Source organism: Pocillopora damicornis, chromosome 8 (assembly GCF_964200805.1).
Source record: "Pocillopora damicornis chromosome 8, jaPocDami1.2, whole genome shotgun sequence".
Lineage (NCBI taxonomy): Eukaryota > Metazoa > Cnidaria > Anthozoa > Scleractinia > Pocilloporidae > Pocillopora > Pocillopora damicornis.
The window spans coordinates 4,642,109-4,781,115 of NC_142677.1; the positions used below are offsets into that span (position 1 = coordinate 4,642,109).

At 37.9% G+C, this 139,007-nt stretch overlaps 14 protein-coding genes, 7 long non-coding RNA genes and 2 pseudogenes across 38 annotated transcripts in view; 8 read left to right on the plus strand and 15 right to left on the minus strand.

Moving 5' to 3' along the window:
- Window positions 1-781: 781 nt before the first annotated feature.
- Window positions 782-2,146, minus strand: LOC149041067 (uncharacterized). Its single transcript, XR_016179470.1, has 2 exons — window positions 2,022-2,146; window positions 782-1,196 (listed from the first exon to the last, which is right to left on the minus strand). It is a non-coding gene; the product is annotated as an uncharacterized LOC149041067 (long non-coding RNA).
- A 6,105-nt stretch (window positions 2,147-8,251) lies between these two features.
- On the minus strand, window positions 8,252-15,606 carry LOC113685917 (uncharacterized). Its single transcript, XM_027203501.2, has 2 exons — window positions 15,466-15,606; window positions 8,252-9,403 (listed from the first exon to the last, which is right to left on the minus strand). The coding sequence occupies exon 2, from the start codon at window positions 9,397-9,399 to the stop codon at window positions 8,470-8,472; it is 930 nt and encodes a 309-aa protein (XP_027059302.2). The 5' UTR covers window positions 9,400-9,403; window positions 15,466-15,606; the 3' UTR covers window positions 8,252-8,469.
- On the minus strand, window positions 11,408-15,601 carry LOC113685916 (uncharacterized). The gene is made up of 2 exons (XM_089214340.1): window positions 15,466-15,601; window positions 11,408-12,798 (listed from the first exon to the last, which is right to left on the minus strand). The coding sequence occupies exon 2, from the start codon at window positions 12,768-12,770 to the stop codon at window positions 11,865-11,867; it is 906 nt and encodes a 301-aa protein (XP_089070466.1). The 5' UTR covers window positions 12,771-12,798; window positions 15,466-15,601; the 3' UTR covers window positions 11,408-11,864.
- Window positions 15,607-17,300: 1,694 nt separating the features above from the next.
- LOC113685918 (uncharacterized) lies at window positions 17,301-19,791 on the minus strand. Its single transcript, XM_027203502.2, has 2 exons — window positions 19,529-19,791; window positions 17,301-18,882 (listed from the first exon to the last, which is right to left on the minus strand). Exons 1-2 carry the CDS (start codon window positions 19,533-19,535, stop codon window positions 17,957-17,959), a joined length of 933 nt encoding a protein of 310 aa, XP_027059303.2. The 5' UTR covers window positions 19,536-19,791; the 3' UTR covers window positions 17,301-17,956.
- Window positions 19,792-23,233: 3,442 nt separating this feature from the next.
- Window positions 23,234-25,715, minus strand: LOC149041068 (uncharacterized). Its single transcript, XM_089214342.1, has one exon. The coding sequence runs from the start codon at window positions 25,342-25,344 to the stop codon at window positions 23,800-23,802; it is 1,545 nt and encodes a 514-aa protein (XP_089070468.1). The 5' UTR covers window positions 25,345-25,715; the 3' UTR covers window positions 23,234-23,799.
- Window positions 25,716-28,713: 2,998 nt separating this feature from the next.
- Window positions 28,714-32,884, minus strand: LOC149041069 (uncharacterized). Its single transcript, XR_016189100.1, has 2 exons — window positions 30,145-32,884; window positions 28,714-29,453 (listed from the first exon to the last, which is right to left on the minus strand). It is a non-coding gene; the product is annotated as an uncharacterized LOC149041069 (long non-coding RNA).
- A 128-nt stretch (window positions 32,885-33,012) lies between these two features.
- LOC113685268 (uncharacterized) lies at window positions 33,013-34,757 on the minus strand. The gene has a single exon (XM_089214341.1). The coding sequence runs from the start codon at window positions 34,679-34,681 to the stop codon at window positions 33,137-33,139; it is 1,545 nt and encodes a 514-aa protein (XP_089070467.1). The 5' UTR covers window positions 34,682-34,757; the 3' UTR covers window positions 33,013-33,136.
- Window positions 34,758-37,997: 3,240 nt separating this feature from the next.
- Window positions 37,998-46,659, minus strand: LOC113685074 (cellular tumor antigen p53). Its single transcript, XM_027202537.2, has 16 exons — window positions 46,330-46,659; window positions 46,171-46,205; window positions 44,813-44,865; window positions 43,886-44,028; window positions 43,628-43,676; window positions 43,455-43,484; window positions 42,956-43,025; window positions 42,746-42,853; window positions 42,349-42,459; window positions 41,995-42,106; window positions 41,386-41,510; window positions 40,645-40,712; window positions 40,404-40,483; window positions 39,840-39,897; window positions 39,192-39,229; window positions 37,998-38,970 (listed from the first exon to the last, which is right to left on the minus strand). The coding sequence occupies exons 1-16, from the start codon at window positions 46,620-46,622 to the stop codon at window positions 38,712-38,714; spliced, it is 1,632 nt and encodes a 543-aa protein (XP_027058338.2). The 5' UTR covers window positions 46,623-46,659; the 3' UTR covers window positions 37,998-38,711.
- A 3,292-nt stretch (window positions 46,660-49,951) lies between these two features.
- Window positions 49,952-57,435, minus strand: LOC113685071 (uncharacterized). The gene is made up of 8 exons (XM_027202535.2): window positions 56,987-57,435; window positions 55,019-55,079; window positions 54,788-54,880; window positions 54,303-54,363; window positions 53,595-53,710; window positions 53,047-53,149; window positions 51,019-51,074; window positions 49,952-50,913 (listed from the first exon to the last, which is right to left on the minus strand). The coding sequence occupies exons 1-8, from the start codon at window positions 57,409-57,411 to the stop codon at window positions 50,782-50,784; spliced, it is 1,047 nt and encodes a 348-aa protein (XP_027058336.2). The 5' UTR covers window positions 57,412-57,435; the 3' UTR covers window positions 49,952-50,781.
- Window positions 57,436-57,451: 16 nt separating this feature from the next.
- Window positions 57,452-74,365, plus strand: LOC113685070 (dynamin-like GTPase OPA1, mitochondrial). Of its 2 annotated transcripts, none has more exons than XM_089214345.1 (32): window positions 57,452-57,638; window positions 58,594-58,915; window positions 59,345-59,459; window positions 59,600-59,665; window positions 60,300-60,382; window positions 61,099-61,146; window positions 61,583-61,690; window positions 62,113-62,199; window positions 62,498-62,574; window positions 62,772-62,808; window positions 63,237-63,317; window positions 63,460-63,534; window positions 63,631-63,702; window positions 63,873-63,928; window positions 64,658-64,701; window positions 64,852-64,914; window positions 65,304-65,371; window positions 65,462-65,534; window positions 65,673-65,745; window positions 66,413-66,528; window positions 66,936-67,000; window positions 67,378-67,620; window positions 68,452-68,496; window positions 68,584-68,697; window positions 69,186-69,294; window positions 69,693-69,772; window positions 70,365-70,418; window positions 71,202-71,288; window positions 71,544-71,654; window positions 72,425-72,518; window positions 72,631-72,741; window positions 74,062-74,365. In XM_089214345.1, exons 1-32 carry the CDS (start codon window positions 57,568-57,570, stop codon window positions 74,124-74,126), a joined length of 2,913 nt encoding a protein of 970 aa, XP_089070471.1. In that variant the 5' UTR covers window positions 57,452-57,567; the 3' UTR covers window positions 74,127-74,365. The 2 variants fall into 2 exon arrangements, with proteins under 2 accessions (XP_089070471.1, XP_089070470.1); XM_089214344.1 differs by having other exon boundaries at window positions 57,472-57,638; window positions 60,297-60,382.
- On the minus strand, window positions 72,707-75,276 carry LOC149041070 (uncharacterized). Its single transcript, XR_016189101.1, has 3 exons — window positions 75,160-75,276; window positions 73,798-73,879; window positions 72,707-72,836 (listed from the first exon to the last, which is right to left on the minus strand). It is a non-coding gene; the product is annotated as an uncharacterized LOC149041070 (long non-coding RNA).
- Window positions 75,277-75,889: 613 nt separating this feature from the next.
- LOC113685072 (uncharacterized) lies at window positions 75,890-78,557 on the plus strand. The gene is made up of 4 exons (XM_027202536.2): window positions 75,890-76,244; window positions 76,368-76,475; window positions 77,149-77,224; window positions 77,323-78,557. Exons 1-4 carry the CDS (start codon window positions 76,224-76,226, stop codon window positions 77,880-77,882), a joined length of 765 nt encoding a protein of 254 aa, XP_027058337.2. The 5' UTR covers window positions 75,890-76,223; the 3' UTR covers window positions 77,883-78,557.
- A 770-nt stretch (window positions 78,558-79,327) lies between these two features.
- LOC113685075 (uncharacterized) lies at window positions 79,328-81,295 on the plus strand. The gene is made up of 3 exons (XM_027202539.2): window positions 79,328-79,729; window positions 79,904-80,003; window positions 80,492-81,295. The coding sequence occupies exons 1-3, from the start codon at window positions 79,586-79,588 to the stop codon at window positions 80,824-80,826; spliced, it is 579 nt and encodes a 192-aa protein (XP_027058340.2). The 5' UTR covers window positions 79,328-79,585; the 3' UTR covers window positions 80,827-81,295.
- A 973-nt stretch (window positions 81,296-82,268) lies between these two features.
- Window positions 82,269-85,364, minus strand: LOC149041071 (uncharacterized). Its single transcript, XM_089214346.1, has 2 exons — window positions 84,631-85,364; window positions 82,269-84,357 (listed from the first exon to the last, which is right to left on the minus strand). Exons 1-2 carry the CDS (start codon window positions 84,959-84,961, stop codon window positions 82,787-82,789), a joined length of 1,902 nt encoding a protein of 633 aa, XP_089070472.1. The 5' UTR covers window positions 84,962-85,364; the 3' UTR covers window positions 82,269-82,786.
- Window positions 85,365-87,698: 2,334 nt separating this feature from the next.
- Window positions 87,699-105,752, plus strand: LOC149041072 (arf-GAP with coiled-coil, ANK repeat and PH domain-containing protein 2-like). Of its 6 annotated transcripts, none has more exons than XM_089214356.1 (30): window positions 87,699-87,895; window positions 89,513-89,570; window positions 90,113-90,171; window positions 90,710-90,824; window positions 91,311-91,369; window positions 91,981-92,043; window positions 92,805-92,862; window positions 93,072-93,137; window positions 93,291-93,335; window positions 94,282-94,377; window positions 94,876-94,950; window positions 95,403-95,446; window positions 95,642-95,704; window positions 96,110-96,161; window positions 96,456-96,559; window positions 96,902-96,962; window positions 97,486-97,542; window positions 98,109-98,179; window positions 100,532-100,596; window positions 100,854-100,917; window positions 101,364-101,433; window positions 101,655-101,746; window positions 101,838-102,459; window positions 102,836-102,896; window positions 103,049-103,116; window positions 103,222-103,331; window positions 103,716-103,776; window positions 103,977-104,026; window positions 104,343-104,398; window positions 104,934-105,752. In XM_089214356.1, exons 1-30 carry the CDS (start codon window positions 87,843-87,845, stop codon window positions 105,047-105,049), a joined length of 2,634 nt encoding a protein of 877 aa, XP_089070482.1. In that variant the 5' UTR covers window positions 87,699-87,842; the 3' UTR covers window positions 105,050-105,752. The 6 variants fall into 6 exon arrangements, with proteins under 6 accessions (XP_089070482.1, XP_089070488.1, XP_089070483.1 ...); XM_089214358.1 differs by lacking the exon at window positions 87,699-87,895 and adding an exon at window positions 88,368-88,485; XM_089214362.1 differs by lacking the exon at window positions 103,977-104,026 and having other exon boundaries at window positions 87,703-87,895.
- Window positions 105,753-108,118: 2,366 nt separating this feature from the next.
- Window positions 108,119-113,169, plus strand: LOC149041073 (uncharacterized). The gene has a single exon (XM_089214353.1). The coding sequence runs from the start codon at window positions 108,973-108,975 to the stop codon at window positions 113,017-113,019; it is 4,047 nt and encodes a 1,348-aa protein (XP_089070479.1). The 5' UTR covers window positions 108,119-108,972; the 3' UTR covers window positions 113,020-113,169.
- A 1,372-nt stretch (window positions 113,170-114,541) lies between these two features.
- On the minus strand, window positions 114,542-118,540 carry LOC149041074 (uncharacterized). 6 transcript variants are annotated; one of them, XR_016189107.1, is made up of 4 exons: window positions 118,165-118,540; window positions 115,614-115,771; window positions 115,111-115,212; window positions 114,542-115,008 (listed from the first exon to the last, which is right to left on the minus strand). It is a non-coding gene; the product is annotated as an uncharacterized LOC149041074 (long non-coding RNA). The 6 variants fall into 6 exon arrangements; XR_016189112.1 differs by having other exon boundaries at window positions 115,111-115,141; window positions 118,165-118,534; XR_016189111.1 differs by having other exon boundaries at window positions 115,111-115,141; window positions 115,546-115,771; window positions 118,165-118,534.
- Window positions 118,541-118,575: 35 nt separating this feature from the next.
- Window positions 118,576-123,527, plus strand: LOC149041075 (uncharacterized; annotated as a pseudogene). Its single transcript, XR_016189104.1, has 10 exons — window positions 118,576-118,881; window positions 118,974-119,045; window positions 119,333-119,411; window positions 119,674-119,790; window positions 120,031-120,563; window positions 121,061-121,240; window positions 121,367-121,555; window positions 122,620-123,035; window positions 123,299-123,356; window positions 123,445-123,527. The product of XR_016189104.1 is annotated as an uncharacterized LOC149041075 (transcript).
- A 347-nt stretch (window positions 123,528-123,874) lies between these two features.
- On the plus strand, window positions 123,875-125,221 carry LOC149041076 (uncharacterized). The gene is made up of 2 exons (XR_016189116.1): window positions 123,875-123,983; window positions 124,309-125,221. It is a non-coding gene; the product is annotated as an uncharacterized LOC149041076 (long non-coding RNA).
- Window positions 125,222-125,925: 704 nt separating this feature from the next.
- Window positions 125,926-129,047, minus strand: LOC149041077 (uncharacterized; annotated as a pseudogene). The gene is made up of 5 exons (XR_016189103.1): window positions 128,601-129,047; window positions 127,516-128,151; window positions 126,859-126,942; window positions 126,399-126,520; window positions 125,926-126,190 (listed from the first exon to the last, which is right to left on the minus strand). The product of XR_016189103.1 is annotated as an uncharacterized LOC149041077 (transcript).
- A 1,210-nt stretch (window positions 129,048-130,257) lies between these two features.
- Window positions 130,258-132,521, minus strand: LOC149041078 (uncharacterized). The gene is made up of 3 exons (XR_016189115.1): window positions 132,244-132,521; window positions 131,173-131,312; window positions 130,258-130,810 (listed from the first exon to the last, which is right to left on the minus strand). It is a non-coding gene; the product is annotated as an uncharacterized LOC149041078 (long non-coding RNA).
- A 633-nt stretch (window positions 132,522-133,154) lies between these two features.
- LOC149041079 (uncharacterized) lies at window positions 133,155-137,571 on the minus strand. Its single transcript, XR_016189119.1, has 2 exons — window positions 137,468-137,571; window positions 133,155-134,683 (listed from the first exon to the last, which is right to left on the minus strand). It is a non-coding gene; the product is annotated as an uncharacterized LOC149041079 (long non-coding RNA).
- A 75-nt stretch (window positions 137,572-137,646) lies between these two features.
- LOC149041080 (uncharacterized) overlaps window positions 137,647-139,007 on the plus strand; it is a 321,438-nt gene continuing 320,077 nt past the window's right edge. For 4 of the 5 annotated variants that reach the window (XM_089214379.1, XM_089214378.1, XM_089214381.1 and 1 more), the window contains exon 1: window positions 137,658-137,786. In XM_089214379.1, the coding sequence (XP_089070505.1) occupies window positions 137,722-137,786 (65 nt within the window). In that variant the 5' untranslated portion in view covers window positions 137,658-137,721. Of the gene's footprint in view, window positions 137,787-139,007 lie in introns of all 5 variants that reach the window. The other variant, XM_089214380.1, reaches the window with a different exon arrangement.

Sequence of the window (139,007 nt, forward strand, 5' to 3'; positions counted from 1 at the left end):
TTCCCATCAAAGCAGTTTAGAATAGAAATTCCGGTTGATTTTCTCTACACGAAATCTTAGGATGACTAGCAGAAAACACACACAGAAAACGAAATCACTCCAAGACAAAACCGATTGTGAACACAGAAAAATAAATTATCACCCATAAGATTTACTTATTTTGAGGGGATATAGCTTCAGTTCTGACCAATGTAAATACATTAATGGCTTTTGACTAAGTCGCTTACCAAGAATGATCTAGCAGTAAAAACAGTATTTACTGACGTACTTTTAAAAAAGACAATAGTTTCTTCAACAGTTGACTACCCAAATGTCTCCAAGAGAACACTCCGGAACTTAAATCAGTGTTTAACCAATGCATTGGGTGTTACTTGTAATACGAGTAATGAATGGTGTAAAATTTTAATTGAAGGTCCCATGGAAAGATTTCCAGTCTCCACTTGAAATCGTTCCATCTGTACATTATTATGAAAGGAAACAAAAGATTTCTAACTACGAACAATATATCTGACTTTGTACCTCATTGTGAAATGCTCGCTACTCAGTTAAACAGATTTGAAAACGTTTTTCAGGAACTTACACGTGTTAGACAGACGGAATTAGATCCAAAACCATTATGCCACTATGTAAACTTAAAAAAAAATGTCAGTGCTACGATAAAGTGATTTTTTTCGAAAAAAATTTCGTTTCGTTTCGTTTCGATTTATTGCGCATCGTGAATTTTACAATTTTTCCAATTGTGCTGCTACATAACAAATCTGTCATTTTCGCACGCGTTATATTGTCTTTTTATTTCCTTCTTTTATTCCAGCAATATAAAGGCCATTGTTTCAAAGTGACAAAAACTAACTATATAAGAGTTATAAATCAAATGACACAGCTTTTTTAATTATATCTGAATAGCACGAGTTATGGTAACTAAAGAAATACAAAAAATGTAAAAATAGACTGTCTCAAAGAAATGTAAATTGAACTGATTTTGCATAGGAAAATTAACGAAAAAAACTGAAAATTTTCCGCATTATTTCACGAATTTACCCTCAGATAAAACAATATGCGTGTTTTATTCTGTGATTATACTATACATTTTTTCTGTATAATCATTTTCGTGTCCTTTTGTTGAAAAATCTACTATATCTTTTTACTTATACGCAGTTGTGGTTGCCATTTTTCTTCATAACGTCTAGCAGGCCAATCTATGAAACAAAATTCAAGGCAAAATTTCAGCTCATTACAACAGATATCTAGAGTGCCAAGATTGCAAATATATTCCAGTTAAATATGGTTAACCTCGATGGCCTTCGTGAGCTTTATATCACCGCTGAGACCCGCAAGGAATGCAGTTTATTTCATGAATTGTTGTGAAATTATCCGTAAAGACTCAAAAATATTAACTGAGTTGAATGGATAAAAATAAAGGGCAATGGAAAAAGTCACTCTGATAAAAATCAAACGCAGTAGGGAATACTAAAAACATTTAGAACGAGAAGGGAATATTTATTTTACGTTTTGGTTGCGACCAAAACGGAAACCAGCTCGAGCCTTAAAACAGTGCGACATGCAAACGAACAATTTAGATTTTGATCACATTTTCTTAACCTCCTCCGAAATAACACAGCACTTTAACTTTTCCAGAAACTAACTTTTGTAACTAACTGTTTTTAAATTTTTAAAATATTTTTTCTTCATTATTATTAAAAAAAAAAAAACTGTTCGGTATTGAAAGCTACTTGATTGCAATGGACTGAAACTAAATTTCTGGTTACAAATGTTCGCTTACGAGTATCTGGGCGGCAAAAACCTATGACTATATTTCGCAACAAAAATCCCAGTATGTAAAGAATTAAATAAGTGCTGAAGTGTTGATACAACAGGCGATCGGGTGCTCTTAATACTGTTATAAGTAGTGCATTAACTGTGGTATTCAATCGTACCGCTCGTTCCTTCTCCATTATCATTAACTCACTTCCCCACAAATTTCCTGTTTTGATAAAGCAATTAAGTGCGTCACCACAGCTTACCTGGTCGCAGCTTTCAACCCTCGATTACCTTTACAGCTTTTTGCCGTCTTTTGTTTCGAAAATTTGTTCATTAACGAGCTGAGTGCCTAGGAAGCGTATGATTTCTGTTTAAGTCTTATTCCTTGCACAAAAACCAATATTCGCTAATGGCCCAAACAACGCAGATTATATATTGTCCTTGGGAAACTTTCCCAGCCGCAATCTGGTTTAAATCTTTAGCTTCTTTTGCATGCGATGAACAAATAATTTTTGCTTGATTTTTTCTAGATGGTGAAAAGGAAATTGAATCAAATCGGTGACGCTGCTTTGAAAAAAAAACTAAATTCAAGAAATTCGAATGGATTATTCCTAGGTTTATATTAAACTGATTAAATTGTACTGGATTTAATGTTTTTCTTTTTCCCTTTTTCTAGCTTGAGCAAAATACAAGGTAAAAATTCTTCCAAAGTTCTTCTCACTGTAAAAGGAAAAACCCGGCAGAGACTTAAACAGCATTTGAATGCCATGTTTTCAATGCTTACCTCAACCTCTCATTTATTATAATTGTTACTAGGACTAATTCCTTGAATGACTTCAATCCACACCCTCAAAAATATCCGGGAAAATAAAGAAAAAAATCATATTTTTATGCGAAAACCGCTAAACCACTGCACTTAGTTTTTACATTTTATTCTGCTTTAAATGTTATGAAAATCACTGCCTTTTTGCACATGTTTTACATTTCATCACTTTTCTATTTAAATTTCATGTTGATTATGCTAAATGGAATTGTCAGTTTAGAGATATCGAAGTGATCGGGTTACGGAGATGCCAAAAAAAGTACCGATATTCTCTTTTAAGTTGCAAATTATTAAATTTATTTATTCATTTATTTATTTGCAATGTTTAACCAGGATGGCCCAGTTCAACTGTAAACTGGTTTAAATGTGGGTCTTCTCAAAAAAAAATTTATGACTCTTAGCATTCGGTATATTTTGAAAAGTCTTGGCATTCGATGAATTTCCTTATAAACTTCATTTGGCAGAGTTCCATAATTTCTCTTTCTTTCCTCGTCGTTTTGTGGCAAAAACAGAAGATTCTGACTTTTTTTTGCAAACGGAGCCAAGACAGAATTGAAATCCTTACAACAAGAACTCAAGGATGGGATAATACCAAACGTACTCATTCTGTTTAACATCGCTCATTACTGTTCTGTCGATAAGTATAGATTAATTCATAACAACATTTCCACGAATTTCATGTATCTACCTGATAACTTATTGAGCTGTTGATTTTTGTGCTTTATTTCATCGACGAGTCGCAAAGAACCCGACAGTCTTCAAAACAAGATCATAACATTCACAGAATTTCATATTTTCTTTTAATAATGAAGTGATCGAGCGACGGAAGACAGCTCTTAAAAAGCTAAGTCTGGAATTCCAAAACTTTCCAGCAAACTCGATGATTTCCTTACAGTCTACGCCGAAAAGAAGCAAAAACCGAAACCTTCTTTGATCTATCCGCCAAACCGACACCTAAACAATGACAACAGCCGTCAAAATTTACAAACAAAACGTACACATCGTCAACGAAGATTTCTATACAATAATATTTATACTACATAGCTGATATTTTGCAAGGTAGCTTGTTGTTAATTTAAAAATATATTTTTAGAATTTCGGCGGGACTTGCTTTGACACGTTGGTATTGCCAACTTTGAACGAAATTCCCTCCACAATAATAAGCCAATCAGAAAGCTTGATCGGTGTCTGTATCTCTGCTTGAGAGTAAAACGTGCTGCAATGCAATATATTGCACAATATGGCCACGCTCTTTACAAAACATACCTTCTATTTGTTTCGAAAGATACCTAAGATCTTAAACACTTCCTTTAGTTCCAGATAAAAGTGACAGAGTAAATTAAAACCACTTGTCAGTGATGGCAAAACACGTTGATGGAATGCGCCAACATTCTCATGGCTTATACGCGGGTTTTTTATGATATTCGTTGGTAATTAAAAATAACTGCAAACATTCCTTTGTTTATTTGTAAGTTGTACTATAAAGCAACGCCGGTGTACCACGCATCGACACGTTTCAGGCTAAAAATAGCTTAAGAGTTTATAAAACGTGCTCGAAATAGCTTGTGATACTATCCCACTTTTATATGTGGGAACACATAACTTTCTCCTAGTTTGGAATTTTCACTGTCTCTGTAAAATCATTCCAGCTGAGGCCAGTATTCTTTATCGATAAATTCGGCGATTTCGGAAGTTAAAATCTTCGTATTGCTTTTTGAATGACACTAATTGTGTCATCTTTAAACCATCAGGAATTATATATTGATATATTTTGCGTGAGTTTGTGGGGAACAGTTACATAAATAAGATTTAATTACACTATTATTTATGTAACAATTTAAGCAAAAACACCAAAAACAGTGACCATTACGGTTTCAATGGAGACTTGGAAAGAATCCTGTCATTTGAAGTCTAAAGATTTTTCTCAAGAATTTTTTAAATGACTTTCGTAAACAGGTTCTTTCATCACAAAACTCAATTTCTTTTCATCTCGCTTTTGTTCAGGAGTGCCGTTATTTGAGTAAACAACTGCATTCAGTGTGATTTACCTCACTGACTTGAAGGACGATGATGATGCCAGCTAATACATCGAGAGTGAATGACCTTGATTTTCTGAATTTATGATCAATGAGTGGTCGATAATACCATTTCAAATCTAATACTCAAAGAAGCCAGACATTTAACTGCATTATTTCTATTTCACGAATCGGTGGATTTCCACCCACAATTTTTTTCAGATCTTTATGACAAATAAGATACAGTTTGTAACAAGATTCCAAAGTAATTAATGATATCTAAAGAATGTTTTAATCTGCAAATGAAACATGAGCACAAGGCTAGGAAACCATCGCTCGAGCATTTATGAAAAATTCCTTTACACTTTAAAAAAACCGCTAACATGAATTGCGCCACTTAGTAAAAATAGGATCTTATGTATTTATATTAGGAAGCCAATCTTTGCTACTCTTATAATTTGCATAAATTTTCTTTCTGGGTATTTTTGTCTAAAATAGTTGCTTATATCATTTTGAAAACCTTTTTACTGAGAATTTGTAAATTAAGCAGTTTATTAAACTATTATGTATACTCCTAAAAATAATTTATTCTTCAGTTCGCTATATTTGTTCCTTATAACTGGCTTTCCTATGGGTTCTTTTCCCTTCCGCTTGTTTAAAATTTAGCTCAAGAACACACCCACGACACTCCACACTAGCTAACGTTGCCGCCTCGTTTTTAAGGTTATCTATTAAATATCTACAACCAATCTCTTGTTTTCTTGTCTGCGCATGGCCTGGGGAGGAGTGGGGTGAGTCTAAGTGAGTAAGTCTAAGTTGATGACGTCAGGACTCGCTCAGGACCGGGCGTGTGCACTTGTCAAATTATTGCCTATTGTCGCTGAACAACTAAGTCTGAGCGATGGTACCAGGCAGAGTGCAATGTGTAAAGAATATACTTGATTTGCCATCTTTATATTTCGACTGAAGATTTCATCTTTTCCAAAGATGAAACTTGTACAATTGTAAACAGAAGGAAACTAGAAAGTATGCCAAGATTAGGAGCATATGTGCGTTTGAGTTTCAAATTCTGTAATAAATTTTTTTCTAATTATCGAGATAATGTGAGAGAATTTGTTATGTTTCTATTTGTGGCTGCCATGGGCGACCAACTTTCAGTAATGAATACCAACAGTTTTTAACACGACTTAGTGATACATTCTATCTCAATAATTTCAGATACCAGTTGGTAGGATTGGTTAAAACTGCAAACAAGATATCGAGCGAAAACCTGTTACAATTTAAATTAAATTAAATGTACCAAAACTAAATACACTTAGGAAAATTACAACGAAAATAACGACGAAGCTCTACAAAATACCAATACTCACATTTGTTGCGATGCTGAAGAATTACAGCTGAATTACTGCGAAACGGCTGCACGACGTGCCGTACGATTAAAAATGATTGCAAGAAATATAATATGAAATATGTTCGCAAGCGGACTTACTGAGTAAAACTAACAACTTCGATAAACAATACGTTAAATACTTGCTACGTTACGCAACGTTACCTTACACAGCGCACGCAAAATTTTTAATGTAATCAGTGTCGTTTGTATAAAAACAATAGACAAAAGAAAAAGACGTTTGTGATCTACACTAATTGTTTGAAACTCGAACCCAGTCCCCTGAATGTTGATTCGTTTAACATGATGACAAATTTTTTTTACGTGTTCTTTTATGTAATTGAAATATTCATTTACAATGGAGTTTTAATTAAAATTACGTCTTGACATGTTTTTTCAATAAATATAGAAATCATACATGAATCAAAGTCATGTAGAAATCATTGAGTCAAACTTTTGTAATTATACGTTGTGCAGTTGTACTTAAAATATCTCTTTCAAAAAATATTTCTTAATGAATCTAAAACAAACTGTCCCTTTGTATAAAGGGGGTAAGTTTCTAAAGACACTGTGGTGCTGCGTCAGTGGGAGAGTATAACATGTAATTTTAGTGTTAACAACTAAGTTGAAAACGTAAATCGACCACCGTTAAGAGTTTAAAGGCTGACGTGTCGAGCGTTAGCCCTTCGTCAGATCGCTCTAAAGAAGATTGAACGCTTGAAATGTCAGCCTTTAAACTTTTACGGTGGTCGATTTACCTGTCCCTATGTGAAAACTACCCAACTCCCTAATGTTAATCAGCCCAGATTCTTGGTACCACGTGCCAAAGGAGAAAACGAATGGATCAAAGGCAAAGTGACGACAAACAATAGCTAACATAAAAAACAATAAACATACTGCTGTGCATTTGGAAAATTATAAAATCCAACCGCTTGGTTACGTTTAAATTTTGTTATTGAAAATGCGCTTTTTTGTGTGTGAATAACAAGGCTCGCTCTTCGCGATAGAATAGGTAGTTTTCGAGCCAAATTGAAATATAAACTCAAAAAGTGCGGTGTCATAAATGCTATATTGTGTGTGTACGTCATGTTCAATAAAGACTATTACTAAATTTTTTCAATACTGTTTGTTTGATAGGTTCGGTCATGAAAGAAAATCTTTTATATTTCATTGTTTATATCATAGTGTTTTTGCTCTTATATTTACAAACAAATCTAAACTGTTAACTGTCGGATTCTTATATTTTTAAAAACATAAATTGCTCAGAACTTGAAAGTAACTTGAAAAATGTCTTAAGTTACAAAAAGTACTAGAAAGATATAGAATATATCTAGAGCAAGACAAGAATTTACCGCGAGGTCGATCAGGCAGACGGTTTGTAAGGTGTCAGCTAAGAAGAATAAATATTAATTTTAGTGTTTAAAAAATCTTTCGTAATAGGCTTTGGTCATTTGTCATAATATCATAAATAGTCAAACTAATATAGCTTTTAAAAAAAAGGGGTTTTCGACAATGAAGACTTCGGTGTTGTTAATTTTACAAAGAAATCATACTTGAAGATTCTCTTCTTTTAAAAACACTCTACGCTGTCTGATGAGGTACTTAGATTTAGCATGTAGACTTGGAAACTTTTCAACTATTTTGAGAGCTTCGCCTTACGAAATAACATTTTTCACTGTCCATTACGAAGCTTATTTTTTTTTTTGAAGCATAGTATTCTTTACGGGTTTAAAGTGGTTCGGAATCATTACCTTCGCCCGCCGTCTCTGATGGGCGACGCAAAGTTCAAACAAAATATTTGAGTTACCGGCGACTTTCGACTGACACTACGTGAAACGATTTCCAAAACAGTTGTTACGAAACCGAACTACTTGAATACAAATTTGTCGCCACGCCTTGTTGACAGCAAAACTGATGCCGATACAAACAGTGAAAAACACTTCGGTTGTTTGATTTTATCACTTAAAAAGCATACCGCCGTTTTTGAAGTTGACAGTTTTACGCGCAGACAATTCAAAGCATTAAAAGTTTGTTGACAAATAGTGCGCATGGTTGCCAACTAACAGTCCTGAAGGAATTACAGATAAATGCAATTACCTGCGCACATCGAAGGGCATCATTCTCATGAAGACGTTTCATACTGAGAAGCAAGAAAACTCAACATCCAGTCAAACACGCAGAAAAAAGAGCAAACTGGAGGAAGAATGAGCGCATGCGCGCCATGTTAAAAGTCCGCGCGAACTTAACAAACAAAAACTCGCTAAAAAATTCAATTATCAAAATTTCAGTTTATTTTGGTACTTTGCATGGGAACGCATTCGTTTGGCTAACATTCAATTCTCAGAACAGGAAGAATGAGAGCATGAGCTGTTAATCAATTGTGTTGCACGATCCCATTCGGTAGCTAATTATATCACATGATATTCTTAAACAACGCATGTTGCGTTTGGAGTTCAAATGACGGTTGCAATTACAAAAACTACCATCTAATCAAGTTTCATTTCAATAACTTTGCCTTGGAATCGCCTTTCTTGCCACACAGGAATTGCAATTACAACAGAATAAAACACATCGAGACTTATCAAAACTACAAAGACGTTTTTCTCGATCTGGTCAACAAGAAACAAAAGAACAAATGCTGGCAGGTTGATCAAGATTCGGTAACTAATGAAGGCGGGGCTTAAGCTATGATTGACATTGCTGGCTCCCACTACGTGGTACAAGCCGTGCACGGATATAAGGAACAAGTAAGAGGCCAAATAACCTCCCGAATACCCTTGAAATGGCTCCAAATGGAACATCCGCTGTGCAAGATCAGGCCTGACAACTAACACGAGCCAGAAAAACAGCTGGATGATCCCGAGAAGGAAAATGACCGACGTAGAGGTGGCTGTTAGAGGCCTACGTGGCTGTAGAACTGGCGTGGAGATCTCTCTGAAAAAAGAACCAATCGAGGCTCTGTTTGTTTCACGGCACCAAATAACTAGGGTGATGAGAGCGAGAGACGAGTCAAGGACCATGAAAAACAGAGCGAAAGAGAGGGGCAGCATGTTTCTGAGGATCATCATCACAAGTATTGAATCAACAAAAAGCAAGCGACCAACAACTGAGGTCAGACATTCCTGATGCGGGGACATCTTACGATTGGAGCGAGCTGCAATCATTAGAATGAGGCCAATTTCGGTCACTCCGAGCCCCACCAAACGAAGGTACCCCTCAGAACGGTCCTGAAGGTCCAGCTGCAATATGAAGGCCCAAAGCTGAGGGACGAAGAGGAAGCTGGCGCCCCCGATGACATAGGCGAGTAGGCAGGACCACTGAGTGAATCTTTCTGTTTTGGTCATTGGTTCCGTGCGGGGAATGGACAGCATGAATTTGAACCAGTTGGAGATTATGATGGGCACTCTCATGAACATGGCTCTACAAGCAGAAAAAATAAAAATTGAGGAACGTTCTGAGTACCAACAACATTTGCTTTAGATACGCTTGCTTAAAAATTGTCATAGTAAAATTACACGCTAGCTGAAGATGTTATAACCGGAATATTTTATATTTTCCTACTTGCTATTTGCCACAAAATCTAAGACTCCTTTGAGTTAACTAGTGTGTTGGCCATTTTGAAGGCAACGACTTAGCATGACCGTATAGACTCAACAGCTCCCCATAGAGTCTCTGTGGCTCAGTGGTAGAGCATCGGAGCGCGGAATCCGAAGGTCTGAGGTTCGATTCCTCATGGGAACTCAGAACGTTTTCTTTATCCCAAGCTCGTGACGAGACGAAAAACATCTTTCCCTCTATTTAATCAGTTGGAGTTTATGTCACTAGCTATCCAGTTCTGCATAAAATAAGTCTTTCTTTTTTTACCGGCACGAAGTCTTTCCTGATGGAGATTGTCCTATTCATTCCATCTTTCCCCCCCACCCCAATCTTTTCTTTCTCCTTTAAATTGGCCTCCTAGCGAGAAATAAATTCCACTCTGGAGAGTAGACACGCGGGTGGTGTAAACTTCCTGTTCTGTTTCGCGCGAGACTTCTCGCCCGCGCGTGGCAGTCGAAGTCTCCTACGTTTGAGGGCCTGCTGCCAAAGACTACCTTGTTTAATAGGTATTGGAAGTAAGAACTTTCTTTTGTCTCGGCATAATATTTAACATAGTAGGTATTAGACACAGCTTTAAACCCGTTAAAAAGCTATGATAAAACAAAGTTTGCGTTAAGTTAGCGGAATTCGCGAAAAAAGAGCACAAGGCCTTTGTTGAATTCGAAGGATTCGCGACAGGTTATGTAAATTAAGCTTTCGCAGTTTGTTAATTGCATTTTATTAGCAGGTTATAATTACTGATTTTTTTCGCTTATCATTACCAGCCTCTATTCCGTGGAAGTAGCTCCCGTAGTTAAGTTTGCAGAATCAATTTAGGACAGATTCAGGACAGAACGTCAACATCTTCCCCTCCCTTGACAAATAACCGAAATTTTATGGCATTAATACCAAACATCAGAGACACAGCTTTAAACCCCTCACAAAGCAGTGATAAAAACAAAGTTTGTGTTAAGTTCGTGGAATTCGCGAAGAAAGAGCGCGAGGTCCCTGTAGAATTCAAAGGATTCGCGACTTGTTAGATAAACTGGGCTTTCACAGTTTGTTAGCTGCATTTTGCTGGCAGTTTATAATAACTGATTGTTTTTGCTTATCATTACCAGCTTCTATCCCGTGGAAGTTGTTCCCGTCGTTAAGTTTGTAGAATCAATTTAGAACAGATTCAGGACAGAATGTCAACATCTTCTGCCCCCTGACAAATTACCGAAATTTTGATAGGAAAGCAAAACAAAATGCTGCCGAGCGCGCTGGGATTACCTCGACCAATTGAGAGTTGAGATTGTGAACGAGGTAACAAAAGTTTGTTTGTGGAGTCAAAATCTCAAGAAAATGAAAACAATCCTTTTGTTTTCATGACATAATTTAATCATTCACTATTTGTGTGATTCATAGGTAGATAGCTTCCATTCTTCAAAAATCAACCCATTACAGACCTTATCCACAGTTTTAGCTGTGAGACCGTATGTATCGGGACCTATATTAAGCGAACACCAGCTCTTCCATTTTTCTTCTCATTTATTGTGTTCAGCGCACAAGTCTGTTCCACGGACGCAAAAAAAAAAAATGAATTTAGGCACTCAAACCAGGTAAGGAGGCACTTAAAGAGGTTATTCTCAAATTTCAAATATTTCAGGAAACCTGTGCACTTTTAACTGGCGTTCAGGTCACGTTACAGAATGTTATACAACTTTTAATGATGCTAAACACGTATGACATTTTGAGACCCAAAGTAGAAAAAGCGAAACGCAATTTCTCTCAACCTCGTTCCCAGGGTCCTCTCTATTCCTCATTTGAGAAAGTTTTTCGAGGGAGGAAACCTTCAACACAACGTTTTAGCAAATGGATTTATTCCTTGTTATCTTAAGTAATAGAGGGTATAAAGAAAAAACATTTAAAAAATTGTTCACTAAGATCTTGTTATGGTTTAATTTGATTAATTTTTATATGAACTGCGGTTTTACGAGGATTTCCAGCCCCGAGAAAAGCCATGACTGCACACTTAAAATAACGTCATTTTGTCGTGTGTTTGATATCGCCAATCAGCTGCTGACACGACACTCGCCTTTCGCGCCACTCTGTCAGGTTGATGAATGAATGGCAAAGCGTTCACCACGCTCAATCCAAGGTCATTTGTCGAATTGTCTTGTCTATGGTGTTTATATGATGAACAAAATAATATATTTTTGCTTGTAGATGTCGAATTTCTCTCTCCGTGATCAACTCAGTATGTCAAATCGATGTCTCACGAGTGAGTACAGTTTTGTGTTTGTTGGAATTTTCCAACAAATCAAATTTCTATCACCTCAGTTTCGTTGTTCTGGAATCGCTTTTCTTGCCACACGGGGATAGTTATCACAACAGAATAAAACACATCGAAACTAGTCAACACAACAAAGATGTTTTGCTCGATCTGGTTAACAAAAAACAAAATCACCAACACCGGCATGTTGATCAAGACGCGGTAACTAGTGAAGACGGGGCTTAAGCAATGATTGACATTGCTGGCTCCCACTACGTGGTATAAGCCGTGCACGGATATAAGGAACAAATAAGAGGCTAGATAACCTCTCGAATATCCCTGAAATGGCTCCAAATAAAACATCCGTTGTGCAAAATCAGGCCTGACAACTAACACGAGCCAGAAAAACAGCTGGATGACCCCGAGAAGGAAAATGACCGACGTAGAGGTGGCTGTTAGAGGCCTACGTGGCTGTAGAACTGGCGTGGAGATCTCTCTGAAAAAAGAACCAATCGAGGCTCTGTTTGTTTCACGGCACCAAATAACTAGGGTGATGAGAGCGAGAGACGAGTCAAGGACCATGAAAAACAGAGCGAAAGAGAGGGGCAGCATGTTTCTGAGGATCATCATCACAAGTATTGAATCAACAAAAAGCAAGCGACCAACAACTGAGGTCAGACATTCCTGATGCGGGGACATCTTACGATTGGAGCGAGCTGCAATCATTAGAATGAGACCAATTTCGATCACTCCGAGCCCCGCCAAACGAAGGTACCCCTCAGAACGGTCCTGAAGGTCCAGCTGCAATATGAAGGCCCAAAGCTGAGGGGCGAAGAGAAAGCTGGCGCCCCCGATGACATAGGCGAGTAGGCAGGACCACTGAGTGAATCTTTCTGTTTTGGTCATCGGCTTCTCGCGAGGAATGGACAGCATGAATTTTAACAAGCCGAACATGATGATGATAATTATAGTTAAAATACCTCTGAAAGAGAAAAAAAGATTTGTAATGGAGTCCAGTTCTGACGGAAAGAAAATGCTACGCAATACTTGGAGTTCGAGATGTCCGCGGTAAATGAAATGACGGCAAATTTTTGGAGTAAAGTTTGATTCGCAGTCAGGCGAACTCTCATCTTTGGGCCATTTTATTAAAATCTCATTTCAGATCTGAAAGATTTAAAAGGAAAATTTCATATAATTCTTTTTTTTTACAATTTGATGATTGGATGCCCTTCGAAGAAAAGAGAAAGTTATTCGATAAAGGCTTTGGAACTGAGAGATAAAGAAACCCGAATTAAGATTTAATCTTAAGCTAGCGTTAATTAGCATAGGAACAAAGAGGAAAAAGGAAAGAAAATAGGTGTTTGAAGATTTAGACTTTCGTTCACGAAAAATGAAAATTTTGTTAAAGTGAGCGGTCAGCAGGACCGTCGTTTTAGTCCTACATTTTAAGCTTTCCAGGCAAATGGGAAAAAAACAAGCCAGGAAGATAAATGATAAAAAAAATTTAAACGCACGTAATATAACGTGCTAAGTCCATTTTACATTTATTTCATGGCCGTCTGGTATCTTCAGGCCGTTTTCAACGTCATTTTGTCGACTTCCTTTTGTACCTGGTGTTGTCTCTTTTCAAAATAGCGGGAAAATGGTAAGTAAGCTATACACGTAACATTTCGTGCGTTGAATAAATTTATTTGCCCCCTAATAAAAGAATTTATATCTTCTGCCTCTGCTATATTGTTAATATCTAACTAAGATACTAAGTCAACGAAGAAAGGCAGGGAGTACTGAAGGGTTAAAACTTGAGGGGGACTGGGTCGTAACATCTGAAATCGATTGAGCAACAGTAACAAGACTATCTGATGACTTTGATATCAATACTGTTCTTTGCGCGAGAGTCACGATCTCTTTTGTTTTAATTTATGTTTTTATGTCTTCCGGGCACTTCCTTTTTTGTTGTGCCCTAAATTTTGTTGGAGCTTACAAAATTTAAAATCGTTCATGATCAATTATTTAAGATTTAATTTTTAAGCCATAAATCGGCCATCTTTTCATGGCCGAAATTTATTCCGACAACGACCTTGTCTGGTTTCCATTTATTAAAGCTCTCTTTTAAACAAAACTTGACTGGTTACCTAGAAATGGACCAACATATCGACACTGGTATAATTTCACACGTCTATGCATTTCTGAGGAAAGGAGACATTAATGTTTGCTTTGTTTTTCACGGCAAGAGTAAACACTTAAAATTCAATTTAAATTTTATCCCACAACCGAGAAATATTCAGAAAATATCGATTTCAGTAAACTGAAGAGTGATTGAACACAAATAGACAGAATGATGGACTTCATACTGAGGAAATTTTGGCCTGTACTACTCGAATTAAATATACATATTCAGCATATTAGATGTTCCTACTGACGACCTTTAAACCCCGAAATCACACATGACACGCTTGGGCCGCCTATGATATAACCAGGATACTGGTGTACCAGTCTAAAGATTCGTCGAGATTTAGAACTGCTCGTGGCAAGAGGCTCTTGACAGTTAATATTCAGCTAGGTTTTTGACGGTTCAAGGTAAATAGTTATCCTTTCTGACAGTGGACCCCATTGGCAACGACGTAAAACGAAATACGAGAGACATGCAGCCATTAATTAAAACTAACCTTTTTTTTTTTAACTCAAGCTGAGATGAAGTCAAGATATCTTTGCCACAAAACTGCCAACGGAAATGGATTTATTCATTTTCAGCTGACATATGAAGATAATTAGGATGAAAAAGGACTCCGATGGAGATCCTGTTAAATTTGCTGAAACCGGAAGTCAATAGCTTTAGGGCTGCCACGGAACTTCCTTCGCAACAGTGTTTCATTTCAACCGTCGTATATCTTCCTTGTGCCTTCAACAATCGTTACGACGCATCATGAACTTGTTTAAAAAATAGGTTAGCTCAAACCGAATACAAACACAAAACATTTTTAATCATTTGTGTGTGTATTAACAGGAAATCCCGTTTCATAAGCTCCCCCCTCCCCTCCCCTCCTTTAACCACTTCTCTGATTTGTTAATGCAATAATAACTGAACATCACATTCAGATCAAAGAGAAAAAAATGTAAATTATCTTTTCTAATGTCAAGAAGCGTGGGGTGCCTTGATTAGCCTTGTGAGGTGAAAATGTGGTGACGTTTGGTTGTACTTCGTTAATTTTATTTTTCCGGTAAGATTAAGAATATCTTATTTCTCCTAATTGCAACAAGCCTACCAAAATCTTTCGAAGTTATCATCCACGGTTAATAACGATGTTTTTAATTTAAGTTACCACTTAATTCGTTAAGAAAACAGAGATAACAAAGGTCGCTTCGTATGATTCTATTAGCGAACAAAGAGCTCTGTGATAACTGTTAAGGTTTCACGGTTTAATGCTATGTTTGTTAAATAGAGGAAACTACAGGTAGCTTCAGATTTCTTAGACACAGTCGACGCTCTTATTAGCGGAAACTTAAAAAAAGCAGACAAGCTCTGCAATTGGAACTGGCGTTTCAGAACAACGTGTAGATAAAGAATCTGTATTCGGGTGTTTGGCCGCAAAGAGGATTTATGTGAATCGAGTCGAACACATAGGGTCCGCCAAAAGAAAAGTTTGCTTACCAAAATAGTCAGATCAAGTGACTAAGACTTGAAACGATGAACAGTGAAGTACCAGTTCTTTCGGCTTGTGACAAGCGAAGAAGTAGACACCTACAGCTTGGGGTGTGCGTGCAGATATCCTCTTTGTTTGCTGAGATGGAAGGATATCGATACTCAAGATTAATTGTGACCAAGTTTCAGTCCACGGGCATCCGTCTCAGATCTGTCAGCTCATGTCAAATCTTATGTTCGCAAAACCCTTGCTGATTTTTTTAATTCGCCTTAATTCGCCTTATTTGTCGGTAAAGATTAAGGCGAGACCTAGCAAACAAGATGTAAACAAGCAAAAAAGATTCGCGTTTAAGCTTAGTGATATTGACAACGCTAAGCTTTTATAAATCGAGTAGCATTTAACATGGTATTAATTGTCATGCACGAAACACGGAATTCATTTTCCTCAGCAGGGAATGGGAGATAAACTACTTTAAGGTCACTTAAAAAATAGATAAGATAACAATAATGAAAATGACTATCGTAATGGTGATATCACCAACGATAAATTCTCTCTTACGCAGGATGTACAAAGGTTGACTATTATTTACATTGGAGCAATGCCTACTTCTGTCAAGAAGTGGGACGAGGAATAAGCCGGTATCCAACTGGGACTAACCGTTGACTTTTTTCACGGGGAACGGAGTGGAGATGGAGTTCCAACTTAAGAGGGGGTCATTAATGAGTTAATGAGCCTTAAGGGAGGACCAGGTAAATTTTATTGTAGCAGAACCAAAATTTCCCGCACCCACCCCGGCGGTAAATAAGGTTTGGTCCCTTAGACAATCGCGCGCCGTGAGAGAGTGGGGAAAGGGTGGAGCACTTGAAGTTGGCCATATTTAAGACAATACCCTGTCAGTAACACACAGGTAGAAAAGTACCCCAGCTGATCAAGCCCTGCTTGACCTGTTCAGACTGTGCTCGTAGAACGCCGGAAAATTGCTCGCTAGAATGCCAAAAAGTTGCTAAAACATTGCAAAAAATCCAAAAAGTTGCCAGCTTAGTGTCTTGATATTTTCATATACACGTTAATTAAAAGCTTTTAATTAGTTTTTGTTCTTCGCACTAATTGCTAGCATCAGTCCAGGAAAATAGCTTAAAAGTTATCTTGAAAGAGTTGCTCGCGAGTATAGACGAAATTAAAGGAACTCTGTAAGTCTAAAGGAACAAAACACATGGTTCATTGGACGTCTTGCCGATCGTCGTTCGAACGGATTTTCCCAAGTAAGATTAGAAAAGGATCGCAAAAGGTCTGCGAAACGTTGTCTAGTGACAGGTTATGTGTTCAAAAAGCTTATAAAAATTCAAGAAATTCGCACAAATTGAAGTTTTTCTATGAAACCGTTGACTTTTTCGTGCTTGATATTTCCTTTAAACCCATATTTTGCTCAAATCAATCGAGGTTATTAGAACCACAAAACGTTGCTGCGAAGGCCAAGATTTGCTCTAAAATTGCCGAGCACAATCGAGAGGCCTAGGTTGTGCTAAAAGCTTTGCTTTGTATACTAGTACTTGAGGCTATGAGTGTTTGAAAAAGTATAGGAGGGATTGAGTACAGTATTACAGATATTCGTGTATTTTACCGTATCTGTGGCGCTAGTTTCCTTTAGACTTTATTTTTATTGATATTTTTTATTGTTGCGAGATGACGATTCCTGTCTTCACCATGCCGAGAGGACACTACAAAAAAACTCTTTCTTAGACCGAAAGGAGATTCACATATCCCCTACTCCCCCCCCAAGGGGCTCCTAAGAATCTGCCTTCCCTAACGCCGATTGAATTGTGTTTCTTGTGTATGCCAGAGATAAATTTGTATATGTAGTTTACTTCCGTTACTTTTCGTTGTCAATCAATGCTAAAAACCTGAAACGAATCTAGTTTCGATGTTTGCTTTTTTTCGTATTAGCACTAAAGGAATGACGACCTGTACAGGCTGTACTTAAAATAATCTTTCATTTAAGACGGAATGCAATGTCCAGAGAATTAAATAGTACTCTGCTCATATAAAGCGTGCGACTGTGCATTTGATCACTGTAGTGGTTACTTCTCTTGACACTATATTAAGTCTTACATGTAGTTCTACCCTAGAATCGAGGCGAGGTGGCGAAATAATGAACCTTACATTTTCCTTCCCTTTCATTTTCATCGCCTGCAACCAAGGCTACGATTAATTTTAATTATCTTCGAAACTCTCCCCAACATAACAAATATAACACCAGTTCTAGCTGGCTTAACAAGCGTGCTTTTTTGCGTTTTCCGGGCGAACAGAGGCAAACGCGCTATTTCCCTCGCGCGTGATTCGTACTTCGCTCTCACCTCGCGCCTACCTCGCGCCTGCCTCACGCTCGTCCGTGTTTCCGCGCCACTGAAAAACGCAAAATAAATTACGCCCGTTCAGCGAGCTTTTATCAGCAATTTTAGGCTCTTTCGTAGTTCTTAATCTTACTCCTAACAATACAATTTAGTCTCTATCTTCATGTTTTAGTAGTGTTTCTTCAGAAATCTCAGTTAACGGTGTGGTAGGATTTTGGCCAAAAGCCAGAAATAGTAAAATCATAATCGAAAAACATATGTCGAGACTCATCAAAGCAAGGAAAATATTGCGCTCAATCTGATCCACCAAAACCAAAATGACTAGCACCGGTACACTGATTAATACTCGGTAAAAAAAGGCCGCTGGGACAGCCGGTCGATTAACAGTGCATGCGTTCGCTATGTGATACCAACCATGAATGGATAGGGTGAAAAACGCACTTGCCAAGAAGCCAGCGGAGTGACCATTGAACTCATCAAGCTGTAGGATGTCATAAGCGATGTCGGGCCTTATAAGAAACACGAGCCAGAAGAACAACTGGAACACGCCAACGAAAAAGATGACTACCATTTCTGCGCAGATGTTTCGGCAAGAAATTCCCGAAGAGGATTCTTTTGTTTCACGGCGCAATAACACCAGGGTGATCAGGGGAAGTGATGTATCGATCACCATGAACACCAGCGCAAAAGATAACGGGATATAGCCTCTGAGGACCATCATGAGTATGATCCCATTTCCGCCGATGAGACGCGATGGAATGGACCCTAAAATGACCCCGTGCCTGGGTACTTGGTTATTGGAGCGCGCGGAGATGACGAGTATAAATCCAATTATAAATACACCCAATCCAACAAGACGAAGGTACCCCTCAGTACGACCCTCGAAGCTTAACTGTAACAAAAACTTCCACAGCTGAGGGCAAAGAAGCAAACTGGCTCCTCCCAGGCAATAGGCGATCAGGGCCGACCACTGGGTGAATTTTTGTGTGTTGGTCAGCGGTTGTGTTCTTGGGTAGGACACCATGAATAAAAACCAGTCACAGAGAGCAACTTTGGTGGTCACCATGGCTCCGTCTAAAATTTGATTTAAAATAATTAAAGAATTACTCTTCTCCTTCAAGTATCGCGAGGGATTATTTTTGGTTTCCCAGTCTGCATAAAACAGATTTCCGCCGAGTGGTTCATTATAGAAAGGGATTAGTCTTTATTTCTCGCCGGGGTGGATGAAAGGATTTTCGCGGGGGGGGGGGGAATGGAGGGGGAATCAGTCGTTTATGACGGAGTAAAAAGGCGGGGACTAGTAAATTTACTGTTAATGAGGGGGTATCATTTGAATACAACAGAGCCTTAAAGGGGAGGTTAGGTAAATTTAATTGTGACACAACTAAAATCCTGATATCCTTTCCACCACCCCCCCCTCCCCCTGGTACGCTAATTAATGACCAATCTCTTATTGAGGACTTATCCCGCTCGACAATATCTTGGACTATTACTCAACAATACACAAGATTAACTGTATTGTAACCGCTACAAACCGTTACTCGAAGACCTCAATTAACTCTATGAAATAACCAAAAGCACTGTAAATTAAGACGTAGAAGTGTCTGTGTTTACAGTATCGCACTAAAGTGGCAACACAGTCAACTTCAAGGTTTAAAACTGAAAAATTCCATGAAGGTAAATAACTTGTTCTAACCAATGCAATCACTGACTTATTTACCTGCCATTTGCTGCGTATCCACCGCTGGAGCTCCTTACAACCGTAGCGTAATTTCTTACGTCCAAACAAGAAAGCGTCGTAATAAGGAACTTACAAATCGATTGTGCTCGTTATGCAAATGTAATCTTCTGTCGCCTTTGTCCCGGAAAGCAAGCTAATTAAGCGTTAATTGTACGGCGGTAAAAAAGGTTTAAAATTAGCTGTAGTCGACGTTCCTTTCTGAAAGCTCGTTGCTGCTTAGGAATAAGGGATAATTTCGACATCTTTACGATATCAGAGACTTGGCTGGATTCTTCAGTCAACAACGAGAGCATTCATATTCCAGGTTACACTTTGTATAGACAAGACCGTGGCCCGCACAAACCTGGCGGCGGACTATGTGTTTACATTAAGAAAAACTACAAAGTTTCATCACTGGAGAATGTATCCTCAGTTTCTGATAATAACTTTCAGCAATTGTGGCTAAAAGTGCAAAGTCGCTGTTATAAGTCATTCGTCATCTGCACAGTATATCGACCACCGAGTACTCCATTAAATTTTATAGATGATCTTGCCAACAGTCTTATCGAATCCCTCCTGTCAGGTCTTGATGTCATTATATTGGGTGACCTCAATTGCAACCTCCTTCAAGATAACGCAGAATCCCGTGCTTTAAACGATTTTTGCTCTACTTTTAACCTCACCCAATTAATCAATCAACCAACCAGAGCCACGGAGAATGGGGAATCGTTAATCGATGTTGTGATGACCACGAATGAGGAACTAATTGCTTCAAACGACGTCCTTATGTCAACCATTAGCGATCACAATCTTGTTTACATCTCGCTGAAGTTAAAAAAGCCAAGGATTAAGCCCTGTTACGTCACTATTAGAAGCTATACTAATTACAGCGCCGACAATTTCCTACGTGATTTGTCATATGCGCCTTTTCACATAATAAGCCTATTTGACGATTTCAGCGATCAAGTCGATGTATTCAACGAACTGTTCTTGGAAGTACTAAGTCAACATGCTCCAGTCAAGAGGGTTAAAATTAGATCTAAACCTAACCCCTTTATAACACCAGAAATTCGTCAACTAATGAGAACGCGCGACCAATGGCGCAAACTTGCGGGAAAAACAAATGACCCTTTCCACTGGAACGGATACAGATTTTTTCGTCAAGAAGTGAAAAGGGAGATTCGTGTGGCCGAAAAAGTTCACGTCAGGACTCAGATCCTGGATAGCAATGGAAATTCTAACTCAATTTGGAAAATCATTAACCGGTGTCTACCACGTAAACAACAAGATAGTTTTATGGCTTCTGAGGATCCCACTGGGTTAGCTAACGAATTAAATGATTTCTTCACTTCCGTCGGCAGTATTGCTGCTCAAAAAGCCAGGGACTTATCTTTACATCATGGACTTAATGTAAATTTGGATGTGCCGACTCCTTTACACATATCCACCGACGTTAGCCCCGAATTATTCGTTCTCCATCAAGTCACGGAAAATCAGGTAGAAAGGGTGATTAGAAGCCTACCATCTAACAAAGCTCCTGGAATGGACAAGATATCTTCTAGAATTCTTAAAGACAGTTTACCCAGTACGCTAACAACAATTACCCACATTGTGAATAACTCCTTTGTTACCAACACATTTGCACGTGCATGGAAAACAGCAGAGGTTACACCTATTCTCAAATGCGGTAATCCAGATGTCCCTAACAACTATCGCCCCATCTCATTATTACCAATAGTCTCAAAAGTCACTGAAAGGTTGGTACATGGACAACTTATGGAGCATCTAATTAGAAATAATAAACTGGCAGCACATCAGAGCGGAAATAGAAAGCTTCACTCGACAGAAACCGCTCTGTTGTACGTTACAGATCAGTTGCTCCAGGCTATGGATAACAAGAAAGTTTCCATCATGGTCTTATTAGATATGTCTAAAGCATTTGATAGTATTCGACACGACATCTTGTTATCCAAGCTACAAAATCTCGATTTTTCCCAGGGTGCGTTGAATTGGTTTCAGAGTTGCCTTTCTAACCGACAACAGTGCGTTCGAATCGGTGACGCAGTTTCTAAAGTACTCCCACTTGAGTTCGGAGTTCCGCAAGGCTCTATTTTAGGTCCGGTTTTGTTTACAATCTATGTTAACGACCTCCTTTCTGTTCCTAAACGTTGTCTATCTGCCTCCTATGTTGATGATTGTAAATTGTATTTGTCCTTTTCACCTGCCGAATTACCCACGTCCATTCTCGCCTTAAACGAAGATCTTACGAGAATATCTCAGTGGTGCTGTAAAAACTCTCTTTTGATTAATCCGGACAAAACTAAGGTTCTAGCTGTTGGATTACCACAACTTTTAAAGAAACTGTCATCATTCAGTATAACACTTTTTGACAAAGAAATAACACCTGTGCCTGTCGTTAAGGACTTGGGTGTTCTTCTCGACACACACCTCAGTTATAACCAACATATCACTGAGATTGCCTCTAAATGCCTTTTTAAATTGTACCAAATTAACAGAATCAAGCACCTCCTGGATAGGAAAACACTTCTGTTAGTAATAAATTCATTTGTCTTTAGTAAACTCCAATATTGTTCAACTGTCTGGAGTAATACCAGCAGTAGCAATATTGACAAGTTACAAAAAGTCCAAAACTTTGCTGGGCGAATTATTCTGGGACTAAGAAAGTATGACCATATTTCGGATGGGTTGCGATCGTTGAAATGGCTTCCTATTAGAGAGAAACTCATTCTAAATGACGCTACTATGATGCACAAATGTATTAACAAGCTTGTTCCAGACTATCTTGCTGATATGTTTAAATCACGTTCTCAAGTCCATAATAGACAAACTCGATCATCTGGTGCTTTGGATATACCTTTATGTCGCCTGTCAACAGGGCAGCGCTCCTTTGCTTTCAGAGGAGCCAAACTCTGGAACTCCTTGAATGATAACATTAAGTCCTTAAAATGCCCCAGGAATTTTAGACGTCATCTTGCAAATGTTTTATTAAGTTGATATATTATATTATATTATTGATATATATTTTGTAATTATAATATTATTGTATTTAGATTCTCAATTAATTTATATATTTGTATTTTTTTTATTCTATTGAGCTGAAAAGCCCACTTAGGGAGCATCAATAAAGTGTGTGTATGTGTGTGTATGTGTATGAAACACATTGAGGATTTAGTTAAATTTTTTTTAACATTTAGAACTGAAAGAGCGCAATACAAAATATATAAACATAGTCTTCTATATCAACAATAGAACTGTAGGCTTGTCACAAAATGTGAAAAGAAACTCCCAACACGGTCACTTTTTTTGTCAATTTTCAGCCTTTTCTTCGTTAAATTAGATGATAAAACACGATTTTTCAACGCATATTTCTATCTTTCTTGGCCATCCGAAAATGGCGCCAAAAACCCTAACGCAGCCAACACTTGTTTACCACGAAATCTATTTTTGTTCGTTTCAGCTCGCGAGCCATGTCAACGACTTAAAATACATAAACGGAAGATATTTGAAAAACCAACTAAATGGGCTGAACAGTAAAACTGCTATTATTCTGTAAAAATGAATTGTTTGTAAATGGTTTCTAGGCGATAAAAGCCTTCCGTACAAAATTTCATTGTTATGAAAAAGGTTATTGACACTAGTACTAATGTGATGCAAATAGCAGCCTTGCATCTTTGCATTTCATTGTTTAAGTTGTGAAAGAACGCAGATTTAATGGCGAAAACAACGGCAAATCAAATGAGTGAGACTTAAATTAAATACTTTCTTTTATGAAAATATCAAACCTGAAATTGGCTAAGGTAAAAGATTAGTTTGAGCGGGAAATTCACGCTCACACGCATGACTGACATGTTGTAAAGCAGGGATATTACTTTGACATCAGTGGGTCAGTGACTGTTGATCATTTTGATTTCCTCTAGTCCTGCCTGATGACTAATATTTGAAAAATAAAAGGCTCGTCGATCAAAGTGACCGCTGAGAGCAAAGGACTATTATTGTGGATTTGTAAAGCCTGCTGGTTTGCAACACGGTGATGAAACACGGGGCATGCGGAAATCGGTCAAGTTTGGTTAGACACGCACCAATTTCCCGCGCAAAATATTATAGGTAAAACGACTGAAACAACCATTACAACGCTTTTTAATCCATGTTTCCTCAGCTTTGCCGTCCTTTTTCCTTTTAAGGTCCCTAATCCGACGCAAACTCGTCGCTGTATTATTCCTAGAGTCTAGACTATATCTAAGTTATTTCCTTCAGGGACCGTTGTGATCTGACAAACCTGACCATTCTCCTTTCAGTGCTGGTTGCCGATAGTTCTTGCCGTAATTCATACTCAACATTTTATCCACATCTTTCACGGTCACGAATTGTTTATTGTTGATGGTGACAATGGACGATCCTTCCATCAGGGCTTGACCTGCCTCATAAAAATCTACATAGCCACGTTGTCTCCAGTACTGAGACACTGGCAACATTCCCTTTACTGCTTCTTCCAGATCACTACTGAATAATGTTTGGCCTTCTAAGTCTTCAGGCCCGTCAAAATAAGGGGCTGTATTTACGTCGATGTACGGGGGCACAAGAATATGCCCCCTGGGCATGTCCATGAAAGACATACCTATATAGTATTGGTTTTCGAGAACCTTTTCAAGAGCAGTATACGTTGAAGCATTTTTATACACAGAGCTAGGTAATGCAATATCTACGTCGTATGTCCACGGTATGATCGCTTTACTCCTGACAGCCCCTAACAAGGTGCCATCAACAATTCGGTATTCTAGCCCCAGTTTGTTTAGCCCTCTTACAAAATCGCTCAGCATTTTCCATAAAACAGTGCTGCAACATATCGGTGCAGCTACGCCGGGTAGACCTCGTGGCTCTACATAGGGTTTCTCCGGGCACATCTTCCAGTTTGCGACACAAGCCGTCCATTCTATTCTATTCTCCGTTACGATCCGAAGTGCCGTATGTTTATTGGCAAAATTTGCATATTCAGGAACCTCCTTTGAGCCTTTCAAATTTCCTCGATCTCTACGCTTGATTTTGGGTGTCCACGCGCAAGAACCAAGCTTTGCAATCTTCAATTCGCCCTTTGATCGTAGAAAAAACTCCAACAAGGATAATTTCCCAAAACCTTCGATTAATCCTCCAATTTTCTGAAACACATCCTTCCTTATTACAAATGGACTTTGCACTATATTGCAGGTTTGTACAAGCGCGTCAGTTGTCCCAGTTTCACTGTCGGAGTCAAGCCTGAGAGACTTCTGTAGCGCGAGGTTTTTTACAGGGCCTGTATTCCTAATGTGAACGCTCCACATTTTTTTCACAAAACGACACCAAGATTGATCCAACGTGAAATTTCCAGAGGCTTTCATTTCATGGCTTTCCTGTTGTTGCATACAAGTTGCACCATGAAATTGTTTCCTTGAACGAAGAAAATCACTCAACTTCCTCGCGGAATGTTTGTCTTTGTCCTCCAGTACACGATCAGTTTCCAGCTCTTTGGTTGAAAAGGGCAAAATCAACAGATAGAGAGTATTGTTATTCACCGCACTGGAATAAGACAGATCCGAATGAATGACAGCCATTGAATCTCTCCGAGAGAGCAACGCATTTGAATTAGAAACGTTAAACTTTTCTGAGTTCGAAATCCTGAGTATTTGCGTTTCCATTTCAGAGTCGTTGCGTTTGACATTTTTTCGCCAGTTCAAGTTCAAACCAACGAAACAGAAATAAAAAAGATACCAACACAGTATCAGAGACGACCAACATAAAAAATATTTTTGCTTCCATCCCATTGCGCGAGAAGCTCACTTTTTTGGGATCAAAAATATTCGATAACAATTATTTTTTGTCACAATTTGGTACTATTGATCCAATTTTCCAGCTTTCAACAATTAATTTAGAGCCAGAAAAAGTGGATGAGCTGGCGCCTTAGGTGTGATAGCATTATGATTTTAATAAACGTTAATTAAGGAATATATTTTCGTTTGATCAGTTCCCCGTGAAAAATTAACTTCATTCTGTGTAAGAAATGGTGTAACCATGGTTTCCATTCGTGATCACCATCATGACGGGTAAGTCTCTTCTTTATATATCCATATCGTCGACGGATTTGGATATAAACTCTATTTCAGCAGATTAGGAGAAGCTTAAATGCTTATTTTGATGAGGGAAAATACCATGAGGGTGCGGTTGCTTCATGTAAATTTTGACAGACGTATTGTCTCTTCTCTTGTCAATAAATATGCAATGATTCATTCTAGTCTATTCCCTTTCTCAAAAAAGAGGACAAGTATAGCTCTCACTCGAGAACAACAATCCAGGAAATTTGATTTCAACGAAATGATATATATTATTTTTTGCCTCAAAATGTGTTAACATCGTCAAGACTGAGAGATACCAAATATGAATGACTGAATGTCACCTGCGTGAACGCGTTCATCACGGTCCATGAGAAAATTGCTATCATGGTACAAAGGTAAACACAGCTTGAAAACTATCTATCTAATGTCTTATCAACACTGTTTATGGGTTTCGAATAACTTTCTCGGAAAAAAAAATATGAAAAGTAAATATATGCTGACTATTTTATTTACCTCTCGAAAAAACTAACGTTCTGATAAATGATCTTAAATTTTCATTCTCGAAAAAAGGCGAGCACTTTATCAATGTGATACTGTTCCATTTTTCTAGTTAAATTCGTTAAGAAGGATCATTTGACTAATAAAAATTCGGGAACGAAAAGCGCTCAATTGCTATGCGTAGCTGAGGGAAATTTTGGGGTACCATGGAGACCAGGCAAAACGAGGCTTGCTCTTTTTTAAGTCCATTTCGGTCTTCTTGACAGGTTAAACAAAGTTACGAGAGAATTATTTTTGTCACAATTTGGTGCCATTGATTCCGCCAATTTCCCAGGTTTTCATCATTTTAATCTGACACTGACAGACTTGGCGAGCGATCACAGGCAATTTATCTTATACCATTTAGCTATGGCAATTTTAATTTTCTTCTGGGATCGATGAACGCTTTCATGCTGGTTACAATCGTTCATTCCTATTTTAGAATATCTCTTAATCGTAACGCTCGCTCGTTCAAACCACATTTGGTAGCAGATCAGAGTGGCTGTGAGCCAGTCAACTCGGAAAATGTTGTACTGACGGGTGAGATGTTGGGACCACTGAGCAGACTTCGACTTTACCACGCTTTATCCTCTTTGTCTGCTGTTCCCTCGATGCACGTAATCAATTTCATAGACGCTCTACATACTTGACACAATAGATTGTGCTTCTTCTTTCAAGCGAGAGGTTTAACCCTTTACCCCAAGAGTGACTAATATCTAATTTCTCCTTACAACATCACCCCGAAATCAAACATTAAGGTCATGAGAATAAAGGACATGATCACCAACTAAAGAAACCCTTGATTGCTGAACAAATTCTCCTTGTCAGAAGCCTGGGAAATGTAGAGAGAACAGTATGGAGAATATGCATGCTGATATGAGGGATTAGAGGGTTAAGGATCGATTATTTGTGGCTGGAAACTTTTTTGGGAGGGGGGGTCTTCCCTTTTTTCTTCTTTTCCCCTCCCCTTTTTTATGTCTTTGATGGACATGCCCAGGGGACATATTTCTGTGCCCCCATACATCGACGTCAATACAGCCCCTTATTTTGTGGGCCGTGGGACCTAAAAGGCAAAGCATCATTTAATAGTGAACTAATTCGTGGCCGTGAAAGATGGGGATAGCATCATGTTGAGTATCAACTCCGACAATAACTACCGGCAACCAGCACTTCAAGGAGAATGGTTGGGTTTGTCAGATAACAATGGTCTTTGAGGCAGCAAACAGAGACTTAGCTACGATTATAAGAGGAATGCTCCGCCGAGTCTGAGATTAGAGATCATAAATGCAGACAGGACGACAACGCCGAGGAAAGCTTCGATTAAAACTGAATTTATTTTTCTTCATATTTTCCGGAATGGGTAGATGTCTTCATCGTGTCTAATGGCGCCAGAACTCAACTTCAGCTTAAAATATGAGAGCGCTTGCAACGTTGAGTTTTAAATATAAACATAAATGATTCCCCGTCAATGTTTTGCAACGTTGAGTTTTAAATATAAACATAAATGATTCTCCGTCAATGTTTAAACTCTCAGACCACGTAAGTTTTGGTGATTTATGGTTTTGCTTTGCAGAGGGCGGCCAGCAATTATACAATGTTTTAAAATGCACGTACTTTTCTATTCGAAAATGGGTCAATTTCGGCCGATAACAATACCTATTCCTACCTCCATAGTGACTTAAGGTGGACTAAATGTTGAAGTTGTTTTTCTTTATAAGATTTAGCCGAGTAAACTATTAAAGTTTCAGTTCGTTGAAAGGAAAACTCAATAAGCACCCCTTTCGATCAAGCAACTTCGTTCCAATAAGTGCCCCTCCTTTTAGCTGAAATTTTAAGTAAGCGACCCGGGCGCTTGATCGCGGAAAACGATATTCTGAGTCGACCAAAAAGCGACATCAAATTACACATAAAATATTTCCTAGGATCACATAGTCTCACGAAGTGATCGTCTTGAATAGGCTTCAGTTTTTATGCTTGAGTTGTGCAGCGAAGAATTCTCATCTGTCTGTCGTACTTCATCATTTTATCTTTATCTGTATGGTGCGTTAGTTATGCAACTATGCAGTCTCGTCTTTCCCAGTACTTTGACGACCGACTAGACAAGTAGGACTTGGTTACGAGATCAAATACTTTCAAATATATATGATCCTTGGGAAAAAATGACAATACAAGCTCAAACTGTGTAGACAACAGATAACTTAATGAAATTATTGTCCACGATTCAAGAAAAGAAAACTATTTACTTATTTTCGCTCGGTAGGTATTTTAAGATACGTTACTCCCCGCACAGGAAACAAGCCGGCTACATTGAAAGAAAGTAAGGTTAGACAGATTAAGATTAAACGGAAAACACCTCATTTTATTAGATAGTTTGTAAATAAATGATCCACACAATAATATTCAATCGACGTTAAGGCTACAAACTAGAAGTCTTTCAAATTCGCCTTGACTCTCTGTCTTACATAATTGCTCTAATTATTTCTGTTACATTTTTTAAGTTTCGAATTTCCATTACAATTTTTTATGTACGAAATCGCTTGCTTATAATATGATCGCTTTAAGCTTGTACTAAACTGTAAATATAACAACTTTCTTTACACTTGTACCTTACATTTTGACTGTTTTAACCCTGTAACCTCCCAGAAGTGATTAACATGAAAATTCTATCCATGATAAACAGACACTATCCAGCAAAAATGTAACGAGAAAATTATCAGTAGAGACTTTTGTTTTGGTCTATTTCCAAATTCTCTATTTTGCAAGGAAGTGCAAAGCAACTGGAGGGGAAAATGAACAGTTTAAGGGTTAAAATTTCTTGTCATTGTCAGGTGCCTTTTGGTCTGTTGAATATTGCCGTAGCAGTTTTGTTAAGCGCAGTATTTCAACAATAACAACTTGCATTAACTCTTAGGAATGATAAAAACTAACAGAGAGCTAGAATTACGTTCATGCATTGGTCTTCCTTAAAACGCTCTTTGAAAAAAATGATACCTAACTTTTCCTAGGTCGCCCTCGTTAAAGTTTATGCCAATTTTCTCTTTCGATCAGGGTCTGCTTTTGTCTCCTATTTTATGATTTCATCAGTTTTTTCCTCAGCAAAGGTGACAACAGAAATCGTTTTACAGCGATACGTGTAGCACTGCTGCGGGTACTGCTGCGATTGCACTTGGCTGTCTTGATCTTGTGGTGTGACTGGGTACCAGCTCTTCGTGTGCGTTGGATGTAGGTAAGATTCCTAACTGACCATGATTAGTGGAGGAAACGACTCGTTCATCGACGATCTGCTGTGAGGAGACGTGACCAAAAAGATTTGTAATGTGGTGGCTTAATGGTTTGAGTGTGAGCTTCGGATCAAGAGGCCCTAGCTCTTGTCCCTGCCGGGTCATGCGAGTCAATCTCTTAGTTGGACTTTTCCTCTACCTTAAACTTAACTCTGAACAATAATATTTGAACTCTAAGCCGTCATGTTGGTATTAAGTAGTACCTTCTCCGCATACATACTTTACTATGGTGGAGTCCGGTTTTGAATTGTCTTGATTCTGACAAAGTGAAAAGCGTAGTTAAAGTAAATTTTTGTTGAAATTTTTGCTTCCTTTTTTAAACTTGTGGTAGTATCTGAGCTTTGAAGACGTTTTAAGTTATCAGGTACAAGATGTTATCGCCAAGAATCAAACCTTTTGGCTTGAGATTGTCTGTTCCGGGCATTCAGTTTGTAAAACGGAGTGATATACTAAACGGCCCTATATCAGCGGCAGAGAGAAAATGTGGGAGGCTTGGGTTTGGCCTAGAAAAAATAAGGGAGGCTTCGGTCGGGTAGTGTTCATTACGTGACCTGACCCAAAACTCGCTCGCTTTTTCACTCCTTCGCTAATATCGTGCCGTTTTCTGACGCACTTCGTTTCAGTAACTAAACGCCTGGAACAGGCTAAGATTCAAAAACTTTCGCTACCAACATTTCTCTGTCAGTGAAATTACCTCAGGGGTGTATTCGGTAAGATCTGGCATCTCTAAATCTTGTGGTTCCATCGCAGTGCTGCCAGGAAAATGCAAATAGTTGTTTATTAGCAGATTCAATGCCCTTAAATGAGTCTAAATGAGCTTATACCCAAGGAACTTAAAATGTCCACGGGTTCAAAGTTCGACGGCAGACACATGTACAGTAAGTGTCTGAACTGTACCCAATGGTGATGTTGTTTAATAACAGCAAATGTTCAGTCGATTGTTCTTCCGACATTTCTTCGACTCTTGGAACGACGGTCTTCAAGGTCTGCTCCAACGCAGTGACGATGACGTCACTTTCATCTTCACCTTGCACAGTACATTCTTTTGTTGCAGTTGGCAAGAACCATGGTGTTTTTTTATTTATCACATTTCACTAGCAAACTGGCTGAGGCATGCAAAAGCTTTCTTGAACAGTGTACGCAAAGAGGGTATTGCTGAACATTCTCCACAGTTTTTATTAAGAGAACAAATAACGGCAAGTTATGCTCTTGTGGAACTTCATGAAGGCTCTTCCATGGTTATGCCCTTGACGTTGTCATCTTGAATGGCAGAGATGACGGAATTGGACTTGTAGTTAACTTCTTGGCACCATTCCACAAGCGCACACGGATGTTTGTTATCTTGTAAACTACGGCCGTGGTAATTAAAGCGAGATTATCTTCCGACAGGCTGATAGTTATCTTTCCTGTTAGATCTGCGATTGTCCCTTCAGCCAGGAGACTTTATTTGCTGAGGTGAACCGTTGATATTTCATTGATGTTTCCTATCTTACCGAGGACTGACACTGAATCACCTTCTCTTGAATTCTGGAGCGATGGAGTAGGTAGTTCTCGTAGTTGCGATAATTCATATTAAATTTTCGTGTAAACACTCACAAAACCAAAATTAATAACTTTGGAAGCGAAAGACTTATCTGGAGGTTTGAGCAGTTCCAAAACAGTCCTTAAACTTTTTTCATTAGAATCTATTGTACTAGCTTGCAAGAGAAACGCGGTCGATGCTATGCCCTTGGTAATCGCCCTATATCCGATTTCGGTTGCGCGGGCTCAATCAACGTTTTTAACGGCTCCAGAAAAAGCGCGCCGAGTAATAGGTTATTGTTGTCTTGTTTCGATCTCAGGAGATTTCAGCGGCCAATACTACCCTCTGCTCTAAGGCGGTTTAACTTGTACGTTAAGAGGGCATTCTAATCTGGGATCATATAGAGTGATTTAAAAGGAATATTCGGAGTGTCAGGTAGGTCCTTGTCACAATAATTCATTATCAACCGATCGAATGAAGCTTATATCAATAAGATGAGGTCCAAGAAACTGAATCCTCCTTGATTGGACTTAACCTTCATTGGAAACATGCTGACAACAAAGCTGTTAGAAGGAACTGCTCTTCAGGAACTGATTGAACCCTGTTCATACTCAATAACTAAACCAATGGCGACCATCCTGCTGAGGAGACGCTGGAGGCGGATTGGACACGTCACCCACCAAGAAGACTCTATCGCAAAAACCGCTCTACACTGGACGCCTGGATGGAACCTCAAGAGTAGCCGCCCAAAGAACACCTTGCGGCGGACGGTAAAGAGAGAAATTAAGGAGATGGGGAAGACCTGGGAGGACATCAAGCTCATGGCAAAGGACCGACAATTGTGGAGGAAGCACGTTGCTGCTTTACATGTCACTTTAGTGTAAAGGCTCTGACAAAGCAAGAGAGCAAGAAATAGAGCTGCCTCCACTTTCACACACGCGCATACACTACTTAGCACTTGCAATCGTTTTATGATATATACAAATAAGAAATGGCTGCGGACTGTTTTACATCCCTTTCAAAAAGCTTACGTTTTTTCTGTCAATTATTCTCACGCGTTTATTTGATCATCATGTTTAATTTTTTCTCGCTAGAAAAAATGGTAGAGACTCCCAAGTTTTCATTTTTACTACACCTTTTTCTTTTCATTATTTTTGTAACCGTTTAAATTTTCCTTCGCTTATTTTGCGAAACAGCGGTTGTTTTTTAACATGTATGTTTTCCTTTGAAATTTTGTGCAGGAAATTGGCGCACGGCAGGCCAGAATTGATTCACTTGCGGTTGCTGCACTTTTAATCGCTGTGTTATTGGCGCGTAGCTTATCAAACTTAACTCATTTGCGCATGTTTTTTGTTTAGCTGCCATGTGCGTTGCTAACCAGAAGATTACATAAGTCTTTCTTTACTTTCAGCGGTGACATAACGCATTTTTCACTTTGGCGGAGGAGCCCGTTATTTCCGAATTTGATCAAAAATAAAACAAGATGATCAATGATCAATCAATTAGTTATGTCTGCCAGGAGCCCATTATCCGGAGCTTCCTTCTTCCATACTTACCCTCTGAGTCAACCCTGTCCCGTATCTTTTATTTCTAGCAGCACCTCCCACGGGGTATTTCGCGGATGTTTACATAATAGCTAGTCATAAAAAAGCTGTGGCCCCCAATTGTTTAAGTTACATGCAGGCTGCACGAAAGTATTTCAATAATGGCGAAAAGCGCGGAAAGTTTACCATTTTTTTTTAGATTGTTATGCTAACGTCAGCGAGTGTTCGGTGGAAATTAAAGAACCCACACATATCTCAGTTCTAAAAATAAAAAGGGACAGGGTTGACTCTAGGGTACAATTGTTATGGAGGCTCCGGGTAATAGGCTCCTCTGTCTGCTAAATAAAGAGCCGTGCAGATCAGCACGTGTGTTTTCAAACAATAGACATATTTTAGTCGCCCTCAGCAAATCAACTCCCGAGATCACCAAAACCTGCGCGAACCATGATGACCAATTCTGATATAGCCACCTATTTGTAAAATTGTAAAGAAAATTATACATTCTTTTTAATCGATGTTTCCTCAGCTTTGCCGTCCTTTCTCCTTTTAAGGTTCCTAATCCGACGCAAACCCGTCGCCGCATTATTCCTAGAATCTAGACTACATCTAAGTTATTTCCTTCAGGGACCGTTGTGACCTGACAAACCTGACCATTCTCCTTTCAGTGCTGGTTGCCGGTAGTTCTTGCCGTAATTTGTACTCAACATCTTATCCACATCTTTTACGGTCACGAATTGTTCATTGTTGATGGTGACAATGGACGATCCTTCCATCAGGGCTTGACCTGCCTCATAAAAATCTACATAGCCACGTTGTCTCCAGTACTGAGACACTGGCAACATTCCCTTCACTGCTTCTTCCTGACCACTACTGAATAATGCTTTGCCTTCTAAGTCTTCAGGCCCGTCAAAATAAGGGGCTGTATTTACGTCGATGAACGGGGACACAAGAATATGCCCCCTGGGCATGTTCATGAAAGACCAACCTATATAGTATTGGTTTTCGAGAACCTTTTCAAGAGCAGTATACGTTGAAGTATTTTTATACACAGAGGCAGCTAATGCAATATCTACGTCGTATGTCCATGGTATGATCGCTTTACTCCTGACAGCCCCTAACAAGGTGCCATCAACAATTCGGTATTCTAGCCCCAGTTTGTTTAGCCCTCTTACAAAGTCGCTCAGCATTTTCCATAAAACAGTGCTGCAACAGATCGGTGCAGCTACGCCGGGTAGACCTCTTGGCTCTACGTAGGGTTTCTCCGGGCACATCTTCCAGTTTGCGACACAAGCCGTCCATTCTATTCTATTCTCCGTTACGATCCGAAGTACCGTATGTTTATTGGCGAAATTTGCATATTCAGGAACCTCCTTTGAGCCTTTCAAATTTCCTCGATCCGTACGCTTGATTTTGGGTGTCCACGCGCAAGAACCAAGCTTTGAAATCTTCAATTCGCCCTTTGATCGTAGAAAAAACTCCAATAAGGATAATTTCCCAAAACCGTCGATTAGTCCCCCAATTTTCTGAAACTCATTCTTCCTTATCACAAATGGACCTTGCACGATATTGCAGGTTTGTACAAGCGCGTCAGTTGTCCCAGTTTCACTGTCGGAGTCAAGCCAGAGAGACTTTTGTAGCGTGAGGATTTTTACAGGGCCTGTATTCCTAATGTGAACGCTCCACTTTTTTTTCACAAAACGACACCAAGATTGATCCAACGTGAAATTTCCAGAGGCTTTCATTTCATGGCTTCCCTGTTGTTGCATACAAGTTGCACCATGAAATTGTTTCCTTGAACGAAGAAAATCACTCAACATCCTCACGGAATGTTTGTCTTTGTCCTCCAGTACACGATCAATTTCCAGCTCTTTGGTTGAAAAGGGCAAAATCAACAGATAGCGAGTATTGTTATTCACCACAATGGAATAAGACAGATCCGAATGAATGACAGCCATTGAATCTCTCCGAGAGAGCAACGCACTTGAATTAGAAACGTTAAACTTTGTTGAGTTCCAAATCCTGAGTATTTGCGTTTCTATTTCAGAGTCATTGCGTTTGACATTTTTTCGCCAGTTCAAGTTCAAACCAACGGAACACAAATAACAAAGATACGAATATAGTATCAGAGACGACAAACATAAAAAATATTTTCGCTTCCATTCCATTGCGCGAGGAGCTCACTTCCTTGGGATCAGAAATAGTCGATAACAATTACTTTTTTGTCACAATTTGGTACTATTGATGCAATTTCCCAGCTTTCAACAATTAATTTAGAGCCAGAAAAAGTGGATGAGCTGGCGCCTTAGGTGTGATAGCATTATGATTTTAACAAACGTTAATTAAGGAATATATTTTCATTTGATCAGTTCCCCGTGAAAAATTAACCTCCTTCTGTATAATAAGCGGTGTAACCATGGTTCCATTCGTGATCACCGTTATGACGGGGGAGTCTCTTCTGAATATATCCATATCGTCGACGGATTTGGATGTAAACTCTATTTCAGCAGATTAGGAGAACCACAAATGCTTATTTTGATGAGGGAAAATACCATGAGGGTGCAGGGTAAAATTTCCGCACAGCCCCATACCACATTATGCATTCAGTTCTTGGATAGAGAAAACAATGACAAAAACAATAGATCGCCATTGGGAAAACAGATTTGTTTTACAATAGTATGGGGCTGTGCGGAAATTTTACCGGGTGCGGTATTGCGGTATTGAGGGTGCGACAATCCAGGAAATTTGATTTCAACGGAATGTGATTATTGTTTTTAGCCTCAAAATGTGTTTTGACTTATCATCGTTAAGACTGAGAGATACCAAATGTGAATGACTGAATGTGACCTGTGTGAACGCGTTCATCAAGTCCAAGAGAAAATTGCTATCATAGTACAAAGTTAAACACAGCTTGAAAACTAACTAATTGATGTCTTATCAACACTGTTTATGGGTTTCGAATAACTTTCTTGGAAAAAAAAAATATAAAAAGTAATTTTACTGATTGTTTTATTTACCTCTCGAAAAAACCTACGTTTTAATAAATGATCTTTTGTCAATAATTTTCACGCCTTGATTTGGTCAATTATCCGGCTTTAACTTTCATTCTCGAAAAAGGCGAGCACTTTTTCAGTGTGACACTGTTCAATTTTTCTAGTTAAATTCGTTAAGAAGGATCATTTGACTAATAAGCGATTCAGACAATTCGGGAACGAAAAACACTCAATTGCTGTGCGTAGCTGAGGGAAATTTTGGGTACCATGGAGACCAGGCAAAACGAGGCTTGCTCTTTTTTAAGTCCATTTCGGTCTTCTTGACAGGTTAAACAAAGTTATGAGAGAATTATTTTTGTCTCAATTTGGTAACATTGATTCCGCCAATTTTCCAGCTTTTCATCATTTCAATCTGACACTGACAGACTTGGCGAGCCATTGATCATACAAGCAATTTATCTTATATAACTTAGCTATGGCAATTTTAATTTTCTTCTGGGATCGATGAACGCTTTCATGCCGGTTACAATCGTTCATTTCTATTTTAGAATATCTCTTAATCGTAACGCTCCTCGTTCAAACCACATTTGGTAGCAGATCAGAGTGGCTGTGAGCCAGTCAACTCGGAAAGTGTTGTAGTGAAGGGTGGGATGTCGGGACCACTGAGCTGACTTCGAATTTTAAAACTTTACCACGCTTTATCCTCTTTGTCTGCTGCTCCCTCGATGCACGTAATCAATTTCATAGACGCTCTACATACTTGGCGCAATGGATTGTACTTCTTCTTTCAAGCCAGAGGTTTAACCCTTTACCCCAAGAGTGACTAATATCTAATTTCTCCTTACAACATCACCCCGAAATCAAACATGAAGGTCATGAGAATAAAGGACATGATCACCAACTAAAGAAACCCTTGATTGCTGAACAAATTCTCCTTGTCAGAACCCTAGGAAATGTAGAGAGAACAGTATGGAGAATATGCATGCTGATATGAGGGAGTAAAGGGTTAAGGATCGATCATTTGTGGCTGGAAATTTCTTTCTTGGGGGGGGGGGGTCTTTCCCTTTTCTTCTTTCCCTCCCCCTCCTTTTTCGTGTCTTTCATGGACGTGCTCAGGGGACATATTCTTGTGCCCCCGTACATCGACGTCAATACAGCCCCTTATTTGGACGGACCTGAGGTTTTAAAGGCAAAGCATTGTTTAGTAGTGAACTGGAAGAAGCAGTGGAGGGAATGTTGCCGGTGTCTCAGCATTGGAGACAACGTGGCTATATAGATTGATGGAAGGATTGTTTATTGTCATCTTTAACAGTAGACAATTCGTGACCGTGAAAGATGGGGATAGAATCATGTCGAGTATCGATTACGACCAGAGCTACCCGCAATCAGTACTGAAAAGAGAATGGTTGGGTTTGTCAGATAACAATGGTCTTTAAGGCAGCAAACAGAGACTTAGCTACGATTATAAGAGGAATGCTCCGCCGAGTCTGAGATTAGAGACCTTAAATGCAGACAGGACGACAACGCCAAAGCTTCGCTAAAACTGAATTTATATTTCTTTGTATTTTCCGGAATGGGTAGATGTCTTCGCCGTGTCTAATGGCGCCAGACCTCAACTTCAGCTTAAAATATGCGAGCGTTAGCAACGTTGAGTTTTCAATATAAACATAAATAATTCCCCGTCAATTTTTAAACTCTCGGACCACGTAAGTTTTGGTAGTTTCTGGCCTTGCTTTGCAAAGGGCGGCCAGCAATTATACAATGTTTTAAAATGCACGTGTTTTTCTACTCGAAAGTGGGTCAATTTTGGGCCGATGACAATAGCTATTCCTACCTCCATAGTGACTTAAGGTGGACTAAATGTTGTAGTTGTTTTTCTTTTTAAGATTTAGCCAAGTAGACTATTAAAGTTTCAGTTCGTTGAAAAGAAAACTTAATAAGCACCCCTTCGATCAAGCACCTTTAGCTGAAATTTTAAATAAGCAACCCGGGCGCTTGATCGCGGAAATACGATATTCTGAGTTGACCGAAAAGCAACATCAAATTTAATATAAAATATTTCCTAGGATCGCATGGTCTCACATATTGACTGTCTGGAATTGGCTTCAGTTTTGATGCTTGAGTTGTGCAGCGAATAATTCTCATCTCTCTGTCGTACTTCATCATTTTATCTTTATCTGTATGATGCGTTAGCTATGCAACTATGTAGTCTCGTTCCCAGTTCTACGACGACCGACTAGACAAGTAGGACTTGGTTACGAGATCAAATACTTTCGAATATAACTAAGCCTTGGGAAAAAATGACAACACAAGCTGAAACTGTACAGACAACAGATAACTTAATGAAATTATTGGCTACGATTTACAACATATTTCAGTCTCAAGAAAAGAAAACTATTTACTTATTTTCACTCGGTAGGTATTTCAAGATACGTTACTCCCCGCACAGTAAACAAGCCGGATACAGTGAAAGAAAGTAAGGTTAGACAGATTAAGATTAAACGGAAAACACCTCATTTTATTAGATAGTTTGTAAATAAATGGTTCATACAAAAATATTCAATCGATTGTTGCCCAACTCCATACTATACAAACTAGGAGTCTTTCAAATTTCCCCCTGACTCTCTGTCTTACATAACTGCTTCTTTTTATTTTTTGTTACGATTTTTAAGTTTCCCATAACATTTTTCACGAACGAAATCGTTTGCTTACGATATGATCACTTGAAGCTTGTACTAACCTGTAAATATAATAACTTCCTTTACTTCTGCACCTTTTATTTCAACTGATTTAAACCTGTAACCTCCCAGAAATGATTTACATGAAAATTCTCTCTACGATAAACAGACACAATCCAGCAAACAAGTAACGAGAACGCTTAAAATTATCAGTAGAGATTTTTGTCTTGGTCTATTTCCGAATTCTCTATTTTGCAAGGAAGCGTAAAGCGATTAGAGGAGCGAATGAACAATTGAAGGGTTAAAAATTTCTTTTCATTGTCGGGTGCCTTTTGGTCGGTTAAATATTGCCGTAGCAGTTTTTTTAAGCGCACTATTTCAATAATAAAACTTGCATTAACTTTTAGGAATGATAAAAACTAACACAGAGCAAAGATTATGCTTATGCATTGGTCTTCCTTAAAACGCTCTTTGTAAAAAAATTATACCTCACTTTTCCTAGGTCGCCCTCGTTTTATATCTAAAGTTTATGCCAGTTTTCTCTTTCGATCGGGGTCTGCTTTTGTCTCCTTTTTCATGATTTTATCAGTTTTTTCTTCAGTAAAGGTGACAACGGAAATCGTTTTACGGCGATACGTGTAGCACTGCTGCGGGTACTGCTGGGATTGCATTTGGCTGTCTTGATCTTGTGGTGTGACTGGGTACCAGCTCTCCGTGTGCGTTGGATGAAGATAAGATTCCTGGCTCATCATGATTGGTGGAGGAGACGACTCGTTCATCGACAACCTGTGGTGAGAACACGTTACCAAAAAGATTTGTTATGCAGTGGCTTAACGGTTTGAGTGTTAAACCTCGGATCGAGAGGCCCTGGCTCTAGTCCCGGCCGGGTCATGTGAGTCAATCTCTTACTTGGACTTTCCACGCATCTTAAATTTAACCCTAGACAATAATTTATGGACTCTAAGCGGTCATGTTGGTTTTAAGAAGTACCTTCTCCGCATACTTACTTTACTATAGTGGAGTCCGGTTCTGAATTGTCCTGATCCTGAAAATGTGAAAAACGTAGTTAAAGTAAATTTCCGTTTAAATTTCTGCTTCCCTTTTTTAAACTTTTGGTAGTATCTGAGCTTGGTAGACGTTTTCAGTTACCAGATACAGTCAATAGATGTTATCGCCAATAATCAAATCTCTTGGCTTGAGATAGCTGTTCCAGGCACTCACTTTGTAAAACGGAGCGAAATACTAAAACGGCCCGATATTAGCGCTAGATAGAAAATGAGGGAGGTTTGGGTCGAGGTTTGAGGGAAGTTTGTGGCCCGATGTTAGTGCCAGAGAGAAAATGAGGGAGGTTTGTGGCCCGATGTTAGTGCCAGAGAGAAAATGAGGGAGGTTTGGGTCGAGGTTTGAGGGAGGTTTAGGTTTGGCCCGTATTAGTGGCGGAGAGAAAATGAGGGAGGTTTGGGTTTGGCCCGATATTAGCGGCAGAGAGAAAGCGAGGGAGAGTTGGGTCGAGGTTTGGGTTTGGCCCGATCTTAGTGGCGGAGAGAAAATGAGGGAGGTTTGGGTCGGGTCGTGTCGTATCGTGTTCCTCACGGGTCGTGTTTATTACGATTCAGAAACTTTCGCCACAATAATGTCTCTGTCAGCGAAATTACCTCAGGGGTGTATTCGGTAAGATCTGGCATCTCTAAATCTTGTGGTTCCATCGCGGTGCTGCAAAAAGCAACAATTGCTCATTAGCACATTCAATGACAGAAGATTGACTCAGTCATTATTTTATTACCCGGGGGTCGAAGGGCGTTTTTTGGGGAGAGGGTTCACTTTGTCTTCGGGTGGGGCGGAGGAGGGCTCAAGCGCTGCTGACAAAGTATACAGGGGGGAACATGTGTTACTGTCGATGAGTGGGGTGGGGGTTCGTTAGAATGTTACAGAGCCTTTGGGTGAGTTCAGGTTAATTTAATTGGGACATAGCTAAAATTCTCTTCCCCTACCCCCACTCCGTCGATAAATAATTACAGGTCGTCAATGAAAAGATTAAATTACACTCTTGTGGCAGTCTTGAAAGTCCGAGATCGAGAGACAAACAGTTCTGCAGTTCTGCGTATGGCTGTAAGACAATCGAGTTTTAGATAACTGTAAATTGTGTTTTGATTTGACAAAAACCCAGGAAGACGTTTCAGAGCAAAAGCGAATTAAAAGAATCATAAATTTGTTCTCACAATTTGTTTTCCATGTTTGCAAATAATTCTAGTGCAATGGCGATCCTCTTCATCATCAGATAATTATTGAATCCGCAGATCTGAAAAAAAAACATTGAAAACTGTCAGTAATGCCATGCACAGCCAGGCTAGTAAGCTTAAAATTATATGTAGGTAGCTTTGCATGCTTCAACATATGTATAGAGAAAGAAACAGAGTGCGCATGCACGAAGACTTTTTTCTCTTTTTACGTTAAATTTACCTTAAGGTTGTAAACTGTGCTGTCTTCCTTGGACATCTTCGAGCCAAAACACTGTAAATCGTTTCCATCTACAGAAAGAAAGAAAAACCTAGGTTAATCCAGAATTGGGTAATTTGGTATTATCAACTGAGTTGATAGCGTAAATTGGCCACTGCAAAGAGTTTAAAAGCTGACAAAGAGCTACGCTCGAAACGTCAGTTTTTTTTAAGTCTTTACGGTGGCCAATTTACGTTATCAACTCAGTTGATAAAACCAAATTACCTTGTCATACTCTCCCAACGACGTAGCACCACAGTTTATTTAAAAACTTACCCCACTTAATCCAGAGTTGCTTCGGTTTTTGCTCTTGTCTTTGAGTGATAAAAATACCTCAGGCCGACCAATCTTGACTCACACTAACCAATCTTAACTGACCAATTGCGACTTGGCTGCTCGCGTTTTCCCGCGCTTTACGCCGCTTACGTTGGTCTACTTTGACTTATCGTTGGCTCGTTGTAATATCTACCAGTGCTTTTATTGGCTGTAGTAAGTACATTGGCTTTAACTTTACGATGCCAAATCAAAAATCACTTCATCAATACAAAATCAGGTTCTTTGGAATTAAAGGAGCTAACGATGGCAGTCGCCTCTTTCGAGAAATCTAACTCCATGCACCAAAAGTGCATGTAGACTTTAAATCGACTTTAACCGAAGCCATGAAATTGACTCTAAAATTCAAATTGCTAATGTTCACCAACTCACTTGCTTTAGGCTTTTTCCTTTTGCCAGGACGGTTAATCGCCTCTATTTCTTGCTTTGAGTCCCGTCCTGGGCATGCACAGACTCTGACGTTGACGTAACATCTCCCCAGGACTACGCTTCCGGTTCTCAATAGGAAAATAATATAATTTTCGACTCTTATTCAGGTAATTAAGCTGAATCACTGCCTGCACATCTTGACAAATGTAGTCTAAAATTGTGGATCGGGTCACTTTGTAATCCGTGTCAATCTTCACCGTCTTTGGTCTTTGGAAACCAGTCATTATACATCGCCTGAGGAGGGGGGCAGGGGCTTCAGAGGAATTTTGAGAGGATCACATGGTTTTTAAGGGGAACAGAGGGTAAATCAGTCGTCGCCAAAGGAGATTTAGAGGGGGGGGGACTGTAGAAACTTGATGGCCAATTGACTATCAATGAGGGGGGAGGGGGGTCATAGAAATATTACAGAGCTTTAGGGGTGAGGGGTCAGGTATAATTTTATCATGGCACAACCAAAATCCTCCGACCCCTCTCCCTTTGGTAATAAATAATGACTGTTGCGTAACGTTACTTTGTCACACATGCTTTCAACACAGGTGACTCATAACTTACAGATCTTCCAGGGTAAAGATGACTTGAATAGGTCTCCTATTCAGACCCCCGCAGGAGTTATTACAGATGAAGTAGAACAGTTCATGTACTCCGAGATCATCTGCGTCGTCAGCTGAAAACAATGATTTTCAGTTAGAATGTGTTTGAAACTAAGAAATGACCAAATACAGCTATTCCTAAATAAAACACACTTTTTCAATTTCCAATTTTCAATTTCCATCCTTTACGACCAGTAAGAGGCAGAACTTAAAGGGAATTGTGGATTTTTCACCTGCGTCTGTCCGCGTATAAGACAGCTGACAGGCATACACTTTAGGTTGTTATTCAGTTTGCGAAATCAGTTGTAAGGCTCACCTGAAGCTGGTCCTCGCAGTGGTATCCTGACAGAGTGCCTGGTGGTCTGAGGACATTCCTCGTACTCAGCCTCCTGGTTGTCACAGCGGAGGAAATGTCCCGTCGCTGGGCCTAAGAACAAATGCACCAAGTTGAAGAATTCTCTTAATTAACTTCCTCTGTTATAAGTTTTGCCCAAGAAGAATCTGGAAAATATCATTCAACTGGGTCCAACATTAATTTTTTCTTTCTCACGGTTTTTTCCCGCGCAGAAAGCTGGAGGTAATCTGCTTGAATTCATCTCTGACTCTTGGCGATGTTTACGTTTGCATGGCCTTCGCATCGTATTCACTGAAAAACTCTTCAGAAATTACTACCGCCAAACCCCAAAAACATGAGAAGTAAATTTTTTTCTTACCAGAGTGTTCTGCGGTATGATTTCGACAGCAGCGCACCACATCTTTCGCATGCTCGGGTTGTCTGAACACAGGCATGGCGCGAATAAATGCTCCAGATGGCGGGGGGCCTGGGTAACAAAAAAATGGACCAACATGATATATGCAGTTATTGAAATAAATAAATCAATCAATAAATAAATAAATTGACTACTTATAACGGTATCACTCACCTGTGGTTAAAAACCTGACTGGACAAGGAGTCTTTGACTTAATATACAGCTTCTTCTGACTCACTGAGAACTGTTGAAATACTTCATGTAAGATAAAACAACTTAAAATTTCTTTAGGGATATTTTGAGAACCGGAGAAACAAAGACCTGATTGTCATACAAAAGTTTCGTTTTGAAATAAATATTTCACTGATTAAAACTGTGTTCACGATGTCTAGGAATTTCAAACTATTCTTTATTCGTAATTAACTTGAAAACCTGGTTATTCAACACTTGACACAATAAAAGTTACTTTACTCTCTCATCTCTGTATCTTTTTAAATAAAAGTCGATCAGCTGACGAATTCGTAATTAACTCGCAAACCTGGTAATTCAACACTTGTTACATTAGAAGTTACTTTACTCTCTCTTCTCTATAATTTTTTCAGTAAGAGTCAATTAGCCGAGAGAGAAAATAATTCCCTGGAAAAATTTAAACCAACTTATTCCTTATACTCACAATCCAGTCCGGGTTGGCAACTTTCTTAGGCTGTAAAGAGAACATTCAAAATGACGTGATTAGTAGCGCCTCTAAAAATGGCGACGAAAAGTTAAAAACTTTCTGTTACTTTTGAGTTGCAACTGGAACTAGCTTGAGATAAAAACTGTCACAAATCAGGGGCACAGTGTTACCTGGGTTTCAAGAATCATCCTGAAGTTGAAGTCACCAAGAAACTCATTCCTGAACAAAAAGAAGAAATTTATTGTTTATCGGAAAAATTTCAATCAGACCTGACTTCTGAAGTATGAAAAACTACGATAAATGAGATACGTGTGGAAGATGGAAGAGGTGCGATGCAAGAATGCAAAAAGGAAACTTAGGTAAGACCTGGTTAAATTTCTAGAGTAACTTTCTCATATCCTAGAAAGTAAACAGATGTCATTACTCACGTGCTCGGTGACGTCACGTGCGGCGGGGATAAATTCATGAGGGTATGAGGAGGAAACCTGGGGCTGAGAGGCGTCGGCGTCAGGGGCTCGACGAATTCTGAGAACTCTTCAGTTTCTTTCGTAGGGAGCAACAAGGTTTCAGGCTGAAATAACCAAACAAGGAACCCATCAGTAATTTTTGCATTGTTTGTTTCTACTATCTGCACTTTTCCCCCGGTTTTTTTTCTCAATTTTTCTTTCTGTCTCCCATACGATTCTTATGATTTTAGTTTGGAGAATTCTTACCATTAGCATGCTTAAAACTGTATTTATATCGAAAGAAAAAATTCCTGTTATAATCAACAACTATTCTGGTTCTTTTTCTGCCTTCATCTAAAAGTTTTTCTTTTTTAGAACGCTAATATTTTGAGGTCTTCCCAACTTTGGAGTTAACTTTTAACTACTAAGAAAATTGCGACCTGGCACTTTCAAAACTCGAATTAAGAAGCTATTTTTTTTTTTGCTATGACTGGTTCAGTTGAACAACATTTAACAATTTCGAAGTCCAAGGAAAATATAAGTCAATTCTCTGCAAGTATTTTATAACTCAAATGGGTTCTTCAAGTACTGTTGTACTTCCTCGCAAAAGGATCCAAACTTATCCTTAGTCGAAAAACCTTCTCTCTGTTTCTGTCTAGTTACCATTTACGTGCCTTTTTAATAAATATATTCGCTCCCCTATGTCGAGCGGAATGGAAGAAATGTGTCATAGTTGGTAGCTTGGAAAATAAACAGCTTTCTTTAAGCTAAATTTCTAGTGAAATAACCAATAAAACATCCGTCATCCCGAATGTTTGGCTCTTTTCACTCTGAAAGTTAATCACAAGCTGTACTGGAACGAGAGAAAAGAAAATTTCTAACACGCACTCAATGAGAATCAGAGCTTACCGGATCGTGTGGGTACAACATCGTTCCATGTTGGTGTTCTGTGTCAAGTTGATCTAAAAATTCAATAGATTCCTTGTAAATACCTATAACTAAGTGACAGTTCAATCAAAACACAGTATTTAGCTGTCGCGGATTTCAGAGGACATTGCGCTTTACAACTCGAGTAACTTTTCGCGTGTTGTTTGCATCATTTCAATAATACAAAGAGAAGCGAATGCTGACAAGAATTCGAAGTATGAAATGACGGATCAGTAACGTTGCATCCACAAAACTTGTGCTTTCCTCCCTAAACGAGAAAACTGTTTCTTTCAACAACAAAAAAAGCTGCTTACTAGAAGTGCTTTCACCCTAAGAGCTATTTCCCCATAAAATGTTTTTGGAAATTAAGTTGATTTATGCAAAAATTATTGACGGACCAAAGCGCACGAAAGGTGCCGCGAATGGCACCTTTGTGCGTAGGCTCTACAATCGAGCTCACCCATTGAAATAATTCTCGTCATTTAATTGATTCGAGGCTTATCAGATGGATTAATGATCATCAGACCATTCAGTTCTTAGTTGTAATTGGGATTGAAACTTATATTCTCTTTAGCAATTTCAATGAAAACGTGAGGAGAATTACAACACTCGTCAGCTTAAGAAAGCGCTCGAATAAAAAACCGAGCTTTAAAGACAACGTGAATGATGAGTGACAGATCGTAGAGAGAATTGATAATTTCATCAAACTTCGGTTTGTTGAGACTAACGCACACCTGTTAAATTTCAACACTCGTTCTTAAACAAGGGGCGATTTTAATTGCTGGGAAATTTTCCAAACCTTTTTCTGTCTCGCCGCTCATATAGAAATATACCGACTAAAATCAAGTTCGTGCAATCCGACAATTTCTCAATCGCAAAATAATCAAAATTCGCCCAAAGTGATTGAACGTGCTTAATTATTGCTAACGCCGTAGTTACTTCCCTGTTCAGCGAAATATCTTTGTTACTGTTTTTGTTTTGTTGTATATGAATAAAAAGGCTTATTGCACGAGAGAAAAGAAATAAAGTACAAATATTTACCATCTCTGGTAAGAACTGTCCGATTCAACAAATTTCTCAGTCTGGATACTGACTATGTAAGCTTTTACAAATCTTTTTTCGAAGAATCAAAACAAATTTTCAATCTTTCGGCCATGATATCCATCTTAAGTAAATAAATTCGAATCATTCAGACCATAAGCGATTTTGAGGCTTATCCAAACGCGGGTCTACAGTCAAGATTAGACACCAGATGTAACTGAAAAAATTTAACTGCGAATGCATTACGTTAGCAAGGCTTCTAAATTAATCCTAGGAGAAAAAATTGCAACATAACTTACCTGAACCTTCAACTTTCAAAGGACCTTCGAATTCCCTTAGAAATAGCAAGAACTTAAAATTAATGCAAATAACTTAGAAAAAGTAATCTAAACCTCAGCAAGTTGCGCTGATAAGATACATATTAAATTTCTCAATGTAAGTTTGGAAATTGCACGTACCCCGTAAAGTTACATGGACTCGGAATAAACTCTGACAGGACGTACTGATCTGGATAATTCCAGGGAAATGTTTTCATCTCTGCATCGATTTTTTCGACCAGGTTGTACGAGTCACCCATGATTGTCTGAGAGATGAGCTCGAATGCCGATGCACAACTGCAGCGTCCAATTTTCATCAAACTATTTTTCTCTTCCGGGTCATCGTAAATCAATGACACCATTGTATTTTTTCGCTTCCGATGGCTATTATGTCCACGAAGAAAAAATATTATAAAGCCTTTTTTGTGTTTCATTCTAATTTTCTCCTGACACCTGCCATTCAAAAAGCGAACAAGAAAATCACAAAATTATTGCTGGCGGCGAAAAGGTGTTTTTAAATCTGGTCTGTGTCTATCTCTTTTGTCGTCTCTGCTTGCCATTTGAAATAAAATCGTTGTAAGACTCGAACAGAAGTGGTCTCAATAAGAAACGGATGTTTGATAGCTTTTTAAAAGAACAATATAAATAAACAAGTGTGAAGATCCTTAGTTGCTTGTTCGTAGGAAAGAGTAAGCACTTCGCGAGAGAAATGCGTTTCCGAGGCTTGTTTTTCAGAACAATACGAAAGTTAACAATAGCATTTGCCGACCAAGAGAACGTGTTTGTTTTAGATGCAACAATAGGGTTGAAAAGACACGGCAATCTTGCGCCATCAAATTAAAAGGCAAACGAGACTTCAACAAATGTTTTAACTTTCTCAACGGAGAAGCAAAACGAATGACGTAAATTGAAAGACAGATAAGAACAAGCTTTTCGTTAATTTCAGCATCAAGGTCGCAACGAAGCACAAGCAATAAGACAGCCGTAACTTTCTTCGATTAAACAAGCTATTGAAGTTGATAACACCGTAACTCAAAACTGGTTAAAATCCGTTTGAAAATCAGGCTCTAGGGAAGCTAATGCAATATAAATGACAAACGCTGGATTAAGTCTCGTCTATGTTAACATTAATTTGTGTTTATCTTTCGGACAGGAACTAATTGAATCGTTCACAATGGATATATGTTATTAAGGGTTGCATTCAAATTCTTTATCTATAAGCCTGAACAAAAAGAGGGCTGCTAAATTTGATTTTAGATTTATCTATGATCATGAGTACTTGCTTCCATGGTAATCTTAATAGTAATTATGAAATGGGTGTTGTTTGAATCGAGTTGAATACTCAAAAAAACTTATTGTTATGCACAAACTTAAAACACGCCGGTTTCGATGGGAGGAGGTTGGGTAGGGGGGAGGGGAGGGGGGCGCGGGACCTTCACCAAAACTTCAACTAACCCTTTAAAACCTCTCCTTGAAACCGGTGCAAAATGCACTCAATTTTCATTTTCGCAAATCACCAGCTACTCTAAACCCCAATCTATTTATTCACGCGGACTTTCAAAAGGAAAAATCAGTTCCTGAAGTTAAAGGGTTCAGGTGAGTCAGTCATCACAATGAGGCTTCCCTCTCCCCCCCCCCCCCCCCCGTCTCCCCGCTTCACATTTTATATCTAAATGCAGCACGACGCGTCTTAAATTCGCCTCCTGAAGACCTAAAACGAAAGCCTCAACTTACATGTGTAACCATAAAGATTATAACATATTCTCAGAACGAGACGGACGTAAAGACGATGAGTACAGCTGGAGTTTAATGATCAATTATTACAGCCCCGAGGCGCACTTACTTCAACGCTTTGTTTAATTGATTTTTTTTTCTTCTGGAATCACCGCCGAAGCGTCTGAGTGGCAGAGTGTTACATAAATTAACGCATTCAAATTTTCATCAGTTTTGTTTTCCTCGTAGTTCAGTTCATTTGAGCTTTTTAGTTGCTTAGAGTTGTCAAGTGATGCCTATCGTCTCATTTGTAGTGCAACAGCTGTATAGGACACAATTCTATCAAACAAGTAACAAAATCAAACATGTGCGCGCTAATATGGTAGAGACTTAATTTGATAGACAAAAGAGGGTCGATAATTAGGTTTGATTACGGGAGCTTCGTGCTGGAATGACTAACGGATCTTGAACTACGTTCATTAATTTCTATCTGCTCACGTCTGTTTGTTTGACAAAGCTGATGTTAAAATGTCAGAAGGGTTTTTGCGCATTTTAGGGGTGCCTTATGGATAAATTAAATTTCATGCACTTTTTACAATCAGTTGAATAATCAAGACTGATGTCATTCGGAAATTAAGAAAATTTAGTCAACCGAACGAAGCAAGATAACCTCATTGACTTAACAACGAGATCAGCTTCAAATTATTTCGAAATTTTCTTGAAAATAATTTATTTTGAATATTCTTTACAGAAACCCTTTCGCTGACTTCCGTTCGCCCTTTGTTGTTCACAATTCGCTTGGCCCTGTTTCAGCGCACAGCACGGCATGATGCCAAATTGCTTATGGTTGAAAACCAATAGGGTTAAACTTCCTCTGCGAAAATGAACAGAAATGTATTCACAGAACAACAATAGCTTCTATTTTGGGTTGACTTCTATCAGACTCAATAATCACACGCGTTTATTTACCTTGCATGAAGAGAAATGAAAACTTCCTCAATTTTATTGTGGAATTTAAAAGGAAGAGATATTTGGTTTTGACTAATGGATATAAGACTTTTAGTTGCCCCGGAACATCCACTGAAACACTGTCAATTTAACGTCATATGAAGGCATAAAGTTTTTGCGCTCGATCGAAGATTATGCTATGAAGAAGTAACAGGGACTGCGGAACTAGGGGTTTCAGCCCCCCCCCCCCCACCCCCATTCACTTTTTGCGAGGATGAGGTATGTTGGAAGAATAAGAGAGAAAAAAAAGGAAATGATGAAATTCTAAAAAGTTGCAACCTTAGACAAAACCTGTTGGAAACTTTTCGATTCGACAGAAAATATTTCATGGAGAGCCCCCAGGTTTGAAAATTTTCCGAGGAAGAATGGCCCCGGGTTCCCCTACAAATTCGCACACCCGGCGCTCAATATCAAGCCCCCCCCCCCCCAAGAAAAAGAGGAAAAAGGCTTCGCTCTCCCCGAGTACAGACACAAGACTACTCTGTACGTTCCGTTTGTCAGACAGGTTCGCATTTTATCAATTTCATGAACTCCTTAAGTGTTGAAATATTCCAGATTCGTCCCAAACTCAGGACAGGGCTGAAAAAGCTCTTGGAAACAGTACTCCTTTAAGACAGACATCCAGTTTGAGTTTGTAAGGAACTTGCAAGGTTCAACCTTTTATCCAGATCCCTCTTGTGGGTACAAATTATGCGCCGTCATGACGGCGATTCCTTGAAAAACATCGATTAAGAAGTGGAAATATTTGTGTTGAGAATTTTTTCGAGTGATTTACATAGTGTTAAAGAATGTTAAGAGATTTTAAAACGTACATGCAGGTCTGTTATTTTGCTCATTAAATCTTGTTTTCCCATTTTCTTGTCGCCTCACTCTCCTGGTTTGCCAAACGTTCCTATTACTATCACAGGAACAAAGGCACACGAAGAGACTCGGAAGGGGTGCAATTTCGCAAGAACCCCTAACCACGCCCTTAAGGGAGCACTTTTCTCCAAGGTGCCACAAATGACAGTCCCCAAATGAAAGAAGCAAAATTGGAAGTTGATAATTCATAAATAATTTTTTATTTATTTGAATACTTTGATCTAATAATTGATTCATTCACAAGTATGCAGAAAGTTCTAACATAAAATGAACAAATACTTTAACATGTTAAAAATTAACAGAAACTACATCAATAATTTTCTCCTCCACAGTTTAAAAAGGAAAGAAAAAAAACAGTGTAGTATAATTTAGTTATGAAAAAGATTTAGATAGAATTTGAGATATTCTTAGTAATAAAATATATTTCCTTCAATATCCATGACTAAATTTGAGGTCTAATGAAAAATAATGTTTTCATTTATTAAAAAAAAACAACAAGCGAAAGTACTCTTAAGGTATCAAACCTACATTATTCTCATAAACGTTTGGATGCCTTTCTCCTTGAAAAATATTTGCCTCCTTATTGAAAAACCCTTCCTTCTAAGATTCTCCTTAAAATCTATTACAAGTATGACTGAGTCTGTTCCTTATTTATTTTACGTCTTTATATATAGATCCTTTTGTAAATTCAAACAATTCTTCTGTCAGGGTTATAATTACCCTTCAACTCCCAAGATTTGATTACTAATCCTCCACTCTAGCTGCTATACATCTCCTTGAAAATTTTTGCAGTGATTTTTTTTTCATCCATGAAACAAGCTTTGTCAAAAAGCAGGGACTGGTCCTAAAGGAGATTAATTTAGTCTAAATGAGACTAAAATTTTTAATGTTTACTTTCCCTGTTCATAGCTCTGAGAAGTACATATTCCTGAGCTTCCACACAGGACTCTCTGTCCCTGCAGAGAATACATCAGCATCCATCAGCATCCCTTGCACATATCAGCATACATTTCATACAGTTCTCACATGATGAAGGCTTCTATGGTGATTGCTTCTAGTGATTACCCTCCATTTTAAATCATTTTTAGGTGGATGTACAGCCATGTAGAGCACAGATGCAAAATAAACATAACTCATCAACATCTGTGAGAGAAATCAAAATAAGTGCACAAAATTAATAGCTGATGAATATACAGTGAAGTCACTGTAATGTAAAATTTCTATGGCTTTGTTACTAACTAAAGATACCTGGGTTGAAGCAATAAGCTGTGCTAGCCACATGTCAGGGATGATGGATGAAGTACCTGCAAAACAAGTCATCGAAAAAAAGTCATTTAAGAAATGCATTTAAGCGACCTACCACATGGAAAAGGGAGGTACACATAGCCTTTGTAAAGTGTTCCCCACCCCACCCCCTGAGGCTGGAGGAAATGGGATAATTTCCCAAACTTTTGTGCTCAGAACTGAAAAATTATGTCTTCCATCAACTACCACATAGAAAAGGGAGGTGGCCTGTATATACTGGCCCCCTCCCTCCTAAGGCTAGACAAGAGTGGATGGTCTTCAGCGATTAACCATATGGACAAGGGAATGGCCCTCTCTCTCCCTCACCCCCTTGAAGGTAAAGGGAGGTGGATGCTCTCTTCCATTAAGATATCCTTTTAAATACCATTACTAACCAATGGCTGATTAGCATACTGGCCACTGATATGTATGCTAAAAAATATAAGAAAGCAGCCCAGTTCCTCTTATAGCTTAAGTAGCAATGATACCAGTGATGGAAAGTTAACTAGTGGAAATGGAGAAAAATCTGTTTCCTAATTCCTTCCCAGGCTCAATTTCCTGACCACTGAGTAAGACTGTTTCAGGAAGATGAAAACCCAACTTTCAAAAAGTGTTGCAATGAAGCCCACAGATTCCAAAAAAGCTTAATAAAGTGTGTACTCTGTATGGTTCCAGTTAAGTGAGAGTTTTTCTCATTTAGTGCCCTGGATGCTGGCTCAAGAGGTCTGGGTTTGAGAGGTGGCTTGCTCATTGTGGCAAAACACTTAACTCTCACAGGGCATCTCTCCACCTTGGAGAATAAAGAGGGCCTCAATGCAGGGTGATGGCTTTAACCCTTAAATCCCAAGATGTTGTTAGTAATTCTCCTTACTGTCTGCCATATAGTTTTTGTGGTGTTAGTTTGGAGAATTTGTTATTGGATAAACTAATAATCCCCTAATTAATATTTTTCTTAAGACCCTCTATGAAAGGACACTAGCAAATTGTCAAGGAGGCTTGATGAAATGCAGAGGGGTAGCCTTGCAATGGACTCACAGGCATCCCATCCAGAAGGAAGTAGTAAATTACTCCTGGTCAGGTTATGCTTTGGAAACCAAGATAAGCTCTGCTTGATGGGCCCCTTGGCTGGAGTAAATAATTTACTTCCCTATCTATCTTAATGGAGGACAAGGCTCAAAGTTAAACCCTTTTTGCAGTTGCCATTTAACCCTTTGACTCCCCCATCAAATTCGTAATTCTCCTTACAGGCTTGATGGGCCATTTGGCTGGAATAAAGAATTTACCTCCCTACCTATCCTAATGGAGGACAAAGCTTAAAGTTAAACCCTTTTTGCAGTTGCCATTTAACCCTTTAGCTCCTGGTTCAAACTTGTAATTCTCCTTACTGGCTTGATGGGCCTCTTGGCTAGTGTAAAGAATTTACCTCTCTACCTATCTTACCAAGAACAAGGTTCAAAGTGAAACCCTTTTTGCAGTTGCCATTTAACCCTTAAGCTCCTGGTTCAAACTTGTAATTCTCCTTACTGGCTTGATGGGCCTCTTGGCTAGTGTAAAGAATTTACCTCTCTACCTATCTTACCAAGAACAAGGTTCAAAGTGAAACCCTTTTTGCAGTTGCCATTTAACCCTTTAGCTCCTGGTTCAAACTTGTAATTCTCCTTACTGGCTTGATGGGCCTAATAGCTAGTGTAAAGAATTTACCTCTCTACCTATCTTACCAAGAACAAGGTTCAAAGTGAAACGCTTTTTGCAGTTGCCATTTTGGAACCTACAGTGATTTGTAGAATGATTACCAAAAATTAATTTTGGTTGGAAAAATTCATCAAGGCTCAGTTGTATAAAGGATGAATAACGCTATCCAATGGACAACTCGCTATCTGGCAAGTAAGTGATTGTAAAATGTATATAGCATTGTCCACTGCATAAAGATTCATCCAGTGGATAGTGTTATCCAATCTTCTTTGAACAACTAGGGCCAGATGAAAAGCTCACCACACAGTGTTCCAGTTGAAATGGAGAAAACAGCCATCTTGAAAAATATTAATGGTGTACTCAATGGATCTTTAGCACCTGTTAGATGCTGAAATGAATTGGACTGACAACAAACAAACAAAAGAAATTAATTAAATAGCAAAACATTTTGAAAAAATCACTGAAAGAGGGTATGGAATGGCTGATTTCAGGAATACATCATACAAAAGTGAAGCTAATGCATAATACAACAGCACTCTTGACATGACCAAAGAACCCTAGCATTAGTTTTAACCAGCACTAATATTTTTCTCAATTTTTTCAGTTCTCAAGTCAAGTCCTTTATGTTCTAGCATCAGGTGTGCATATTCTCCAAACTGTTCTCTTTACATTTTCCTAGGGTGATGCAAGGAGAATTTGTTTAACAATCCAGAGTTTCTTTACAAGGTGATCATTTCCTTTGTTCCTGTGACATTTATGTGTGATTCAGGGGTGATATTGTAAGGAGAAATTAGATGCTGGTCACTCCTAGGGGTCAAGGAGTTAACTAACTCTGTTGTACCACTCACCTCAATTTTATAGACCAGTGTGTAAAGCCCAGCGTAGAGGAGTGTTGTTGATAAATATGACTGCGCAAGGAATGATTTTGTTACTGTTTGATGCATTATTTGCTTGGTGAGTTTAACTGTGACAGAGAAAATAAAATAGTTTAGGATTGTACAAGACAGTGTGTGACTTCATGTGGTCCAGATGGTAGAATACCAAAGAGGCCTCCAAAGGAACTCAAAAGACTGATGATGATAATGATGATGATGATGATGATGATAATGGTCATGTACAATAGTGAAATGGCTTAACCCTCTACACCCTGACATCATTATGCATATTCTCCATACTGTTCTCTCTACATTTCCTAAGGGCTGACCAGGAGAATTTTTGTATCCCTTTGTCTCCTAAATGTGACATGCATCTAAATTCTCTTTACAATATCATCCCTGATTCACACATTGAGGTCATGAGAAGAGAACAAATGATCACCAACTAAACAAGCTCTTGATTAATAAACAAATTTGTAATGGAGAATATGCATACTGATGTTAGGCTGTAAAGGGTTAATAATCAAGAGCTTCTTTGATCAGTGATCATTTTCTTGGTTCTCATTACCTAAATGTGTGATTCAAAGTTACATTGTGAGGAGAAAATAGAGGCTGGTCACTCTAAGGGGATTAAAGAGTTATTAAGAAGTATACAAGTATAAAGAGCTGCTGTTTACTCACTTGTTGTTAAGATAACCAAGAGCAAATTTGCTGCTTGAAAAACCACAATTACACTTACACTCTGTAAGAAAGGAAAGCAAAATTGGAGAAATTTTAAAGTTTAACTAGGATCTCCATTAAAACACCTTTAGAAACTGACTTCAAGTTTTTTTGCCAAACAAATAAATCAAGAGAATTCAAAGACAACACATTTTCCATACAGCCTTATCACATCTAGTCTTGTTATCATTCACATTGAACACTTTTACTCCCAGAGCTGATTAAGATGTAACTTCTCCCTATAATATTTATACAATTCCTAGCAAACAGGTAATGAGAATACCCAGACTTATCAGGTAAAAGTTTTTGCCTTTACAACAAATTCTTGTGACTTATTGTGTCACAAGTAAAGGGGAGAATTAACAATCAGATAACAAAAGATGAAGAGTTAAATTGTACACATCACAGCAAAAGTTACAATAAATACAAAATGATTTGGAAATTACCGCAATATATACAGTTTTTCCCTCTTTTTTTTCATCACCTTCAGACTGATTTGCAAAAGCTTCAGTAATCACAACAGCCACTATGTTCAGAATCTAGAGCACAATGAAAACTATTGAGGCTTGTCAAACATGAATTAGAATGCCTGATCAATTTAGGACAAATAATATTGAAATATAAAGCATTAGTAAGTGAAAAAAAAAAGAAAAGTAAAGCAGTTAATAATTTTATACCTGCCAGAATATTGTCCCCAGCAAAAGATGTCTTGTAACACATGTTGGAATCCTGTGACTTCTGCAAATAAAATCAATGGTCAATAAAATTTTTCAAACTAAGGCTGACTGTAAAAATTTAAAGTCCTGTTTAGGATAAAATGCACTCATAAGCATGTCAAATAGAAGCCAGTGCCTTTTTCAAACTCAAAAAAACCAGTCCATTCTGATTAGTTTCCTGATGTTTTATTGACAGTTTAACTCCCAGAAGTGATCAACATTGTACAGTCCTTCTCCCTTTGTTATCCAATCATACATTATCAACCAAACAGGTAATGAGAATATTCAAACTTATCAGGTAGAAGTTGTTCTCTTGGTCTAACACCAAATTCTCACAACTAATTTACAAAGAAAAGTGTAGCAACTTCTGAAGGGAGAATTATCAATCAGATCTTGGAAGTTAAGGGGTTCGTGTCTCCATTTCAAAATCACATTTGAGTCCAGTATCTCCTGAAACTTTCAATGGACCTGAGAAAGGGGCATAGATTCCAGCCCTTCTTTTGGCTTGAAACCTGTCGTGCTTCTTTGGCAAGTTAGCATAAGACCAAGAATTTTAGGATGTAGTAATGAACTGGATAGTGACAGTCTAATGCTAGGTTTACATTTATTCAGAAGGTTATCTAGTTTTCGAAGCCATTGTGACCATCATTCTCAGGAATACAGTGAAAAAAAATATGTATTCCTGTCTGTTTATTACTCATTGAATGAGTTCTTTGCAGATTTCTACTGCATTTCACTCGAAAGAAGGTACCATTGTTGAAAATGCAAAAGAGAACTATGGGCCTCAACTTTTAATGTGTGGTTTATAACATTACAGGTACCGTGATCCTACACAGTTTTCCATTGACTATGATTTCAAAAGAGAAGAAATGGCAATAAATATTTTCAAAATATTTCAGGTGGAGTATGCCCCAAACCCTCTTTGAGTTTACACCATGAGCACCTGTGGTAATGCCTTAGCAGTAACCAAAACCTCCCATCTTTTATTCCAAAAGGTTGATATCTCTAGAGTGTTGCAAATGAGAAGTAAGAAAGGTTAAGTCTGTACTCAAGCCTAATGGCCTGCCCAGCCAGAGCTTATCTTGGTTTCCTTGTCACAAAGCAACTAGGAATATCACTACTTCCCCTTGGATTTGGATACTTGCAAGGTTATCCCCCCCCCCTCTCCCCCTTCCACCAATTCATCCTACATCCCTGACAACTCATTGGTACCCATTTACACTCCTGGGCCCTGTTGCTTGAAATGCCGATTGGCACCAATGCAGGCTCACATTTAAATCCAGGTTTCTACATTTCTCTGTTCATAAGCTGTTTTGGGATCATTTTCCCAATTCTTTTTGGAGCATTCAATCATCAAATTATATACAAATGGAGCTAATTTAAATTTTCTTTTAAAGCTTTCAGATCTGAAATCAGATTTCATACCAACCCTGGGATATCATAACCCAGCTTTAAACAACCCAGCCCAGGTTGGAGAGAGGCACTGTGAAAGTAAAGTGCTTTGAAACTAACCCTCTCAACCTCAATCTAGCGTACTAACCATTACGCTCACGCATTTCCTCTGGGGTTAAAATGAAGCCAAACCAATTACAACCGTCCTGGGCAAAGTAAACAGAAACTACGTCTGTACCTCCCAAGCTCCCAGCAACCTTAACCCATTACAGCTCCTTCTGAGCAATAGGCAAAACTATAGTTGGCAGGGGATTGGCCGCTTTCGTGTTCGTCATCGTTATCAATGGATACCCCACAATGCTCAAGGAGAACACCTCACGGACAAAAACATCCGGAATGAGTGAAAATAATCAGTTCCTTTTGTTTGTGTCCTGCCAGGCTGGTTATCAAGGAGCTTATGTTTGTATCTGGCGATCCACATCAGCGATAAAAATCAACACAAAAAGAGATTAGAGAAAATGACTGTAAAAACCTCACCTTCGCTGCCTTGTTAAACTCTCTAACTCAACTGAGTTTAAACCAACTTGCCGAAGCATGTCGCTTGTGGAATCCAGAGCTGTAAGCAATTCTTCGAGTTGTTCAAAACTTATATTGACGACAGGATCTTTGTGACGTCTTCTATCTCTTTCATAGTCATTTTCCTTTTCTCTCTCTGCAGAACTTGACCGGCTCAGTGCATCAGGTTGCACCCCTAGCTGATCTGCTAGAGATAAAAATCGAGAGTCTGTGCTAGTTTCCTGAGGCCCGCCAGTTTCCTCTGTCGAGTAAATTCTTTCGCAATCTTTAAGAAGGGGGGTTGTTATTCTTGTAGCCATGTTCAAAAAACCTGTGTTCAAAGGTCTTGCATCAAGGAAAGTTGCACAATAAATAATCCCGTGATCTTTCCTCCTTCCTAGCAACATTCGAAATGTTCATTAAACCGCGCGAGACTAGTGACAATTTGCACCAGTTCCCATCATGCCTTTCCTTGTTACCTTTCACTTTAAACATGGCGGCAGATTTGGGTGTAATATCTTGACAAATAAGGTCTCCTACAAGCTGATGCAATATGCCAGTGTATGTTCCCTACAAAAATTTATTTCAAGACTAACCAGAAGTTGATGATGTTGAGAGTCTTCGGCGCTTGTAGGTCAGTTGATTACGTAAATTCCTCCAAGTTTAGTACCAGCTAAGTTGACCTATAAAATCTAAAATCGATATTTTTCGTGGGGTGGGTCTAGATTAGGGACATCGTTTCGTGATCTGACGAATGATAACTTAATGAGATGCTCTTTTGTAAAAAAAAGGCGATTTATTTCTTTTGTTGGTCGAAAACGTGGAGTTGCCTTCGCGATCCCCTTGTTTGGATTTAACTTCGTACATGAAATCATATACATTTGTACAGATTTGTATTATGCATGCGATCCCTAAATGTTTGATCGATATGGACCATTAGTCAATATCTGTAGAAATACTGAATAACTTTATTCATAACGCGATAGAATTACAAAAGTGTTTGAAGTTGATTTGAACGAAATATTGATAAATTTGAATTACATGGCCAGAAGTTCACCACACTTAGGTAATAAGAGGCGTACATTTATTATTTAATTAAATAAAGTACAAAAAATACTGCCTTATGATTTAAGATTGGTATGTTTATTATATAGCATTTCCCTTAAATTTAAGTGTTTTATTTATAAATGTGGGCTGAATGAGTCACAGATAGAGACAACAACAGCAACAAATCTTTTATTGCTCACTAAAATGGTATCACAATGAAATAAGACAATTATCTCTAGTTAACAAGAAAAATTGCAAAAAAATTTAAATTTCATAGAGGCTAGATGAGCCATTAGGGTTTCAAGCTAGTCCCTTTCTGATTAAAGTCAGTTTTAAATAATAATAAGAAAAAAAGATCAGTAAGAGAGAAATATTTAACCAGACATAATATATAAAATGTAGTACTACTAATTGAGACAGGTACTCTGATTTCTGTTCAAGTGACTTGTGATGTTCTGACAGTAAAGAGAAGTTGCTGTTCTCCTCCTGAGTCTAAATGAACATTCATTTGAGTTTGAATCCTTTTTTTTTTCTTTTTTCAGCCTTCACTGTGAACAATGTTTGAAAAGGAAAGCTACAGAGAGAGCTGAGATTTTTCTCTCAAAACATGTTGCTTCAGGGAGATGTATCAATTATCATAAAAACCACATTCACACTTTGTTAAATTTGAGACAAAGGAACATTCAAACATTTTTCAGAATGCCCTATAGAATGTTTCCTGTCGCCACACGGATTCTTATAAACAGGGGTCTGAAAGGAGAACGCATGTTTACTACAGGGATCTTGAGGGCTATGATGCGAGTAACAAGAGTAAGGTACCTTCTTCTTGGCACAGCAGGTGCAGGAGGCATTGCTGCAAAAGTGGTGAGTTATTGGTTCTTAGCAATGAATTTTGATCTTCTTCATTATAGTGTTATTGAATTGTTTTTATTTTGAATTGTTCCAACCAAGCCCAAAGGTTTAGAATGCCTGCTTCCTAAATCCATCAGGGGTTCTTTGAGCACTTAACCCTTTAACTACCACAAGTGATTAACATAGAACTTCTCCTATAGTATCCATACATCATCCTGTAAACAGGTATCAAGAAAACTCCAACTTATCAGGTAGAAGTTGTTATTTTGATCTAACACTAAATTCTTATAACTGATTTACAAGGAAATGTGTTGTAGCTAGAGGGGAGAATTAATAATCAGATCTTGGGAGTTAAAGGATTAAGCTGCACTAGGTTCAGAAAGTAGGATATCCTGAGAGAACAATCATTTAGCTAGCATAACTAGTCCTCTTTCAACTTAGACATATGATTCCTGGAAGGACAAGTGGCTAAAATTTCAAGAAACATTACCTGAATTTAGCTGGTTGAAAGATCTGCGAGAAAATCTACCAGACTGGTCCAATACATTTTCAGAAGGTAATTTAAAATTATGAAGTAAATATGTTAAAAATTCTAAAAATTAGTTTTTCATGCAAAGAGTTTCACTCATCTTCCATGTGCCATTTTTTTGGTTCTCATATTATTTCCATTTATTTTGTTTTTATGTTAACTATTAGGCTCAGATGCCACTTGCAGCCTTGTTGAGAGCTTTAAGGATTTTGTGGATGAATTTTGGTCTTCAGGTATAATGCATGCAGCTGTGACAAGTTTAATATCATTCTCATCATCATCATCATCATTATTATTATTATTGCAGTTGTTGATACCCTTTTGTGTGAATGGACACAGTTTGTTATTTAGCACTAATTTGTGATACTTGCAAGATGTGAAAATAACTGACAGTTTATCATGTGAAACTATTTTGTACTACCAACATGCATAGCCAGATTTATTGATGGTAATGGAGGTAATAATTATTGTGACTGAAAAGCCTTATTGAAAGGAGTCTCAATTAAGTGTGTATGTCAGTAGGTTGGTCCACTTTACCATCTGTAAAAATCTAACTTTTTTGTACTGGTGTCTTGGTTTTTGTGTCCGATCTTATGGACTGGGTCATAACAATTCAGAAACTGAGATGAAAGGTTTAAGGCTGTTTTTTGTTCATCTTGGTAGCCATTGGCTATAAATTTATTTGTGGTGGATCAGTACCTGTGTGATGTACCTCACATGTAGCTTGAAATGACAGTTTGAAATTGGGTATAAGAGTGAAAGAAATAATTTGAAAAGGACTGTTCAGGTACCAGGCTTATATAAGGAAATCCTTATAGTAAAAAAAGTGAGTTGTCTTTAAGTTTTGTCTTTTCTTTGTGTCAGAAGTCAGCCCTCCAGTGGTGTCTGCTGCTATTAAACAAGAAAATGGTGAAAAGACTTTATCACCAAAGAAAACAGCTATGGAAAAGGTAACTACTCAACCTCTGTTACAGCAGTGTGTCCGTAATTATTTAAAAATTCTATTCCTTGTTGGAGACGATTCACTGGATTTATGTGAAAATTCAGTGGTTCCATCCATGACTGGAGAGGTAGTGATCTCAGAATAGGTGGTGTTGTGTTGGTTTGCTGTTAAAGTTCTGTTGATAAGTTTGGGTAATATTTCATTGTTGTCCTTTTATCAAATGGCTCACCTTGAATAAGCACCCACCTTGAATAAATGCCTACCCTGAAAAAGCACCCATTTTGAAAATGTACCCACATTGAATAAGCGCACACCCTGCAGGTGGGAAAAGTTAATGGGCAACTAGGAGGAGTATTGATTATTTTTTCTTTACTGGCTTGCCATCTTAAAATTCACTGCTTATGTTACATCTTTCTGTTTTGTCATTATTGATTTTTTTTGTTGCTATTTAAAATTAGAATATCTGCTAAAAATAGTGAAAATTTTAAAGGTGCCCAGTCTTGAATAAGCACCCACTCGTAACACCCATAAATTTGATAAGTGCTGGGGATGCTAAATTAAGTGAATAATTATGGTATTTGAATAAGTTTATTGGTCAACTAAAGTTTTATAGCAATAAAGTACTATTCTTTTACATTAATTTCAAGTGAAAGGTACGTAATGGTGTTTAATGTTGACACAACTCTACAATTCTTCAAGTGACAGTATGTTCTGCTTTCTCAGATGCAAGAGCGTTTAGAGAAATCTCAAGAAGAACTTATTGAAATGCAGGTTAGACCACATTGATTCATCACTGTATCCTATCAAACAAGAGAGATATGATGGCTGCACCTTTAACAGGCTGGACTCTATGTTCAAGAGGTCCAGGGTCATTAGACCACAAACATCAAACCACAGTCAGCAGTTTGTGGTTAGAAGTTAGAAGTTTTGAGTAACATCAGAACAGAAATCAGGGCACTTAAGCTCTGGTACAGACTTAACCTACCTATACCTCTACATCAAACAGACTAAGAATGAATCTGCAAATAAAGCATCATTACAAATTTCTCAATGTTCATAATACAGCTTTGATTAACAGACCAAGCTCCATTGCCCTAAGTATAGGATTTAAGGGTGTTTTAGTAGGTGTACTGGTACCTGTGAGGTACTCTTCCTACCTAATAACTTAAAAGAAGTTTAATTGAATAAATGTTTAATTTCTCCACAGCAAAGATATCAACGAGAGATCGAAAAGCTTGAACGAGATAATAGAGAGTTGCGAAAACAGGTTATCATTCTGAAGGGTGACAGCATGCCAACCCCCAGAAAGATAAGGGTAAGTTTAGATATTTCCTTTTCTATTTTTGGTAAAGGTTAACAAAAAGTGAAAATCCTCCATGTCATACTAAAGGTTTCAAGTGAAATTGAAAAAAAAGTCCTTCAACCCTTCAACTTCCATGAGTGACCAAGACAGAATTTCTCCTCCTAATATCTATACAATGTCAAGCAGACAAGTGATGAGAATATACAAAAATATCAGCAAGGGGATGTTTATTGTATGGCCGAGAGATAGATGAATTACTAAATAAGCAATATCTTGGGAGTGAAAGCTCAGGTTAATTAATAGTTATAAGAATAATTTTGTTGTGTGAGATATAATTAAAGTTGTGTGTTATGCACCTTCCATTGAACACTGTGTGGGGATCAGGACTATTGAGAGAGTTCTCTTTATTTTCTGTGTCGTTTTCTTTCTGTCAGAAATCTTTGATTGACATGTATTCTGATGTTCTGGACTTGCTGTCAGAGTATGATGTGAACTATAACACCACAGACCATCTTCCAAGGGTGAGTTGCAATCTTTGATATACCTTTGAAACAACTTTCTCAAGTTGTGAAAGATTCTTCTTACTTTATATTCATTAACCTGCAGAGCAGTTGTAGTTTTGGCAAGCTAGTGCTCAGTGTTACCTGGTGAAAATTATTGCTGCCATATTTTATTTGTACTACAGCAACAGGCTGGGAAGGGAAAGGAATTTGTTCTAAGGGGATGAGTGACAGTCAAAAGGAAGGAGAGGGGAGGGAGTGGTGGAGTGGAAACTACACATGTCCAAGGTCATTGTTCTTTTGTTATGATGGTTTTCAGGTGGTAGTGGTTGGTGATCAAAGTGCAGGGAAAACAAGTGTCTTAGAAATGATTGCCCAAGCTAGGATTTTTCCTAGGTTAGTTACATCTTTTATGCACAGTATTGTAAAATGGTAATAGCTTCCTTTTAACCACTCAGTAACTTTCTTTTCACTGTACATGTGCTTTAAGTACAACTTTATGTATGATCAGTGCAATATTTTAGCCAAAAGGGTTTGGTACTGATTCTAACAGGTTGCGATGGTAATTGTCCTCATTTTGAATTGTGTTACAGAGGTTCTGGTCAGATGATGACAAGGTCACCAGTCATGGTAAGAATGGGTCAACTGCTTCAGAATAGCTACAGAACATCCTATTTATTTTGAGGGTTTTCCAGTTCAACCTTTACTGCTGTTCAAAGGTTGGATAATGCTTTATACAGGATGAATCTTTATCAGATAGATATCCCATTATGTTTTGTTAACACTTGTCCCTTGATAATTGTTTTATCCATTGGATAGCATTATCTACCCTTTGTACAACTGGGCTTTGTAGGATGTGATAAGCTTATCTATCAAAAATATATTTATTTTAATAAATGAGTGGTACTACTCAGAACAAAATTTTGTGACAAGTGTTGTGACAAATCAGCATATGTACATGTATGATGGAGTACGTTCATTTATGATGAGTGAACTTTTTTTTTCTCTTAAAATAACTATGACTAACTCATCAGTTATTGTGTTTTGTATTACTTTAGGTGACCTTGAGTGAGGGACCTAATCACATGGCACAGTTCAAGGGAAGTACTCATCAATATGACCTCACACAGGAAAATGAGGTTAGTTAATGTTGACAAAGAAGAATTAATATTTTGATTTGCGATAATTAACTCCACCTGATCTTGTGCTCTCACTTAATACTAGGTGATGAATGTTAATGAAATAGGGCTTCTTAATTATAGCATAGTTTGAATCTTGCAGCTCAAAGCTCTGAGGCAGGAAATCGAAATGCGAATGCGAAACAGTGTTCAACATGGACAGACAGTTAGTCCTGAGGTGAGTAATATTTTTTACAATTATTGTTTATTTTATGATGAACCTCTGATTTTAGTTAATGGTTTTGTATTTTTATGTCGATGTAACTTATTTTAGGTGATATCCCTGAGTGTGAAAGGCCCAGGACTTCATCGTATGGTGCTGGTTGACCTTCCAGGAATTATTGGGGTGTGTTTTAATGGATTCATTTTTTCTCTTTTTTTTCTTTAACTACTGCTATGGTAAATTTTGCTTGAAAAGATGTTAAGCCACAAGAAACAAATTTTTTTCCTTTATTTATTTTCATTTTGTATAATTAAATGGCAAGAGTGAAGAGAACATACTATTTTATTTTTCAGACAATCACAGCTGGAATGGCAGAAAACACAAAGGATGACATTGTTGAAATGAGCAGGTTGGATGTCATTCACCCTTTAAATCCTATTAGTGACCAGGACAGAATTTCTCCTTACTATATCTAACATGCAGACAAGTGATGAGAAGAAAGAAAATAGCAATTAACAGATTACTAATTGATCTGATACCAAATTCTCCAAACTAAGATAATGTTGTAATCTTAATCAACAGTTACCAGCACCTTACAAACGACTCATTAACGACGTGAACAAACCAACAAACAGCCCGACAAACAACAGACGGATCGAAACCGACCAATGACTGTTAACAAACTCTACACGAGTCTTCCAGCCAATCACATCACGGCTAAACAGACCAATCACGTTCAACAGACCAGACTTTATAACATCATCGACTGACGACTACTCCTCACTTGACTCTGAAGATGACTATCGCACAGATAGTCGAAACGTCAGTCACCAACAACAGTTCTTTTCAGAACTACACACACCCGGACGATCACACTACACGAACTAATAATGAAGATTGTTTGGTAGACAGTAAGGAGAATTACCAATGAGATCTTGGGAGTTATAGGGTTAAGGAACTTTGAAGTTAATTTTTCTGTGATTGTAATAACGTGTGATTTTACCTTTAAGCTTCTACAAAATTTAATGTGACATGGTTTTGTGTTACAATCAAAGCAATTATAATTTGTGAGAAGTGATAACTTCAAGAATTACATTCGAGAGCTATGGATTTAAACATCCTCTTTGAATAATTTCAGGAAGTACATGCAGAACCCAAATGCAATAATCTTGTGTATTCAAGGTGAGATGCAGCTTACATTTGGTAAAAGGTAGCTGATATTTAGAAAACAGAATTTTGACTTGAGTTGTCTTTTGTCTTAGTCAAAGTTTTTGTAAGTTAATGACAGTGCTTCTAGAATACTGTGAAATGTAATGTTTGTGTGTCAAACAGATGGCTCTATTGATGCTGAAAGGAGCAATGTTACTGATTTAGTGAGCAGCATGGATCCAGCAGGTATGTAGAAAAAACAGTGGTAATTCACTAATATACTTCAAACTCTTAAAGTCCAGAGATCTGATTTTAAATTCTCCCCTCTAGCTGCTACACAGTTTCTTGTAAATTAGTTATAAGAATTTGCTGTAAGATCCAGATAACAACTTCTACTAAAATGTTTGAATAATCTCACCACTTGTTTACTGGATATTGTATGGATATCTTAGGGAGAAGTTACTTGTTAATCACTTCTGGGAGTTGGAAGGTTAAAAGCAAGTCAAGGTTGTTCTCATATCAGCAAAGGAAAAAAACGCTGGTAGATGAATTACAATACTGGGAAGTTTTTTTTTTTTTTTTTTTTTCAGTCAGTTATTCTGTGCTACAAAATGCGATTTTCTGTACTTCTACAGGGAAAAGGACAATCTTTGTGCTGACAAAAGTAGACTTAGCAGAGCAGAACGATGCCAACCCCAGCCGGGTATGAATGTTTGACATTTGGTGAGATTTTCAATCTCTCCGAACTCAGTCCATTTTGAATCACTAACTGATGCTGTTATTTCATCATTAGATTAAACAGATACTGGAAGGCAAGCTTTTCCCAATGAAAGCTTTGGGCTACTTTGCAGTTGTGACTGGAACAGGTGAGTGAAAATATTTCAGTCAACCAAGATGCTGACAGTCAGTCAGATAGTCGGTTAATCGCTTCAACGACAGGGAAATGCTAAAAAATAACTGCACATTGGGTGTTCTAATTTTGGCTGTATTTAATGCACTTTCAGGTAATACCAGTGAGGGGATTGACGCCATTCGTGGCTATGAAGAAGAATTCTTCAGACACTCCAGACTTTGCAAGTAAGTGTCAATGTTGTGAGCATATAAGAGCAAAGAAGTAAACATAGAGTACCGCTCTCGTGTACAGCAGCATTGCACGCGTTTGACGCGCGTGTAATTTCCTCGCACTAGACGCGGGAAATACGCACATCGCACGCCACGACACGTACCTGCGTGTGATAACAAATGCTCGTAAGAGAGTGTAAAACACGTGTTAATTAAAATATATTAAAGTTCACACGGCAACCAGGTGGACAATCAGACATAGTTTGATGCTACACTGGTTTGCAGATTTAATGAATGTAACCGAAGAAGTTACAATTCATAGACCCAACGTTTCGACACTCCTGTCTAGTGCCTTCATGAGGGGTGAATGTGTTAATTACTCAAAATCAGTCAAATAAATGCGTGCACTGACACAAAACTGCGTGTAATGGGACAAAAAAAGATTGGATTCCTTGCGAATTTAAAATGCTTGCGTCACGACGAAAAGATTAATTTTCATTGCTTCCGCTGGAAGGTTATTAACAATAACAACAGTATGCCTCCAAAAATATCCTTGATGTGCAATAATCGACTATTATCTCCTGTTATAAATGTTGTCTATTATTTGCACTAATTGCTTCGCAAATTTTGTTTTTTAAATATTTCGTGGTCATTTTTCAATTTTTTTTGTCTTATTATAAAGGTCTGGAGTTTTCAAAGCCAGTCAAATGACGACGCAAAACCTAAGCTTTGCTGTTTCACACTGCTTCTGGAAAATGGTGCGAGAATCGATTGAGCAGCAGGCAGATTCATACAAAGGTATGAACCTTTTACACCCTAACATCAGTATGCATATTCTCCATAGTGTTCTTTATACATTTCCTAAGGTGCTGACAAGGAGAATTTGTTGAACAATCAAGAGCTACTTTAGTTGGTGATCATTTCCTTTTATTCTCGTGACCTCAATATGTGATTCAAGGGTGATATTGTAAGGAGAAATTAGATGCTAGTCACTCTTAGAGGTCGAATGGTTAAGTTCCAATATTGCGAATTGTACTGGGCCTTTTCGATATTTGTTACTGGGAGTGAATACGGGAACAGCGGAGCCGTGAGTGGAATGAGGGCCAGAAAGTTCTCTTTTTCCTTCCCTGTCCTTTGTCTTTGTCGTATTTCAGTCACTGAAGAGAAGAAATGGAAAATAATTGTGTGTTTTTGGTTTCTTTCAGCGAAACGGTTCAATCTTGAAACGGAATGGAAAAACTGTTTTCCGAAGCTGAGAGAGTTGGACAGGGTAAGTTTTGGTATTGAAAATTAGTTTTGTGTAGCGTGTTCCATGTATACTACAGGTTTGCTTAAATAAAAGGGTTGCATCTGGTGTAAAATAAACCCGCGGCGTAGAGACACTCTACAAAAGAATTGATTGATTTTGGCAAATCGTCGGATGTAACCGAAAATCTTACCGAACACTTCCAACCAATCAGGATTAAAACATAGACAGGCGTTACAGTAATACTTTGGCGCCATAATTTTGTCGGTATGTCGTATGCAGTAGAAATTCCGTCCCTTCCCGTCGCGTGCAAGTCGCGTCTTCTCCAAGCTCCGAAATAATTAGGACCCTTTAAACTATCTCTAATTGAGCGTCGCCCTTAAAAATCTTGTTTTCTATAGAATGAGCTGTTTGATAAAGCTCGTAACGAAATCCTGGATGAAGTGCTTACCCTAAGTGAGATCACGCCACAGATGTGGGAAGACATCATCACCAAACACTTGTGGTCGGCGGTGTCTTCACACTTCATAGAAGCCATCTACTTGCCCGCCGCACAGGCGGATAATCCAAGCAATTTTAACACGTCTGTTGACATCAAGCTGAAACAGTGGGCCGACAGGACACTGCCTGATATTTCTGTCAAGGTATACACAATCTGTTAACCTTTTCACTCTCGAGATCTCATCAGTAATTCCCCTCACTGCTTTACATGTAATTCTTCTGATGTTAGTCTGGAGAATACGGTATGGGATCAACTAATAATCCCATAATTGAGATTTTCTTTTATATTCTCCCCACTTGTCTGCTTGGTTATATATTGATGTTGTGAGGAGAAATTCCATGTTGGTCACTCATTAGAATTACAGGGTTAATCCTGTTACTCTTAAAAGTGACCAAAAAGTAATTTCTCCTTACAATATCGGTACATTATCAACCAAACAGTTGATGAGATGAAATACAAAATTAGCTCATGAAATTGAATTGATTTAACACTAGATTCTCAGAACTAACATGATAAAAATTGTGCAATCGGCAGTGGGGAGAATTGCGTTTGGCTTCTCAAGGGGGAAAGGAGCAATAAGGCAGTGCCCTATCAACAAAATGAAAATATTTCAGAATTTCCAACATTGTAAAAATGTTAATAAAAATGACAGCGTCCGCTTAGAGTTACAGTGACAGACAGAAAAATGTACGAAGTGCTAATGTGGACTTCAAATTTGAAGGACACACCACGCCATTTTTTAAGGTTTTTTAACCCGAAAAATTATAAATTAAGATAAAAATAATAGCTTGTTGTGATCGAGAAACACTTCAGAGGTAAAATGAACTAAAAAGGAACATCTGATGGACAAATATTGAAAAGATTGACCTGGATTTAAATTTATGTATTTGAAACTTTTAGAAAAAATCCTATAACTGTGACGTTTTGTCTCTAAGTAATTGTGTCATCGGAAACTTTTGATTGTCACTGGTAGGTTGGTTGGGAAACACTCTTTGAAGAATTCTCCAAAGCAATGCAGGTAACTTAATTTTTTTTTTTCCTATCGACTTTTGAAGCATGCTTTCGTTCCCTGTTTTAAATTGTGCAAGCTGTATATTGTTTACAGGAACAGAAGAATGATAAAGACGGGCATAGCCACTTATTCGAGAAACTCAAATCTGAACTATCAGATGAATGTAAAAGAAGCCATGTGTGGCAGTCAAAAGCCGTGGATAGTCTGGTGAGTTGTGAAGCTTAAAGCGGAGCTCGCAGAGCGTAGCCCCATAATTATACAAAATAGTAGTAACCCATAAAGCCGATAAATTTGGACGTACGACCGTACAAGGTGCTACTTTTAACATGCGTGGTCAACTGTACCGCGGGCACGCCAACGCCACGGCTTTGTTCAGTAGTCCAGTGGTCAGTGCGCTAGGCTTCGAGTCGGACGACCCGGGTTCTAGTCCTGGCCGGGAGAAGGCGTTGTGCCCTTGAGACGTGCGGGAAAAAAATGCGAGCTCCGCTTTTAGGCTTGGCTAAATCTATATATTACAAACAAATTAGTTGTATTAACGCGAATTACCAAGCCGCATCTGATTGGTTAATACGTTAAGGCGAGTTTTCAAGACTTATAGCAGAGCGTTTAAAACAAACCCAATACAAATTGCTTTACAACTGCAAGTAAATGGAAACTGCTTCTGTGTTAATATGTAGCCCTTGTGTTCCTTTCAGCGAGTAATTCAGCTGACAGCACTTGAAGACTGGTCTGTGAGTGAGAAACAACAATGGGACTCTGCAGTGAAATTCATGGAAGGAACTTTGCAAGAAGAATTAGACAAAGGTATCAAAACAAGCACGGATACTTTGTTTTTCTCTTCACAGTGGTGATAATGTTTGACTACCTATCTTAAGCAGGATTAAGCTTGCCGGCTACAAATGGTTTCTATCACCTTCGAGCCGGCAGAATAGACGTTATCTCAACTTTTTTTAAGAATGTAGAGGACGAGAGACGCGCGCGTTTCCCCCCTCGTGCGCGTCTCGCCTTGTGTGAAGGAAACAGGAGAAAGAACTGTTTGCCTCGGGGGAAGCAAGTAGGTTACTTGTGAGAAGTAGTTCTTTGTCACGGAGGAGTACCGTAGTAGTAGTTGTAGTCCCTTTATATTATGGAAACCGAGGTGATCCGTGATAGTGATCATCTTTTGAGACAGTCTGTAAAAAAACTTTTCATGAACATTTCAGCGTCCAAGGAAATGTATGACTTGCTTGGTCCTGGAAGGGCTGAGAGATGGTTTTACTGGAAATACAGAAGCAGAGAGCAAGTAAGTCATCGTAATGAATTGTGGACAGTTGTTCCCCTTAAATCCGAAATCGGACTAAACCGCCCGAAATGGAACATAGGTGTCCTAAATTGGAAAGAACCTTTCGAAATCAATGGATGGTCTCCAGTTAACACCAGAAGTTCTTTCGCCAATCAGGCGATTTTTACCTTGTTTCATCTTTTCCCGGTGGTTGTCTTCATTAATCTTCTCTTTGCTTATTCGCTCAATTTCCTTTTGAAGAAGTTGAGCTTTTCAAAATCGGAAGAAACCGTCTGAAATCCGACGCAAGTGCGTAAAATAGGACGATGGCCTCTGAAATCGGACGTCCAATATCTGTCTAATTTGTCGTGTCTGAAATTAGGTAGAAGTGTTTTAATGCGGCAAAAGCCTCAGAAATCGGGACTAAGTTTCTGAAAACGGACTAAACGTTTGAGAACGCAGTCGTACGATAGCGTCCGAAATCGCAAATCAGCGTCCAATAGATGTCTATGGGGTTTCTTGAATGAACTGGAACTTATTTTTTCTTGCCTCATGAGCAAAGGAAAAGAGGTGTAACGACTTATTTTTTTTATTTTTATTATTATTACTTAAGCAACACCGTTCCTATATAAAGGACGAACTCCAGAGGTTGCTCCAAGCAAACGAGGTAAGCTCAGCTTTATTGAGAACAAATTTACATGTTTTCTTATTTTTTCTCTCACTTAAACCGTTTGCATGAAATCCTCTCCTACTCTTCCCCCCCCCCCTCCCCGAGTTAGTATTCTTATTCCAATTATTGAATTTTCTTCTTTCTTGGAACAGCATAAAAACATCTTGTCTGCATCAGAAAAGTTTCTGGTCTGTTATGTGCGATTTTTCCCAGTCTTTCTCGTATTACTAATTTTCATCGAGTTCTGTTTTCCTCTTCAGTTTAGATAACTGGCTCACTAATTTCTTTCTCGCCTCATTTTCATTACGTCACCGAAAGGCGAAACTGTTCTCTTTCATAACAAGGCATTCGATCAACCAGTTTGCCTTTGAAAAAAGATTTAACCTTGATAAGAAAATCGCAATGTTTGCTCCCAAGCTCCCCTCCGATCTAGAATAGAGATTACTTTGGTAACAAGGTTTGGGAATTCGAGACGACAAGCCACTAAACGTTCGAAGGAAATTGAAAAGGAGCGTTACACGGTAGAAGATGCAATTCTTTGTAACCCTTCGAACTGTAAGAGTGACCAGCATCCAATTTCTCCTCACAACATCACCCCTGAATCAAGCATTAAGGTTACGAGAATAAAGGAAATGATCACCATCTGAAAAAGCCCTTGATGGTAACGCGATTTCTCTTCGACAGCACCTTTGGAAATGTATAGAGAACAGTATGGAGATTATCTATACTGATGATAAGATGTAAAAGGTTAATTCTGTTTTTTTGCTGAAATATTTGAAGAGACACGGTCCAGTTCTAGCGGACGATGAACTTACCACAGTAAGAAAAAACTTGGAAACAATCAGCGTGGACGTCTCGCCAGACCTGGTTAGTAGTTGATGTTGTTAATTTTTCTCTGTCTTGGCTATGACATCTTTTTGGTGCATACTTTGAGAATTCTGAGGCACATCGAAGCAATTTTTGTCTAAGTTGTTTAGTTTCATTTTTAACTGCTTTTTAGACAATGGGAGTTTGTTCTTTTTATAGCAAATTTTGTGTTTCTTTCCTTTATTTATTTATTTTTAAATGATTTATTTGTTGAATTAGTTATTTAATTTTTCTATATTATTATTATTTTATAAGGTAACTGAAACTTGGAGCCAGTTGTATCGGGAGCACTTTTTAAAGCAGGCCCTGGGGAACGTTCAGGAATGTAGGAATGCTTTCTACAGAAGAGATTTGGTCAAGAATGAGGTACAAGAGGCCTGGTTTCTATTTCAGTATTTTTATACTTCAGGAGAAATCCTCATGTATAAAAGAAGACCGAAAATGTTGAAATTTAATAGTGGACTGACGAAAACTTTGAAGAAAACGATATCTTAGGTATATTTTTGTTTCAAACAGTGATGTGAGCGTGACTTTGTGTAGCCTGCGAGCAGTGCCTCCTTTTTCTTATGAGCAGCGCCTCAGCACGAGTGTTTCTTCGCTCGCGGGAAAGTGAGAGGCCTGGAGCAAGCGAGCGGCGCGAGGTCAGCTGAGGGAGTAGTTAGCACCGGACCCCCGGCAAACGTCTCCTCTCAAATCTCCCCGGAGGCGGAGAAACACGCGTCTTGCAGCGTGAACTGTTACACTAATAATGAGGACGGCTATGATTTGTGGGGGGAGAAAAAAGGTCGTAAGAGTCGAATACAATCCTGATCAAGGGTTTTTATATTGAAAGCCTCTGTTTATTGGTTAGGAAATCGCACGTATATCAAGAAAAACGGAGGTAAGCTGGGGGGGGGGGGGTATGTTTAGGATAATATGACGAATGTAACTTCGCAGAAGTCTCTTAAAAACAGCGAGAATAAGGCCTGCAGGATAAGAACGGTGGGGTGAGGTGAGTCGAAATTCTCCATGTACCAGTCTTGACGAACGGGGAGGGGGTAGGGGGTAGGGGGTAGGGGGAGGGAAGGGTCGAAGGAGATGGAACACGTTGAAGTTCATTTACAAGCTGCACCTTTTGTCCATTTTTCTCGTTCTAGCTGGCATGCAACGACGTGGTCCTATTTTGGCGAATCCAGAAGATGCTACAAACTACAAGTAACGCCATTAGACAACAAGTAATGAACCATGAAGGTAACTTAGCCAATATTGACCTTCCTTTGTGTGGCCCTTACTACCTTTGTAATAATTGTACCAAGGGTCGTTTTTGTTCTTCTTAAATTGACCTCGTCTTCAAATCTTGTAGCTCGCCGACTGGAGAAAGAGGTGAAACAAGTTCTGGATGAAATAAGCTACGATCAGACAGCTAAAGAGCGACTCATTCGAGGAAGACAAGTGGATCTTGCTGAAGAATTAAGTAAGTGAATTCTTGTGTGTCGTTCTAAGCTCCTCTTAACTTTTTACACCTTCACATCAGTATGCATATTCTCCTCACTTTTCTCTGTATATTTCCTGTGGTATTACAAGGAGAATTTGTCAAACAATCAAACGCCTCTTTAGTTGGCGATTATTTCTTTCTATTCTCATAACAATTGTCATAAAAAAAATTGCTTTAACTGCCAAATACTGTTCCTTGATGAAATTTACCCAGACGAAAAAAATTTTTGGCTAGAATTCAAACCTTTTGTCTTTAAAACAACGAAAAGAGTGCGAAATTTCACGATCCATTGTAAGATGTTGTCAAAAAGTCATAATTTCAAGTAATCCTTGTTTCTTTGGTTACACTCTTTACACATGGCTAGCTTGCCAATCTCTGCCATATTACTCCCCGAGTGAATATTTACATAATTTCATTTCACAATGTTACTGGATAAACCTGAAGTTAAACAAACGATACACCGAACTAGATTTCATGTGATTTGAAAGCCCGAAACCATTAGCAAAGCAAAATTTTTGACTCAGTTTTTATTGTTTTTAAAAATCCATGCGAACCCAACCAGACGCTTGGGAGCGCAATTTTCTCAGAGTATTCAATTGTTGTATTCTTTACAAACGTATCAGCTCAATATAATTAATATCAAAGCGTTAATGATCTGCTAATTAGTCCATCGTTCCAAAATTCTTTTACCTGGTAAATTTGGACGTGACTTTTGTCGTGTGAATCTTGAATTTGCCTTATGCTCTTTTAAGACTTGTAAGTTTCTCCTCCAAAATGCGAAACTGTCAAAGACGCCACGTGCTAGGGTGGGTGTTCGGCTCTTTAATTAGCGAAGGGAAGAGAAAATTGTCGGAGTAACGTGTGAAAATTTTGGAAATCTTTTTATTTTTCTGTGGTGCCATTTAGTTCGCTGGGATAAATCACACTCCACGATTCACGGTATTTTTATACTCTTTTCGAACCCGGGTATTTTTTTGAGCAAATAAAGTCGCAGTCCGGCCAAATGTGCCGATTTGCAAACTTATCACCCCTTACCTCATCCTCTTTGCTCTCCCGTCGTAGATGGACACGTGCCACTGAAATAGCCAACCACAAGATATAACTCTTCTAAAGGGTCCTATGTCGAAGGGTGGTAAAACATCAGAAAAAAAGCCCCAGCTAGCTTCGTTTGATTTTCTCTACGTCTGTGCTCTCTAGAATCCTTTTTTATTTTATTTAATTTTTCCGCCTCTGTTATGATAATAGTGGTTTACTCCAACTCTATTATAATTTTGATTTCTTTTTTCCTTTAAATTTCAGAACATGTGAGACACATTCAAGAAAGTCTGGAACAATTCATCGAAGCTTTGAACAGCGAGAAGTAGATTAAAATTCGATAGAGTAATTTTACGGAGTCCAAGTTGCATATACTACAAACGACCGAAAAACTTGTAGGTGATTAATAAGATCCATCGACTTGCTTTTTTTCTTGCTTTTTACTCTGTAAATGTGTGCTCGAAAGAGATTTCCTCTCAGGTCCTGTATCGCATCCTTGAGTGTATTGTGAGCAATACTGAATGTTTTTTCACTGAAAATGAGCATAAAATAAAGAATTGTGTATAAATCCGGTACCATTTTCCTTTTCCTTGAGGTTTGTACAATTGAGTTATTTTGGTTCATTACGGAAAAGATTTTCTAGCAAAATTTGTGTGAACTGTTTGTGAATTTTGTTAGGTCTGTGATCCTCTTCTTGCTGAAATGTCTGAGCAGAGTTTACCTAGGGATGGGAGGGTTGGGGTTGATGAGAAGGATGAGGGACTTTACACATCTTGACCACAGTTTTGTTGTCGTCTGTGATTGTTGTCTTCTTTCGAAAGAAAAACTTTTGTCAGACGCACGGGCTTACTTAAATTTGTAATCGAGTGTTAACCGTTTTCATACCACCTTCAGTTCACAAAGTTGCTAATAGTTCATTTGTCTTAGGCTCAATTTTGGTTGAATTTGAAAGCTGAAAGAGTTTTAACGTGGTGCGTGATCAAGGCAAAAACTGAATATGTGACGCGTGAATTTTACAGAAAAGCGAGAGTGATTCGTGAATTTGTGAAACAGTTTGAGGCGTTATATATAACTCCCGAAACATACGTGACCCGTGAATTAATTCTTCTTTTGTTTCTTGAAAACCTTAGGATTTTTCTGAAACGTACACAAGAAGAGAGTTGAAATTTTCTCTTTTACATACGTGACGCGTGAATTTTTGTCAAATTTGTGTGTGAAACGGGATCAGGACTCCCTCTTTGCTGTCCTCTTAGTGACGAGGATAAATCAGTCACATAAGACAACTTTCTAGGAACATTAGGTAATGAACAAATACGAGAATTTTACTCAGTGTAGTTTTAGTATCAAGGGCTGGATGTTTACCTTTGTCCTGTCGAATCCGACTGAGATGAATGAAAGACTAACCAAACATACAATTCTTGTACCAATCGCGTATCAACGTGTTTATGTAAACCCTTGTTGTCAAATTATGACGAGGGAAATGCGTATTGAGAGGAAAAGATCTGTAATCCACAGACTTTGATTAATTAATGACTAGACATACACCTAAACATACACCCAATTCATACCCAAAGTTAAAACACGTTTCAAGGCTGTGTTGTTAAACCCAGTTTGAGAAACTGATGTTTGTTGCCTTCCAATTTAGTAAAAATGGAAGCACAAGTTGATGATTACTTAAACCCCACGTAAAAATTCAGTTTTTCAGTTTTCTTTTACTGATTTTATTACTCAGCTTCGTCTACTTTGGTGGTGTGAATGGGTTAAAAGCCTCGTGGATAAAAAGCTTTTTTTAAACGCCGAATGTTCAAATTGTATCAAATTTGAAAGCTGAAACTCGATGAATACAAATGTCAATGTTTCATCTGATGCTCTCTAAAAATTTTATAGAAATGATAGCTGGCAAAGAAATTTTCGAAAGATAGCACTCGGATAATAACCGACTTTTTCTTCAGCCGTTAAAATATTTTTTACACGAAAAAGTCGTTAAAGAGCTGGTTCAATTTGGATGATGAACTTTTAAGATATTGCAGAAGTTTTCATGGCTTTTGAGAGACTCGCTTGGACATTAACGATAAAGGCTCAACCTTTAATGCCTTAAACCCTTGTGGAAGTAAAACTCATTCATCTCTTGTCTCGATCACACCTTCGTAATATTGGCTTTCGATTTCACGACACCTGGATGAAACTGTTGTGTGGCGCCGGGTTGAAGTAACACTTCACGTGAAGCTGAAAATTTTCACACGGATAATCTGCAGATTTGATCTTGAATGGCATCTGAAACGTCAATCATACTTGACGGGAAGGTTATATGGGGCCTGGAACATTATAATTCGGCAGTTCACATGGATGTAGCTGGGCAAGGTACCTCACTTCTTGACAAACATTGAAAACTTTACAAGAATCTTGTTACAGTTGACGTGAAAGCAATGGAAAGCGCTCTAGCCAAGGTAACGCAATCGTATGACTAATTCAGACAATAGACATATCTCGAAAAAGAATCGGCAAAATGTAGTTCCAGAGCCAAATCTTAATTTTTGCTTTGCATGGATCTGGCGGTCCGGCCCATGTAGAAGACAAAAAGAAGGCAAACGAAACAACTTGTGGAAAAACAGCGAAGAGACAGGATCAAGAAAAGCTTAGAAGAACTGGCCTCGCTTATTCCAGAGGCTAAAAAACAGGTAACCGATTTTGAAAATTTTTATGAGCAGTTTGGCTAGAACTTTACTGGAGCGCGGTTACCGCTAATATCATACTTTGATCACGGGTCTTTCCACGCTGATGCAACGAAAACTGGATTTTGTATAAACGTGGCAGTTTTCTAAAGTAAAGATTAATTAACAACTTTAAGATCAATTCACATGAAAAAAGAAATCGACTTTGCATATATATGCTGCCGGAAATGGTTTATTTATGAATGAGTAATTCTCTCGCAGACCCAGTCGCGTTAATTTCCACAAGGAAGTCAGAATGTCAGTTGCTTTCCTTTTTTCAAAGGAGAGTTTCTTAGCAAGGAAATAGGTTCCTTACCCAGTATACCATTTACGATACAAATTCGTAGATTTACAGATTCATCATGAAGCCAAATAAATCCTCTGACCCCCTCCCCCCACCCCCTACCACATTCAAAGAGAAACACCTAGGGGGCGAGGTTGACCCTATTCTCATCTCAGAACCCCTCTGTTCTGTGAGCTGACGGGGCGTTCGCTTAACAAATCAAGAGGCTATTCGATTTCTTGCGCTAAGGCTTTGCTTGCCAAAAGAAGCGAAGATGTTTAGGAATTATAATGGATAGAAAAGTGAACTCCCGAGGAACTGGGTGCTAGTTACCATTGCTATTCAATTTATCAACAGCTACAACTTGGCCACCGATTAAGGCAAACAAAGATTCTTCAGCTAGTTGTGGATTACATTCGATCCAGTCAACAAGGTAACTAAAGCTCAGAGAGAATAAAAACTGCATAAGCTTTCTGTTATATACCAAATGGTAAAACATTGAAACAAAGACAAATTTATTTTTCTTCACAGAACGCGAGAATTTTAAACTTTATGATACCACTTCGTATCAAACTTGTTGCTTGTGTTCCTTTTGCGAGAAACGGCTCTTTGTCCACGAAACTGATACATTTTCATGCACCGATGATCTCAACGTGAAGTTATCACGAGCGCCCATAGAAGCATCGGTCAGGGGAAGGGAAACGTCATTCTCTCCCAAGACCTGTCCTTTCAAAGTCAATAACGTTTCTGCCGAAACTGGTTATGACAAAAGAAAACCTGAGGAACGACTTGAGGAGAAGAAAGACGGCGTTGCCGTGGAAACCACGTTTAAGGGACCCTTAAATGCCCTCAAATCTTTGTGTTCTTCAATTTCTCCACATTTCCCGCCCCACACCATCGGAATATCAAGTGGCCTTCACTCCAAAAACTCCACCTGGTTTGTTTCGGATTCCATGTTACATCAGCCGACATCTTTCGGGTTGGTCCCTCAAGTACCTCCACCTACCACTGATCGACAGACACTTGCTGCTCCAGAGAATCAAAATCTATGGAGACCCTGGATTTGTGGACATGACTGCAAGAATGATTAGGACTCTAATCTCTTTCGCAGCCATCGCCTAGCTACATCACACAGCGTACTCTCGTCCCAACCTCGTTCCCGGGGTCCTCTCTCGTCCTCCCCCGATATTTTTCTTGAAGGAGGATGAGAGAGGACGTTGGGAACAAGGTTGTTCTTGTCACTCGTTACTTAATGGGAACAAACAAAAGGTGTTCAGGAGAATATTAAGACATTCAAGTTAGACGCTCAGCATGGAAAAAAAACAATAAAGGTGCCTCTCTCTCGTTTACTTTACTCAATCAATCCGCCTTTTAAAAATGGAGCGAGTGATTATCGCTCCTTTAGCAATGTACTGTTTGTGTTCAACCTAAAGTTTGTGCCAGTAAACGTTGGGTTCGTACCTTGCTGTTTCTTTCGAGAATACCTTATCTCAATGAAATCATTTGAGAAAAACTGGAGTAGCAGCATATTGGTTATAGTTTATAAATATCTATCAATTTTGTTCCTTATATCCCATAACAATTTTAGGGGACAACTGTGAAAATACTTAGGACAGCATTGCGTGAGGTGTAAAAGCTTCAGAGCAGAGATACAAAATGATCAAAGTAAACGGTTAGTCTTAAACAAACGCCTTTTCTAGGCTCTATTGATTCACATTCCTGCTTAAAAGCGAAAATTGCACACTGAATCTATGGATCAATATCAGTCTCTGGGCAACTGCCCACCCACCCCTCCCTTAACCCAACATTAACGTTAAATTGTTGTCAGTTGACTGTTGTTGAGTTAGGGGAGGGGTAGGTGGGCAGTTGCCCAGATACTGATATTGATCCGAAACTCTTTTATGCCATTCTCTTTGTACTTCCAACGGTTAATGAGGCTAAAGATGGGACCGATCACCTCCTTCCACCGCACCCCCCTCTTACCCCTATAGAGAAGTCAAGACTGAAAAAAAATTGTCTAAAGAACGAATCAATCCTTGGAGACGTCATACCTGACCTCTTCCTCAGATTTAGGCAAATAAAATTATGAAAAACACACAGAAGCTGATCTGAGACCCTGTGTGCAGGTAGAAAAGAAGAAGATTATAATTTTTCTTACCTTCTTACTGTGAGTTTAATTTGATTAAATGTCATTTTAAGGTTTTGCACCGTAAAGTGATTCTGTTGAAGATCCTAGAAAAAAATTTCGCTTTTTGATAAAAGTACTTCGGATCTACCTCCAAAAAGACTTCGAGATGACGGGGACCAAATTGTATGAGTTCCCTGAGTGGTTAAAATACTTTGGAGTGTATAGAGAGTGCCAATCACGGCATACTTTCTTGCACGTCTTCGTCTGATTTTGGTAGTTCCATCCGATTTCGGGCACCAGTCTCCCGACCGAGTTCAGATATCTCTGTCCGATTTCGGATAATTTCGATCGATTTCGGACGTTCCCATTCAACTTTTGAAGAGTTCGGTTTGATTTCGGACACCTCCGTCTGATGTCGGACAGTTCCGGTCGAATCGGGAAAGGACAGCCTTGTTAGGCAACATAATGTAAATTGGGATGTAAATAATCACAATTCACACTTAAAAACTAATTAGACTTTTCTCTTTGCTCCCCTCCCATGAACGTGACAATATTTTGCTAGCACATAAAAAAGGCGGGAACGTGTATGGACTTCTTATGCCGTGAACCCTGGTCGTGAGACAAGCGCGAGGCAGTTATACGCCGCACGCGCAGAAAGGGCGCCAAATGTCAAGGCAGGAGTTTCATAAACTGAGTTGTGCTTCCATTATGTCACCTAAAAAACCTGAAATGGAAAGAAAAAGACGGCAAAGAATCAACAATTGCTTGTCTCAAATTAAACGGTTGATCCCTGAAGCCAGGGAGCTGGAGGTAGGTGCAGTCTGTGTGTCAGAATTAGCTGTCACCTTAGTAAAAGACCACGCGGAGTTTTCTTTAAGCGTGCTTCTTATACATTGAACCCACTGTTTTAGCTATCCCTTTATGTATTTTAATCTCAATGTTTGTATTTTTCGATCTATTTTGAACTCTTTCATTGGCTTATAGATCAAGAAAGGCTGCAGACTTGAAAAAGCGGAAATTTTGGAGATAACCGTCAAATTCATTCAGAAAGTGCAAAACGGGAAGAAAGCCGACAAACAGGGAGGTACGATTCCATAGAAAAACTTACAAGTTTTGATGGAAAATTTCTCGTAGTAACTATCACAGTTATACTTGTTTTTTGCTTTTTTTCGAACCCAGGCAATCCTCGATTCTCATGTTATACAACAATGAGACTCACCGCTATCATTTGAGTCGAAGAGGATGAGCAAAGTCTAAAAAACACGCGCCAAATTGTAGTATAAATGAGCGAGACACTAGCTCGAAAGACAATTCTAATAAATTTCGTATCAAAACTCTCGAGCATCACAATGTAAGGGACAATGAGTTTCCTCTCTCTTTGCTATTCTAAATTTTGATATAAAATGCTTGTTTACGACGTAATGATAAAGATAAAGCTAAACCATGACAACTTCGACCGTGCAGCAATTTGCCTCGTGCGGTATGAATGGAAATATACTTCACTGTACGTTCAACACAGTTTTCGAAATTACCTGCGTTTATCATCATCATCATTTCATGATTTTCCCTTAGAAACCACGGTAGGACTTGAAGAAACCCCTGCAATTTTCAACCAAAGTCCAGCACCGACAAGACTGGTATTTCAGAGCCAATTTGACATTCCACGAGAACAAACAGCGTCGCCATTCTATGCGACTCCCTCGTATTCTTTTAACTCAAATGAATGTGAATATGATATCAAAAACAACTCCCGGAACACACTTTATCGACCAGTGCTTCTACCCACTCCTCGTTATTTCACCCCTCGCTGTATTTCGTCTAACATCGTCTACGATTCTATGAGAGATGGTGGTGACAGTTTTGGTTTTCCAACAAGACAGTCTGCTGTTGGTACAGTCCTGCACTGAACAGTAAACTTCTTAGAGATTCACGCAACGATATGGTCTTCATCGCCGTTTTCAGCATCTCGATGAGTAATTTTGAAAATTTCTCATTCATGGAAAAGTATTAAGAGTAACACCGTTTCAGTTGAGCTAGATAATTAGAATTGTTGAGTTTGTACGAAGAAAGCGAGCTTTTGAAACTGAAAACGTGCATGAATTAACTTTTAACTCGTAACCATCTATTGTCTTTATGGACTAAGCTGTTCATTTTAGATTCTTGATTTTAGTTTCATTACTAATCTTGGGGACTTCAAGCTGTTTTTTATTTGTTCACAAAGGATTTATAGTTCGATGGTGTTAACTAAATATATCTTTAAAAACTTACGAAATTTTATGAGGCCTTTCTTCGACAGAACATCTTTCTCATTTTTGAAAGCATATTTTTGGACATTTTAAGTTACAGGGTTGTGTTTAAATAAATCTGAAGAGCGAACATTCCTTGGCAACTTTGAATGAAAATTATTAAAACCGACCATAACTGCGTTAAAAACGTCTTTCACACAATCACAAGAAATATTTATGAGCTTACTTTTTCAGTTAACGCACAAAAGTTCCGAAATTTTTTTAATTTGAGAGCGAAATGCGTTTCCCTTGCAAACGTGGGAGTACCCACCCTGAAAGTATGATGAATATGTAAAGCTGAGTTATTGACCAATTTTAATATATATAACATCACATCTATGTTTGTGTTAGAAAAAAGTGGGAACTTTAACAAACATTCATACAAATAATGCTGTAAAAGCCAATAATTATACCATAGTATCTAATAATTATTGAATATTTACAGTGTCAGGGAGGTTATATATACTTTTTCTTGCAAGTTTTGGTGATGCTGTGTTCACAATCTGACCGAAGCCCACTAAATTTTCAGTTGATAAAGAGTACTCAGGAACTAATCCAGTCGTTGATCAAGTCTGAATTTCTTTAAGATATTGTTACCGGCAGTTTCCAAAAATTGAAAAATGAACTTTTGAAAATATTTGATTCTCATTTGAATGGAATCAGTTACATTTAGTTTAAAGTCTAAAGACAACAAGCGATAAATGTTCAAATTTCTTTTCTCATGCAATATAAATACAGCTTTTGTTCATGTTAAGGATGGAATTAATTTCTCTTAATATTTTAGTTTGTCGGCTTTGTTCAAATAATTTAGTTACAAAAGTATGACCTGAAACACCACCTCAAGTTGACCTAACGTGAAACACGGTAATTTAGAAAAAAAAATACTGTTTGCGACATGGGCTGATCATAAATAGACTCTTAACATTTTGGTCTCTTTTTTACTATTAAGGTGGGACTTAACCTAAAAAAGACCCCTTTTTTCAATGACTTGTCACATCCACAGTTTTTAGTTAAACCATATAAAACCATATATCACTGAAAAGCTAATGAATCACAGATTTCAGTTTTTTCAATTATTTCTGCACACAGTTTATTTGTAACCTGATACCAGCAAAATATTGTTACCCCATACTGTGCACAACCCACATGTACTCTAGAAAAGAAATCTTGATATGGAATGCAGCTAGCTCTGATTTGTTTTTATAACTATATAGTATATAGGCTAATCATGGGGATGAGCATAGAGTTTTAAAAAATATAAAAAACTTTGGTTCCAGCCTCCAGTTAAAGTAAAGCAAAATTTTTGGGGTGAATTTCCACCACAATTTTCTTTGTAACTTTTGACAAAGTAAAGCTACAGAAAAACCCTTTGCTCATTCCCAGACACTCTTTGAAAGCAATAAACATTGAAAATTTCAAGTCAATTGGTTAAATCCTCTATGAGATATGTTTTCTAGAATGCGCAAAATGCACATTTTGAGAAAAGTGCGATTAAAGTTAAAAAGCTAAAACGAAGATTGTCTGCACAAATTTGCATGGCTATGAACTATCCAATATCATAGCAAATGTTTCTTTCAGTCACTTAGAAGCCTCCAGGTTCATAGGTATCACCATCAGCCTCCCGTAGGGCATCTTCTCTGCGTGTGCGCCTCATTTGCTCTCCTTGCCGGCGCTTCTTTTCTTTAGCAGAGGTCTGAAGGTCCGATTTTCTCAACCGCCTCTTGTCCTTTTCTTCTGAGGCCTTCTGAGTGTACTCCCCTGCTGGAATTACCAGTCTCTGCATTATTCTTGCTCTGCTGGCAGCTCCACTATGAAAATGGCACACAGTAGAAGCAACTGCACATCTAATCACCTTGGCACCATGATGCTTGTGTTTTGGGCAGCGTGCCCACACCAGTCCGTTGATGCATTCATTGCGATTTTGGGTGGCGCCACGCACACACCTTTGGAGCAGCTTAGTTTCACTAAGTGTGATGAATGTTGGCTTCAGCAGTTCAAAGAACACTTCAGGCAAACAGTCACCTGCTTCATAAGTATTTGTTCCAGTAGCACAATCTTGTTGCCATTTACACCAGGAATCCTCACCAACAGGGCAGAAGCGATGTTGTTTAGCAGCATCTTGTGACTGGACACTGTGATGGAGGATGGCAATGATATTTTTCTTCATGGTGTAAACAACAACATCAACCTCTCTTTCTGTTAGGTTTGCTTTAGTTAGGGTGTTTTGTCTAATGGCTAGACCATAGTACTTCTGAAGGCGTTTAATGCGGCTCTCAGTCAGTCGGCCCCGTCCTCCAATGGGTTTGCCATCTGCAAGTTTACCTTTGGTTCTTGCTTTAAGATTAAGTAGGTGCTTGCCCATGCGTTTTTGCACGTGCCCAACACAATCCAGTTTTTCCACCTTGCAGTCATCGCCATATATATTCTCCACAGTATTGAATGCCTTACTGTCTCCGTCAGAAACCATCCATTTATACCTTATTTTATGCAGTTCCACAGATCTACTCCAAACAACTATGGCACCCTCAGCTTCCATTGCAGGTGAGCTTCCATTAAAATTAATGTCACACTCATTGGAAGCAAGATGCTCAATCTGCCATGCTTCGAACTCCCCGTCAGTTTGACACTGAGACCTTTTCATGGTACATTTCCGGCATTCTTTTGAAAGGACATGATAGTCAAGAACCTCTCCAGTGTCTACAGATATAACAAAAACAACTCCAGTCAGAGAGGTAAACCCCCTTTTCGCCCATGTACCATCAAACGAAACGGCTGCATCGACTACATCATCATTGACTTCATCTCCACTTTCCTTCAGGATGTACTCGCGAACTCTTATCCCTGCCTGTGTCATTTCATCTTTGGCTTCAGCTTCTAAAGCCTCAAGTATTGTGTCTACTTGTCTGTAATAAGCAGGTAGTGATAGACATGGCATGTTCATGATGCTGCAAAAGGTTACTAGCCCTTCATAGCCACCTCCTGTCTCCAGAGAATGATAGACTGCACGACGATTTACGTCAAAAGATTGCCCTTTCTTTGTTATTGTATCTGATGTTTTCAATGGTGTAGCTTCAAGGCAGGAGCTACACTCCACAGAGAGGTCTGCCATTAGCCCATTTCTCCCAGAAGAATTCTCCTTCAGAGTTAAACTCCCTAGAACATAATAACAGTATACACTAAAGTTATTTTGTGCATTCTCATACATGTATATGAGTCACAAAATTTATTCACCACATACCACACAACAGACAGTTACAACTGTAATTTTTAATAAATGAAAACAATAAAGATAGTACTGAAGAGAAGTAAAAAAACATTCTTAGAGAAAAAAATGGAAACTGCACACTGTTACTAGCATATGCTACGAGACATGAACAGTAAAGAAAAGGTTAAAAGTAAAACAGATGTTCACTTATGTTTTCTCACCTTCCTCGCACACATGTGCTTCAGACAACGTGGCATATAATTTCTTGAGGTCTACAAGTCTGTATCCCTCTCCCTGAAAATCATTTACATCAGAAATCTTTGATGAACTATCTGGTGAATCTTCTGGTCTCATTTTGAGTCTCGAAGCACTGATGGAAGCACTTTCGGCATCTGACAGAGCCTCATCACACGAGGAACTCGATGCTGAGTTTGTGACTTCTCTATCCGCACGCGGCATTTTCTTCGCTTTCCTTGCGTATCTCTGCACTCCAGTAAAAGGCTTTCCTTTCCGCTTTCTTCTATATACAGTATTCTTCTTCCCTCCTGGCATTTTAGACAAAAACTTCGCTGATATAAAACTCGAATCTCGCTCTCACAGTATCTCCACAGTTGAAAACACGCCAGCTTTCAATCCCACGCCACCTCCGACTAGCTATACTTCATGTAAGGGGTCATATAGCTTCCTCTTGAAAATACTGAGGAAATTCTAGGAATTGGATGGACTTTCGGGCTTCAAATTGGAGCAAGACTGAAAGATGCTACGTTGCGTTGCCATGGTAACCAAAAATATTTTTTTACTAGCTTGCAGAAAACTTATCGTAGGCAACAAAATAAAGCAAATTAGTCTTAAAAACTCATGTCATGGCTTTCTTCTATGCCTGAAGTTTCAGATTTCTCCAAAAACAAAAATTGCATTTTGTAGTCAAATTTTAGGTTAAGTCCCACCTTAAGAATTAAAGGTTGCAGATAAAAAGTTCGCTAAAATGGAAATTAAGTGTCGCATTTGATGTCAAACTTACTAATCAAAATAAATAACGAAATTATTTTTCAAAATTGAAAGCCTAAATATTGACATAAAGAATATTAATTCAATTCTACACAATGGCCTTGCAGCTTCATAACTCGTCGATCGTTACGGTTTGATTCAGGCTACTTCTGAGCTCATCTAGAAGCTTGTTGTTACTCTCGAGTAGTAGATTTCAACTGCTTCGCTCATCTTCCGCTTTCCTTCGCTTTATTTTTCTTCGTGTCGTACTCTTGTCTTTTGTTTTAGAAATACTTGGAGGCTTCGAGACAATTTCCGACGAGCCAACATCCTCTGAGGAGGAGCTTTTCATTGTAATTTTTTCATCAGTGGACAGCTGGGGCGAATTGTTTGCTTTGCAGGTAATATTCCCGTTATGTATTTTCGCAGGTGGGAGTCTGATCATTTCCGAACTTGTTTGTGGGCTTCGCCTAAGACCTTGGTCGCTTAAAACTACACTGTGAAACGAAGCAGATTTTGTCTTTGAATTTCCATCAATCTTAGGAAGAAACGGAGCTCTTTTTGTGGTTCTTAATTCCTCGTTTGAGAGTCTAAAAGGCCCCTTTTTGTCCACAGCTGGGAGACTGCTAGCTAATGTTCCTTCAGGTTTTGAAATTCCGTAAATTTCGGAAAGGTTTGAAGTTTTTCCATTCACTTTGCAAAACGCTGGAGAGCTGTTTACAGGCCATGAGGCAGATGGCAGGGCTCGGGCATACTGCGTATAATTCTGGCTTCCATTCATAAACTTGTTTGGTACGAATACAGGGCCGAGAACTTGTTCACTTGCTCTGTTTTCGTTTTCATATGGTGTTGGCGGCCTTTCCGTGTTTGAAACCTTTCGCAGCGCCAAAACGGCGGGATCGACGCACCTTTTGACACTGAGTTTCTCATGATTACCTTTTTGAGCCTTGGAAATGTGATGTTCTTTCGGAGATTTCTTCGGCGACTGTTTCTTTTTCATCTCGAAGCGAAATTTTCGTTGAAAAATCCTGTCTCTCAGGCAGGACCGGCTTGCAATAAGACAGCCATGACTTTTTTCACTGACAACTGGCGCGAATTTCACGTCATAGAGGCGCGCGCCTGTCGCAAACTGGATCATATTAAATAACCAATCAGAACACGTTATTTCGTGGGAATCCATTCAAAGACAAATTTCAAAAATCTATTTATTATTAACAAGTCTTCTGTTTTAGAAGATTAATTATGTTTTTTTTTTAAATGTCAGCAAAGGTGCCGGAGAAATATATAGATCTTTTTTAATGTACGTGCTTGCAGCTACGAATCGATCTATTTTATTCTAAAACAATGAATTTATACCATTTGGATTAATTCCGGACACCAATCAGACATAAAGAATAGGAAAAAATTCAAAGGCTGATCTGATATATTTGCAGTGGCTAAAATCTTTTTCTGGTTAAATTTTTCTACCAAATACTTTTTTTGTTATCATATCAAGCGAAAGTTGCTAAATCCACTTTTTTTTTCCAAATATCTTTTTCAAGGCCAAAAATAAATTTTAAACTAGGACTGAAGACGTACAGCAGCGAGCGAAAAATGTAACTTAGTAGCTAGTCAATTTTGTACCTAATAAAAGAAAGAAATAACTCGGTGCGTTTATCGTTCAACTAACTTAGCTAGTCATAATTACCCGTTGATTTCATAATAATATTTATTTTGGAACTCGTCCTCTAAGTTTATCCTCATTTCTTTTTCAAAATGAGAGCATTTTTATAAAAGACTGACACAAACATCTGAAGTCGAGTGAAAAAAGAGCTAGTGCCTCTCTAGAGTAATTACAGAGTCGTAATTTTATAAGTTTAAAAAATCTCTTCTGAACTAACATTAGTTTTGTTTCGTTGTATTTAGTTCTCCTTTTTCCTTATTTGCCACGAAAGTAATTTACAGTAATTAATGCGAAAGAAGAAAAAAGACGGCTAGGAACCCAGTTCAATCACTAAGAGCTGCAAACTAAGGTTTCCTTGTGACAAAACAGGATCAATAAATTCACTGACAGATCCGTAGCGCGTGTCGTAGCGCGTTGACAGAACATTTTTGTAGAATCTGTAAGAGAATCGGGAATGATTGACAATGTATAATGAAATTGCTTGGAAGTAAAAGCCCAGTCCGGCGAAATTTTGAGGCTTCTCGAGTGATATCTAACTATAATTTTCTTTCAAATCTCATCGGAATTGTGAATACTAATCTCGAATCTTCCAGCCACCCACCCACTCCAGCAGAATATTAGGTAACTCGTGCTCGGAGTCAGAGGTCGGAGACTGGCAACTAGTTATTCCACTTTAGAAAACAAATATGGCGGGCTAGATGAAGAGAGAGTAACAGCATTTCCGGATGTTGTCAGTCGTTTGAAGGGCTTCGTTGGCATTAAACTTCAGCTTTAGCACTCAATATGAAGCAGGCGGTAGAATTCGAGGAGTGCTTGAAAGACTCTCCCCGTTTCAGGTAAGCAAAGATAAGATTCTTTATCAGAATTAAGGGACGTTATATGGAAGGACTCACGATCGTAGGCGAGGCTTTTACTTTTCAATTGTTGCTATTCTTTGTAACATGACATGGGGTCGCGTTACTTCCCTTGTTTTCTCAGTGATAAGTGACTTCTTTTCTTATTTAGTTTGAAAAATCGTCGTGGGATTCCTCAGTTCAGTGTAGTTTTCTAATTATATTGAACAAATTTTCAGGTGTCATGTTTTCAGTTTTTTTTTCGGGTTCAACTTTCGGTTGAACTTTAACTGCACGTGAAGTCATTCATGAACGCGTTATTTTTGAAGACATATGAACAAAGTGCTCAGTTTTATCCGCTTGCTATAGAAACGGATATTTTCAAACGACATCATTCCTGAACAACTTTCAGACAGGTGTGAGCGGCATCAACTCAAGTTACGATTTTAATGGCTTCACACATGCTCGATAAATTGTTTCAGGTTTACAACTGCACTGATTAGACTGAGCACTAGAGAAAATGAAATAAGAAGCTTAAAATCCTACTTTGGTTAAATGTGGCTGATTTTTCCCAAAACTTTCATAAAATTCTGGTAAGAAGTCAATTGTATTTAATTTTAGCTGGCCATGGGATAATATGTTTCGCACTTTGTACTTACAAGTTAAGCTTTAATGGACCTAGTTTCGATTTCTTTGTCGGTGGATAGATCAAGGACGTTTAAGTTATTTTTATTCATTTCAAACAAACATTTTACAAAAAATACTGAAATCAGTCAATGAAGATTTCCAGTTGCTTCTTTAATTAGTTTCTGCCTCAATTCTTTTGAAGTGCATTATGCACGTTCTGTTTACTATGAAAAGAGTTTCAATGGTGTCACATTGTCTTTGCCCTTGTGGCATTTAAGATCGATGTTATTGAGGAATTAAATATCCTCAAGTATAAATTGGTGTTTGTTTTTTTCAGTCTGCAAGATTTTAATCTTGCTTGTACATACTTCAGCAATATCAGTATCGTATTGCTGTGCCAGTAAACACCATAAGGCTCTCTGGAAATTCCTGTTTATTTTAAAGCTTTTCCCAAAAGAAGAGCTTTTACCTCCCTCCTCTTAAGAGTGGTAATTTTTTTTGTGTCCTTTTTTTCATTTTTTGAATTTCACCAAGCAATTATGGCCAGTGTAGGCTCAAAAGTTTGAGAATTTATAATTAAGTATTGGATGAAATGATACTATCCATGTTGATATTTTCATAAATCCTCTTTATTTGTCTGCTTGTCATGGTATTGATGCTGTGAGGAGAAGGTGTTTCTTGGTCACTGCTGGGAGTGAATGGTTAAAATTATTTTCTGAAATGACCTCCATTAAGTATCTCATGCACATACCTCTGTACCTTGTCTTAAGGCTTGGTCTGGCTCTTCCCTTTAGTCTTGATCATGATATAAACATTCTTGTGCCACTCATGATCATTGATCATTTTCATATTATTAAACTTATTCAGTTTGTAATGTTAGTGTCTGGCAGAGAAGCAGAGGAAGTAAACAATATCAATATAGATTATTTACATTCTTTAGTCACTTTTATTAAGCAGTATTGATCCCTAGTAAATTTTTTTTTTTTTATATAGATTACAGATTGATCAAAATGAACAAGATATCAATGTTTTGGAAGTTGCTTTAGAAAAGGTGAATTTTTTACCATTTCTGTTTTTAGTGTGTACATCAAATGGAGAAAGATCAGAAACTGGGAGAATAAGAATTTAGGAAATAGAAAAGTAATGTAGACATAGATTCCAGTAATATGTGGACCTTTGAGTATTAAGGCTTCAAGAAATAAGTTTGGATTAAGTTCAAACCCTTTACATCGTTGTGTTAGCCATATGGCTCAGTGTGCAGTTTTATTGATAAACAGTAGAAAAATCCCTGTTTGAGGGTTGTATAGGATAGTGGAAGTAGAGATGGAGGAAATGTATATCCTTGTGTTTTCCACTGTGAAATTCAAGCAAGAAGAAAGTGTAAAAAAATGAAGAGAAGAAATCATATGACAAGGTGCTTATTGACTGAGTTTAGTTGGCCCAGAGAGCTAACTATTTCTTGTTTGTGTTTAAAATAAGTACCAAGTTTTGTGCAGAACTTAATTTATAATAACTTTGAATAAGATGCATTCTTAAATTGCAGTATTGTCAGCATCAGTTCAACATAATTTTTTGCCTTTGTGTTCCTTGTAGCTCATCAAGCTTTGTGGTGGAATGGTAGAGACAGGGAAACAGTTCAACTCATCCACCAGGTAATACTAGTACACAATTAAAGAGCTCTGATCTCTTTTTGTGGTTTCTCTCTTGGTCTTTCACTTCTCCCTCTTTTGAAAGCTCTACTCTTTAACCCTTTTGACTCTTAACAGTGACTAACATTGAATTTCTCCTTAATGTATCACTGCTAAATCAAATATTAAGGTGATGAGAATAAAGGAAATGTTTGCCAACAAAAGAAACCTTGATTGTCCAACAAATTCTCCTGCTCAGCACTATGGGAAATGTATAGAGAACAGTATGGAGAATTTGTATACAGATGCAGGGGTGTAAAGGGTTAAAGGATTACTGGGTTTCTAAAGGATCTTGTTTCACATATGAGGGTTGTCCTGACCAGGTCATAACATCTTTTATATAACAGCAAAGTGATACAGGTCACCCAATGACATAAGTTGGTTTCCTGTGGCACCCAGAGTCTAGGATAGCACAATTTGGAATTGAATAGTTCAGACAAGAATTGTTTGTTAGTTACATGACTGTATTTTCACATAAAGGCTTTCGTCACTTTTCCTTCAGTGCTTTAGTGAGTGGTATTGACAACCTGACAAAGTACTTTGCAGGAGATGAGCTGGTGTCATTCACACTGGACAAGTTCTCTTGTGCTCTGACTGAGCTTCAGAGCTTCCTATCAGTGAGTGAGATTTCCTCAATTGTCAACTCTATAATAGTCCATAGTCCTTCCCTAAAATCACATCTCATTTAAAAATTAATATTTCAATTGGTGAAAATGATTTATAGAAAAAAAATTTTTTCTGCATGGAATTGTTGCCCTTTGTGATTTTGTTTTGTTTGTTTTCTGGCAGTCATGGAGAACAATATGTTGATTATATCATTACACTGGTGGTAAACAGAAGCTATTACAGTGGAGAATTGTGAACCTTTTATATGGCTTCACATACCCCACACCCAGCCTTAAACAAGAACAAGCATAGACTGATAACTCTCTTATTTGCAGTACATTTTGTGAATGTGTACATCATGTTTTTGACAGTTCACTTTCATTACTATTGACTACATATCTTGCATAGAGAAAAAATGTTTTCTTCTCTCACATCACCTAGAATTGGATTTTTGATGACATGTTTGGTGAAATAATCAGTATCTGTATTTTCCTCAGATTCTTTTAGAGCAAGCACAAAAATCAATCTCAAGCACACTGAGAACTTTTATCAAAGAGTAAGTGTGGTTGTGAAAATTCTTGTCAGGTTTGTCTTAAAAAGAGAAATTGGATAACCTGCATTGCAGTACAAAAGGGTTAACACCCACCTGTATTTTGAAAATTTTGATGAAATCACATCTTTTCAATTCCTTAACGTTTCTAAATCCTTCTCCTCTCTCTGTAAAAGTTTTAAGATTTGCATAGTTCTTACACAGCAATGGACAGTTTGAGGTGGGGAGAGGTACATTGTGGGAGAAGTTAAATGTAAAGTAAAGAAGAAAAAAGTGAATTTTTCATTTTTTTACATTGATAGTACAATGTAGTTGTGACAATTGATTTGTTTGCCTCCTCTTGTAAAATGAGCCTATTTACATTTTTTTTAATTACACAATTCAATATTGATTCAAGATTCCAATTGAGACTGTCAGCTGTTAAAAGCAGGAATTAAACAAGTTGTAATAATGCAACTACAATTAAATAATAGTTATTGAATCAAATATACTCTAACAAGAAAATTAAGGTGTTGTCATTGTTACAATTTTAGAACATACCTGTAGCTGCTCAAAAAGTAGATGAACATCAAAAATCTTTGCAAAACTAAATACTATTTATTTTCTTTCATTTACAGGGAAGTCAAGAAGGTTAAGGATGCTAAAAAGCTGTTTGACAAAGTCAGTGATGATTTGGATAAGTGAGTGTGTAATACTTGACATGTATACTGTCCTTTTTGACATGAGCTCAATAATTGGTGCTGTAACTAAAGGGTCATGTTGGATTTTCTCTTGTTTACCCATTGGCTTTCGAGATAAGGCTCTTTAGCACTCTAAGCTCAAATTTTTTTTGCCATTTGGCAACTGAAAATCAGAAAAAAGTCATCAGAGCTGCAGGCAACACCACAGTAGCCAGCAGTCATTGTAAGGTTCACTTAATTTAACATCTCAGGACTCGACACTTGAACAAGGAAAGAGGAAGTGGTAACAGCCTGGAACTGGTTTATGACTGTGCATGTAGATCATAAAGGTTTTTGACAAATGCAAACCTTTCAGATTTCTATATGGCATCTGCACACAGATTGGCCATTCAGTGACTTTTGCTGAAAATATAGCAGCCAAATTTTTTTCCATTCACCTTGGTGACAAAAATGGTGGCCGCTTGATGCACTACTCCATAGTATGACTGGAAAAGAAATATTACAGCCTCCCTCCCTTGTAGCCTGAACTCTAGTTCATTGATGGTGCCCTATCCCCCATACCCCTGTACTCCCTATCCACCCTACCCCCTACCCCCTACCCCCTACCCCCTACCCCCTACCCCCTACCCCCTACCCCCTACACCCTACACCCTACACCCTACCCACCACTTCACCATGGCAGGTTGTCCTTTGCCCAAAAACATAAGACCAGGATTGTGTGCTAATGAAAATGTTTGTAATTTTTTTTGTTTCCTTTTTAGTGCCTTGACAAGAAATGCACAGCTTCCACATCACTGTAAGGCCTCTGAAGTGGAGGAGGTTAGATTATTGTTATAGTGTAGAGCTTCATGTGTAGTTGCTAAAAATTTTGCATAGCCACCTAGATGTTTGTATATGTAACTTGCTGTGTGTTACTGTGCCTACCAATCTGTATTATATATGACGATTGAAGGACCACACTGAATACCTTGTGGTTAATTTAATTTTTTTTTATTTATTTATTTATTTTTTTAATTTCCACAAAACAGGTTAAGAATGCAGTGAAAGCTAATCAGACATGTTTTAACCACACAGCATTGGACTATGCCTTCCAGGTTGTAGATAAAGTGTAGAAGTGACGATTTTGAGCTTGTCATGTTCATTGAATCTCTGTCAATAGTTGCTCTATTGTCTAGTAAGCAAGCATGAAATTTATCCCCCTTCCAAGAACTATTGTCAGTTTTTTAAAACCATGCTTTGTATTGCAGATCAACATTTTACAGTCACGAAGAAGGATTGATGTTCTAGACACTGTAAGAAGTAGAGGATAATAGATGGATGCACAGAGATATGGAATTCTTCTTGCAGTGTTTAGTTGAACACTTGAAGGAAAATTCCTTACATACGAGAGACCACATATTATTTTGTTTACTATTTAATCACTATAGGCCTTAAATGACAAGAGTATAATTGCCCGTTCCATGATCAAGCCATGCAATTGGAACGGTTTCGCTAACTATTTAAGCAACTCATTCATCCATATGATTGGTAAACCAATCGCACAACCAATCATGGTTTAATAATATTTTCATCCATTTGAACGGCTTGCCAGTCCATTTGACGTTATCTGTTTTATTCATTCATTTAAATGGCTAAGCAAACCGTTTGAAGGGCTAATCAAACTGTTCAATTAATTTATTCACCCATTTGAATGGTTTGCCCATCTGATAAAAATTTTTACTCATCTGTTCAAATGTCTGACCAAAACGTCTCAAATAATTTATTCACCAGTTTAAATGGTTAGGCAAACTGTTCAAATGCCTCAAGGACTGTTCATCAACCGTTTGTCATCTGTGTGTTTTTGCTATTCTAACAGTTTTCCGTTAGTGTCTGTTTTGCCTTCCATGGTCACAAATTTACCAAACAACCTTGTATTAAGAATGGTGAATGTTTAGCTATTCATTTATTAGCCTGACAGAGTGGCACAATAAACAAGTGATGTGTTAGCAGCTGATTGTGATGTCAAACACATTTAAAATATAATTATAATTTTACACATGTGCAGTTGCAGGTTTTCTCAGTGCTGGAAATCCTTGTAGAACATGGCAGTGTTAATTAGACCTCTTCGTGCAGATAGTCCATCTTTTCTAAAAGGTTCTTTTGTCCTTGCAAATTCGAAAAGAAGTCTTAGTACAGATTGAATGAGTAGGACTGACTGGGAGAAGAAACTGAACTTGTCTGTTTTTGTTCCTGTTATAGATTCTGAAGTTTATGCATGCCCAGTCAACATATTTTCATCAAGGTTATGATTTGATGAATGATTTAGATGCATACATGAAGAGGGTGTCAAATCAGGTGGGTTGAATTTGATTTACTATTAATAATTTGATAACAAGATATTGGCTTCTATTATACCATTGGTGCAACATTCAACAAGTTTGGTGTTCTTTGTCTTGTTCTGTCAGACCTTTTAGGATTTTTTGTTCCTTGATGGAAGAGTTTGTATATTAATTTTAAACAATGATTCATTATTTCAGAAGCAGTTGTGAACTTAAAAATTGAAACACTTTCACTCTTAGGATCTAAAGATTTATTCTTCACACCATTTGCCATATATTTCTTATAATTCAAGCTCTGAGAATTTGGTTGTAATTATCAAACAGTATCCCCCGTCAGATATTTTTCAATCTTCTTATCAACTTTATGCTAAGAGTTGCACTTAAATTGTGAAGTTCCTCTTTGATCACTCCTGGGAGTGAAAGGTTTAAAATATTAGAGGACAGGTTTTGATCAATTGGAAATAGTCTGCTGATAGTGACGCTTAACAACTGTGTATCAAATTCTGTAATCCAGGTGGAAGAAGTGTCAGTCCAGTTTACAATGGACAAAAAAGAGATGGAGGAAAGACACACATTGGTCCAGAAAATGGTGGATATAATATCAATTATTATAATTATAATGATTTAAGATCTTAAAAATTTTGCTCTGTCCTTAGAGCCATTTAAAATTTCTTAACATGGGCCTTAGAATTTTGTTTAAAAATAAGGTAAAGACAGGCAAAAAAATTATACAGTTGGGTACAAAACTTATACATTGGTTAATGTTTCCATATATTTATCATTTACCAGTAATTTCCCATTTTCATTCAATTTCCCCCCAATAAAGTGAGATTGAGTCTTGTTGCAAGGCTGTGAGAAAACAAAAAAAGATAGTGAGATTAGTGGGTGAGTTGTAATTGATTTGGAATGTCTATGAAACCATTCCATTAGATTTCTATGGTCGAATGTGCAAAAAACAAGGGGCAGAAAATTTGTCAAATACCAGATTATGAGATTCATGGTTTTTACTCAAGGCTTGCTATCTTGGATTTGTGATTTTAGGAGGAGAGTGGATGCATAGGAAGAAGAAACCTGAATGATGCAAGGTAAACTGTTATAATTGTTGATGGTATATCTGAACAATACTCAATACATGTTTTACATCATTCACAATGGAAAGTCTCAAAGTTTGTAACTTCTCTGTTTACTTTGAGGGGTGAATCTTGTGCATTCAGTTTGGTGAAAATCATGTTTGTGTTCATGTGCTTATGGGTTAATTTTCAGCTTCTATTTGTTTGCAGTGGTTTAGTAATGGAAGGCTACTTATTTAAAAAGAGCAGCAATGCTTTTAGAAGTTGGCATAGGTGAGTGTGTGGTAGCAGTGAGTTAGGGGTGAATTTAGACTGAAATATTCTACAGGTTAGATCTCCGACTCTCAGAAGTTGTAGTGGATCTGAGTACTTTTTAATGGGATACTGATTGACACTGAAGTAAAACTGCAGCAGCTGATTTACCCTCTAACTCCTAAGAGTGACTAACATCTAATTTCTCCTTACAATACGACACCTGAATCAAGCGTTAAGGTCTCAAGAATAAAGGAGACGATCACTGACTAAAAAGCTATTGATTGTCAGGCAAATTCTCCTTGTTGGTCCCTCATGAAATTTGTAGAGAACAGTATGGAGAATATGCATACTGATATTAGGGTGTAAAGGGTTAAGGTCTTAAATAATTTTATTGTAAAATACCTCATTTTTATTTTCCCAAAGGCGATATTTCACAGTTCAGAATAACCAACTGATGTATCAGAAGAGATTAAAGGTGTGTATGACTGAATGAATGTAATATTTAGATTACACACACTCACAAGTGTGATCACTATGTGCAATTTCTGGTGTCACATTCTGATTATGTCAATCACATGCATGCTGCAAATGTCAACAGCCAGGTGCATACACCTATTTATGCACATATGTTATCATGCTTTGAATTGTGAATACTTGGTAAATTTATTGAAGTTTTTAATTAAAACCTTTTTTCAGTTGTACAGTCAAATGAATGAAGGGATTCGATGATGACATGCAGTTAATGTATCACTTGCATTCAATTTTGCAGGATGATCAAACAGTACTTGTTGAAGATCTTCGATTGTGTAAAGTTAGGCTTGCAGAGGAAACAGTGGAAAGAAGATTTATGTTTGAAGTGGTATCACCAACAAAGTAAGGCTACTGAATTCTGTTTTTGCAAATCTGTCAAATACACAGTAGACAACTCAGAATTGATAGCATCTGAGTGACCAATAGTTATTGTTTCCAAGATCTGATTGTTAATTCTCTCCTCAAACTGCAAGACATTTGTAAATTGGTTACAGGAATTGGTGTTAGATCAAGATAACAACTTCTTCCTAACAAGTTTGAGTATTCTCTTTACCTGATAAGTTTGAGTATTCTTGTTACCCATTTGCTGGATAATGTATAGATATTATAGGGAGAAGTGACATGTTAATCACTTTTTGAGTTTAGAGTTAACTGAAAATGATATCTTCTACTCTGTATCACTAGATCATGGTATTTACAAGCAGATAGTGAAGCACTGCAAGTGGAATGGATGGAAGCTATGCAGGTAAGTTTATCAAATTGAGGCAAGTGGAATACATAGGAACTGAGTCTAAGGATGTACACTAAATGTTGTGGGTGAATTTCTGCTGATGGTGAACTTGAGTGAGGTGTGGAATGAGGTTGGTGACAGGGTTTTGTTTTGTTTGTAAAATAATGTTGTTTCCAAGGGCAACCTTCCTTGTTTCCAATGTTAACCAAATCTCAAGAGCAGTGTATCATAAACTGTCAAGCATGTGAGATAGTGTTAAGAAATCAAATGACACAAATGACCCTGAAAACAGCACCAGTTGCCCATAATAACAACCCCATTTTTAACATCAAAATGTGGTCACCAAACTTTTGTTGCCCCTCTCTCAACTGAAAATTGTAGTAAGTAGGCTTGAAGTAGAAGTGAACGAGTTATCAGCTTTTGTAGAAATTGTTGTGTTGTGTTGGCAGAGAAGTGAATCCTTAACTTGATGATCAATAAGAAAGTTTCTAACAAAATACTGTTACTAAAATTTTAATTGTTATGTGGTGATTCACAGGCCAGTATTGACAAGGCTTTCAATAGCTCAACCAGTATTCAAAGTAACAATGATAAGGTGGGTGAATTGAAATTACTTACTTGCGCATAGTGCATGTGATCCCTGTGGGTAGTTTTTAAGTCATGGTTCCTTGACCTCAGGATTTCAGAGACAATCCAAGAAAATGTGACTCTGAGGAGAAGGCATTGCAGTTTTGATGAATCCAAGCAATATATATTTATTTATTTATTTGGCATATTAAAGTTCATTAATTAGCAGCTACCCAGATTAATTGCATGGTACCTTTCAAGATTGCCACATGCACTTTCAGTCCTTTTCTCCAAGAACCTTCCTCAAAACTACTGTATAAAAATCACATGACACAGGGACAAGTTGTTCAATTTATACCTTGAATCAATTTCACTAGGCTACTTTTTTGGTCACTGTTACACTGTTCCATTTTTTTTTCTTTTTTCATTAGCTCTTGTTTAAAATGTTCACAACTTTTAAATTGATTCTTTACACACTTTCTCTGTGAGCTGTCACTGATGTGCATCTTACCTATAATTTGTGATTTCAGGGGATATCCCTATCATGTCTTTTTAGTTCAAGTTTAAGATAGAATTTATATAATTTTTTTTCAGAGTGATTTACAAGGGCCAGGCTCTATGAACAACAGTATGGATTCTCTCAACAAAGTTTCTGGACCATCAAGGTTTGATTGTCTTGCTTTTTGCATACTGTTGCTGGAGATTTCTTTGATGCAGTTAAAAGCAATTTAACAGAGTTGACAACTAAGAGGATCAGTAGTATTCAGCGGTTTTTGCATATGCGCACAAGTCAGAATTCCATGTGCTCTCTGATTGAGGCACTCTTGCACGTGCTTTGAGCATGAGCTTGCAGCATGGTTTGGACTGACAGTTCATCATCCAGGTAGTTTTCCCCACCCCTTTCCCACTCTTTCCACCATTTATTCAGTGTGACTGAGGTCTGCTTCCCTTTTCTGCGTGGGGGCTCATGGCTGGGTTGCATGAATTTGCCATGGTCCCTGCTCTCATCACTGTGCCATCCCTGCACTCATCACTGTGCCATCCCTTCTCCCATCACTTTGCCATCCCTGCTCTCAATTACAGTCAACTCGCTGACGGACCAACTCGCCGACGCCAACTCGCCGACGCCAACTCGCCGACGTATAAAATCGAGTAGAGACGTCGGCGAGTTGGTCCTCAATCCAATACAACTTATTAGAAGTTAAACATACAGAAAAGTAACCTATATTTAGTAAAAAAAACACTGGTGAACATTGGTGAACATCAGACAGAAGCTTAAACATTGGTGAACATTGGTGAACATCACCAATGACTATAACAGCTTAAAATGCGAACGAGTTATTGTGCGACAACAACGCCATAAATGACTGTTGTGCCGCGTAGCACTGGGAACACAAATGGTGAAACAGAGAATTAACTCTGAAGTGTAAATTAAAGTGCTATTTAAACCCATGAATAACCCACAGGGCGTTAGCCCTAATAAAGTCATATGTACCCTTACTTTCTCTTCGCCGTGATTCACCATCCTAAATCGTCCCCGACTTTCTCTGTGCGACCTCATAGCTCAGTCGGCAGAGTAACGGTAGATCTAATCCGGAGGTCGTGGGTTCGATTCCCACCGAGGTCAAAAGATTTTTTCTTTACCTCGTGTGGTTCCCTGTTTCCCTTTATTAGGGCTAACGCCCTGTGGGTTATTCATGGGTTTAAATAGCACTTTAATTTACACTTCAGAGTTAATTCTCTGTTTCACCAACAACGCCATAAAGACTCATCATGTCAATCGCTCAGATTTTTTAAAGAAAACTTGGCTCTCTAGACAAGATCTTTAGTAAAAAGCAATTCTTTCTATTTGTAACAAAGTTCATAAGGATCTCAAGGCGAATAAAGCGAAGTAAACATCACCAATGACTCTATAATTGCTTCAGACGCGAACGAGTTATTGTGTGACAACACTTTAAAGACTCATCATGATAATCGGTCAGATTTTTTAAAGAAAACTTGGCTTTCTAGACAAGATCTTTAGTAAAAAGCAGTTCTTTTTATTTGCAACAAAGTTTATAAGGATCTCATGTCAATCGGTCTTATTTATTTAAGTCAAGTCGCTTGGTAAAAAGTCAACGCACAAACGGTGTTGTTGTCACACAATAATTAGCTCATTCACGTCTGAAGCGGATATAGTCATTGGCGATGTTTACTTTGCTTTATTCGCCTTGATATCTTTATAAACTTTGTTGCAAATAGAAAGAATAGCTTTTTACTAAAGATCTAGGAAGCCAATTTTTCTTTAAAAAATCTGAGCGATTGACATGATGAGTCTTTACGGTGTTGTTGTCGCACAATAACTCGTTTGCGTCTTAAGTTGTTATAGTCATTGGTGATGTTCACCAATGTTCACCAATGTTCAAGCTTCTGTTTGATGTTCACCAAATTGTTCACCAGTGTTTTTTTTACTAAATATCGTTTACTTTTCTGTATGTTTAACTTCTAATAAGTTGTATTGGATTGAGGACCAACTCGCCGACGTCTCTACTCGATTTTATACGTTGGCGAGTTGGCGTCGGCGAGTTGGTCCGTCGGCGAGTTGACTGGATACCGCTCTCATCATTGTTCTGTCCCTGCTCCTATTACTTTGCCATCCCTACTCTCATCACTAATGCAAGGGTCTATGCTTCCATCACTGTGCCATCCCTGCACTCATCACTGTGCCATCCCTTCTCCCATCACTGTGCCATCCCTGCTCTCATCATTGTTCCTTCCCTGCTCCTATTACTTTGCCATCTCTGCTCTCATCACTAATGCAAGGGTCTATGCTTCCATCACTGTGGCCCAGGTCCCTGCTCTCATCACTGTGTCATCCCCACTCCCATCACTGTGCCATTCCTTCCTGTTATTTCATAGACAGTACTCTCTTGGATCATACACATGACACTCCATTTTGGACCTGGTTCACTAAAAGTTAATATTAATAATTACATTCATTTGGTGTTTTAACAGTTTTTATTACTTTTCAATGACAGAAGTAATCTTGATGTTATTAGAGCTGTCTCTGGTAATGACAAGTGTGCAGACTGCAGCAGCACTGGTGAGCATAGTACAACAATCTGTGGGAGAGGGTAGCTTTGAGATCATAGGATCGTGTAAAGAAAGTTCACTTTTTAATACCATTTGGCCTTTGCAATGAAAATGTGGGGTTTTTTTATTATCCTCCTTTCATGGGTTAGAATGTTTGCTTTTGCCTTTCTTTTTCTTTTTCCTTTTTTTTTTTTTAATTTAAATGGTTTATATTTTGTAGTTACCAGTAGTAAGTAACTCTAATGCAAATTATTTTTTATCCTTTAGATCCGACCTGGGCAAGTACTAACATGGGAATTGTACTGTGTATAGAATGCTCAGGTATTCACAGGTACTGTTACAAAAAAAGTTCTTTTTTTTATGAATAGCCCTTGCTTTTACCATAATGACATGCTCCTAGTCATGGTTACATCAGATCTGTAATATTAGAAGGATCTCAATATGCATTGTAGAGTGCATGTGTTGTCAATAATCTGGTTTATGCCATGATCCTTAAGATCAGTGGTGCAGACAAAAGGCTCAGCTTTACTGCTGTGTCGTTTTTCTTAAGTCCAATTAGCAGGTAAAACAACCAAACAAACATTCAGTAAATTCATGCCTCTGGGTCCAAATATCATCAGTTGAGGGCAGTGTGTTTGACTGAGTCACAAACTGTCCAGTGCATAATTACCTATTTTGTAAGTATTTAAATTTAATATATAATAATATTACGAGAGATCAAAAAGTTACAATCATGTAGTTTAAGAAATGACCCACCGGTAATGCTTGTTTTAATAGGAGTTTGGGTGTCCACGTCTCCAAGGTTCGCTCATTGACCCTTGATGCATGGGAACCAGAGCAAGTCAAGGTAATATAGGATGCATACTTTTGTTATTTGTAAGCACAATGCTTTGGATTTACAACTGTTTTACTGGACAATGTGCTGACATAATGTTAATCGAGCTTGTGTCTCAAAGTGATCAAGGCATAATCTCTAACTTGGTGACAGAATATTTTTAATTTAAAAGAAAAGGACTTGGTAAAATAGAACAAAATGAATGTTATAGTAACTCAAGGTTTTGTTTTTAGTTAATGACAGAATTGGGAAATGAATTGGTCAATGGAATTCTTGAAGCAAAAGTCAACTCCCATACAAAGAAACCAACTCCTCAAAGTAGCAGGTACTGTTTGTTGTTTTAAATAAATTATGAATTCCTAAATTTTTGTAGTTAACACTTTTTGAAAATAATTATCAAATGATTTTTGTCAAAGGGGTGAAAGAGAGACTTGGATCAAGTTAAAATATGTACAACATAAGTTTGTTTCCCTGGAAACCTTTCTAAAAAACTGTCAAACTTTGGACAAAGGGATCATTAGAAATCTTGCAAGAATGAAAGTTCACCACGAGGAAAGGGGCACAAATTTGGCCGTTGAGAGAACAGACTCCAAAAAAAGTAAACTTTTCAAACGGAAACTTGCTGCGAAGTCAAAGTCAAAGATGGACAACCGAAAGAGTGCCCCTGCTGAAATACTCTCTGCAGATGTAGCAAGTGAAGACTCTGAAAAGTTAGAACATGTTGCTTCAAGTTTTCTCAGTGATGAGACTGCTAGCAGTGACTCGCATGATGAGGACAGACCGGGAACTAGTGCTCCATCAACATCATGTCAAGACAGTGAGAGGAGACGGGCAGCCTCCATCGGAGCAGCTATGTCTTCTGACAAGGGTAGAGATAGGGGAGTTTCATTTGATTCAACCATAAGTGAAGATGGTCTGACTCACGAGGCAACCATTTGTGAAAGAGTGCAGAATAATGGGGATGGTGACCTGGAGAAAAGACTGAAGGAGGACAAGGAGAAAGCAATCGCTGTGTTGAAAAGAGTTCATCCCAGTAGGGTATGCACCTTTAATTACCAAATAAAGAGATCTGCACTATCTATTTATTTATTTGCTATATCATATGCTGTTTTGTAATGTCCTGAGAGTTATTAAGTTGATACTTAGTGGTGATTATTCACCCTTTACACTGAAACATCAGCATGCATATTCTCCATACTGTTCTCTATACATTTAGTGACATGATGACAAGGAGAATTTGTTTAACAATTCAGTGCCTCTTTAGTTGGTGATCATGTCCTTTATTCTTGTGATGTTAATGTGTGATTCATGGGTGATACTGTAAGAAAAAAGTAGATGCTGGTCTCTCTCAGGGGTCAACAGTTGGTACATGGCATTGCTTGTGGCTTGTTTTAATTGTGGGTTTTTGTTGCAGTTACTTTTCAAAGCAGCAGAATGGAAGAGTCTTCCTCTTATGGCTGCATCACTTGCAGAAGGTAGACAAGAACATGCTGCACTTATTGTTTATTTAATGGCTGCACAGACATTTCTGGAAAGTGATACTTACAGTAATCACTCAAACTGTGTGTAACTTTCCACTTTCCTCAAAAATGTACAAGTCATGAAAGTGTTTATGGAAAATTTTCAGGTGCCAAAGTGAACTGGGTAAATGAGGAAGATGAACGAAAAACAGCACTTCACCAGTCTGTCTTAGGGGTAGGTTTGACTCTTTCTGTTGACGGTGTTCTGCTATGCTAAGTACTTGCAATTCCTTCATGGAAGGGTCATCATGTAATGAAATTATTATATTTCTTCCTCAAGGGATCATTACCAGCTTGTGAGTTCCTTTTACAAAATGGAGCTAAAATAAACCAGAAAGACAAGAGGGGAAGAGGTGCACTTCATCATGCAGCACTTCTTGGGCAGACAGGGTGAGTTGATCAAAAATAAGATTCTATTAAAACCATTTTCTCTCTTACCATCACTGTTTTCTGCAGTCATTGTGAGTGTATTGAGAACCTTGTTTGTGTCTGTGAGGCAAAGCATTTTATTTCTTTTTCTTTCTTGCTTCAAGTTGTTATTATCAATGTATGAATATTAGTAAGTTTAAGACTTACAACCACGTGTTCCAGTAAAAGTTCCATAACTATGTGTACTTAAACCTAGTTCCTGTAGCTCTTAGCAACCAGTTCTTTCCTTAGCATAGTGTCTATCTCTAGAACACAATACAGTGGTGTGGCCAGGGCTTAAAACAGTTCACCCAGCTGTGGCATCATCTGTCATCACTTATATTAATACTGCTCCTTTATTTTCAGTCCCATCCTCTTGTTCCTGAAGCGAGGAGGTAACCAGCATGATGTTGATGAGAATGGAGAGGTGAGTGTGAACATAATGTGGTGATGCATGAAAAAAGCCCTTGGAGACAACTTCCCATGAACTGCCAGTCTTTCCTTCCAAATTAATCTGTGTTCCCCTGGAAAACAGAGGAAGCAGTAGATGTTCCATGAAAGGTCCCAAGTGGCGGTAAAAACAGTGCTCATGAAAGTTTCTTGATCAATTTCTTTTGTTTATTTCAGGACCCACTTACAATTGCACTAAAACAAACAAATGCAGATATTGTTACTCTGTAAGTATACAAATGCAATATAACAGTGGATATTGCCTGATTATGATTCTGTTCCTAGGAATTGGTTTTTTTATTTATCCTTCAAGAGGTGAATGAAAGAATCCCAAAAAATTGGAATTGGAATTCACACAGCAGTCTTTAGTCATTGTCTTCTTTTGTGAAAGAATCATTGTTAGGAATTGTAAATTTTATATCTACACCTTGTTTTTGGATGTCAGGTTATTTTGGTATCTATTACGGTAAACATATAGCTGCTTTTGGTCCATTTCTAACTTGTCAACATTTACTAGACAATGAAAAATGAAATTGTTTATAGGTTGAGACTGGCAAGACTGAATGAAGAAATGAGAGAAGATAATGAGATTGCCCAGGGTAAGATCTTTTTAAGAGTGCTCCATCTATTTTTTTCTGATTTGTTTTCTTTGTTGTTGTTGTTGTTGTTGTTGTTTTAATTATCAGTGAATTTAAGGAGTGGTAAGCAATGTAATCTAACCACTGTATTGTTCATCATGTTTGTCTACAATGAAAGTCCACTATCCCTGGATATTTCTGGGCAAGCAGTATGATCAAAAATATTATGATATCATAAATCAAATGCACTCTACTTATCCATGATTATAAGTAGTTGCAGAGGGAAATTACTCATTAATCACTCAAAGGTGTGTAAAAATTAACCCTTTACACCCAAACATCATTATGCATATTCTCCATACTGTTCTCTATACATTTCCAAGGGTCTAACAAGGAGAATTTGTAAAACCATGAAGAGCTTTGTTAGTTGCTGATCGTTTCCTTCATTTTCGTGACTTGAACATTTGATATTAGGGATAGATTGTAAAGAGAAATTAGAACCTTGTCACTCTTATGGATTAAGGGACTAACTGCTGTCATTTTTTTTTTGTTTCAGGTGATGTTACATTCAATGATGTGTTCAGAGATTTTTCTAATATGGCATCCAGAGACCCTGACAGGCTTAAACGCAATTTTGATTCAAGTGGACCAAGTAGACAGACACAACTGTGATAACAAAATCAATTTGTTCCACCTTAAATTGAAAACAAATATTTGAGGTCACTTCACATCAAAATGTTTCATTGCTCAAAAAAGCAAACAAATTCTCATTTCATTGAAGAAACCAATAATTTGAATATTCACTCTAGATTTAATCTTACCACAAACACAAAAGGAGTAAAATATTATTTCCAATTTATGTTTAGTTTTGTAGTAATTTGCACCAATCAGGAATTAATGTTTCACACTGACAATATTACTAACTGTCATGTAATGTAGGAAAACTGAACTGTACAAATTAACTTATTTTTTATTCATTAGGAATTTCAAATTTTCTACATGATAATTGCAGCATTGTTTAGAAGAAAGAATAGAATCTTGCACGGAATAACTTGAGGAAAGAAATCATATCAGTAAATCATAAATTAAAAAAAAGGAATGAAATTTGTAAATAAAATTTCCCCTATGACAACTGAATGGAAGGAAGGACATCAATGTTTAATGAAGAGTTGACTGTATGAATACTATGGTTAAAAAGTCAAAGTTGAACATGATTATATATTAATATTACAATGCTCAGTTATGAAAAATTGTACAGACTAGCTAGTACGGAATCATTATTTAGTTGATTTTGACCAGACTTAGTGGTATCCTCCATTAGATTGATATTGATTTAAAAAATAAAAACAAACTCATCTCTGCCTTTTTGTTTGAAGTCCCATCAGCTAATTTTTGTCAGTTTGAATGGTGAAATGTTGAGGTTTGATATATCCTGTCATTTATGTTTACCTTTTTACACCCTAACATCAGTATACATATTCCCCAAACTTTTTGTCATACATTTCCTGAGGGGCTGGTAAGGAGAATTTGTTTAACAAACAAGAGCTGCTTTATTTGGTGATAATTCCCTGTATTCTTGTGACCTCAATGTTTGATTCAGGTGTGATATTGTGAGGAGAAATTAGATCTTAGTCACTTTCAGGTGGGGTATTGGGATTTTCGGTTTTGCGGTTTTGGCTATTTTTAAGATTGGCTTTTCGATCTCTGTGCCAGAAAACTTCGGTTTTTCCTATTTGGGTCCCGTTTCTCTGCGATCTAAGCGGCAATTATGCGTCTCCACTGATCTCGAATAGCCCCAAAAAGCTCTGTATGCTCCACTTGTCACCACTGCATCAGATCGATAAGGGTTTTGATCACTAGGATGTTGAAATTTTTAAGACTGTTTTGCATGCTGTTTTCGGTTTTGATCCAATTTTTTTGCGGTTGTGTGGTTTTGGATGATTGCGGTTGCTAATAGACCCCGATGCCCCCCTTCCTCAGCGGTTTGACAGGTTTAAGGGCGTGCATGTCAACTTTTAACAATGCCTCTCAAATATTTTAATTACGACCACTGTCAATTTGTCTCTTAGTCTGATTAGCAAATCAAAAGGTCCGCGTCAGGTTTCATTTATTCTCTTCTTTCGAAGAAGCCAAAATAAACTCAAAGGAAGCAAAGATAAATACTTCTGAAGTTGTAGTTGACGCAAATAAAGCATTTTAGAGACTTCAGAGAAAAACAAGGTGCCAAGTAGAAAAAAAAGCACTTCCAAAACTGTTTTGTTTTGTTTTCCATTTCAAACTGTGGTAATGTGGTTTGTTTATGACACCAAATGCTTAGCTCTATTAATTATGAATGCAGACAAAACTTGGGATCTAATACTTTTATTTCAATTATTTTAATTTGAAAACAAATCTCCCTGAAAACATACTCCACCTTTCACATTCTTGCCAGAAACAAACCTAAATAAAACTACGAGGATTGCCAGCTGTCCATATCATTTTATAATATAGCATCTTTCAGGCTCTAGCGCAGCTGAAATTTCGACAAGTCGCCAATTGGCAACAAACAGGAGAACATGTTGAAAATTTGTCCAACGAAAAACAAAACGTAATCTTTCGATTTCTTTACGTTGGTTCAAATCAGTCAAATGTAAACTTAGCAGCATCATAACGTTGAAACGGTTAGATTGAATTCGTTAAATTTTTCCTAACAGTGGCGCGTTATCGCGAAAAAGAAAATCTTGAAGTTGCGAGGATACCGCTCGAGGAGTTTCCGATACAGTCCGCAAAAATTGTTTAATAACATTAGCATAATAATAGCGATTGCCAAGTCACGCACACTATTTCAATCCTTTAGTCAACAAGTGTGAAATTGGTTCAACCTCAGCGAGGAGACCGAAGAGGGAGTGTTGGTTTTTGAGCGCTTCCAATACAGTCAGTAGGTGTTTCGGAAACTGTTTTCAGCCACCTTAAACTAAAAGAAAATTTAAGGAAAATGCTGTTTTCATTAAAAGAATTACTCGATGCGCGTTAATATTCCGATTTGTAAGACCGACGTGTATAGCGATACTGTTAACTTCAATAAATGAGATCTACGATATTTTGACTTGTGGGTGGTACACATTATAGGTGTTTAGATTCTCGCTATCATCTTCATCTGAATCGGCTAGATTGGTCAAACTCCTTCGAATATCTTTCGTCCAGTCGTCAAAAGTTACGACATTTTGGAAACTAAAATGAATTTGAAACGCTTGAATCGCGAATTTTAATTCCCTTCTTTTGTATCTGCCGGCCTTGTTTTGAGATCGCAAAAATATAACCTCGCAAAATACCGTCTCACCAAAATCATAAAAGTTCTCGCCACATAAAGTACCACTGAGTAAGGTAGAAGAACCGATCTTCTCAGATAAGTTGCAGTTGAAGTGATTGCCAAAAAGAAGCCTGAAATCCTGAGAAGGTTCAAAATCGGAGGAATTTCAAGCCTGTGCCTTCCGAGACTATAACTGAGCTGCGTAGCCGCATGAAGGAAGAGGGAACGGCCAAATTTAAGTAGGTCCTCAGGTTAGATGGTCCGACGGTGCTCAACTAGTATCTGGGAGGAGCGGGTCCGAATCCCGTCGAAGCCTGAATTTTTTCACAACCTACTATTCTGTAACTGCATCGTTTCTTCACTCTAAGTGCTTATTCTTATCCCTTAACTTTCGCAAAAAAAAATGAAACCAAAAAATCAACAAACAAAGAAATGACGGGGTACTCTGCATCAATGTAAATCTCTAAAAAGCAGTACAATAGAGAACCTTTGACGCTGGAAATGATCCGTGGTTTCATTTTCATACGGGTGTGTCTCCTATGTCTTCACTTTTGTATCACAGTTGGCAGTCGCACAAGTCAATCGAAAAAAACGATCTTGAAAACTGGTGAGAAAAATGAGAGTCGAACAACCAAGGCGTGTTTAGAGGCGCTCGTAATTAGTTAGAAAATTACTTTGGCTTAGGTACAGGGGGAAGGTGAAGGAGATTGTGCAGCGACGAGTCACATCTCTTCTGGTTACACTACTAAGCGTGCAATTTGCCTCAGAAAGCAAAGGCCTTCGCCATACTTGTGATTGTCATTTTAAAGCCTCTATCAAAATAATTTCTGATTAATGACACTTTTAGCACGTGTCCATTTCAGTTTCTGAAAGAAGTCTACAAATGCGTGCAGTAACAAAAACGGCGAAAATTCGTCAAAATCGCTCTGACGAATTTGACTACAATTCGTCAAAATCGCCAAATCCATGAACAACCACTCGGTTTCACAAAGTTTCGTCAAATCTGCCATTTCGGTCACCGCGTGCATTTCTACACTTAAGTAGAGATATGTTGAGGGAGTTTCCTCTCTCCGTTTCCCATATCAGCCTCCTGAGTAGTCGAGAAAAGATGGCAGGTGAAAACAAACCATTGGCTAGATGACAGCTGTAACTTTGCCAAGAATTAAAATTGTAGCTCTTACCATAGAGAGAAACTGTGAAATCTGTAGCAATGACTGACCGGAAGTCACCATACTTTCATTATTTCAACTTACGACATAATGCGATTTTCATCTGATCGAAAACAGTGAGAATACAAACGCTAACAATGGATAATCTCAAGGAATTACTTAAACCAAAAACGTTTAACACAGTTAGCCACGCTACAGTTGTTATTTGGATCCTGATCGGTGCAATCTTCCTTGGCATTTTTGCCGACGCAGAAAACGGCGAATCCAGGTATGATTTCCGCTGTGCCGGGGCGAAGAGTGAAAACATCGACCTTGTTCGTGGAAGATGTTTTGAGTTATACGAGAAGCGGTATAACAAACACGATGTTCCTATCTATGCCTTCGTGATCATGAATTTCTTCCTCATCGGAACTGTCTGTGCTATTTACTCCCAAATAGCGAGCCTCACAATCAATCAACTGTCGCCAAGCGCTCGTAACGGTGATCCCGAGGGGCAGTTGTGCGACCAAGGAAACGCACTTTCTAGTAAAAAGCTGTTTATCGCTTACTGCTGTCAACTTTTCGCAAGGATTGTTTTAGGAGTTCTCTTCATGGTTCTACAAAAACAGTTTCTTTATCCTCGGGACTTCCCCCCCAACTTCCCTTGTTATCTAACCTCTGGAGGGAGTCAGCCAAGGAATTCTACTGGCGTCCTGCACGAGTGTCATAATCAACGAGCAATTAAGAAAAACTCCTGGATGCACGCTGTTCTTGTCGTGAACGGAATTTTTCTCTTTGGTATTCTGTTAGAAACCGCCTATATTTTGCTACGAGCCTGGAAAGAGGATAGTTTCATGAAAAATTCCAAGTTTTTAAAGGCTCACCTGAATCCCTTCCATGCTAACTCGCAAAATGCTACCACATCGACTGTGTTGAGACCTGAACCTCCGCAGCAAGAAGAAAGAACAGAGCAAGAAACGAACGTCCCACAAGAACAACACCAGGAAGAGGAAAGTAAAGAACATGTAACGAACATCCCACATCTGCCAAGCAAGCCTCAACAACTCCAAAAACCACCGCTTCAGGAATTCATCGAGAATACAAAAGAAATTATTAAAGAGGAGACCAATCAAACTCCCCAACTCCGGTCGCCTTTTTCAAGTACTCCAGGCGAAGGACACCGAGTTAAACATATGACTCTGGATCAGATTTACACAAAACTTGTCGTTGTTCCAGACATGGCTAATTATGACTTTACTGGAGACAGACTGGAGAAACTGGAAGTCTACACCAGATCGGGTGGGGAAAACACAACACCAAGAGGACCGGAGGACATTCTTAATCACGAAAACAAAAACGTTTTGATTGTTGGTCGTCCCGGAATCGGAAAGACACTATGCTGTACCAAACTCCTCAGAGACTGGGCATTTAACAAAGTATTCCATGAATCACCTGATTCCAAAATCCATTTTGATGCTACTTTCTTCATCAAATTCAGAGCATTCAACGCGAAAGCCGACCTTAGCCTTAGGGAACTGCTCACATTGTCAGAACATTCCCCATCAGTTCACATGGATGATGAAGTCTGGAAATACGTCCTTGATAACCCCCAAAGAGTTCTCATCATTTTCGATGGAATCGATGAATTTAAACATAATTCAAAAATCGGCGACGAAAATTTCGAGCCTAAATTCAGAAACCGCGCAGACGAGAAGATGCCCCTACACGCCTTGTACGAGAAACTTGCGACTGGGAAACTTCTCAACGGAGCTGCCGTTTTAACAACCACAAGACCCACGGCTTTGTCATGCATCGAACGTGTTTCTTTCGACAAAATATTCGAGATCCTCGGCTTCTCGTCCAAACAAGTCAAAGAATACGTAACCAAATTCAGTGCTGAAGAAGACAAGGATGCGAGAGAAACAATGTGGCGACACATCGGCGGCAACAGGAACATTCTCTCTCTATGCTACATTCCTGCGAGTTGCTTCATCATTTGCTCAACTCTCTTTCAAATGTTGAAGTTCTATGGTTCCAAGAGTCTTAGCCTACCAACGAATCTAACAGTTATTTACAAGAAAGCAGTGAAAATTTTTTACTTCAGACACAACAATGAATTCCGCGGCAAGAACTTCCCAAGTAAATTCTTGGAATCAGACAAATTACCCCCTGAAGTGGAAAAGAAATTCTCGAAACTTGAAAAAATAGCATTTGAAGGAATCAAAGAAGGAAGGCTGGTCTTTGAAGGACACGAAGTACGCGGAATGGAAGACAACGCTCTTTTTCACCGCTTACCCGACCGTCGGCCTGACACGTTTGAACGCGAGGAAAAATTCTGTTTCATTCATTTAACAATGCAAGAGTTTTTCGCTGCGAGGCACCTAGCAAACATGAATGAAACAGAACCGAGGAACTTTGTTTCTACGAACATCGCGGACGGCAAATGGCAGCTGGTTTTTCAGTTTCTAGCAGGACTAATGAACGAGAAAGAAAACCTACCGAGCGAAATCATCACAGACCTTCTTCCTGTGGAAACTGAAGAGAAAGAAAGCGTGTTGTACAACGAAGAGTGGACAGAGGATATGGAGCCAAGGAAAGTAACTTGTTGGCCGACTGAAGACAATAAACATTTAGCAGTGACATTATTTAAATGCATTAACGAAAGTAGTGAGATGGAGGAAATAGTTCAGAGAAAACTACAACAAATTAACTTTAATTTTGTAAATTTTAATGATTGTCAACTCACACCTGTTGATTGTACTTCAGTAGTTACTGTAATTAAGAATGTTCAACAAATTTCATATTTAGATTTGGCCTACAATAACTTTGGTCCATTATGTTGTTTTGAAATTTGTAAGTTGTTAAAATGTAGTAAATCTCAACTGAGCTGGTTAAACCTCGGACGAAATCAATTGACAGACGAAGGAGCAAAGTATTTAGCTGAAGCCATCAACAACAACAACTGTCAGCTACGCACGTTAAAGCTCTGGGGAAATAACATCTCAGACATTGAAGCACAGTACTTGGCTGAAGCCATCAACAACAACAACTGTCAGCTACGCACGTTAGACCTCTCATTCAATAACATCTCAGACATTGGAGCACAGCACTTGGCTGAAGCCATCAACAACAACAACTGTCAGCTACGCACGTTAGACCTCTCAGAAAATAACATCTCAGACATTGGAGCACAGCACTTGGCTGAAGCCATCAACAACAACAACTGTCAGCTACGCACGTTACACCTCACAGCAAATAAAATCTCAGACATTGGAGCACAGCACTTGGCTGAAGCCATCAACAACAACAACTGTCATCTAAGCTTGTTATTCCTCACAGCAAATAACATCTCACACATTGGAGCACAGCACTTGGCTGAAGCCATCAACAACAACAACTGTCATCTAAGCTCGTTATTCCTCACACGCAATAACATCTCAGACATTGGAGCACAGCACTTAGCTGAAGCCATCAACAACAACAACTGTCAGCTACGCACGTTAACCCTCATAGGAAATAACATCTCAGACATTGGAGCACAGCACTTGGCTGAAGCCATCAACAACAACAACTGTCAGCTACGGACGTTAATCCTCTCAGCAAATAACATCTCAGACATTGGAGCACAGCACTTGGCTGAAGCCATCAACAACAACAACTGTCAGCTACGGACGTTAATCCTCTCAGCAAATAACATCTCAGACATTGGAGCACAGCACTTGGCTGAAGCCATCAACAACAACAACTGTCAGCTACGCACGTTACACCTCTGGGGAAATAACATCTCAGACATTGGAGCACAGCACTTGGCTGAAGCCATCAACAGCAACAACTGTCAGCTACGCACGTTATACCTCACAGAAAATAACATCTCAGACAATGGAGCACAGCACTTGGCTGAAGCCATCAACAACAACAACTGTCAGCTACGCACGTTAAACCTCTCATTAAATAAGATCTCAGACATTGGAGCACAGCACTTGGCTGAAGCCATCAACAACAACAACTGTCAGCTACGCACGTTACACCTCAGAGCAAATAACATCTCAGACATTGGAGCACAGCACTTGGCTGAAGCAATCAACAACAACAACTGTCAGCTACGCACGTTAGATCTCACAGACAATAACATCACAGAAACAGGTAAACAACACGCAGAGAATTTACTTAGCAATAGTCAGTCTAACTGTCGCCTTATTATCTAACATCGCCAATTCACAAATAATTGCTTAATCTGGAAAAAAAGTTAAATAATCACTTACAATTCAAAATGTGAGGTAACCAGCTCAGTGACAATTACAACACAACCACTAAAATCGTGAATGAAAGAAAGAAAACAAAGTTTGTGAAGCGCTCAGAGCAGAGAGATTATTTGAACCGGATCGAAATGAAGAAAAATGAACCAATGAACATGTTTATTGAGAACAAAGGATGTCAAAGTGCCTTTTTTTGTAAACGAACCAATTACATTGAAGTTAAAACGCAAAACTTACTGCATAGAAAACAAACAAATCTCGGACCTCTCAGGAAACTTTATCATTTTATGATTGGTTTATTTCGATCTTAAATTTACTGTATGCTTTTGTATGATTTGACCACTTTTGTCTGTCATAAGAAATAGTTTTCTGTTTAGTTTATTGAAGTTCTTTTAGAGATTATAGGCGGATCAGATGAGTAAATACGATACAGATCGCTTCCTAGGGTTGTTGTTGTTTTTTTTTTTCTGTTTGTTTTTCTTTTCGATCAAAGCGATCCGGTTCGAGTAGTTTCATACTGTCTGCTGATGAAATTGTAAACAAATTGTAAATAAGGAAACTCATTACTTTTCAAAGACAAAAGACTTTATTGTAGGTTAGTGGTGTGAGACATTTATTACGTTACACAATTTTTTTAAGGTGTATGCAGTAGCTTTAAATATTGGAGTGTTTTTGCACATATTTTTTGCCTGTTACTATTATCATGATAAAATGAAAAACTCTGACAGTTGAGATTTCACTGACTAGTATTTGTAGATAAAAGCAGAACTCCTAAGTTTATCAGATGATTGTTGAATAAATCATGTAAGCAGATTTATTCTTTGTGTTGCTGTCAATTCTGCTTCTATGGTTAGACATATCAGACAGAGTAAAGAGCTTTACAATAAGTTTCGAAACAAAAAAATTATTGGACAAAGGAAGGCGATGAGGGTGGGGTGGGGGAAGGGGGGGGGGGTTGGTAAAGCCTTCTCAATATCACACGAAACTATAAATAATTTATCTGAGAAACATGATCAGCTAAAATAGAGGCTTTTTCCAGTAGTGCCTTCTCTTCAGCAGAGAGAGCACCCTTCTTAAAATCAACTATTGCCCTACCTTAGGTTGAAATACAAAATTATTCCAACCCTATTTTAAACCTAGACCAAAATTCCACACCCTGTCTTAAACCAGCAATAAAACATCTTTAAAAAATTAAATGAAAATAGCTTATTACCTCAAATAAATGCCCAACCAGATATTGAAAATTCTGGTCCAAATTTTCATCATACACGATCATGTTTAGTTTTTCATAATATGCGTGTTTTGTTTGGAGAATTCGGTATTGGATCAACTAATAATCCCCTCCCCTGGCTGATATTTTCTCGAATCCCATCACTTGTCTGCTTGATATTGTATTGATATTGTAAGGAGAAATTCTGTCTTGGTCACTCATGGGAGTGAAAGGCTTAAAGGGTTAACACACAATGAAAAATTGCTTGACCCTATTTTTAATCAAGTTTCTTTCACAAGTTAACAAATATTCAATACCCTATTTACATGAACATGTGAATCTGTCAGCTACTAACAATTTTAATCTTAAGTATTCATAACATCTATAACCATAATGCTTTCTTTTCTCTGAAGCTTATAACCCATTAACTCCCAAGGACTGATTGCTACTTCTCCCCTTCAGCTGCTATACATTTCATTGTAAATTAATTACAAGAATTTGAGGTTAGATCAAGATAAAAACTTGAAGGTATTCTCATTACCTTATGGATACAAAAAGGAGAAGCTACATGTTAATCACTTCAGGGAAGTAAAGGGTTAAGATGTGCACATCTGCAATTATTGTTAGGAGTTCTTTGTCTCAATATAAACAAATTGGGCTTTAACTTGGGGTAGAAGAGCACAGAACATGTCATCACAATGGAATGTGCTGCACATCAAATTCATCACCTTAGAGAAAAATGTGTAAAAATATGTAATATGTCAATTAGCTTACTCACAAGCATATTAACTTGGTACATCTAGAAATATACAAATTAGTCTTTAACTTACATTTATCTCAGTAGTCTGGAAATGTAGAATTCTGGAAATACACCAATAATTCTTTAGCTTAGTTGGATGTATCTTAAGTTGATAGTCTAGAAATGTGAAAATCTGGAAATAGTACAAGGATATGGTTTTAACTTTGGTTCTAAAAAAAATTCAATTTTCTTTGTAGCCCACTGTCTTGCTTTCTCTACTTCATTTAGTAAAGAAAAATCCTTAATCTATCAAACACCTTTGTTTTGCCCAATTTCCCAACAGAAACATGGGAGAAGAGAGAGACAAAAGTTCAAAGAGGGGGGGGGGGGGGAAGAGGACCAAGGGGGGAGGGGTATGGCAAAGGTTCCAAAGGTGACAATGAAAACAAAAATGTTGACCCTGGTAAAATGAAGATCAACTGAACCAATACAACTCAATAGAAAAGGGCTTAGAAATAACAATTACCTCAGCATATATGGTTTGCCCTTTTTCTTGATATCACATAAATGGCACAATTCACAAGTTTTCTTTACCTCTTGTTTGAACCATGTCAACAGATATGATGCATGCATGTGTTTTACTGAGCCTGAACTGTAGCACTGAGTTTTAGGGGCTTGTTCCCCTGAAGAGTGATAAATACAGCAGATGCTCTGACTCAGACAGATCAGAATTTCCTGAAAATTCACATTTCCTGAAAAAGAGTAAAGGTTCATTTTTTAATGATTTTTGAGTTATTAGCAAAAATATTAAATATATGACCCTATGTTGGCATATCAAATGGTATTTATCTTGGATGGGCGCATTAGAGTATGTATCTTGCATAACCTGACTTCTGCATTAGGGTATGTATCTCACACTAATCAGATCACAGCAATGAGGTATGCTTGCACCAATCAAAGTGTCACAGTATTGTCCCTGATGCCAATCACATCATAAAATTAGGGTACTGTCATATGTTGCAATGGAATCAAACTAACATTGATAAACACCAAGAATAGCATTAACAAAGAATTATGAGCTCATCTACCCAGTGTAATAGTTAATTTCTTCTAAGAACTTCATTGCTATGACCTGTAGGAGGTTAGAAAGGTGATCAGGGAATTTTTTTCTACCATTTGGAAGTTAAAACATGTTTTGTGTAACACTCCTTCACTTACAATGCACATGCCATTGGCTCAAGGCCTTTCATGAAATTATCACTAGAACTTTTGTTTTGGAAGGGCTAGTGTTTTGTTGACTGGGATAAAAATTGTGCAAAGCATTTGCATAAAGCAGATTTGATCAATAACCTAGTTTTTGCCTTTTGGTTGCTCTTTTTGCAAAAGCTGAAAAAATCACAAAGTTATATTTACTTTCTGTGTCAACTGTCATGTGGACTATATATTTATTTTTGCTTTTAAAAGTTCTCCATGCTTCTGTTAGTCATCTTGTGTTTAAAAGGTATTTTCCTGATACAATTACATGTTAACTTGTTGCTATGAACTAGACTTTCTCAGATAATTGCCATTTTCCAGTAAACAACCTAAATTTTACAAGATAATCCCACTCCACTGAAAAAATTTCACATGGAACTAAATGCTACTTTGAGTCAATTTTCCATGCAGTTCCCATGTGCTAAGATATGATTTACCAATCAAATTCACTTTTAGCTGTCCAGGACTTCATCCCATCACATGTCAATTCCTTCTAGACAGCCTGCATCTTATCATGTATTCCACACAAATGGGGCAAAGTACAGATAGGCAATTACCAAATAAAGAGCCCATGTTGTTATACTTTGAAATATGATACTTTTCTCACCACTTTTCTACACTAATGTTGTTCATTTTTGCTAACAATTATTCAGACACCAGTGGCAATAGACCTTAAAATGTTTCTCTGAGTTATTTCTTATAAACTACAAGGTTTTGTTTTTTTGCTCTCCATTTAACAATATCTTCATCAGAATCTTTCATAGGTAAATACTCTTTTTCTTTTACAAAAATGCAAAAATCAGTTGCTTAGTTTCCCATTTTGACCCACCCATCAAAAAAAAAAAATACTCTTGCATGCATAGCATGCCTATGTTTTAAGTATGCCCTTGTCAGTAACTAATATCAACAGTGAAAGAGTATTTTTGGACAAAAATAAGGGGTGTTTCAGCTCAGGGACAGTACTTGAAGTGTTACCAAGTGAATAATTTTGCCTTTCACTATCCCTACCATTCAATGGGAGGCCCGTCTGACAAATTAAGAATTAAAACACAACTATCATACCTCATGGCTGACAAAGATAAATGCTATAAAGTGGCAACTATGGTATTCTGTATTTCCTTTCTTCACATTTTCAATTTGTTTTTTGCTCATTTTTTATTCTTCTTTGGTATTTTTCTTTAAGGAAACAAAAAATCTTAAACCACTACCTATGGTTAAAATCAAGCAGGGGGTAAAATAGTATGCTAAATATTTAACTATCATAACAACACTCCTTAGTATGACACATTGCACAGCAATTGGAATCATCATTTGCATGAATGTACTTCTGACACTATGGGGCACTATGGTAAGACTAAACTCTTAAAGATTCCCTGCCTTTCTGTAGACATACCACCAAGCATATCTATTTCCCAGAGAAAACTAAAAAAAAAAATACTCCTAAACTCCACCAACTTGGGGAGGAGGTTGGTTAGGAAGAGGAACAGGGGGCTGGTTTCACTTTGGTATTCACAGGTGACTCATAATTCTCAAAAACTGTCTCACAATCTCATTGGGAAATCATGAAAAGAATAATTTACAGGCCTGTTAACAGCTTCATCATCTGAAAAATTAGCCTAATGCTCTTTGAAACGTCTAAAGCTACTAACTACAGGGGAAGCAGAACTGGGAGCAGCAGAAGCTGAGGGAAACGTGGGGGGGGGGGGGGGTGGGTCAACAACTACACATTCAAACAAAACTATCATTCAAATGGAGTAAAATTATCACGTTCAACACGAACATACTGATCTAATGCGAAAAATAGAGTTAACTTTGATCATTCTTGTGGATATGCATTCAAAAGTCAAGGTTGCTATGTTGAATTTGTACCAGATGAAAATATTTCACTCACTAAAAGCTGCAGACTCTTCCTCCGGCAGCTCCTCGTCGTCACCACCTTCTCCTTCCCTAAAATATCAACATGACGATGTTTGCGTTCCGCTTGTTCCTTGGAGTTAACTAATACAAAATAAAAGCCAGTCTATGACTTCACGTGCATCTGTTGTATAGTTAAGGGGAGTAAAACGTACAACTGTGAGAACGTTTGATGAGGCAGCTTTCACGTTCAAATCGATAACAATACAGAGGTGACACCCTGAAAAACATGATTCCGAAGAGCGATGGCCAGTGTCAGGGCTGAACCAAGACGAGTCACAAGAGATATGATTTAACGAGTGTCCCACGATAATTCGCCATTTTGAAACCGTGAGGGGCTTTGGGACGAAAATAACCACCAGCTGCTGGTACACTTCATGATACATACACCACATATTACAGAGGCCCATCATTATGGCGGAAAGAATGCGTTTTAATTTTATCACATTTTGTAAAAGGAGCAAGTATATTTCTCGGCGCTGACATTCATTCTTCCGTAGCTCTTTGCTTTTGTTACAACGGGCATATCAGACTTTCCCGGAGAATCGTGATCGTGTGGTATTTTTGTATTTAATTTTTTTAATTCACACCGATCTATTTTCGATATTCCTTATTTTTTTTTAGGAAGCCCAAAGTCACGAGGAGGATCCCCCAGCTACTGCTGGTCGTGCAAGAAAAAGAGAGTCCTTTTTTGGTAAGTTTTATATTTCACGTGTGGGAGCATGATTTCATTGTTCAGGTTGCAAGCTGTTGTATATGAGATTTTCATTTTCTATTTTCTTTCAGGTGGCGTTTGAGACAGACTCAAACAAGCGTAACCAGATGGATAGACGGTACATGAAGTCTATGCAAACAAAAGTATTTCAGTGTTTCCTTTTTTTAATTTTATATATATATTTTTTATATTTATTTATTTATTTATTTGAATTTACCAATGTAATTTTAACAAGACTTTAAATAAAAACTGTTTTTTAAGCTCATGATATCGGGGTTGAAATTGTTTGTATCTACATCCCTAACAATGCAGTACCTCAGGATTTTTTTTATTCTAAACTAGCCCTACCTTCCTTCCTTCCCTTCTGTCTGTCTGTCTGCTTGGCTTTCCTCCTCTATTTTTTGCTTTATTTCTCTCTTTTTGCTTTTAGATGCAAGAATGGTATGCTAGGACTAAGCTGTCAGCACTCTGCTTTGCATTTTGGAAAGGCCAGTTCTGGATTGCAACAGGTTTAATACTTTGACAGTTTAAGGCACTGATTGATGTTATTTACAGCCCACATTATATTTTAAGGTATGGAAGATATGGAACATTTTTCTGATTTCTCATTCACTTCTCTGTACAAGTAATACTTATTTTAACTAGTTTAATTCATTAAATTCTGAGTGCATTTTAACATAATTTTGTTTTGCATCTGTTATAAGTACCCACCTCTCTGCTTCCAGATTTTAATTTACAGTACAATACAGTTTGAATGTTTATTTCCTATAGTGCAACAAGTTCAAGCTCAAGAAATGGCAGCTGATGATGACATACCACCAGAAGACCCTGTGCAATTTAGAGTGGTAGATCTGAGGAAAATGGTTGTTAGGGAAGTCAAAAAAGATGGTAAAGAAATTTAAAAAAGCAAACTGGATAGATGGTTCAATTTTCACAAATGTAAACAATTTTGGGGGTGATGTACTTAAAAGGCTATGCAATTTGTCTATTCTAATCATACAACCCACAAGTTTGTTTCTCTAAAGTACTAAATTGAATAGTAATGCAGTTGTTAAATGTAAAAATTTAAGCACCCACTTTCAATTTTCCCATAAATTTGCAGAATATGTATGGTGTATTTTCATGTAGGGAGATCTGAGCCTGGATGGGGGAAAGAAGCATGCTGACCAGTTTGGTGGCCTGAAGAAGTTGAGTTCACAGATGTAAATAAAAGCAGCAAGCGACCACATCTGGACAATTTAATTTCAATAACGCATTCATGCAGAAATTGGAATCAACAACAGCACCCTCAAGAGGTTGACATCACAGTAAATCGCTCTGCTCACAGTCCTGTGATTCCCATTCCTGTATCATCAACACCAGCTTCTGCATTTATTTCTGATCCTCCCTCATCTGCCCCTGAAGTTTTTGCAAGCCCCATTTGCCCTCCTGCTCCTTGATCAACACCTGCTGTCAGCACTTCCATTTCTGATCGTCCCTTGGCTACTCCTGAAGGTCACGTTTAACCTTCTCTTGTATTTGAGGACATTGTAAAGAAGAAATTTGGGAGTGAATCAGTTTACTGCAGTAATATGTGGCAATCTGTACTGCAAACCTGCAGTAAACTGAATCAGATCCAAACATCAAAGATGCTGAGTATTCTAGGAAAACTGAATGAAGATGTAAGCTTCCTGTTATTAATTGAACTCCTTTTTGTTCATTACTTTTTTTGTGCATGTATGTGTGGCAAACAAATAAACAAACATACCATGTCATTTATTTATTTTACAATTTAATCTTGTCTAGGATGCAAGTATTTTGTTTTGAATTTACCATTCCTGAACATTCTCTATGTCATTTCATCAGCTGTCAGCCAAACTTTTAATACCAGTTGTTTAGCTAGAAGCTTGGGAAAGGGGCTATGTCCAAGCAGTTTGGTCCTACTAACTCCAAAAGGTGGATATTGTTTATTTAAGGGTCCACTAATGCCAGGCCAATTCCAGCTCTTTAGTGTGATGTTCAACTTGATGATTAGGGTTGGGGCATTTAATGAGGAATCCATCATGAGGGCAAACATTCATGAGAGTTAATTAACAGCCTTTGACTATTAATATTAATTTCATTTTGTTAACCAATTTGTGATCTACCTATTAATGCAAGATGTTTTTTCCTATCCTAGACTGAAATCCATACAATCATAAAGCCCCAAATTGCAAGGGACATTTTAGGATGCATGGTCAGATTGCCTTGGGAGGTGAACTTAAGTTTATCTCCTCACAGCCTGGAACATTTACCAAAGATTTCTCCACGTCAGTTTATCAGCAGCAAGAATCAGTGCAGACTTCCTGAGCAATAAAAAGTTCAGTTAAAGTTATTAACTTGGAATGATTATCATCATCATTGTTATTGTCACTATTATCATTATTTTCATTTATAAATTTTATTGTATTTGGTTGTTATTAACTTCAAATTCTATTGCTTTTAGAGATTTTCCAGCTATGTTGACCAGTCCATTTATGAGCTTGGTCTGGAGCCATTCTACTCAAGTGGGGATGGAAACTGCTTTTATAATTCACTATCCATACTCATGTCTGGACATGAAAGTGACGGTGAATTTTTTAGACTGGGTGCAGCAATGTATGGTCTTGCTCCCTATAACCACATTGTTGATGCAGTAAGAACAATCAGTTATTTTTTGTTATCTTTGCTAAGCTTATTAGTTTACAATTTTAACGTCCTTGTTTCATGTTTTAAGTGAACTTTAACAGAGGTCAACCTCTGGATCTCTTTTTCAAAGCAGAGACTGAGGCATAATAAATCAATCTTAAATTAATCTTTAAAAATTAATTTATTAGTTCTTTCTTTAGGTGCTTGTTTATGTGGTTGCTTGTTATACAGAAATATTTTAATCCAGCTGTTAGAGAAATTTGCTACTTTGATATTCTCAGATTACTTAGCAAGCAATCTATAAGGTTGTGACTTTTTTCTTTATCCTCTAAACACTAACTGCCATTCATGTCAATTCATTTCTTTTCATCAACTTCATTTGTTTCCTTGACTGCTTGCAAAACCTAAAATCCTTTGATCACTTTTGATAATTACACAATGATATTTTGTGCACATGGTTTTCAATCATATTTGACAACTGTCCAATAAACTAATATCTGTAGTAGATGGATAGATATCTTTATTAAAAATCCCATGGCAGCCTAATAAGGCTGAATTGCATGATTATTTACAATACAATACTGGCTAAAATTGTATGAATAGTATTCATCTCAGTGTCGTGTTAACCGTTCCTGTAGTTACTTATTACCCTCTCCTTAGAAGTAAGTAAACTGCATTTTGAAAAATTGTATTCTGTTCACAATATAACTTTAAAAGGAGTTGCTTTGTGCTTCTGTCATATTTCTTTTTACAGAATGCGTGGCATTTTACTGATAGAGGCGATGCTTTGTAGTGGGCAGCCAGTGTGAGCCTTTCACCAAACGAGGTTCAGGAAATTAAAGACAAATCCATTCAGGAAATTGTTGCAAAAAGTGTCCAAAGCCAAGTCTTTAATGCCCTAAAGAATTTTACTGATATTGGTAACTAACTTGAGACTTTTTTGTTTTAAGGACTGGCTCACATTCTTTTGAATCAATTCCACATCTTCATCATCTTATTACAACCAGTTATCAGCTCGTTTCTCCAGGCAAGTTGGCATTACAATACTGACATCCGCAGTTTTTTTTTTAGAACTCTTGCAGGTAACCTCTGCTGCCGGCTTTTTGAAGAAACTAATACAACAGCACTGCGAACTGTCTGGGGCTGTATGGTACAACACAAAACAAAGTCCTCCTTGTTGCTTCCAGTCAGACAGGGAAGAGGGGCCTTTTCACTTCATCTGGCTGGCACTTACAGGACAAGGAAACACTTTAAACCATATATGCCCCCTTCTGCCATAGAAGTGTGTTGCATTAGATGCTTTCTTGTGCGTGTTTTGGCGAGTATTTAACACCCAACATTCAAGTCGCAATGAGATGGTGCAGTGCCTTACCTACTTTGAGTGCTACCACTGCGTTTGTTTGGGCATTTCTCTCGAAGAGGCCAACGAATTCCACGATAGTGGATTGTGGCTGCACGTTGCCCCACCCATATCGGAGCCACGACATGTGAGTGTACAGTGGAATCCCTACTTTTCGAACCTCCTGATAACTCGAACCCTTGAAATGCTGTTTCCCTTCCCTCAGTCAAACAATGTAACTTTACACTGATTCCTAAAGCTACCTTATTATTTGAACAAAGTTTTGTTTATCTTGAATGTTGGAAAAAATCTTGATTCCACTGTACTTTCTCTGATGCTTTTTTTGTTTTGGCTCGTTTATAATGTTTTGAAACGTAGCATACTGTTCATTTTATCTATTATATTTTGTAGATCGGTGTACTAAAACCAAGGTAGCATTCTGCGGTTTGTAAGGAAGGCGTATTTGAAGGTTTTTACGTTAAAGATACACTTATTATAAAGATTTTATTAAATCTAAATTATGGGTTAAAGTTTGCATTGCATCCTTTCATTTTCAGACATTAACAACAGAACTCCTAATTAACAAAAGTATACATTAAGGTTAGCATTGAACACCGAACATTGTCTTTTGTCGCACCGAGACTTGATGAGGTTGGTAGCAACTGGACCCCTTGGAGGACACACGGCAATTCCATTTGTAGATTTTAAAATATCTAGGACATCGACAATTACTGAATGTGTACAGGGACAAGTTGCTTTGCGACGTAATTTCGTTTTTTCAGTGTTCTTTAAAATATAATTGTTTAAATGTCATTATTCCTCATAACGCGAAAATAATATGCTCGCACGGCCTTAGTTTAGTTTAGTTTCGCGATTTTTGGCTATCATGGTACACAACATGCAGGGTGTTTAAAACTAACAAAACAGTAAAGCGACCTTCGCGTTTTTTTATCTAGTTCCTTACGACATTATGATCCTTTCGTTTTCAAACGAACAGGCCGAGCGCATGACAGCAGTTGCAATGCCTATCATTGCCTCACTTACGAAAGACCTTTCCCTACAGACCCGGCTCTTTATGAATGTGATGCTACCAGAAGTATTGTATTTGAAATTGTTTCTAGTACAGCACGGCTAGAACTACGGCTTATGGTTTAGTAACTGAAGGCTTATCATATTTTAATCTTTCAATTATATACCGCGACTTTTCCAGCTTAAAAAAGGGAGTTTTTGATAACAAGCCTCATCTGTGACGGTCACCTCCAAACTTGCCTAGTGTTTTACATGTAACTTTTTGGGTTGACAGATTTCCAGTATGCTATATTTCCAGAGGGTGTACACTGCAAACCGTTTTTTTTTTTTTAGGAAGTTATTTTAAACCACAATTGTCTAAAAAGTTCATGCTTTTTCTTCTTATCTTTCAGAGCGTAATCAAGTTCATCATGGAAAAAGAGGATCTCAATTATTTTAGAGCTTCAATTTTCTTTCAAAATAGTCTTGTTTCGGCAGCAACTTCATGGATAGTTTTAGGCTCACTTTGCCAAACATAATTGTCGGTTTTATTACATCATGATGACAAACCACATATCAAATTGTGGTCAGCAATACATTGGCGAAAATTTTGATCCAGGTGCTTCAGGAAATTAAATCCAGTCCGCTCTTAACTTCGTGTATTTTATCGTGTACTTTCCTATGTTTGATACAAATAGTGCGGTGGTTTAGTTATTGAAAACCCTTAATAACAGGAACAGATTTAAAGAAAATAATACAGTTGTTGGTGGTTATACGTCTTAGGTTATTTAAAATGAAATAATTATTAGGTGCTACACCAGGTCACTTCTCTAAACCAACGAGAAAAATTCCTCATCTTCACACTTCAGATACGATGTACCTTTTCTATGCAGCCTTGTTTCCTTAATGCGGTAAATCTATCCATCATAAGCATTTGTACCAAAACAGGAAGGGTATCTAAACGAAACCGCAACCCGAAAAAGGCCCAACTCATTTGATAAATATGTTTAAATTACTTGGAATAAACCAGAATAGTGACGTTACGCGGACAAAACAATCGAAACTTTGTCCGACTTAAGAAAATCATTTACATTGCAATGAACAACCTTGTAGTCAGTCAAGTGTTACTAATCATGATCAAGATAAGAAAGGGAAACAAAAGGCAAGAAACTATTTTCTATCATTTAGTCTTGTTAATATAAATATTTAGGCAAGCCTAAAAGCGGAGCTCCACGGTTATGTGTTGTTTACTGCTCTTAAGAATATCTTTTTTTTCCATTCTAGTAAATAAGCGGCTGAAATATTAAAAGTACAGTTTATAGTGGATCATCGGTGTTGAATTAAAGTCGCCTACGGTTAAACTAAATACTTTCATGACAAAGCAAAATCTGCCCATGGCACCTCAAATGATCTTGAGACGCAATCAGTTAATTGAACTCAAGATGTCCAAAACTAGCTCACGGCAACAACAAAAGACAAAACATGTAAAAATCAAAACAAAACAGAGAGTAGAAACCAGTTTTGAAACTATAAGAAATCAAATCATTTCTACGCAGCGCGAGAAAATGCCGAAATGTGAAAATAAACAGAAACAAGAGATCAATTACTTTATGAGATGAAGCCTCAAATTCCCAACTAACGGTCGCCGAATGAAACAAACTTGAAAGAAACTTCAAAACGATTAATTTTCATTCAAGATGCAGACAAGGAAGGAATTGAAAAGGGCGGGAATGTTCGAGATAAAATAAGACAGGCCGTTTTGCATTGGACAGCCTGTTCAAATTAATTTAAATCCACACTATATTACCACGCTAAAATAAATAACGGTCAATTTTCATTCAAGATAAAGCTTGAAATGTATCGACAAACTAGAGACAATTCGTTACACAGCGGCCGCCGATCTGTTCAAATTAGTCGAATTAATTAAGGCGAAAGATCTGATTTTCAACCAACGACTTCAGCAGGCACTTGACGCTAAAACTAGCTAAAACTGTAAAACCACTAAAAACTGTTTTACTTTAACCACCGCGTTCTTTTCTACCATTTATTCCAGTTTCTAAAACTGTATAACCACTGAAAACTGTTACATTGCTATACCTTGGGACTCGAGCTGCTTACGCCGTAGCGAATTTCGATACCAAATGAATATTTTACAATGAGTCATGAAGTTCTTTTCGTTCATGTATGACAAGGATCCTGTGAGAGACTTCAAGCATGAACTGGCTTGTTCTGCTGCCTGACTGTTTAAGGTGTCCAACCGAGGATAACGGGAGAGGTTGTAAGCATCAGAGCAACCTGAAAAAGGAAAAAAAACAGTTTCGATTGCTTTGCATTGGTACTGACAAAGTTAAGATTAAAACATTACTTCGAATGTGCTTCAATAAATGTACGTAATGTGCCATTAGATTAGTAGGAGGGGATAGACCCGAGAGCATAGTTAAATGAACACCGAAGATGAAAGACGGCCAAACCAAAAAAACCAGTTTTGGGGTGATTTACGTACCTGTATGATTCCGCAAACGCAATCGATCCACAAGGAACTGAGAGTTCTTGAAAAAGACAGGATCCCAATTTAACAATACGAATGCAAATTGTAAGCGTTGTTGTAGACAATCTGGCAGGGACCTGTCAAAAAAAGGCAGAAAAATTGTAATGAACCTACATTTATTATGAGTCGTTTAATATAAAATCACTCTGATAGAGGAAATCAAGAGAAGAAAAACTCCCAAAAAACCAGGCCCCGGTTGTCCAACGGGTGGATAACGCTATCCACAGAATTAATCACTACTCACCTTTAAGTGTTGTGATAACATACAACGCTATCCACTGGATAGTGATTTTTCCGGTGAATAGCGTCATGCATCCTTCAAACCGGGCCCAGGTGATAAAAAGAAATTTTCTTCGCACACAACGGCATCCAATCAAAGGCCACAACATACACATGCACATTAAATCGAGCTTACCTCCTGAGAAACGCATTCAAAACACTGTAAATGGGATGTTGAGAGATTCACTGCAAAGCATTACACTAAATCCATAAGTTGTACCTAAAATGGAAATCAAAAGAGAAGATATAAAACCGTTTTAAACATAATCACAGCAACACTGGGTACACTGAGTGCCTGAAAGCATGTTGTGTAAGAACATGTAATGAAGGCTGAAGAGAGGGTGTAACTGGGGTACATCACTAGACAATAGAAATCAACAACCTTTATTTATACAGGTCGTTATGCCATTTAGCCAATAAATTGTAAGAAAAACTTCGATTTAGTCAGTAAACAGCAAAAAACAAAACAAAACAAAACAGTTAAGTTAGTTAATTTGTACGATTCTTTGACTTGACAGCTGCAGATGTTATACTTCTGAAAACTAAGCGTTACAAACAGTTTCGGTCTTTCAAGAAAATGACATTTGTTGAGAAAAACCTAAGCCTGATAACTAAAACCACAGGCAGAGCGTAAACCCGGAGCTTGTCAGGATAATCTGGAATAAACAAAGGGTAACAATAGCTAGTTGGGGGTCAGAGTGAACTGAAATTTACATTCTTTAAAATCGGAAGTAATGTTGTTCGTCGTAGAAATTAATACAAATATTAATACAAACCCATAACATTATTGTACCGTGTTTACAGTGCACTAAGAAAACTCCAGGAAATAAGGATGGGTGTCAAGTACTCCTCTTTGTGTAGATGTTTGGAGTTGTGTCATCCAGGCAATAGTCACCACGACTTCTTACCACAGGCAGGCAAGGATAGTGTTCTACATCATTTGTGCGGTGTACATCCAGTTGCACAGCATCTGGTATTGATCCATTTCTGCTGAACGGAGACTTTGCTTTTTCCAACAGGTCAGTAATAAATGCAGTCAAGGTCTCAAGAAGCTGATCTCCTTCCACAATGTCAAACAGGAGGGGAAAAGTTTGCTGGAGTAGAAGCATGTCTTCAGGACACTGCTCGACTGGTCCGTTGCCAATGAGTCTGCGGTAAAATGTTTCCAAGGAGTCCAATTGGGGGAGAAGTGGGGAAGCTTCCCCTAATGCATTGAAAAGTCCAGTAATAGGCGTTGGAAAAGAGACATCAGATCCACAGAACAAAATGCACCAGGAAAGAAAACTACCTTAGGCAGGTGCACAATGCTACAACTCCAGGTGTAAAGAGGTCATTACTGTGTAATGTAACCTTGCTAACATCACGGCCTACTTGATCCACCATCTGCCTGACATGTTTTTCAGCAAGGTAAACCCTGTCACGATGCCTAGTGATGTCATAAAATATTAAATAATTAGCCTAAATGCAGATCTCTTCAAACAAAGCAAATAAAAACAGGTGATATTTAGACACATTAAAAGTCCATCTCACTGAATGTAGGGGAAACTGGAGCTGGTCTTAGTCTGGTCTCAACCCCTCAACTGATCCAGAAAAAGAAGACCTCATTCCAAGGTCTTTGCAGGGTCAATGAGACACACAAGCTTCACCACCACGACAAGGTGCCAGCCCAAGGTGAAGGATTAAAAATATTTAAAATTATTATATTTATCAGTAATCAAACTGAATCAAGTCATAGTCTTCACATCAACAGATTAATATATTATATCATGCTCACATTCTAAAATAGAACTCCTTGAATCATAATGGGAACCAAAATAATAGAATAAATAATGCATAGAATATTTTTTTAAAAAATCATAAGCATAAATAGCAACTTATCTTCCTGTTTCTCATGTTACAGTTGATGGACTCAGTGATGAATAAGTAGACTTCAGAGAAGTACAAAGCTCTTGTCTGAAGGATAGTGCTTTAGTATCACAAATGACAAAGTGCAGACTGTTTTCTTTGCCACAGATGGCACAACAAAAACCTTCTTCATAGTTTATGTCAAGAAGGTTCAGGAAACTGCAGCAAGCAAAATGCCAGTGGTAGAACAATAACATCCTCTTGAAGTCCAATACATGTGCATCAGCCATGATCTCTTGCCAGACACCATGGTATGTAAATAGAGTGCACCTAAAAAAAGAGAACATAATTTAAATATAGCTTTTTGAAAGACAATTGAATGACATACATGTACAATTTTATATCATTCTTAACCCTTTCACTCCTATGAGTGACCAAGACAGAATTTCTCCTTACAATATCAATATGATATCAAGCAGACAAGTGATGAGAATAAAGAAAAATATCAATTTGAGGATTATAAGTTGATCCAATACCAAATTCTCCGAACTAACATCACAAGAACTGTAGGGCAGACAGTAAGGAGAATTACTGATGAGATCTTGGGAGTTAAAGGGTTAAGACAATGCTTTTCAGTCAATGTCACAGGCAAAACTTCAGAGATACAATAAATCAGAACCCTCAGCTCTTAATTTGTTGATTATTTGTTTTTTTTCTGGTACCTGATTCTCATTGTAAACCATCATGTGCAGACAAATGAGTCTTTGATTGTTTAGTATAATTGTTGTAAATTATAACTGTTGTTATAAGTGTCTGCTGCATGTGTTCCAGAAACATTTAAATTTATCGAACAAAGTATATTATTTGGTATTCAGATGTCACAATAATGTTATTTTCAAATTCACTGTTAACTATTGGGTGGTATGTGATTACTTGAAAAAATTTCAACATTATGTAATTTTCATTAGGCCATTCTCAACACAACATCAAAGTAACGTGTAATAAGTGTGTAGGCCTGTAAGACTTCAACTTTTAAACTGCAACAGAGAATTAATTTATGATACAGAATAAGATACTAAAATTACTCATAAGTGACGTGTTAGTAGCCACAGGCATGAACCATTTCATATTGTATTCAGAACATTTATGCTTGGAGAATATATAAATTTCAGTTATATTATGATTGTAAATAGGGAGCTTAAGCACAGACAAATAGTTTGATCCATGGACAACAACTGGAAGGTGAATGTTGTTATTTTTGATGCACTGATAACTTCACCCCAAATTTAAAAACTCCAGTTTTAGACTTTGAAACAAAAGATTACAAATGAAAATTTGGTAATAATTATATAACAAAGAGGAGAACATTTCTGATTTCTGGTTGCTATCCATGGCTGAGAAATGTCTGTGCTAGAGCTATACAAAAACCTTATGTTGGTTTTTAGCAGTACACCTGTATTCACCTTGAGCTGAGGCAAAATAATAACATAATTTATTTGGCTTGCTGTCAGCTGAGGGTTTTCCTCCCAATGGATGCCTCATGCCAGGCTGTCGACAGCTATCATCCACTCAACTGGTTTAAAATCTGAATGAAATTTTCACATTACCTGGACAACCTTCCCTGTATGGTTTTCATTTTTCAGTCATTTCTATCCCATTCATGACAGTGGACACTACTTGAACACTTAAAGAGATGAGATAATTAATGCAAGGAATTTCTTACCTTCACATTGCCATGTCTGCTTTTTCAAAAAGCTCAAAGCTTGTGTAGTCTGACTAATGCACTGCGATGAACACTTTGGGCAGGAGGGAGACAAGTTGGGAGTAAGCAGCACCAAATCAGTGGTTGAAATTTGGCCACAAAGAACATCTTCCAGAGAGGAGAATACTTTTTTTGTGTTGTTGATAGATGGAATGGTATTTCTGTTACAAGATACTGATCTTATTTTCCACTCTTTTCAGCAGCCACCACTTTTCCAAGTGATGGCTGCTGCAACTGATTCAGTAGACTCTCAAAAATATTTCTCGGTAAAAAAATCAATCAGAAAATCAGGCATTTCGTGTTCCGTTGTTTGCTCAGATTCTGCTACTTTTGTTACATGCTCACAGTTGTGACGCTGGTGATCACAGAAAAAGCAAGTGATAAGTACACCATGGAGGCCAACTATTCCATGCTGTTTATTTCCATGTACAAAAATAGTAAAATTATTCCCATTCAAAGGCAATAAGTCATGATGTTCCTCCTGAGATAGAAAAACAGCAAGAACAACAAGTAAGTAGACTGTGGAAATGCTACAATCATTTCAGATAGTCTTTACTTAAATAACAGATACAAATGGAAAAATATGATGTTTACAGCTACTTACAGCAAATAATGCACTTGTCATTTCTCCAAGAATATAATAAACTAAGATTCATAAATAGCTGTACTCTGAAGGGGGCCTAGCTGTTCAAATACATAAATTATGCTCTAACATTATTCAACTTAAACCAAAATAATTAGGATGAGTGAAAAATAACCAGAAAATGTTGACAAAAGCAAGATTAATGTTAGTAATAATTCCAAAATTTTAATGTTCTAAAGCAAAAAATTCATTCATCTTACTTGGTAAGTGTGATCATGAGAATATGTGTCTCTGCCAAGTGAAGGGGTGACGTTGTTTTTCCTTTCAAAGCTTTCCATCAACTTTTCAGTGGCTTCAGTATGGATGCAATTCTCATAAACAGAGCTAGCTGCAGTTAAACCTGTGAGAAACATTTAATAAACAATACTTATGATAAGATATAATTTATTATTCAATTTAATACCGAAATGGAAAGAAGAAAATTATGGCACAGGGGCCTGGGACACAGTCAGAGACACAGGGATCAGATTAAGATCAGATCTCATATCAGATCTGAGTAATCTACATAGCTACTGTGCTAACCATTAAAAAAAACAGACATTTTTAATGTGCCCCAAGGGTACAAACCACAAACAACTCGTGCCACATCATAGAATGTCTAACCTTGTACATGTACAAGATGTACTAGAAACTACAGTACAGAGAACCCAAAATACAAATAAATATTCAACATTAGATATAAAATATTGAACAAAATCAAAACTAATTATGAATACCAAAGGTGAGCAATTAGGATATTTTATATTGTATGTATACAGTGATGTATTAATACTACCAAGGTTTGAGTCTTGTTTAGGTAGAAAGGTCTACTTTACTACGTGAAATTTACACTCCTATGTATGGTAAGAGATCTGTTTTTAATTAAAAAATGCATGTAAAATCTTCTTTGGAAAAGAGGAGGTATTAATTATATAAGCTTCAAGCCAATATAAAAGAAAATAACGAGGAATAAAAAAATTAATACTGTCATTGTGTGTGATTCATCACAACTAATAAACAAAACAGTTTCCCATATATATGTGGAAAAAAAACAGTCTGTCGAATGAGAAATATCTTGGTTGCTACAGACATCAGTTTTCCTTGACTTTTTTTATACATGCCAACTTCCCATGACTCAAAATAAAATTCCATGGCTTCTTTCCTGATCTTTTCCTGACATGTAGCACACCCGAATATAATTTATGGAGTACATGCTTGAAGAACTTAAGCTTAAAATGACTGTAAAAAACAGAATCGAAAACATTTTTAATACATGCAAAATTAAGACTTACCAGCAAAACATCTAAAATTGGTCTAGGTTGCAACGCCTAATGAGAAGGATTTTCGAAATCATCTTTACCAGTCGAGGTGGTGACTGCAGTAATCAAATCAGATGTCTTCTTTGATCCTCTACGTCTAATCTTCTTTGGCACAAACTGCGAAAAATTGCACCGGCCTCTTCTTTTATTCCTCTCGCTTAATTCATTTTCATGAACGGCGGGAAATATTCAAAAAGGTGGAGTGCTGTTTTTCATCCGCCATTTTGTGCAATGCGGCAACATGTGTGTTTATGTATCATAAAGTGTATCAACATCTAGTGATTATTTTCGTGGTTTCGAGCAGAATCTCTGTAACAGAATACACCTCCGTAGTTACGTACACTCGACACCATAACGTAGTACACGTGCGTACGGCCTTCTTAGCTATTAGGCACAGGAAGGGGTCCTGACACAGGCTAATAGGCACCAACAAATACAAAACTTAGTTGCAAAATCGCTATCGAATCGCACACGATCAAAGAAATGCATTTATTTAAGACAAAAAACAGCCGTACATGCACGTATTATATTACGCGTGACACTTATAAATAAAGCTCTGAAAACTGCATACCCAAATTACCTTTCGGTCTAACTATCTCAATTAAATTATAATTGTAAATTAACACATTTGCCGTACTTCTTTTGGCCTTCATGGACCGTTTGAAGCGTCTTTTTACAAATTTACTCTTGGCCGGAGACGGTTTAGGTTTGATATTACGTGACCATGAATACGATGGTCACGTAGTCAAAGCTGCAAATGAAAACTTTTTACACCCAAATATTACTATGCATATTCTCCCAACTGTTCTCCATACATGTCCTAAGGTGCTGACAAGGAGAATTTGTTCATCAATCAAGAGCTGCTTAAATTGGTGATCATTTCCTTTATTCTTGAGAACTAAATGTGTGATTAACGAGTGATATTGTAAGGAGAAATTAGATGCTAGTCACTCTTAGGGGTCAAAGAGTTAAGGGAATCTTAGTGTCCATGAGTTAGGGGATTCCCCTCATCTCTTTTGGAAACATGCCTTCCAAACATTTATTTCCATCCATTGTCATTTTGTTGTCTGCCAGTCTGACTTGCAAGGCAAGGAGCTTGGCTCAGGTTTTTTTCAGCATCATTTTCTTCTCTTTTGGTGAAGAAGCCAATTCAATCCCACATAAACCAAAAATAAAAATGTGTGAGGATGTAGTTGACATAAAATAAGTATTTTAGGAAGAAAGAAGATGGCAAGTAGAACGAAACACCAAAACTCTTTGTTCCTTTTAACTTTCACTTGATTTCTCCCCCTGCTTCAGTCCCTGCCTTGCAGCTGTGTTCTCAGGGGTTGTGTCATTAGCTCTTGCAGACTGCCAATATGGAAAGAAAAATAGAAGTCAAATGAACCTTCATTGCCCTGTAACTGCCTGTATTACCACCAATAGGCCACGAGAATATGGTCACGATAACAGGGTGCTTGTATTAATGAATAGAGTCACCTAAGGTTGTGATATGGATACTGATTGTAAGTTTTACGCGGTTAATTGACACCATGAAAACTTCAGTATAACTAAAACTTGCCTCGCATATGTAGCCACAGTCAAATGGACAGAAGTCAGATAATTCCTTATGACTGAAAGACGTCACAAGACAGAGATATGCTAAGGGAATTTCATATTGTACCCATTCCACTGGTCACGTGGGTTAAAATTAGAATCTATAGAAAACAACTCCTATGGAATCTAACAACTTGCTATTGGTTCTAATAAAAAGGTAGGCTGATTGACATTGGTTTCAAAACTAACCAAAAGACCAGGTCAACCCCTTAAGTCCCACTAGTGACCAAGACAGAATTTCTCCTTACAATATCAGTACAATATCAAGCAGACGAGTAAAGAGAATAAAGAAAATATCAATGAGGGGATTATTAGTTGATCTAATTCCAAATTCTCCAAACTAACATTATATGAATTGTATGGCAGACAGTAAGGAGAATTACTAATGAGATCTTGGGAGTTAAAGGGTTAAATAAAACTGACTGTGACATTTATTGGGTGGTGTGACATGGTTTTACACAATCATGAAATTATCCTGATTGGCCAGGACTTCCCATTGTTTCTAAGTAACTAGAATAAAGAGAAAAGTGCTCTGTCCTGATGGTAAATCACCTTGCCCTGGTTGTTGAAAGGCTGAATGGTGCTATCCACTGAATAAATCTCTATCTGATGGATAACGCTATATGCTTTGTAACACCTATCCACCGGATAGGGATTTTTACTTTTTTCTTAGAGGTCACGGAAACGAATCCTGCAATCTGATTGGTTCTTAGTACAGTCCATATTTTCCTATCTCTGCCCACGGGCAACGGTAACACTTTCATAAGTCACCGAGAACATCCCTACACCAGTGACTAAATATAGGAATGGCTCCAACCTGTAATTGGATGATAAAAATAGTAAAAGTTAATAAGTTATATCTTAACTCCTTGCTCGTGAGAATTGTTTACCCGTGTGTCTCGAAGTAGAACACTGAAATATCAATGCAAGTGAAAGCACCGATGTATCAAACAAGAAATGGTTACTAACATAACGAAGGGATTGCAGAGCCTTTCTTGTCCAATGAGGTAGTTTAGCGTTACTCTGCTGATGACAGAGTTATTCACTGGCCAGCTCCGCTGACTAAGCTCATTTAGCCAGTTCAGGCAGACGATCAGAGACTGGAGCCATTCCTGTATTTCACCGCTGACAGGAATAGCTCCTACTCATGCGTTCATTATTTTATTTAATTAATTTAATTTTTTTTGTTGTTTTTTGCCATTCGTTTTGGCTAAATAATTTATACATTGAGATAAAAACTGAAAGAGTGTTTTACTACGTTCTTCCTATATTGAACTCTACAATGCTTTTAAAGAAAGCCCTCTTTAATTAATGCCGGGTCATGTACTTCTTCAGTAATATTTATTATATGATCAGTACGACCCCCCCCCCCCCCGGGCGCTTTTATCAAAACAATTATAAGTAAATCCCCGTGTAAGGGTCTGCGAAATGCGAAAGTAGAGAGAAAAAGACAGTGTGACACTCATATAATAAAATTATTAATGATTGAGTAAGGTCGTGAACAGATGTTTGAATGTGGGTAGGTTCTTGAAGACAACCCTAGTCAGTTCCCACGCCCAGAAAATAGCTCCATGGATCCTTACTACCGGGAAGCATCTAGTGATACTGCATACCACAACAGCGCCAGCGAGATAAACCTCTACGAGACTGTCTTAATAAAGGAATTGTGGGCGAGAATGGGGAAAGAACCATAGAGAGGACAAAACAATCCCTTAAGGCCAAATTGCTCAAAATGATCGATGATGTTGAAGTCTGTGAAGATAAGGATGCGCTGCAACAGTTAGAGAAAAGTGTCAATTCCTCTTATAGTTTGTTCACTTCGATGGTGCTGCACAGGCATTCGACAAGTACACTGTCGGCTGCTATACCTAAAGGGAGTGCACCTGAATCAAAAAACTGATGTCCAGAAACATTTCTTTTCCTCCAAACGAAAGACACAGAAGAGAAATATCAGGTTGGAAAAACCAAACAAGAAGAGAAGATGGAGATGATTGAGAATTGTTATAATAATGAGCAATAAGAGCAGAACAACAGAAAAGTACCTGTAGACTTCACATCTGGCAAAACGATGGCGCACAAGGCATGTTGTGTTTCATTGTTTGAAATTTTTTCTCCCTTGCCTATCACACCTGTCTCACCTCACCATCCGTTTATTTCTCTTGTAGGATTGCAAGAAATGCTTCACTGGTTTACTAAGGAAAAACATTACTCCATTGAAGACCATTAAACTGTCTGTTTCTGACGTATTGGATACAAACGAGGCATCTTTGATACCTGGAGAGGCAGTAGAAGCTAACTTAGCAGATTTGAAGAGGTTTATTACAGATGGTGCCTGGAAAGCAGTTTGCAAATTAGGTTAGGATGGCTCGTGTACTTTACAGGAAACGTGGTCTATGTTACAGTACTAATTCTTTCTTAAATTTACGTGGTATAAATACCTTGTCTAGAACAGTAGTAATATAATAGCAAACGAGATGTATACGTTCCAAAACAGCGTCATGTGATGAACAGTCTTCATTAGTTTCGAACAAGTTTCCTAAAATCATTTTGCTCTTTCTGGTTTTAGCCGAAAACTGTCCGAAGACTGATTGTGCCATCACTAAGCAAAAAAAAAGAAAAGAATTAAAAGCACCAGTCGGAGCCATTCCTGTCAGCGATGCAATGTAGGAATAGCTCCAGTCTCTGATCGTCCACCTAAACTGACTAAATGAGTTTAATCAGCGCAGTTAGTCAGCAGATGACTTAAACAGCGCCGGAACATCGTTGGAAGACCCCGCTGAATGAGAAAGAAAGGCTCTGCCCTCCTTTCGTTATGAAAGTAACCATTTCTTGTTTGACACATCGGTGTTTTCACTCGCATTGTTATTTCGAGTTGTTCCGCTTCGAGACACACGGTTAAACAATATTCACGAGCAAGGACTTAAGATATAACTTATTAACTTTTACTATTTTTATCATCCAATTACATGTCGGAGCCATTCCTGTATTTAGTCGCTAGTCATCCCTACCTTCGCAGCCATTTTTTCATAAAAATATCTTGTTTTTCCGGCTGGGTAGTATTTTTAAGCAAAGACGTTGGTCACTTCCTCCAACCGATAAATAACTTATTGATCCTCTCTTTTCTCTCTCTCAAATCACTTTGGTGAACAGAAAATTATTGGTTTCGAAATGATTCGTATGAGAAAGAGTGTCATTGAATTGGTTGACAAGCGGTCTAAAACCCGCCTGTAAATAATTTGAATCCTTCACAGAAAGTAACTAGAAAGTTAAAACGTGAGGAATTTGCTTACAATTGAATTTATCGATGGAACTTTCATTGATTTAATATCTGAATTCTCTCACAATTTGTTCGTAGTTAAAAGGCGAGCGAAGTTTTAAGTTCTTCTACAAAGACCCTTTTGCTGAGTCTTTCCAAGTCCGTTCAGTTTAGAAATTTGGGAATTCAACAAGAAAAAGCTGCATTAAATCCCCTTGTGCCTAATTGAAGTGTCCCATTCGAATATGGCTTTTGTGGAGAAAAGACCAGATTTACACATACCAATGCAGTAAACAAACGAGCAAACTCTCACAACTTCAAAATCAAATATTTGAATTTACTTACAGTTACTTTCCTTGCCATTTACTTACTCAACGGAGGTAAATCTTCGTGTTAGTTTCGAAACACTTAGTTAATTTCACCTTATTATAGCTTTGTTCTGATTCATTTCTAAGTCTTTCGGTAGTTAATGATTATTACAGTAAGTTTGTTATCTCCGATCAAATTTCCACTTAAGTGCACGTGGAAAGATTCTATTTCAATCGTCGCTTTTAGTCATCGCTGCTAAATCATCACTGCTAAATCGTCGCTGCTATATAATGGCTACAAGCTATTTGCTACCGTTTGCTACAAGCTATTTACTGCCGTTAGGAGCCAGACCAAAGTAAGTTTTAATTTCTTTTACATTTACGTTATTTACCTTTTGTATGTATTATTGGTATAGTTTTCGTATTCCGTTTTCCGTGCAATCGCTTCATTTCTAGTTAGGTTAATGTTACATTTAGCAACGCATTTTTCTTAGTTTCTGTTGTAATTTCTTTTAGTTCGAACCACACGCACGCAACCTCAACCGCTACTCTCATCAAGCAAATTTCGTCTTAGCGCTAGCATCTAAAAACAATAAAGATCACTGTGTGCGTTCGAATTGTCCGCTCGATGTTTTGGGTTACCTTTTGAGGTTACATTCGTTCGAGTTTGGCAAATCTCCAGTTATTCTTACATCTACCACGTTTGGTTCGAGTTTTTAAGCGACGTTATTGAAGAAATAGCCATTTGTACGACCCCACAAGCGTGTAGTCGCTTTAACAATTATCGTGTTTAAATAAAGTCTTTGTATTGTATTGTATTGTTGCATCAAACCTTCGACCCCGCTTTCACGTGTGGAAATTCACGACGTGACATACGGCAAGATATGTAACAAACGATTACGTCCTCAGGAAATCGATTTAAAACATGTCGAATGAAAGCGAAGTCGAATAAATAAATCTACGTATTGGAGAACGAAATCACACCCTCGATTGGGACGGAATCGACTCAGAAAGTTTTGATAGATTAAAGAGAACTAGAGGTGCAAAGAAAGGTATCGTTACGAAAGCGCAAAATGAAATACGCGAACTTATGTTAGATTTCGGAAACATTGAACTAATCAAAAGAAAGGTGCAGATTCTGCAAGAATTCGAGGGCGCCTACGCCGCTTATCACGAGCAGCTAAAAAAAAGATCGCGATATCGATGAGTCGAACGCCTAGTTTGTCGAAGTAAAGTGTGGAATAGAGGATATCACAGGAAATGTAACTGGGTAGCGTCATCGGAACACGTCAAGGACTTCGGTAGATTATTATCGCCAGCACGTGTCATTACGGCGGGGCCGGATACCGAGATAAATCCCGACGATTCAGTGAGTAATAATGTACCTTCTCGAGTGTCCCACCCCACGGGGCTCCAAAATCTCTCGTTGTTCCAAGTCAAGTTCGGCGGCGAGCTCTCGCGCCTCTTCAGCATCAGCTGCAAAAAAAAAAGGCCAATCTACGAAGCTATGAGGCAATTCAGAAGGAGGAGCTAACACCACAACTTATGAAGAAAGCTCTCTAGCTACAAACAGAAAT

Excerpts from the sequence above, each read along its gene's own strand:
- LOC113685075 (XM_027202539.2), top strand. The coding sequence starts at position 79,586 with ATGTCAAGGCAGGAGTTTCATAAACTGAGTTGTGCTTCCATTATGTCA. Across the intron at positions 79,730-79,903 it reads CTGAAGCCAGGGAGCTGGAG|ATCAAGAAAGGCTGCAGACT; the intron begins GTAGGTGCAGTC and ends ATTGGCTTATAG. Across the intron at positions 80,004-80,491 it reads GAAAGCCGACAAACAGGGAG|AAACCACGGTAGGACTTGAA; the intron begins GTACGATTCCAT and ends ATTTTCCCTTAG.
- LOC149041071 (XM_089214346.1), bottom strand. The coding sequence starts at position 84,961 with ATGCCAGGAGGGAAGAAGAATACTGTATATAGAAGAAAGCGGAAAGGA. Across the intron at positions 84,358-84,630 it reads AGCACATGTGTGCGAGGAAG|GGAGTTTAACTCTGAAGGAG; the intron begins GTGAGAAAACAT and ends ATTATGTTCTAG.
- LOC149041068 (XM_089214342.1), bottom strand. The coding sequence starts at position 25,344 with ATGGGATGGAAGCAAAAATATTTTTTATGTTGGTCGTCTCTGATACTG.
- LOC149041073 (XM_089214353.1), top strand. The coding sequence starts at position 108,973 with ATGGATAATCTCAAGGAATTACTTAAACCAAAAACGTTTAACACAGTT.
- LOC113685268 (XM_089214341.1), bottom strand. The coding sequence starts at position 34,681 with ATGGAATGGAAGCGAAAATATTTTTTATGTTTGTCGTCTCTGATACTA.
- LOC113685917 (XM_027203501.2), bottom strand. The coding sequence starts at position 9,399 with ATGTTCATGAGAGTGCCCATCATAATCTCCAACTGGTTCAAATTCATG.
- LOC113685916 (XM_089214340.1), bottom strand. The coding sequence starts at position 12,770 with ATGTTCGGCTTGTTAAAATTCATGCTGTCCATTCCTCGCGAGAAGCCG.
- LOC113685071 (XM_027202535.2), bottom strand. The coding sequence starts at position 57,411 with ATGTTGCTAGGAAGGAGGAAAGATCACGGGATTATTTATTGTGCAACT. Across the intron at positions 55,080-56,986 it reads AGTTTAACAAGGCAGCGAAG|AAGTCACAGGATTCCAACAT; the intron begins GTGAGGTTTTTA and ends TTTTATTTGCAG. Across the intron at positions 53,150-53,594 it reads CACTGGTCTATAAAATTGAG|TCCAATTCATTTCAGCATCT; the intron begins GTGAGTGGTACA and ends GTTTGTTGTCAG.
- LOC149041072 (XM_089214356.1), top strand. The coding sequence starts at position 87,843 with ATGAAGCAGGCGGTAGAATTCGAGGAGTGCTTGAAAGACTCTCCCCGT. Across the intron at positions 93,138-93,290 it reads CATTGGACTATGCCTTCCAG|ATCAACATTTTACAGTCACG; the intron begins GTTGTAGATAAA and ends TTTGTATTGCAG. Across the intron at positions 104,399-104,933 it reads AGATAATGAGATTGCCCAGG|GTGATGTTACATTCAATGAT; the intron begins GTAAGATCTTTT and ends TTTTTGTTTCAG.
- LOC113685074 (XM_027202537.2), bottom strand. The coding sequence starts at position 46,622 with ATGAAACACAAAAAAGGCTTTATAATATTTTTTCTTCGTGGACATAAT. Across the intron at positions 42,107-42,348 it reads ACTGCGAGGACCAGCTTCAG|CTGACGACGCAGATGATCTC; the intron begins GTGAGCCTTACA and ends CATTGTTTTCAG. Across the intron at positions 41,511-41,994 it reads ATCTTTACCCTGGAAGATCT|AACCGGAAGCGTAGTCCTGG; the intron begins GTAAGTTATGAG and ends TTTCCTATTGAG.
- LOC113685070 (XM_089214344.1), top strand. The coding sequence starts at position 57,568 with ATGTTCCCTACAAAAATTTATTTCAAGACTAACCAGAAGTTGATGATG. Across the intron at positions 65,372-65,461 it reads ACGATGCCAACCCCAGCCGG|ATTAAACAGATACTGGAAGG; the intron begins GTATGAATGTTT and ends TTTCATCATTAG. Across the intron at positions 70,419-71,201 it reads GGTTGCTCCAAGCAAACGAG|AGACACGGTCCAGTTCTAGC; the intron begins GTAAGCTCAGCT and ends AAATATTTGAAG.
- LOC113685072 (XM_027202536.2), top strand. The coding sequence starts at position 76,224 with ATGGAAAGCGCTCTAGCCAAG. Across the intron at positions 76,245-76,367 it reads TGGAAAGCGCTCTAGCCAAG|AAGACAAAAAGAAGGCAAAC; the intron begins GTAACGCAATCG and ends CGGCCCATGTAG. Across the intron at positions 77,225-77,322 it reads CATTCGATCCAGTCAACAAG|AACGCGAGAATTTTAAACTT; the intron begins GTAACTAAAGCT and ends TTTTCTTCACAG.